The 143,530-nt window shown below is 34.1% G+C and overlaps 13 protein-coding genes and 6 pseudogenes across 15 annotated transcripts; 18 read left to right on the top strand and 1 right to left on the bottom strand.

Moving 5' to 3' along the window:
* Nucleotides 1-1,126: 1,126 nt before the first annotated feature.
* LOC142620384 (uncharacterized) lies at nucleotides 1,127-1,983 on the top strand. Its single transcript, XM_075793758.1, has 2 exons — nucleotides 1,127-1,558; nucleotides 1,663-1,983. The coding sequence occupies exons 1-2, from the start codon at nucleotides 1,127-1,129 to the stop codon at nucleotides 1,981-1,983; spliced, it is 753 nt and encodes a 250-aa protein (XP_075649873.1).
* Nucleotides 1,984-7,562: 5,579 nt separating this feature from the next.
* LOC142619298 (aspartic proteinase CDR1-like) lies at nucleotides 7,563-8,726 on the top strand (annotated as a pseudogene).
* A 6,107-nt stretch (nucleotides 8,727-14,833) lies between these two features.
* Nucleotides 14,834-22,536, top strand: LOC142618248 (uncharacterized). The gene is made up of 2 exons (XM_075791152.1): nucleotides 14,834-15,740; nucleotides 22,336-22,536. The coding sequence occupies exons 1-2, from the start codon at nucleotides 15,012-15,014 to the stop codon at nucleotides 22,348-22,350; spliced, it is 744 nt and encodes a 247-aa protein (XP_075647267.1). The 5' UTR covers nucleotides 14,834-15,011; the 3' UTR covers nucleotides 22,351-22,536.
* Nucleotides 22,537-25,029: 2,493 nt separating this feature from the next.
* On the top strand, nucleotides 25,030-26,280 carry LOC142619239 (aspartic proteinase CDR1-like). Its single transcript, XM_075792304.1, has one exon. It carries the CDS (start codon nucleotides 25,030-25,032, stop codon nucleotides 26,278-26,280), a length of 1,251 nt encoding a protein of 416 aa, XP_075648419.1.
* Nucleotides 26,281-33,281: 7,001 nt separating this feature from the next.
* LOC142619288 (aspartic proteinase CDR1-like) lies at nucleotides 33,282-34,533 on the top strand (annotated as a pseudogene).
* A 3,297-nt stretch (nucleotides 34,534-37,830) lies between these two features.
* On the top strand, nucleotides 37,831-41,910 carry LOC142619919 (uncharacterized). Of its 3 annotated transcripts, none has more exons than XM_075793298.1 (7): nucleotides 37,896-38,117; nucleotides 38,242-38,457; nucleotides 38,975-39,141; nucleotides 39,522-39,563; nucleotides 40,801-40,882; nucleotides 41,006-41,074; nucleotides 41,509-41,910. In XM_075793298.1, the coding sequence occupies exons 1-7, from the start codon at nucleotides 37,995-37,997 to the stop codon at nucleotides 41,677-41,679; spliced, it is 870 nt and encodes a 289-aa protein (XP_075649413.1). In that variant the 5' UTR covers nucleotides 37,896-37,994; the 3' UTR covers nucleotides 41,680-41,910. The 3 variants fall into 3 exon arrangements, with proteins under 3 accessions (XP_075649414.1, XP_075649413.1, XP_075649412.1); XM_075793297.1 differs by having other exon boundaries at nucleotides 39,501-39,563; XM_075793299.1 differs by lacking the exon at nucleotides 39,522-39,563 and having other exon boundaries at nucleotides 37,831-38,117.
* A 1,739-nt stretch (nucleotides 41,911-43,649) lies between these two features.
* LOC142620383 (B3 domain-containing transcription factor VRN1-like) lies at nucleotides 43,650-44,815 on the top strand (annotated as a pseudogene).
* Nucleotides 44,816-47,274: 2,459 nt separating this feature from the next.
* LOC142618823 (B3 domain-containing transcription factor VRN1-like) lies at nucleotides 47,275-50,831 on the top strand. The gene is made up of 3 exons (XM_075791857.1): nucleotides 47,275-47,424; nucleotides 49,933-50,484; nucleotides 50,571-50,831. The coding sequence occupies exons 1-3, from the start codon at nucleotides 47,275-47,277 to the stop codon at nucleotides 50,829-50,831; spliced, it is 963 nt and encodes a 320-aa protein (XP_075647972.1).
* Nucleotides 50,832-50,955: 124 nt separating this feature from the next.
* Nucleotides 50,956-53,709, bottom strand: LOC142620382 (cathecol O-methyltransferase 1-like; annotated as a pseudogene).
* A 490-nt stretch (nucleotides 53,710-54,199) lies between these two features.
* Nucleotides 54,200-59,028, top strand: LOC142620381 (B3 domain-containing transcription factor VRN1-like). Its single transcript, XM_075793756.1, has 4 exons — nucleotides 54,200-54,213; nucleotides 56,462-56,603; nucleotides 57,978-58,532; nucleotides 58,627-59,028. The coding sequence occupies exons 1-4, from the start codon at nucleotides 54,200-54,202 to the stop codon at nucleotides 58,909-58,911; spliced, it is 996 nt and encodes a 331-aa protein (XP_075649871.1). The 3' UTR covers nucleotides 58,912-59,028.
* Nucleotides 59,029-60,044: 1,016 nt separating this feature from the next.
* Nucleotides 60,045-62,278, top strand: LOC142621281 (B3 domain-containing transcription factor VRN1-like). The gene is made up of 3 exons (XM_075794603.1): nucleotides 60,045-60,308; nucleotides 61,271-61,822; nucleotides 61,907-62,278. The coding sequence occupies exons 1-3, from the start codon at nucleotides 60,168-60,170 to the stop codon at nucleotides 62,174-62,176; spliced, it is 963 nt and encodes a 320-aa protein (XP_075650718.1). The 5' UTR covers nucleotides 60,045-60,167; the 3' UTR covers nucleotides 62,177-62,278.
* Nucleotides 62,279-65,902: 3,624 nt separating this feature from the next.
* On the top strand, nucleotides 65,903-69,594 carry LOC142621280 (B3 domain-containing transcription factor VRN1-like). The gene is made up of 3 exons (XM_075794602.1): nucleotides 65,903-66,238; nucleotides 68,639-69,193; nucleotides 69,279-69,594. The coding sequence occupies exons 1-3, from the start codon at nucleotides 66,083-66,085 to the stop codon at nucleotides 69,546-69,548; spliced, it is 981 nt and encodes a 326-aa protein (XP_075650717.1). The 5' UTR covers nucleotides 65,903-66,082; the 3' UTR covers nucleotides 69,549-69,594.
* Nucleotides 69,595-73,631: 4,037 nt separating this feature from the next.
* On the top strand, nucleotides 73,632-76,801 carry LOC142621363 (B3 domain-containing protein At4g01580-like). The gene is made up of 3 exons (XM_075794683.1): nucleotides 73,632-73,902; nucleotides 75,767-76,219; nucleotides 76,322-76,801. The coding sequence occupies exons 1-3, from the start codon at nucleotides 73,774-73,776 to the stop codon at nucleotides 76,586-76,588; spliced, it is 849 nt and encodes a 282-aa protein (XP_075650798.1). The 5' UTR covers nucleotides 73,632-73,773; the 3' UTR covers nucleotides 76,589-76,801.
* Nucleotides 76,802-84,369: 7,568 nt separating this feature from the next.
* Nucleotides 84,370-85,542, top strand: LOC142619303 (aspartic proteinase CDR1-like; annotated as a pseudogene).
* Nucleotides 85,543-90,000: 4,458 nt separating this feature from the next.
* LOC142618648 (B3 domain-containing transcription factor VRN1-like) lies at nucleotides 90,001-91,920 on the top strand. The gene is made up of 3 exons (XM_075791616.1): nucleotides 90,001-90,129; nucleotides 91,001-91,480; nucleotides 91,572-91,920. Exons 1-3 carry the CDS (start codon nucleotides 90,001-90,003, stop codon nucleotides 91,827-91,829), a joined length of 867 nt encoding a protein of 288 aa, XP_075647731.1. The 3' UTR covers nucleotides 91,830-91,920.
* A 3,925-nt stretch (nucleotides 91,921-95,845) lies between these two features.
* On the top strand, nucleotides 95,846-99,164 carry LOC142620380 (B3 domain-containing transcription factor VRN1-like; annotated as a pseudogene).
* A 6,945-nt stretch (nucleotides 99,165-106,109) lies between these two features.
* LOC142621056 (protein VASCULATURE COMPLEXITY AND CONNECTIVITY) lies at nucleotides 106,110-115,833 on the top strand. Its single transcript, XM_075794373.1, has 3 exons — nucleotides 106,110-106,342; nucleotides 112,093-112,295; nucleotides 114,863-115,833. The coding sequence occupies exons 1-3, from the start codon at nucleotides 106,244-106,246 to the stop codon at nucleotides 115,206-115,208; spliced, it is 648 nt and encodes a 215-aa protein (XP_075650488.1). The 5' UTR covers nucleotides 106,110-106,243; the 3' UTR covers nucleotides 115,209-115,833.
* Nucleotides 115,834-119,135: 3,302 nt separating this feature from the next.
* On the top strand, nucleotides 119,136-123,452 carry LOC142618416 (protein DESIGUAL 2-like). The gene is made up of 3 exons (XM_075791345.1): nucleotides 119,136-119,399; nucleotides 121,635-121,840; nucleotides 122,984-123,452. Exons 1-3 carry the CDS (start codon nucleotides 119,304-119,306, stop codon nucleotides 123,327-123,329), a joined length of 648 nt encoding a protein of 215 aa, XP_075647460.1. The 5' UTR covers nucleotides 119,136-119,303; the 3' UTR covers nucleotides 123,330-123,452.
* An 11,084-nt stretch (nucleotides 123,453-134,536) lies between these two features.
* On the top strand, nucleotides 134,537-135,076 carry LOC142620379 (uncharacterized). Its single transcript, XM_075793755.1, has one exon. It carries the CDS (start codon nucleotides 134,537-134,539, stop codon nucleotides 135,074-135,076), a length of 540 nt encoding a protein of 179 aa, XP_075649870.1.
* Nucleotides 135,077-143,530: the final 8,454 nt, after the last annotated feature.

Raw genomic sequence — 143,530 nt, 5'->3', positions numbered from 1 at the left:
ATTAGTCATAGTCCGCAGGTTGAATGTGTCACCTTCATTCTCTCCCGTCCAATAGAAAAAGCGAGTGTTCGCCCTTGAACGAGATCGGGCCATAGCTGAAGAAGTATAGAAGTTACAGGAAGTATATTTCATACGTGAAGTATACTATCCGGATTGGTTGGTGAACGTGGTAATGGTAAAGAAAGCAAATGAAAAGTGGAGAATGTGTGTCGATTTCACAGATCTAACTAGGGTCTGTCCAAAGGACAGTTACCCGCTCCCGCATATTGATACTCTGGTAGACTCGACCGCAAGACATGAACTTTTAAGCTTCATGGATGCATTCTCCAGCTACAACCAAATCAAGTTGGATGAAGCGGACCAAGAGAAGACCTCATTTGTTACAAGTCAGGGGCTTTTCTGCTATAAAGTAATGTCCTTCGGACTCAAGAATGCAGAAGCCACGTATTAGAGGTTGATGAACAGGATGTTCACGCACCAGATTGGGAGAAATGTGCAAGTTTATGTGGACGACATGCTGGTAAAAATATTCAAGAATCCAACCACTTGAGCGACCTCCAGGAGATTTTCAACACTCTTCGGTCTTACAACATGAAACTGAATCCAAGCAAGTGCATGTTCTGAGTTATCACAGGAAAATTTTTGGGGTTTATGGTGTCCCAAAGGGGTATTGAGGTCAACCCGAAGAAGATGAAGGCAATCATGGAGTTGGCTCCCCCAAGGATGGTGAAGGAGGTACAAAGCTTGAATGACAAGATAGTAGCCCTGAACAGGTTCATATCAAGGGCGGTGGACAAATGTCTCCCTTTCTTTCAAACGCTGAGGAAATCATTTAAGTGGACGAACAAATTCCAAAAGGCATTTGAAGATTTGAAGGCGTATCTCTCCTCTCCATCATTACTCAGCCCATCCAAGCCGGGGGAAGAATTATTTCTATACCTAGTTGTCTCCCTAGCGGCCGAGCACTCAGAGGAGCAGAAGAGAGGTACCCATAGATGGAAAAGTTGGCCTTCGCATTGGTGACCGTCGTACGAAAACTCAAACCATACTTTCAAGCATACACTATAATGTTATGACAGATAAGCCCTTACGCAAATCAATGAGTAGCCCCAAGGCTACGGGATGAATGACATTATGGGCGCTAGAGCTAAGTGAATTTGATGTTCGATACCAACCACGAACCGCTGTGAAGGGGCAAGTAATAGTGAACTTCATCGGTGAGTTCACCTTCACGGAGGACCAGGGGGCAGAGGAAGCTCCTATGTGGAGCATCCACACGAACGGTTCCTCCAACAAACATACAGGTGGTGTCAGCGTAGTACTCCACACACCAGAAGGAGACAAGATCGAGTGCATGCTCCGTCTAGACTTTTCTACAACCAATAACAAAGCAGAACACGAAGCCTTAATAGTAGGATTAGACCTTGCAATAGCTACAGGAGCTAACAGTATGATCGTATACTCTGATTCTCAAATCGTGATCAGTCAGATTAATGGTAGTTATGAGTGCAAGAATGAAAGAATGAAGAAGTATCTCGAGGAAGTGAAGGCCGAACAAGTAACATCCAGATCAAGTTGATTCAAATCCCAAGAGAAGAGAACTAGGATGCCGACCGACTTGCAAAAGCAGCTTCCGCAGAACCTATGATCATCCCTGACCAGGTATTATCTTTCGTGCAACTTGCCTCACTGATAGATGGTACTAGTGTGCAGGAGGTAAGCGATGAACATTGCTGGATGACTCCAATAGCCGCATACCTAAGGGATGGCAAATTGCCAGACGACAAGGAGGCTGTAAGAAAGTTGAAGGCTAAAGCCTCTTGGTTCGTTCTGATCAAAAACATTCTATATAGGAGGGGCTTCTCTCGACCATACTTGAGATGCCTCGCCTCTGAAGAATCAAACTATGTTATGAGGGAGGTCCATGAAGGAATTTACGGCAACCACTCTGGATCTAGGTCTTTGGTGCACAAGTTACTCTAGGCAGGATATTACTAGCCAACGATGCAGAAGGATGCCAACGCATACATCAAAGCGTATGACAAGTGCCAACGTTTTGGCAACTTCATAAGGCTACCAACAGAAGAACTCACCACTATGACGGCCCCATGGCCATTTGCACAATGGGGGTTAGACATTATGGGCCTATGTCCAACTGCGGTAAGATAATTGAAGTTCTTAGTGGTCGGCATTGACTACTTCACTAAATGGGTGGAAGCAGAGTCTTTGGCCACCATCACGGAGAAGAATATCTGAAGCTTTGTTTGGAGAAATATCATTTGCAAGTATGGCATACCAAGGGTGCTCGTTTCAGATAATGGAAAGCAATTTGACAACGACACAGTCAGGGATTTCTGTTCACAGCTAGGGATCAAGAACTACTACTCGTCACCCGCCTACCCGCAGGCCAATGGACAGGTTGAAGTCACGAACCGATCCTTGCTCAAAATCATCAAGACTCGGCTCGAGGGGGCAAAGGGCATATCACCGGATGAGTTGCCAAGTGTTTTATGGGCATACAGGACAACGGCAAGGACTCCAACAGGAGAAACACCGTTCCGATTGGCGTACAATAGCGAGGCTGTCATACCAGCAGAAGTAAGGCTTACAAGTTACCGAGTTGAGAACTACGAAGAGACCAAGAATGATGAGAACATCCGTTTACATCTCGACCTGGTGGACGAAGTCAGAGTGACGACTGAGCAAAGATTAGCGCGGTATCAGAACCTCTTGGCAAAGCATTACAATTCTAAGGTCAAGCACAGGGACTTCCAAGTTAGAGATCTTGTCTTGAGGAGAGTAATCAGCGCCACAAGGGATGCCTCCCAGGGGAAGCTAGGACCTAACTGGGAAGGACCATACAGGATCACTTCATGGCATAGGAAGGGAACATACTACCTAGAAACACTGGACGGGAAAAAGTTGATTCACCCGTGGAACACGGAGCACCTAAAGAAGTACTACCAATAGACGATGAACAAAGACAACAATAACGTCACTCCTCATTCCAGTTTATCTTTTCCAGCAGATAGTTATAGTTTTTATTTTCTACAGTACTTTTAGAGCCTAAAGGGCAATTTGCTTATTTTCTATGAACAATATTCTACTTATCCATTATAATAAAAGGAATTTATTCAAAGCATATGGAATATATTTTGCTCAGGTTTTACCAAGTCCACATAGTGGACGAATCATCCCAAGAAGGATGAAAATCTACCAAGTCCATATAGTGGACGGATCATCCCAAGTAGGATGAAAATCTATCAAGTCCACAAAGTGGACAGATCACCCTATGAAGGATGAAATTTATTTAGTCCACAAAGTGGACGGATCACCTTATGAAGGATGAAAATCTATCAAGTCCACAAAGTGGATGGATCACCCTATGAAGGATGAAATTTATTTAGTCTACAAATTGGACGAACCACCTTATAAAGGATGAAATTTATTTAAAGTCCACAAAGTGGACTGGTCACCCTATGAAGGATGAAATTTATTTAGTCCACAAAGTGGATGGATCACCTTATAAAGGATGAAATTTATTTAAAGTTCACAAAGTGGACGGGTCACCCTGTGAAGGATGAAATTTATTTAGTCCAAAGTGGACAGATCACCCTATGAAGGATGAAATTTATTTAAAGTCCACAAAATGGACGAGTCACCCTATGAAGGATGAAGTTTATTTAAGTTCACAAAGTAGACGGGTCATCCTATGAAGGATGAAATTTATTTAAGTTCACAAAGTGGATAGGTCATCCTATGAAGGATGAAAAACTGCTACGTCCACACAACGGATGAGTCACAAAGTGGACGGATTAACCAACTGACTAAATCTCCGACCTCACCAATTAATGGGGCTTAAACCATGTGTGGACAAACCACATGACCTGGTTAGAATATCTATGTGACGAACCCTAAATTATGGATTGCATATCTGATAAAAGATGATATATAGGAAACAAACAACAAGTAGATGGTTAAAAACAAACAACTGAAATACTTGAGCCCTACAAAAGGGGATATGTCCACATACAAAAAGCACAATGGATAAAGTTGTCCTTCACATCTAAAAAAAAATTAAAAAAAAAAACTACTGCTTGGGAGTACTTTCGAGTTTCTCTTCATTTTCTGGCTGACGGACATCACCTTCTGCGGGCTTCACTTGACTTTCGACAGGAATCTGGTCTTCATTCGCAAAAGGGACATTGACGGCCAACAATTCTTCTATACTCTCTGAATGGACGGATTGGGCTAAAGTCTACCCCTGAACATCAATGGAGACATGGGACACATCCAGGTTTGGATATGAAGCTTTGACCTGACGGAGGGAATCATCGAAACCTTCAGCGAAGGAACTTCCAAGCTTTGCTATAAGGAGTTCGGAGTCACGATACTCCTGTATTGCCTCCTCTCTAGCCTGGCGGAGCTGATCCTTGGCGTCCGTGATCTCTTTTTCTTTGTCTTTCAAAATCTGTGTTAGCTGCTCCGTCTGCTTTTCTAGCTCCACCCCGACCTGCTCAGAGCAGGTAAGTTTTTTCTCCATGTTCATTTTCCAGGTCTTCAAATCGTGCAGCTCGGTCTCCATCGATTTAGATTTTTTCCTAAGATGGTCCAAGGCCGTCTCATGGTTCAGACAACGACCCATCAGCCCCTTCATCATCAACATCACCCGAACGGCAAGAACTCATAAATACGGTAAAAAAATGGTAATATGAAGGTCGCAAAGACAGATGGGGGATACCTGAGCAATAGTGAAAAGACCCGTCTCCCCCATTGCCTTGGTAGTATGGTTGCCGAGGTCCTCGTAGTCATCAACGATGATAATGGACGAAAGTTTCTCCAGTGCATACTCCGAATCCTCTCTAAGGAGGACAGGTGGTTTCTCGCTGACGGGGGCTGACCTTTCATTAAGCCCTTGCCCTTTCCTGGCCCAAGGGGAGTGGCCGTTCTCTTGTTTTCAGCTTCAAGCCCTACGACGGTCTCGAGTGTAGTCTTGATTTTTTTGGGATGACAGTCGGATTTTTCCGGCTGCTTCCTTTTTGACGGGACAGATGAACCCGTCCCCTTGGTGGTTTAGGTACATTTGTTTTAACCTAAAAAAGAAAATTCATGTTTTTTATTTTTTATTATAATTAGAGAGAGAGAGAGAGAGAGAGATTAATGTTTAGTTATCACAGAAGGCGAGACTAGTTCCTTGAATCTACACATTGTTATCAAAGAACACCTGGAATCTACGAAGAGTCCCTTGAATCTAAACATGCTAATGTGTTTTATTTTTGACAAATCAACCTTGGAACTTATAGTTTTTTGTGGTGAGTTTTTGTTTTTAGATTTTAGGATTTTGGCTGAAACTGTGCCACTTAGGGGAAGGTTTTTGTTTTAAGTTTAGCTTTGAAACTATGTAGTTTTGATGCATGCTATCTCTTTGCTTGGTCATCACTAAAATGACATAGTTTTGAGGCTAATTTGTCAAAAATAAAACACATTGGCATGATGTTGTGTCACTTAACAACAGAAATTAACCGTGAGGGTGAATTGCTAATAGAATCAAACTTCAGCATGTGAAATCAAGTTTTCAAAACTTTGGGATGTAAAATCTAGTCAACTCCAAACTTCAAAGGTGTAATTTGCAATTTACCACCAAAAAAAAAATGAAGAAGACACCTAGCAAATGGGTCTGTAACAGAAAAGATAGTATAGCCTCATCACTTAGCAAATAAACGAGTTTTTTTTTTTTTTTAAGAAAATATTTAAAAGAGAAATAAATAAATAAATAAACAAATTCACTTTTATAGAATTCATATATACATATATTACCCAAAAAAAACCCCACTCATTACTCAGATTCACCTAGTACATGGTCACACGAGTGATTACTAATTGCGTCATTTATTTAAATAAATAAATAAAAAGAAACCTAGTCTATGGGTCCAAACTCATAAGACGAGAAAATATTTCACTAAAAAAAAACAGAATGTTAATGATAGTCTCAATTAAAGAGAGAATAATAGAAAGAGAGGCTTTGCCTCTGCTTAAATGTGTGTCTATATATATATATATATATATATATATATATATATATATAGACACACACCATGTTGCTTTGCGTAGATTTGATGGTTGGTGCCTAAAGTGGTGTTGTATTGCCTGCCTCTGTTATGTCTCATACCTCAGTTCCTTAGTCGGTATGCCTTCCTCAAAAGTAGCAAGTGCCTTTGCTCAATTTCTTGTTTATGTTTTTTTTTTTTAAATTTATAATTATTTATTTTGATGGAATGTTTTTGGGAATTTGCTGTGCAGGATCAGACTGGTTTTGGTTAAAATTTTAAAAGGGCCAGTTCAATTGGTTGAATGACTGAGCTAAATTTTCTTTAGTTTTTCTCTTGGTTAATTTATGGTTGGGCTAATCTTTCTTGGACTTGTTATTTTTTTATTTTTTTGTTGAGATTTTCTTATTAGTAATTTTTTATAGGCATTTTGCATTTGTTTAAAATGGTCAATGATGTTGTTAGCAGGCAAGTGAAATTTGATTGGGTAAAATTGCCAAAATTATTTTGTCAATTTTTTTTGGAGAGTTTTGGGGGGTGGGAGGGGCTCCAGCCACAGGAGTTGAGAAGAGAGGGTACAATATTTCTTACTCTAATATAATGAGATTAAGAAATCAACTTTTTTAGATTTAAGAGAATTTTTTTTAAAATTATTTGTGAAACACACACACACACACACACACACACACATAAGGGAAGGGGATGAAATAAGGGAATACACTTACACGCCAACACCAAAACTACATGCGGCAGTTAGTGTCGTAGAACAAGTGATAAACTCTTTCTCAATATCATATCTTATCGATGTGAGACGACTCGACAATACTGAATATATTTTTTTATTTGAGAAACACACACACACACATATAGGGAAGGGGGATAAGATAATAAAATACACTCACATGCCAAATATGACTCATTAAACCTAATATATACTTTTTCTTTTCATTTATTCTTGTTTAGCATTAGAGAACTCTTAAGTATTTTTCCTCTTTTTGGTAGAGTAATTGAATGAACAGAAGCTTTAAAAGTTTCAATTCAAATCATGTTTTGGAAATGCCTTTTGGTTAAGTGGCATCCGACTATTAAGAAAATCTTGTCTTTGCCTTAAAAAGAAAAGCAGTTCCTTTTAAATTGCAAAGCCAAACAAAATTTTATGTCTATTTTCATAAAATAAAAAAAGGCGGATTTTTCATGTTGAACTGAGGGTCCTAGGTAAACAAATTTATTCTTAAATAAGGTTTTTTAATTTGGAAGAATTAAATAAATATTGATGACCTATTTTTCCAAGAAACAAGAGATATGTTATGATATTATTGCACTTATTTTTTGTTATTTGTTTTAAATTTTGTTAAGAAGAAGCAAATTTGGGTGGATATGAAATTTTCTAGTAAATGATAAAGCTAAAAAAAAAGGGTAATTGTTATAGATTTGGTTTAATCGTATGGGTAAATAAAAGCCTTTTGTGGCCATTATTGTGTCATTCTGTGACTCTCTCCCAAAGCTTGAACTTTAATGGCAAGCAGTGTCAGATTTCATCCATGCTTCCTTGTTGCCTCTATTCTCTCATATTATGTTATAGGCCTTTTGGCTACAGCTCATAATGTTCCCCAAGCACAATTAATACCAAACAAAAATCAAAATCTCATGAAGATCTCAATTGGCACTCCACCAGTTGACATTTATGGCTCCATCGATACAGGCAGTAACCTTGTGTGGACACAATGTCTACCTTGTGATGCCTACTTCAAACAGAGTCATCCCATGTTCGATTCTAAAAGGTCCTCCACATACCGCAAAATTTCTTGTCAATTAGAAGAATGTCGTATACTATTGGATGATACCACTTGTTCTCCTCAAAATATTTGCAATTACAAGTATGGATATGTTTCTGGTTTGACCAAAGGTGTTTTGGCCAAAGAAAAAGTTACCATTTATTCTACCTCAAGGCAAGCGGTTTCCTTTGACATTGCTTTTTGATGTGCACATGACACAGGTGGCCATGTGGTGGGAATCATTGGGTTAGGAGCAGGGCCTTCATCCTTCGTTTCACAAATTGGTAGCAAGAGGTTTTCTTATTGCATGTTGCCATATGGTACTGATCCTAGTATTACAAGCAAGACAAGTTTTGGCAATGGCAGTGAAGTTGTGGGTGATGGTGTGGTTTCAACACCATTTGGAGCTGGAGATCAATATTATGTGACACTAGAAGGAATTAGTGTTGGAGACACATATGTACCCTTTAACTCTTCAGGTAAGGTTTCTAAGGGCAACATTTGTATCGATTCAGGATCACCACCATTGACTTTGCCACCAGATTTTTATGATCGCTTAGTGGTGGAAGTGAAGAAGCAGATTTCAATTGATCCTATTAAAAATGACACACTTTTGGGTACACGGCTTTGCTATAGAACTGAAATTACTAATGAAAATGGACCAATATTAACTGTCCATTTTGAAGGTGCAGATGTGGAGTTAAAGCCTATACATACTTTCAATCGACCAGTTAAAGAATATGAATATTACTGCTTTGCAATTACGAATATTGCAAATACTGAGTTGGATTTTAAGGATGGCACAGGAGTATATGGCAGCAATGTTCAAGCAAATTTTTTGATTGGGTATGACTTGGAAACAAGGATGGTCTCCTTCAAGCCAACTGATTGCACCAAATTGTAGAGTTTGCCACTTTCATGGAACCTATACAATCAATGGAATTAAGATATATACCTACTTATACTTCATAAATATAGCTTAATTATCCTTTTTTTAAATTTTAAAAAAAGGCTTTATTTTCGTTGCGATCCAATCGCATTTCCAGCAATTTAAAGAAATGTTTTTACTAATCGCTCCTCTTTTGTTGTTAAAAAAATATAAAGTAAGCTTTACATGTTCTTTTCTTATTCATTAATTGTTTTGGATTGGACCTAGGGAACTCTAATATTTATTTTCCCTCTCTCTATGGAAGACTTATTTGATTATCATCAAAGAAAGCCGTCACCGAAGTTTTAGAAAAAGTTTAATTCAAATCATGTTTTGTCTCTTCTAAAAAAAAAAAATCATGTTTTGTGAATGACTTTAGGTTACGTGGCAATCCTGCTCTTTATGGTGGTTTAGGTACCTTTGTCTTCGCCTAAAAATGAAATTCATGTTTTTTTTTTTTTTAAATGAGAGAGAGAGAGAGAGATTCATGTCTAGTTATCAAAGAAGGCGAGGCTAGTTTGATTTCTTACGTGATTTGTATATCTTGAATTCTTTAATTTTGCACAAATACATCATTGACCTTGGACTAGGGAGTTTTGGATCACTATATGGTTTGTTCTCTTCTACAATGTACCTAACTTCAGCTCCTTAATTAGGTTATATATATAATTAGGTTTGTATACATATATTCTCTCTCATACTCATAGCATGTTTGTCCCTTTAATTATATACGGTTTATATAAATATATATATATATATATATATATATATATATATATATATATAAATTGTGAAAAGGTGATACATATATGTGAACGATAACATAATATTATTTTGATAAGTATAAACTATGAGAATGATAATTTACATTTATTATATGGACACTTCCTTTAATTTTTTTCTAACTTAACTGAAATTTGTGTGTGTGTGTATATATATATATACACGTTAGAATTTGGAAATCTAATAATTTTATCCCCTTAGGAATGAAGGAACTGGGCCACTCAGAGGAGTATAGATCGGGAATGATATATATATTTCTTTTCGTTTAACAAATTGTTACTGGTTAGCTTATGTAAATGGATTTGGACTTTGGGGGCTGCCTAGAGTAGCATAGCTGACAGCTTCCATGGGATAAGATGTCTTTAAGTTTAAGATCCTATTCCTACCCACAAAGTAAATAAAAAAGATGTTAACAGAAAAAAGAACAAAAGCAGCTCAAATATGAGGAATATCATGACCAAAATTTTTTTAGAACTGAGTCTTGGATTGGGCAACATTACAAGCCAAAGGGCACATGATGAATGTACGGCATACATTCTGATACACGAGTGGTACGTATCAGAAGGTAATTATGACTCAATCCACTACCTTCAAGCTATAAATATGTGATGAAAAGAGGGAAAAAGGGTTAGACATTTGAGAGGTAAGAAAGAGAGAGAGAGTAGCCGAGCATGCAAAAGAGAGTTTTCAAAGAGAGAGAGAGAGAGAGAGAGAGAAACTAGCTACTGCACTAGACACTTCAACAAGCCCGCCCCATAACCGCCCCTTGTAGGATACTCAAAACCCACTAAACAAGTAAATTGTGAGCCCAAATACAAGGTCTCACCTTGTATGAAAAACTGGGCACGCATAATGAACAAAAGGAAGGGAAATGATTTTGTTATGGAGCAACTAGATGGAGCATTAGGCAACATACAATGGGTCCATTCTCTCCCACATTGTGTACTTTAGAAGGCCTCTCTTATCAAAAAGCAAAAAAAGAAAAAAAGAAAAGAAAAAGGTCCACTCACCCAGAATGCAAAGAAGTGATCAATGAAGCCTGGAAAGTTAACAGGCTCATGGGTTGGATTGGGTTGGGTCCGATGAAATTGGGTATATTTGGGTAAAAAAATAATTAATTAGATTAAAGTTCTACTACACATACCCTAATTTTTTGTTTTAATTTGAATGGGTTAACATGTTTAGGTCCAAATTTACAAGATCTAATCATACGAATCTAACTATTTTCTTTTCTCATTTTGTATCACTTTCGTTGAATAGGGTGTCATATTTGGTGATCCTCCATTCTTGTTCTAATTTCTCATTTTACCAATGAAAATTATATACATTCAATAGCTTTGATGACTACCTTTTTAAGATATGATTTTTTTTTTTTTTTATACAAGATAGAATTTCTACTCTAGCCTAATCTAAGAGTATATGTGTGTGAAGCTCCCTGTTAGAAACTTAAACCCCGACACTTACCCCCTCACCCCTCAAGCATTTATTCTTGGTGCGGTGGTAAGATAGGATTTGACTTACCTCTAGTACTTTTTTAACTGGACATGTCATTTTGTTTTAAATATATGATAGCAAGTGGTAGTGGGTTTTAATTTTCACATTTTATTTAGTTAGTGGGTGATGTGGCAGTCTCTCATTAAAACAAACAGAGATTCATTTTAAAAAAGAACTGTAGGTAAGTCAAACCCAAGATAATAGTTGAGATTTATTTAATTCAATCTAAGTTTTTAAGAAAGTAATTATAAATCAATATTTCGTGTGTGTTCTAATAAGTATTACTATTTACTCAAAAAAAAATAAGGATGTTTATCCCACATTAGTTGTGTGTGTCTAGTGTTCACTTGTTTATAACCCCAGTCTACAAGTAAGTCACGCTATGTGTAAATGTGCTTTTCATTATTGAACTTGCTTTGTTATTTTTTTAATTTTCTCTTCTCTTTTTTAATCTTTGGATTGGGTATTGGAATTGTGTTCTCATTACATGAAAATAACGTAGATTTTTTTTTTTTGATAGATAGATATGATTTAAATCTGTTGTATTTTCTATTTCCCTTTTTTTTTTTGGTGTGTGTATGCAAAATTAAATCCTCAATTCATTGTTTTCATTGATTGAATTAATTGGAACCCACAAATAACAAGGATTTAAGATAAACTAAGATACCACATATCATATCCCATTGGAACAACCACAACAGTATGTTCCTATATGAATGTATAGAAAGATAACTTTGCTTGATTAAATCTATATATAGTTTAGATTTGGATTATGTAGAAGAGGAGAGGAGACCAACCTACCTAGCATATTTAACGCACTTTGATTTGTCTCAAATTGCTTAACACTAGTGTAACAACAAAAATTATCAGTGAGAACGAAAGATATTGCTCGTTCAATGGATGAATTAATCTTTACTATCACAATCTATCTTTTTCTTTGCGTGCATTTGCTTCATTTCAACACTTTTTGAATTTTGGTTTCCATGTCATTGTCATGCGAGGACTACACGTTTGAATATGTAAGTAGGCCAATCTGTTCACTAATGCAAATTAGCATGAGGTTTGTGGAGTTTTTCTGAAAATGGTGTATAATCCCATAGCAAGATAACGTTTTGTTAAGGTATAGTCTTTCTTCAGACATGAAGTCCTTTGAGTTGTCCTTAGTTACACACTTACACGGTGATTCCTATTACTATTAGCAATGAGCAGCATTCGATTTTGCTTCCTTACAAAGATTTGCAAAATCAGACAAAGTCATCATTCATTGGATCCCATGAACACTTCTTGCCAATAGCTGAAGGGTACAGGTACACTGAACGTAGATGGTATTATTATAGAAAATTGACAAAATCAGTCAAAGTTAGATGGTATTTTTCAAACAATTTGTTTCTCCATAGAGTGGATGGAAGGTGAGATTTTGAAATTTGAATCACAAGCTTTGTAAAACGTGTAAAACACAGTTTAGCAAATGCAGCTTATGACCAATTCTACTTTATTACACAATTAAGCCCAATTGTTAAAATAAGGACAAAACTTAGAAACGGTAGATAGGTACTATTTCTTAGATTGCTCTTCTAAATTTTTGACATAAATCTATTTTAAGTTTTAATAGCTCAGCAAAATGGGAAATAACGCTTCTTGCATTTTCAGGTGAAGGTTTCTTTAAAGGATCGTAATCAATTTTGATATTGTGGGTATTGTGTACAAGGTGGGTGGGGAGGAATCCTAAATCTTCTTCTTGCATTTTGTGTCGTTTTATTGAAATCTCTCTGTATTTCATTCATTCACTCCAGTTCAGTCTCACTTCTCTGTTATTTATGTTTGTGTTGTTTGGGTGTGTGGGTTCGATTTCAGTAGGATTCCATGGGTTCTTTCATCTTTGGGTGTTTTCCTTGCTGGGTTTTATGGCTGTGAATAGAAGAGGGTTTTTAGTGCATCTTTGGGTATGTGATTTTTCTGTTGTGAAAAATATATAACCATGCCATTCAATTGTTTTGTTTTGGTGGGTTAATTTTGAAACTATCTTAAAGGACTGAATTGAATATCTTGATAAAAATCTACCCCATTTATTAGTTACTAAGAACCTACCCTTCTATTCCAGGGTGTTTAGCCAAAGACAAATCCTTTATGAATGGGTTTATTAAATAATTAAAATTCATTGTGTATTCTGTTCTATGTATTACTTCGGTAAATGAGTCCAAGCACTTATAACATGTTCTTTTAAAAGTAATTATTAATTTTAATTACTTAACTTATCAGTATGAATAATTTCCCCTTTGTTTCCTTTTTAGTGTCATCTTTTGTTAGGATTGATTTCTTAGATCATTAAAGTAAAAATTATGCGCATAATTTAATTTTTCCAAAAAAAGAAGTCTAAATTTGTAATGTTATATGGATAGTAAAGTGAACTATGGTTAGGGCTCAGAAGAGGTTATTTTTACGAGTACGAATGTTCTCTCAAGAGCTCTCTCGCAAAGAAGAAGTAGAGCTACGTCGTAGCACCAAGAAAGTCAAGGAATATCACTCATTGGAACCAATACAAGAGACTGTTCTTCATAGGAATGATCTCTTTGCTCTGGTTGGCTCCAATGGAGCACTGTCATCCTTCAAAGATAAGCTCCTAGGGGAAATCCCTATGTTTAGGCTTTTGATTTCTTGGAGTATGTAGAAGATGAAATGGAGTCCGATTCAGAGGTTGAAACGCTCAAGGAAGGATTTGCTGCTGTAAAGCTTTCTAAAGCTCTCAAGCAACACATCCGAGCTCCTTGATCAAATGCCCTTATCATTAAGGTCTATGGTAGGATAGTAGGGTTCAGCTATCTTAACTCCAAGATTTTGGACTTCTGGAAACATAAAGGAAAAATCGACTATGTTGATTTGGGATTTGATTTCTTTTTGGTTAGGTTCTCACTGAAAGAAGACCACAATTTGGTGTTAAAAAAAGGCCCTTGGTTTATTGGAGAACACTTTCTCTCCATTAGGCCATGGGAGCCAAATTTTAGGCCAGATATTGCCAACATTGCCCCTGTAGCTATTTGGGTCAAATTACCACACTTTCCTATTGAGTATTATCATCCTAAAACTCTGACAGAAATTGGCCAAGCCATTGGAACTGTCCTCCGGATTAACACCCACACAACATCGGAAGCAGGAGGTTGCTTTGCTAGATTGTGTGTGCAGGTGGGCATCAACAAGCCATTGATATACACTATCTGATAGGGGGTTTTCAGCAACTAGTCACCTATAAAGGGATAAGTAAGCTTTGTTTTTCATGTGGCCGCCATCGGAAAGAGGCATGCCATTATACGATCAAACAGTCGGTGACAAATAAGCCACTCGAGGATAGTACAACACGAGAAAACGGTGAGAATGTGAAGGTGGAGGATGCTAACGACAATGCTTCTATTACTGATTAATACAAAAATACTACTACCCAACATAATGAGGACACATATGGTCCGTGGATTGTAGTGACACGTAAAAAGAATGGAACTAGGATTGACAGAAAAGGTAGTGGTAGTGGCACGTCCCCTAAAGCAAATACGGATGCAGTACGTCGGCATTCCACTGAGGTGGTTTTTAAAACCAGAGTAGGCAAATACAAGGAGGGGAAAAGGAAGTCTAGTGGGATGGAAGAGCCCATAATGGAAAAGCCTATAATAGGTGGGCTGTCTAAAAGCCCAATAAAATAACCCTATGACATGAAGCCTAACTATGGACTAAAGGGTAAAGAAGTAAAAGGGCAAATTAGGGATCCATCATGTTCTAAGCAACAGGCCTCCTCATCCAAAAATCCCTTTGGAACAGACACAAATTATTCCAGCTTTAGCTCTCCTCAACTGAGCTTCACTGATGGAAGTTTCAAATTCACCAGTGAACCTCATAAGGAAGTGGGGATTACTCAAGCTAGAAATGGTTTGGCTCAACCCCAACCCAGCAAAAGCCTAGAAATTCTTCTCCCCACTAACGGAGAGCAATGCAAGGATGGAAACACTAGCACTGACAGTCACAGCGTGGCAGCTAATGGAGCAACTATGGTGGATGTTCAAGTCAGGTATCCAAGAAAAGACGGAGACATATGTGGAAGTATGGAGAAGTGTGTCGCAGCTTTCGCCGATGCCAATCTTTTGCAAATTAAATCAAAGACCATCACTAACGGAAAGGTGGATGTTGGAATTCAGCCCAATCCCTATATCGGTGATGGGGGAAAGGATTGTTTTGAAGCTAATCCAGGTCTATCAACCAACAACTAAAGTCAACTTTCGTTATCATTCAAGGGAGATGATGATGGGGGTACTCCAGCAGTGTGCTACTCTTATGCTGAGGAGAGGCTTCTCTAAGGAGATGAGACGTTGGACTAGATGGACCTTGAGGGAGGAGGCGAAGATCAACCCTCATGTTGATGAGTTCCCATCACCACAACACCCTCTCATGATGAATGTTATAATATGGAACTGTAGGGGAGCTTTGAAGCCCTCCTTTAAATCCCATGTGCAAGATCTGATTGTTGATCATGACCCGGCAATTCTTGTCATTATGGAGACCGTAGGGGGAGATAGAGCTAAAGAAATTTCTGACACTTTTCCACTTCAAGGAGCAATACACATGGATACCGTGGGTTATGTTGGAGGTTTATGGTTCCTCTGGAATCTAGATAGAGTTGAAATTACAAACCTTGCTAGCACAGAACAGGAGATCCATGCACTTGTTAAGGTGAGATCTTCTAATCTTAGTTGGATTTTTACTGCTATTTATGCTAGTCCTAGGCATAGAGAAAGATGTATGCTTTGGGAAAATTTGTCTGTTGTTACAAATATTCATAATTTACCTTGGGTTATAGCTGGTGATTTTAATGAATTATTGTCAAATGATGAAAAATTTGGGAGTAGACCTGTTAACCTATCTAGAGCCCTTTCCTTTAAAGAGCATATGGATGCTTGTAATATGGCTGATCTCGGATTTCAAGGGCCAAGATTCACCTAGTCAAATGGTCATGGTGTTATTTCTTTCATCCAAGAAAGGCTAGACAAGTTCTTTGCAAATCCTGATTGGTGCATGTTGTATCTGGAAGCCCAAGTTTCACACCTAACTAAATGCTTAAGAGACCACTACCCAGTGTTGCTTGATCTTCATCCACAATCAAACTTCAGACTGGACAGACCTTTCAGATTTCAAAGCTTCTGGCTCTCGGATAATTCCGTTCCGGATTTAGTGAGGAATGCTTAGGCCAATCATGTTGGTTTATATGATTCCATAAATTAGTTCACAAGTGAGGTCAAGCTCTGGAATCATGAACTGTTTGGGAACATATTTGCAAAGAAGAAAAGAATCTTGGCTTATTTGAGTGGAATTCAAAGAACCATGGCAGTTAGGCCTACTTCTTTTCTTGTCAATCTAGAAAAAGAGCCACAGCTGGAGCTCAATTCTATTTTGAACTAAGAGGAGGAGTTTTGGGCCTTCAAATCCCAAATAATTTAAAGATTTAGGGGGATTATAATACTTCCTTCTACCATATGTCCACTTTGATTAGAAGGAAACATAAAAAAATTATAAATTTCAAAAACAGTCAAGGAGAGTGGATTAATGATACCGCGAAAGTCATGGACTTTGTGCGTGATCATTTTATCAAGCTTTTTTCCTAAAAGCTCACCTCCTCTTCAATGACCACTCCTTCAAGTGATCTAGTTTGGCCTCACCTTTCTAAATCCGAGGCAAATTAAATCAACATCCATGTTTCTGATGAGGAAATCAGACATGCTCTTTGGTCCTTGAAGCCTTTCAAATCCCTTGGTCCTGACAGACTCCATGCTATTTCTTTCGAAGATTCTAGCTTGTGGTTGGCCGCTCTGTCTCTGAAGAAATAAGAAGAATAGTCCAAGAAAAAAAGGTCCCACATCCCTAAACCAAACCCACATAGCTCTCATTCCAAAGATCAAAGGCCCGGAAATTGTGGGGAACTTTAAACCTATTAGTCTCTGCAACATTGTTTATAAAATCATAACTAAGATGATAGTGGCTAGAATCAGGCCACTCATGGAGATGATAGTGGTTTCCCTCTTCCAATCAGCCTTTGTGCTAGGGCGAAAAGGCGTGAATAATGCTATAATTGCCCAAGAAATCATACATACTATTAGCAGGAAAAAAGGGAAGATTGACAACATGGTTATCAAAGTTGAACTTGAAAAAGCCTATGACAGGCTTGAAGGGTCCTTTATAAGGGAAGTGCTTCAAGAGTTCAGATTTCCTTCTGATTTATTTAATTGATTATGAGTTGTGTGCCCACAACCTCTAGTTTCTTTTCAATGGTGGAGCCCTTGATCCTTTTTTCCCTTCAAGGGGGATCCGACAAGGTGATCCACTATCGCCATATTTATTCATTCTTTGTATGGAAGTTTTGGGCAAAATTATTGAGGAAAAAAGTGTCAATGGGGAATGGAGTCCGGTTAAAGCTTCAAAAAGTGGGCCAGCCTTTACCCATCTTTTCTTTGGCGACGACCTCCTCATTTTTGCTAAAGCGGATGCAGCTAATTGCATAGTGTGAGGGATGCCTTTGATGAATTTTACACAAGGTATGGTCAGAAGATAAATTATACTAAGTCCAAGGTGTACTTCTCTCCAAATGTTAATAGTGACCAACGAGAAGAGTTTTGTAATATTCTTGGGTTTCAACCCACCTTAAATCTGAGAACATATTTAGGTTTCCCTTTAAGACATGTTGGAGCCTCTAATCAAGACTTAAACTTTGTTGTAGACAGAGTTAAACAAAAACTAGCAGGATGGAAGGCAAATCTCCTTTCCTTTGCTGGTCATAAGGTTCTTATCCAAGCTGCTACTAGTGCCATTCCTTCATATGTAATGCAATCCATCTATCTCCCTTCAAGGTTACTAGACAATTTGGACAAGCTCAATAGGAACTCCCTTTGGGGATCCAGTGACTTGAAAAGAAAAATGTATTGGGTGGGATGGTCTAAAGTAACTCGGCCAAAGACTAAAGGGGGTCTTGATATTCAAATAGCTAAAGGCAGAAATTGAGCTTACCTTGCAAAGCTCAACTGGAGGTTCCACTTCGAAAAGGATGCTCTTTGGGTTTAGGTTTGGAGGAAAAAATATATGACCCATGGGAGGGTGGCTTCTCCTAATGAATCATCTCTACCTATTAGTTGTTACTAGCCCTATCACACGCGATTTTTTTTTTAGTGGTCCTATTTTGTAGGAAAAAATTGTATTTAATTATTTTATATATATATAATTTTTATTTTAAAAATCTAATTTATAAGTGAATAAATCAATTTAAAAATTAATAGGAGAGTAGTCTTATTTTTTAGGTAATGTTTTAGTGAAAGTTAGAGTTACATTTTTACCGGATTATCCTTTAATTTTGTATTTACTTAAACATAAGATTATAGGAGCATTTTTGAACTAAAAAATGTGAAATTCAAACTGGAGAAGTCCCTTAAATAATAGTATAGATTATATATATATATATATATAATTAATTTTGTCTCTTTTTATGTTAGATATATTTATAAAAATATCATATTTGATTTTAATACTCATTCATGTGAATTGAGAAAATCAATTTTATCCCTTAATGACAAATACAATCTTTGCTAAATTTGAAATTCAAATATAAATTAGAATTTGAATAGCTGTCATCAATGGTTTTAGTTAGGAAAAATTTTTAACATTAACGTGATATTTAATACCATCATTGCCAGCAATTTCATTTTTATTGCAATATATATACTTTCCATTATAAATATTTGGGTAAATTGCAAATTACACCTTTAAAGTTTAGGGGTGTTTAGATTTTATGCTCTCAAATTCTGAAACATTAGGTGTAAAATCCAAATGTTTAGATTTAATATTTACTTTAGGGGGTAAAATCCAAATTCTATGGTGTAAAATATGTTAGGTTCTAAAAGTTTAGGAACGAATGTATTAGAACTTCAATTTATATATATTGGGAAACCATGATTAAAACATTTAGTCTAGGTTTAGACTTGCTCAAAGTTTGGTTTAAATTAAGTTTGGCTTAAATTAAGTTTGGAATCAAGTAATTGCAAGAAATTATTATTCAATTTCTGCAATGCTCGATCAATCGAAAATTAGATTCGATCGATCGAAAGTCACATATCAACAAAAATCGACAAACGTAAAAATGCCATAACTTATCCGTTAGAAGCGCAAATCGCGATCCATTTTTTCCAGTATTTAAAGGACATCATAAGTTAACCCTAGGGAGGGTTTCAGAGTTTTTTTAGAAAGATTGGAGTGCATCTTGAGCCCCTTTTGTAGATCTAAGGTTTTGTACCTAAAAGCTCTCTAAAGTCTTCTACCGGTGTTATTCTTTAAAGAATCTCAAGATCCAATATTGTTGCATACAAGATCAACATCTAAGGAGATCCAAAACCTTTGAGTGGAGTCTCAAAGTCACAAGTGTGGGTGCTTGTGTTACAAAGGCCTAATAGAGAAGGAGCCCGTGAATTTAGAGTTTGCACGTGGTCGTATTAGTAAGTTCTATATGTGGTAGCAATAGGATGTTAGTAGTCTAAGTCTTATTATAAACTTCGATTCTCTATAGTGGATTTGTTTTTTTTTTTTTTTTTTTTTTGATAGGAATAGTGGATTTGTTTTTTACCTTAAAGATAGATAGGCTAAATCATCTCCAAGTTTTTTACCAGTTAGGTTTTTCTGGGTTATCATATCGTTACGTTTTTTATATTTTCGCATTATTTACATGATATGATTGTTTTGTTTTAATCTAAATCTGAATAATAAACCTAAATCTTCACTTCATTAATTAATTAGGTTAGACAATCTAATTTACAGTGATCTAAAACTTAATAAAATCCAAACATTCCAAATTTCAAGGGGTAAAATTCAAATTCTGAAACTTATCTAAATACCTCAAAACTTTAGGGAATAAAGTTCAAATTCTAGAACATTCGGGTGTAAAATCCAAACTTTCGAGTAAAATTCAATTCTGAAACTTAAATTTTACACTTAAATTTTAGAGGCATAATTTGAAATTTATCCTAAATATTTTACTTTCAAACGTTCTTATTTGAATATTTAATACGATAACGTTAATAGATGGAAAGTTGCCAACAACTTAAGTGTACAGCTATTTTCTGAACTACTTATATAAATTTCACAGACCTACATGTTTTAAAACCTACCAATTTGATCCTTAAAAGACATCTTTGTCCCTATCTTTTATTCTCTCTTCTTTCTCTCTCTTCTCTTCTATTTCGTTCCCCTTCCTCAAAACTGTCTCACTAACTGGCGAAACTCATGAGCCTGGTCACCGGCATCAGCATTCAGCAACACTCGGATTCATAGCCACCTGAGATCGTTTTCTTCGCTATTTTGCTCAGACTGGAAACGACGTCATCGGAGTAGCCATGGAAATCCTCTGATTCGGCGGTTTTGGATTCCTCAAGAAGAAACCGAAATTCCTCTTCCAGATACGACATCGCTCGCTGTTGAATCCCTCCGATGCAATAGATCAGAGAACCACTAGTCCCCGATTTATCTTCCTTCGGTTTCGATTCCTGAAGCGATTTCGTCAACTTGGAAACCCAATCCAAAGACTCAAGAAAAGCCGAGTCCTTATCAGGAAACTGGCACCACTTGGCTCTTCCTTCGCCAAAAAATTTCTACTCCACGAGATCCAAGTATTTCTCCACCAACTTAGGAATCTCCACCCAAACGCCGTTGTTGTTCGTCAGAGACGAGAGGAACTTGTCGATATCCTCAGAGGCAACACTCCTGAAGAGGCGGAAGACTCTCCCAAGGCAAGCAAGCAAGAAGAAGACAAAGAAAATGGATTTTGGAAAGGGAAATGGGTATTTTCTTATTTGGGTTTAAAGGAGAGAGAGTTGTGAGAAAGAAACTCAGATCAGAGAAGAGGAGAGGAACGAGTCAGATGAGAGAAAAAGAAGAGAAAATAAAGGTAGGGACAAAGTTGTGTTTTGAGGACCAAATTTGTGGGTTTTAAAAGGTTTAAGACCCAATTGGTATTATTACAATCTTACGATAAGTTTGTGAAATTTATCCAATATATACAACTATTTATTATTTAGTTTAATGGAAAGTCAAATTAGTTGGCAATATTTCAAATGTATATTCTGAAGCTTTCTAATCGGATTTGTATCCAAGATTAGCCACATTATGAGCTATTGATTGTCTATTGATTTCAATAGCTTTATGACCCATTTAAATGTTTTCATAAGTATTGATTATTTGGCTAAAGACAAGATGTGCTGACACTTGTCCAGTTATGCTATTATTTAGATAGAGAGAAATAAAGTTTTGGCCATCAACTTTTTTTGGTTCATCAAACTACACACTCTCAAAAACAATTTTGTTATTGTTCTAAACACTCATCGTCTACTTCTTCTTACTCTTAAAATATTTTATTTTCTACTCTATTTTATAGAAAAAGAAAGTGTTATAGAGAGCTTATATCCTACAAGCAATGTAGGCTTGCAAGGATAATCACCAAGTTGGCAGGGTTATTGTATCCTGCGGACAACATGTAGAAATTATTTATTTACTACATCAAGTATGTTCATAAATGGCATGATTTGTCTCAAAATAGTAACTTGATCTATGCCTCACTCCTGTCACCTCTTTTGGTAATATCATTTTTGTGTAAATTTCAAGGAAAAGTTAGGTAATATCTCTTCTTTGTTTCCAACATTTTACAAATATCAAATTTGATATTTATAATAGTTACTAATGAGCAATGGCAATTATTATGATTATTTTTTTGTATAAGGAACATTTTTTTAGGGGAATATATGGAACTAAATATTTTATCATTATGCATTTATTATAATTGTATTTATATATTAAACTATATATTTTATCATTAAAGAAAAATATGATATATCAAAATTCTAATGGATGGTTTATTTAAATATAAAATGAAATTTAAATTTAAATAAAATATATATTAAAATATTAACACATGAAATTATGAAACCTTAAAAACTTATGCGACAAAATTTGATGAGTTCAACCAAAAATCAAATATTTTTAGAGAATTCTATACAATATTCGCCATTATTTATTTTGGTAAGATGCCTCAAATAAATAAATAACTTGGTGTGTATATATAGTTTGCCATAGGTTACTTTTTTTTTTTTTTTTTTTTTTGAGCGATACCATTGGTTACTTTTTGTTTTGCTAGAATTATTTATGTAATCACATATTCACATTGGATAGTAATAACATCGTATATGCCATTAATAACATTTGCCACAAGCAAAAGGGTTACAGTTCTCCCTTGCAAATGCAGTACACAGGTGCATAGAATCACACTCAAGAATTATTTCCTGAACACCAATGTCACAGACAAACAACACTGCAGCCTCCATGGCTTTAGCAAAGGTCCCAGAGGAGAATAGATCTTTTTGCTTTACGCAGCCACCACTCTGTGGCGATCACCTCTAACCACAACTCCAATCCATGCTGCTCCTTGGTCACTAAAAATAGTTCCATCCACGTTAACTTTGTACCCAAGGGTTTGCAGGTGGTTTCCATACTAATGGGGCTGGGGTTACTTGGGCTTCTTGAAAACCATTCACCAACCTCGTAGCTCTTAAAACCAATCCAGTTTTCATCTTCTGAGATCCGCCATGCCTTGATTGTGTTTGTATATTGAAAGATCTATTTTGTCATTTAATGAAGGGTTGAATAAAGAATGAATTGAAGTCCAATAAAAAAAAATTATATTAGAATATTGATGAATAAAATTGTAAGGACACAAAAGCTTATATAGCAAAATATTATAAGTTCAATCAAAATTCAAACTTCTTTGATTGTATACATACTTGCGCCCGCAAAACCACAAATAAAAAAATATTGGAAATTTTATCTGCATCATTCAATTTATAACTTTGGAGATTTACTAACTAATATGAAACTATTACCAAGAGCACTCACACTCTCCATCAAATCAAACCAAACCCAAAGCAATTTTTTTGTTGAGGTTAAGGAAGGAAAGAGCAATTTAAGATGAAGGAATTCATAATGATCGAAATGGAAAGATGATCATTAGATAAGAAAAGAGGAGGGTCTGTGTCCTTTACTTCACAAATAGGTTCCAGCTTGGTAGCAAGAGGGTTTTCTTAATGCTTTTTTCCATTTGGTACAGATCCCAATATTGCAAGCAAGATAAGTTTTGGCAATGGCAGTGAAGTGGATTGAATTTGAATCAAAACAAAAGTTGACTTAACTGAAAACTGAAAATATTGTAGCAAAATAATTTTAAAATGTGTGAATAATACTGCAGGACTCATTTTTAATGAAAAAAGTTGTTGAAAAGTGAAATTTGTGGGTCCATAAACAGTGCACGAATGCACTATTCACAGAAGATTGGGTCAACACTTGCGGCTGCAGAAAAAAAAAAAAAAAAAAAAAAAAAAAAAAAAAATCTGAAAACGCAGACGCAGCTATAATCTTTATCCAAACGCCACCTGACTATTGAACTAGTTCTTAAATTCGGTCATAGTTGTTGACCAAAAACAAACCACATCATAACAGGAAGAGATTTGTCAACTCTGTTCTTTTTTCTTTTTTAACCAGAATTTGTATTGTCCTACTTGAATGGAGAAAAAAAAAATTCTATCTTTATATTATAAAAAATAGCGAATCTTGGTGGGTATGAATTTTAGTATTTTAAAAATTTTTTAATAGGTGATCTGATGTCATTCACGCTTCGAGAAATGATTGTTTTTTATTTTCAAAAAATGATGGTATCATCAAATTTATTAGGAATAATACACCGGAACCCAAAAAGACAAACCTTTCACATCACAATTTGTAACAGACACTTTTACACCAAGTTTGGAAGAAATTGTTTAGTCAATTGTTCCACATTGACACGTCAAGTTTCGAAGAAATTTTTGTCCTGGCAATACTACTAATACATGTTTTAGATTAATATTTTGAGTTGATTGACTGATTTTTTGTCACAGTTCTTGATTGCACGTTCTGTAATTTGGGTTTAAATCTTCAAATGAACTTGATTTAGTCTCATATAAATTTTGGAAATAGGTAATTGCTATTTAGAACTACACTTCATCTATAGATAATTGATTTTAACTTTAATCTATTTGGCCAATTTTCGAAGAATTTAGATAATTCTGTACTCTAATGAAGAAAAATAGCCATGAGCTTATAGTAGGCATACAAACGAGAGACATGAGCTATTGATTTTAGCTTATTTGTAGTTAGAGCTCGAACTATTAAGAATTTTGTCTTATGGGCTAGCCATGTTGTGAGTCATAGTCAACCACCTCTTGATGAGGTTTGGGTTCTTAGGAACTCACTGTATTTGTCAATTAAGAATTTAAAGACAATAATATAATATAATATATATTGAAATAATTATACGGAAATTGGAGGATAGAGAAAGTATATATAAAACTTTCCATCGTGTATGACTCTCTCCCAAATCCTCAAATTCAATGGCAAGCAGTTTAATGGCGATTTGATGCCACTCAGGCTTGGAGAAATGAATATCTTATATCTTCCAAACATTATGGTATTGTCAAATTTATTAGGTAAAATATACTGTATTTGTCAATTAAGAATTTAAAGATAATAATATAATATATATATATATATATATATATATATTGAAATAATTATACGGAAATTGGAGGATAGAGAAAGTGTATATAAAACTTTCCATTGTGTGTGACTCTCTCCCAAATCCTCAAATTCAATGGCAAGCAGTGGCATGTTTAATGGCGATTTGATACCACTCACGCTTTGAGAAATGAATGTCTTATATCTTCCAAATATTATGGTATCATCAAATTTATTAGGTAAAATATACTGTATTTGCCAATTAAGAATTTAAAGATAATAATATATTCTAATATTGATATAATTAAATGGATATTGGAGGACAGAGAAAGTGTATATAAAACTTGCCATAGTGTGACTCTCTCCCAAAATCTCAAATTCAAAGGCAAGCAGTGTTATGTTTCATCCATGCTTCCTTGTTGCCTCAATTCTCTCAAATTATTTTATAGGCCTTTTGGCTACAGCTGCTAGCAATGGTGGGTTTACCGTTGAGCTAATCCGCCCAGATTCTCCCAAATCTCCCTTCTACAATGCTAACAAAACTTTTACCGGCCGTCTAAAAAAATACTATCCAAATGCCCTTCAATCACAAGTAATAGCATACAAAGGTGAGCATCTCATGAAGCTCACAATTGGAACTCCACCGTTAGACATCTATGGCATTGCTGATACAGGTAGTGACCTTGTGTGGACACAATGTGTACCATGTGATGACTGCTACAATCAGATTAGTCCCATGTTCGATCCTCTAAAGTCCTCCACATATAATGACTTCAATTGTGAATCAGAACAATGTCGTCTTATAAACACTGGCCCTTGTTCTCAAAATACTTGCACTTACACTTATGCATATGCAGATTATTCCATAACCAGAGGTGTTTTTGCCCAAGAAAAAGTCACCATGACATCTAACTCAGGGCAAACAGTTTCCCTAGACATTGCTTTCGGGTGTGGACACAACAATAGCGGGTTTTTCAATGACCATGAAATGGGAATCATTGGGTTAGGAGGAGGGTCTGTGTCCTTTGTTTCACAAATAGGATCCACCTTTGGTAGCAAGAGGTTTTCCCATTGCTTGTTGCCATTTGGTGCTGATCCTAGTATTGCAAGCAAGATAAGTTTTGGCAATGGCAGTGAAGTTGTGGGTGATGGTGTGGTTTCAACCCCTTTAGTATCCAAAGAAGATAAGACCCCCTATTTTGTCACACTTGAAGGAATTAGTGTTGGAGACACATATGTGCCATTTAACTCTTTAGGTATGGTTTCTAAGGGCAACATGTTTTTGGATTCCGGAACACCACCAACGATTGTGCCACAAGACTTTTATGATCGATTGGCAGTGGAAGTGCAAAAGCAAATTGCAATGAATCCCATTAGGGATGACCCTGATTTGGGGACACAACTTTGCTATAGAACTAAATCTAATCTTGACGGACCAATATTGACTGTCCATTTTGAAGGTGCGAAAGTGCAGTTAAAACCTATGCATACCTTCATTTCACCTAAAGATGGAGTTTACTGCTTTGCAATGCAAGGTTCTATTGGTGATGGTATATATGGCAACTTTGCTCAAGCTAATTTCTTGATTGGGTTTGACATGGAAACAATGATGCTCTCCTTCATGCCGACTGATTGCACCAAACAGTAAAGTTTGCTATAGTTCAATGTAACACTACTCTCATGTTAAGAGAGAGGGTAATTGCTCATAGTTTAGCTTATTTTGCTTCAAATGTTTCAGATTATAGGGTGTCGATGGAGGATGTTCCACCAAAGTTTTAGTCTTTTGTTTTTGCAGATTTTGTTGGTTTTCATTGAATAAAAGGCATTACGTTGATTCTATAAAAAAAAAAGTATAATTGTTCAGATTTTTTTATTAAATATAATTTCTCTCTCTCCCTCCTAAATATATATAGTCAAGCCATTGGCATTGGGCTACAACCTTTTAAAGGAATAAACTTACACTCTTATTATCAGCTATAGCTTTTGGAACAGTAGTCTGCAGGAGATTAGATTGGGTCAAGTCTCAGTCAACTTGTTGTTACCAGACTATCACCGTTTAAGATAATAAAGTTGCAAGAATAAAAGAGTTATAAATGTAGAAATCATTCATTTCTAGACAAATCAAACAAAATCCTCCTACCACATGACTCAAGATTAGCACCTTATTTGGGTCCAAGAGAGAATCACTTTGCTCATAATTATGCATTACACATGAAAGTTACACGTGTGTGCGCGCACACACACACATATATAATTAATTAAAGAATTTTTACAATATCTTTTTTTTTTTAAAGAAAGTTTTAACTTATGGCGTCTGCTCCTAATGATAACTCGTCAGTTTGGGTCAAGTCTCAGTTAACTCATTATTACTAGACTATCACCATTTAAGATAATAAAGTTGCAAGAATGAAAGAGTTATAAATCTAAAAATCATTCATTTCTAGACAAATCAAACAAAATCCTCCAACCACGTTACTCAAGATTAGCACCTTATTTGGGTCCAAGAGAGAATCACTTTGCTCATAATTCTCAATAAGTCAAAATATAAGTGAGAATTTCCATTTCCTAAACTAACATTTTGTACATCACTAAAGTATGTTGGAATAAGTTGGGGTCCATTGAAAGATAAAGACAAGATTTAAAACCAAAAAGAAAAAAATCAAGTTAAAATTCAACTTCCTCTCCCTACTATCTAAAATACGAAGAAGAAAAAAAAGTATCGAATCAACTTAAAATCAAAGGCAAAAAAAAAAAAAAAAGAGTCTCAACCGATGCCCAATAAAATCACAATTCAAAAACTGAAAGGAAAAGAAAAATACACCAAATTCCAAAACTTTCTCTTTCAAATATAAAAAAACACAAAAAAAAAAAAAGTATTGGTATCCATGTTTTAAATAGATTCACTAGGTAAAAAAGTTTAATTGGATTGGAGCTATGTGTGGCCAAATCAATAATTCCTCCTGTAGTTCATAGGTAGTAATATTAGGATCTGGTTATATTCTTATATTGTATAGTTTCATTCTACTAAATTAAATTATTCAGTTTGATGGTGAGCTACCTGTAGGGTTTTTTTTTTTTTTTTTTTTTTCTGCTGTCAAGGTTTTCTTTTTGTATTCATATCACTATATCTGTTATAACTTTCTCTCTGCTGCACTTTATTTCTCCCAATACGGTTGTACTTATCCGGTAGTAAATTGATATACCTTTACTTAATTGGCATAATTAATAAAGTTAACTAGCCTCATCACACGCATAAAGAGCATGTGAAGAGACTCTTTTTTTTGGAGTTTAGTATCATAATTTTTAATTCATTTCAATTTAAAGTTTACATGTTTAATATTACACATTTGCGAACTGATACGTACACTCCTTATTATTCTAAAAAATAATGACTTGCCTACTTCCATTGCAAATTATTTTTAATTTTCCAAAATTCCACAACTTCTTTCTTTAGTTGGGTACTTGACTACTTGGGTCCCCATTGAACATAGAAGAGATAATCCTACAATTAGAATGTAAAAAAAAAAATTATGTTTTAGCTGATAGGATTCAAGTTTCATTATGTTACATTATTAATGAAATTTCCTACCAAGAATTTAAGAACATACCTATTGCTCAATGAATTGCATGTTTGGGTCTTAAATTCCTTTGTATTTATTTCAACTTCACCATCGTTATCGCTATACAGAAAACAAAGAATCAATTGTGTTAGAATATAGTTGCGAAATACAAAGTAAAATGAGGAAAAAAAAAAAAGAAAAAAGTACCAGCCATTCATATAAAAATCCTGTAGGCAATTACTACATACGTAAATTTGGAAAAAGAAAAATGATACTTGGGGAAGTTATATTTAAAGATAAAATTATAAGGTAGAAAACTGCTTCTAAATAATGGGCTAATGGGCTAACTTTTAGGTTGGCCTAAAATATGGGGTTTTAAAATTTTATTTTAAAAAAGAACAGTATAATGGGCTAACTTCAAGGGCCCCTAAAATGTGTGTTTTTAAAATTTATAAAAAAAAAATTTTTTTAAAAATGAAAAACGGTACTTGACACTTGTGTTTTTGTGAAATTATTTGTGGTTAGTAGGCTATTAGTAGAGGATTCTAAAATTCAAAAATTTAGGATATTTTTTGCTTGAAGTTGTAAAAAATAATACTAATAATAAAATTGTTGACCAAATAAGAAGTTTTTTTAATTTGAAAACCTAGGAGAGAGTGGTCCTATTTTATAAATAATATAGTACTTGAGAGTTAAATATATATTTTTATCAGATTGTCTTTCAATTTTGTCTCTGCTTAAATTTAAGATATAGAGATATTTTTGAATTGACAAAATGTCCATCCTAAACATGAAAAACTCTTTAAATAAGTATATATATATATATATATATATATATATATATATATACACGATAAATAATTTGGCATAAAATTAAATAACGTAATGATGTCTAGATTTCCCTACCTATATATAGTCAAAAAGTTTATTTTATTCAACTTGATGCTAAATCAATAGTATGTCTGCTCTGCTGTCCAGCAGAGATGTCTTATATATGTTGACTAGGCATCAATGGTTGCTAATGCTTTGGCCAGGAAAGCAGTTTGCCTTTAACATGATTTTGGTATCGTTGACTCTCCGCATGTGGGGCTATCTTAGCCTTTGATGCAAGACCTTTGTGGTCTATTTTGTAACAAATTATGTGCTGTAAATGCCCTGCGGCTTAAAGCCTTAAACTTAGTTGCTATTTACGTAAATCCCTTTTTTACACACCCCCTCCCCCCCCCCCCCCCCCCCCCCAAAAAAAAAAAAAGTGTTTATTTGAATTTGAAGCAAAACAAAAGTTGTCTGAGTTCTTGAATTCGGTCAGAGTTGTTGACCAAAAACAAGCAACAGAATAATCTGATTTGACCTTTTTTTTTTTGAGAATTGATTTGACCTACTTGATTTAGAGAAAAATCTCATTATCTAGGTATTATAAAAGTATCATATATTGATAGAGAAAAATTATTAGATACTCTCGGACTATCATAAATGTATATTTTTTTCTCTCACATGAATGGTAGGTTCCACTAATTAAATTCATAGTAAAACCTATCATTTATGTGGGAGGAGGGAGTACACATTTATGGTACTGTAGGAGTACACAATAATTTTCCTATTAACAGAGATGAATTTTCCGGTTTTTATGACGTAATTTGATGCCATTCACTTTATGCTTGGAGAAATGAATGTCTTATATTTTTCCCAAAATGATGGTATTATTAAATGTATTAGGTATTATAATACACTGTATCTTTATTTACACGTTAATATTTGTTTTTTAAGGTAATAAATGCCAATGAATAACATACTAATCACTCTTACATTATCCCAAAAACAATATAGTTTTAGTAATACTATGTTTAGTAATTTTGTGATATTTTATGTAAGACAATTTTGAAGAATGTTGTACATATATTATAATGAAAATGTAAACTCCATTAAAGTAAAAAAAAAAAAAAGCATATACATTTTAACATATTAAAAATTATTTTGGTTGCTTCACGAACTGCAAATTTGTAGCTTTACAAGGTAAGATTTTTTTTTTTTTTTTTTAAATCGTGACACCAAAAACAAATGCAAAAATATAATATGACCATGAAAAATCAACTAATATGTATGTTTAGCTCACATATTGCATACCATGAAATGAAAGTATGCTCAACTCTCTCACTGTCTTCCACTCATCAATAGTGCAACTTTAAGACATGATGTGGATAAGTATGTATATATGTGTCTTATAGATGATTTAAAACCATGATAAAAAAATTACTTGTAGGAGTTTTGGTAGCTTGATAGTGGTGGGCGGCCAGTATGACGGAGGTGGTGGTCCCTCAAATTCCACTTTCTCTCTCGTACAAATGCCTTGACAATCTCATGTCTTTTATTTTGGTAATAGTGAAACAATGCATTTCATTTAATAGTCCACAAAATTTTGTGCCTCTTTATCTCTCCCCAAGGCTTTATCTAATTAATTATTACTATTAGTCCTAAATTATTATGTTTCTTTTTTTTTTAATACTAAAATAGTGGGCGTGCTAATAGACATGAAGAAGAATGAAATGTACGATGTAAGTTCAGACAATTAATGAGAGATTAATAGTTGAAATAATAGTAAAAATAAGTTAATGTGAACTTTTGGGTAAAAGTAAAGAATACTTAATGAAAAGAGGTAAAAAAAACACTAAACACAAAATTAGAGCGTCACATGGTAGAACCTGATGTACTCTAGCATAAGGTATCCGCTTTTATGTATATACTAGTCACAACTCTGCGCAAGGCGCAGAAATATTTAATTTTTTTGTAACGAAATATAATACATAATTTATTTTCTAAAATATTCATAAAATTATATAATTATGACTAATCATTTATAACAAAGCGTTTTCCTCAAAAGGGAATTTTATTTTAGATGTATTAAACTATTAATTAAGAAAATTTTCTTTATATAACCATTTACGAGACCAATAAAAAGGGTTTGGTAAACAAAGGGCAAGGATCTTTTTTTCCCTAAAATAAACAATGTTATATTACTTTATTAATATTTTTTAAGTAACGATTTTTGTGTTCTCTATAAAGAAAAAATTATATAAATTTTTTGCTTATTTTTAATATTAAAATTTTCATCTACTCATATTATAAGCCAATTCGCTAGTGATAGAGTATAGTATGGATTAAGTTTTTGCAATCATGATAGTTAGAAAAGAATGAGAAAAATAGTTTTCCCAACGTTCAAAATTTCAACTTGTAGCCTTCTATTTTAGTGTTATCCTTAATCCCAAATTAGTCTATCTCTCTTGAAATATACAAACTATGAGCATGATCTCTCTTCTTGAATACAATGTTTATCTCAATACATCCATAAAAATATACCGAATCAAAACCATATGAAGATGCTTTGCAAACAAACAAAATGTCATATCAAATAAACAACTATTATCAAAATCTCATAATTAAGTTTCTATATGCATCATTATATAATAATAATAATAAATAATAAAAATTACAAAAGAAAAAAATTTTCACTCATCCAATTATTTTTGTTTGACTAACATTTGCTTTTATCTAAATAAGTGACTCTATAGAATACTTCTAATAAAACTATTAAGAATACTTTCTCTCCAAAAACTATAATTTTGCCTACCCAGAAGGACAAAAAAAAAAAAAACTTAATAAAGTCTCATAGTTTAACATCTAAATGAATTACTAAAAAAAAATCAAATTCAAACTTGCAAAACAACTAATGATTAACCTAAATCATTCAAATCAATAGGATAAAGAATAAAATGTGATCAGGAATTGGAATAACAAAATACCTAAATATGCATAAAAGTCGATACAAATTTGCCAAAAAGAGTAACGAATATGATGTGACAGTTTAATCAACAATAACAAAAATAACCATGCATTAACGGGAAAAAAAAGTAGTTGAAACAATAAAACAAGTCACCAAAAAAGAACACAAAATTGGAGAGAGAGAGAGAGAGAGAGAGTATTGACCTTTTTGCCGTGAGCAACTTGGAAGGAATACGTGAGAGAGATAGAAATAAAGCAAAAGGAAATTTATAAGAAAATTAAGATGAAAGAGTTACGATAAAAGTATATGAAAGGTCAAAAAAAGCGAAACGATATAATTTAAAAAGTTAAAAAGGAGAAATTTAAAAATATATAAAGGAAATCAAATAAAAAATTTGAACAAAGTAATAATTACAAAAACTACAAAATAAGTAAGGATGCTAATGACGTGTCAAAAAAAAGCTTTGTATATATATATTTGAGAATCAGCTTTGTTAAACTTATTAGCTTCCATTATTATATAAGTACATAGAGATATATGTGTATAGACAGTGTTTGTGGTTTTAGATTATTCATTGATTTTATTGTGTAGGTATAAATATCTAAATTAATATAGGAGAATATGTAAAAGCAAAGTTATATATAAAGTTAAAACCATCATAATTGAATTTGTAAAGTAAAGTGATATATATATATATATATATTTTGATGAACAAGAAGAGGGGGCATGGGTGACCATTGTAACTCACCCCCTTAGACGTGACCATAGGAGCACCCCCAGTTAGAGAAAATTAGATTGAGTTATAACTACTGTGATCGGAGGTAACTATAGACCTTACCCTAAATAGTTAGAAGATTGGGCTAATTGCAAATAGAATCCCACAGTTCACCCATTGGGACTTGAACATGGGACTTAGTGCTCTCGCATTTAAAAAAAATAAATAAGAAAAAGAATGATTTTGCAACCAATGACATCATGGATGAGGTGGTGCAATATAAGTATAACAACAAAAAATACTATGCTTTAACTTTTAGATATATATATATATATATATATATATATATAGATATAGATATTGAATAATTTTAGGTGACAGGTTGTTACTTGTTCTAATATGGATCTACTACAAATATTACTTTTTCACCTATCAAAATAGTGTTTTGCCATCTTAGATTTGTTGTGAAAATCTTATTATAGACGTAGTATTACTCTTTTAAATTCAATTTAAAGATAGTGGATTAGAGAAAGTGTATGTAAAACTTTCCACTGTAACTCTCTCCCAATGCCACAAATTCAATGGCCAGCAGTGTCATGTTTCATCCACGTTTCCTTCTTTCCTTTATTCTTTTAAATTATCTTATATGCCTTTTAGCTACAGCTGCTAGCACTGGTGGCTTTACTGTCGAGCTAATCCGCCGAGACTCTCCCAAATCTCCCTTCTACAATGCTGACAAAACTACTACCAGTCGTCTAGACAAGTACTATACAAATGCCGCTTAATCACAACTATTAGCAAACAAAGGCGAGCATCTCATGAAGCTCACAATTGGAACTCCACCGGTAGACATCTATGGCATTGCTGATATAGGTAGTGACCTTGTGTGGACACAATGTGTACCATGCGATGGCTGCTACAATCAGACTAAGCCCATGTTTGATCCTCTAAAGTCCGCCACATATACTGACATTTACTGTGAATCAGAACAATGTCGTCTTATTAACACTGCCAATTGTTCTCAAAGTACTTGCAGTTACACTTATGGATATTTAGATTCTTCCACAACCAAAGGTGCTTTTGCCCAAGAAAAAGTCACCATGACTTCTACCTCAGGGGAAACAGTTTCCGTAGGCATTACTTTCGGGTGTGGACACAACAATACTGGGGTTTTCAATGAACGTGAAATGGGAATCATCAGGTTAGGAGGAGGGCCTGTATCCCTTGTTTCACAAATAGGTTCCACCTTTGATAGCAAGAGGTTTTCTCATTGCTTGTTGCCATTTGGTACTGACGTAACTGATCCTAGTATTGCAAGCAAGATAAGTTTTGGCAATGGTAGTGAAGTAGTGGGTGACGGTGTGGTTTCAACACCTTTAGTAGCCAAAGATTTTAAGACCCCTTATTTTGTCACACTAGAAGCAATTAGTGTTGGAGACGTAAAAGTGCCATTTTCTTCAGGTATTTCCTAAGGGCAACATGTTTCTTGATTCAGGAACACCACCAACAGTTTTGCCACAAGATTTTTATGACCGATTGGCAGCGGAAGTGCAGAAGCAAATTGTAATGGATCCCATTAAGGATGACCCTGATTTGGGGACACGGCTTTGCTATAAAACTAAAACTAATCTTGATGGACCAATATTGACTGCCCACTTTGAGCATGCAAACGTGCAGTTAAAGCCTATACATACCTTCGTTCCCCCTAAAGATGGGGTTTACTGCTTTGCGATGCAAGGTTCTAAGGGTGGTGGTATATATGGCAACTTTGCTCAAGCTAATTTCCTGATTGGGTTCGACATGGAAACAATGATCCTCTCCTTCAAGCCCACTGATTGCACCAAATAGTAGAGTTTGCCACTTCCATGTAACATTACCACGTCAATAAGAGATATAACGTAGTTATTCTTCTTTTTCATATCTTGATCTTAACTGCTTTTTTCTTGAAAGATTCTTATAACGTAGTCAATCTCTTTCAAATCTTGTATTATTATACTTGGACAGTAGACGTATGTGCTCAACATTGCATTGCACACCCTACATGCCAAGTTATATTTTTCATCCGTTTGAATTTGGGAATTATGTGGTTAGGGCTTAAACTAATTTTGATTTGGAAAAAACCCAATTAAAAATGGATTTTGATGTGTAATTTTTTTTTATTCCCATCAATAAAAAATACCACACATCATTGTTTTGTTAGACACATTGACAAGAAAACTAAAGAAATTTGATGGAGTGAATAATTGTGTTCATTTTTTGAGACTATAATGTTCACTTTAACTTAAGGGAGGGACCAATAGAGTTTCTTTTTCTAAATTTCAAATAATGTTTTTTTAGATACAATATATTAAATGCCTCTACATCTTCAAATTTTATACATATATATTTACTTCTTTTTTTGCGTGGCTTGTGGAGGAGTGTTTTTTTTTTCTTTTTTTAAATCTAATTATTATAGCAAGAGGGATTTTAGCTTTGGACCTCTACGTTATAAATATCAAAAAGTGTTATTTGAGCTGCAAAGCTCTTAGTTATGGGGTAGTGTTATGACTTACAAGTTATGTCGGATGATGCATATCATCTCATCATCACCTATTTTGGTCTTAATTCTGATAAATATTGTTGTAATACCATATATACATGCACAAACGCACGCGCGCGTGAACACACACACGCGTGAACAACTCGGTGCAATGCAAAAGAAAGTTTAATAAAATATAATTTTATAAAAAAAAAAAAAGATTTTCTCTTTCTTTAATTTTGTATATAAATATGAAACTTGATAATTATAATTGTGGGGGTGATAGGTCCAGGAGTATATATTGGGCTAGAAGCCAAATCCGAGGGCATTAAGTAGTCCGAAAACGGAAAAATATCTTCCTAAGAATTCGTGTTGGTAAGTTAAGAAATAGTCTGATCATGATCATCCAAGAAAGTGGTCCGAGGAGAAATACTTCCTCGGCTGAGCAAAGCCAATCGGAAGGTGCAATCTGCCACCCAGAAGCGACGTTCTAGGAGATCCTGTAGGTAAGGATATATATTGTAGGAGCACAGAACAGGAAAATGCTATGAAATATCTAGAAGAAAGTTGTTACCACTACATTGAATGCTCTGCAGCTAACTCTCTCTAACCGCATTAATGAAGAGGTGATGTCTGTGCATCAGTGTGCAGCCTTAGAGCTACTCCCAAAAGCTTCAGGGAGGTGCTGATGGGACAAATATCCATACTAACAATATAATCCATACGTGGAGGATAAAAAGAGGAAGAAGAATGGTATAAAAGGCAGAGGAAACCCCCAAAATTGGGAATCGGAAAATGAAAGAGAGAAAAATATTGTAGACTGAGGAACAATATTTGTAATCTATTATTAAGTGTGAGAAAGACATATAAGGAGGAGTTAGCCTCCTCAGATTGAGTCCGAGGATGATTTACCTTATATAAACTTGTTTCTATTATGATCTTGGCCCATTATAATTGGTATACAACTCATTAGAACCTAGATTTCAAACTCACTCTTTACAAATTCATTGTATTGGGCTCTTTGGGCCTATTTCCTCAGCATTTTGGGTTTAGGTACAAATCGTGTCCCTACAATAATAGTTATTAATAGACAGTTATTTTGATTGATTATGCTTGTATATTAAATATAAAATTATGATAATTATGTTTTTTATTAATACGTAATTATTATTATCTTTTATATAGAACTATTAAATATATAATTATGAAAACTATTAATATATATTTATTATGATTGTGTGTGTATATTGTACTAACTATTTTATCATTACCACCGCACACTTTGGTACAATGATCACTTTACAAGTATAAGTATATGTGGGGTGTGGGGGTATAAGTGCTTGTGGGGTGTGGGGGGCAAGGGCAGAGGTTCAAGACTTCAAGTCTCTAAGAGGAAACTTCACACACATATACATCTAGATTATATTAGAGTAAAATTTCTACCTTATATAAAATATAAAATAAAATAAAAACTATTTTATCATTTAATTGAGGGTTAAATGTAGAATGAATTATAGTCCAATTAAAAAGTATATATTAATATATTGTCGTTTAAAATTATAAGGACATAAAAACTTATGTCACAAAATATTGTGAGGTTAACCAAAAATTTTAAAAAGAAAATATTTAGTTGTGTGTGTGTGTACGCACCCAAAACACATTAAAAAAAATGGAAATTTTATATGCAATCATGAAAGTTATAACTTTTTTTTATCAAAATAATAATTTAATTAACAAATGATTCTTAAATGCAAATGTATTTACTAACCCATTGAAATCATTACCGGGTCACACTCTCCATCATATTAAACCAAAAGACCCAAAGCAATTTATTTGTAGGGGTTAAAAAGAAAGAGAGCAATTTTGATGAAGGAAATGATCAAAATAGAAAGATGAGAAGATAAGAACGGGATAAAAGAACAGGTTGGGCAATAAGGGCTTGAAACATGTGGCCCAAGCATGGTCCAAAAATACCTGTCTAACCTGAAATATGTCAAAATTCGCCCAAATGACGATGGGCCTAATGGAGTGGCTTCAAGTGATTTAAGTGAGCGCAATGATTTCATAACAATTTTATAAGTCTAAATGTTAAATAACAAAGTAATATTAATGATAGGCTTAAATAAAAACTTAGAGCTGCAATATATTTCAAGAATTGGATTGTTCACTAATTCACTCTAAACATTGTCCCTTTCATTTTGTGTTGAATTAAAAACTTATTAGTATACGAGATTTTATGTAAAAACAAAAAAACCAATATGATATTATGGTCTTGGTATAAACAAAAAATTCCAATATTTTCCAATTTTGACCGGTAATAGATATTAGGTATTTGCAATACTTGATTGATCACATATATTTCATTTACTAAAATTCTCTTATACAAATAAAAATAAAAAGTTTTGTGCCATTTTCAGATAAATCATATAATGCAATTTTATCAACTAGTAAAATTAGTATTTAGTAAAGTAAGATTTTCTTTTTCTTTTTCTTTTTTTTGAAAGGGATTAGTAAAGTAAGATTAGTAAAAGAATTGTAATTACATGTGAAACGATCAAAAAGAATATATCTAATTATTTTATTTTATTTAAAAAAAAGAAAAAGAAAAGGAGTTAAGGTTGAGAATTGTGGATGTCTCATAATCCGTGGCTATCTAGTGAAGAGGACGAGTGGTTCTCTTGGTCCCAAGTATCTATTCTTGTACTTCATATTTCCAGTCCTCAACAACCACAACCATCTCTGCCTGTTAAACTCAAGCTCACTCACACATTAAACTTACTGCTATCCAAATATGTCATCAGCTGTGGTTGCAGGTTCTTCCTCCTCTTGCACTGCCACCTTCACTAGGAACTGCTCCATCAAAACTTCTACAACAACACCTGCAAAGCCATTCTTCATATCATCTAAATGCCAGGTATAACTTTTATATATATAAACATATAGTACCAACATATATAAACAATATTGCCACTTTCATCTATTCTCTATTCTCAAGAAACCCATTTCTAGAAAGCCTTTACTCACTTTCTTCTCTCCAGAAAACCGCCTTCCAAGGCCTCTCACTCCAAGAAGCCAAAAGGGGTGTCTCGGATTCCTTCATAGCTGAGAATAGAAGCAGTTTCGCAAATGTTATAAGAACAGGGCTTGAGGTCACTGCAAGAACTACTGGGGCATCAAAGACCATTGAGGCTGAGGTTGACAAGCCACTAGGCCTCACTTTGGGTCAAAAGCCTGGGGGTCGTGTTATCATTAGTGTGAGTTCTGCTATTTCTATGTTTTCTATCTTCAATTTGCGAAATGTGTTATCCTCCAAAAAATTGAAAAACAGTACAATGATCTTATTTTGTAAGAGTTAGAATAATAGTTAAATGATTAAATATATGCAGTATGCTTAAGCGTTTTGATACAAGTAGAAGTTTATCATGATATCCGATCAAGTAATCCTAAATTCAAACATGTTCAAAGTTCAAATCCCTCCTCCTTTGATATTATAACTATCAAATTATTAGTAAAAATAAAAATAAAAAAAGTTTAAACTGTCTTCTCTTTGCCTCTCATTTAAAATATTAAATGTCACATTTTGAGTCTCATTTATTAAGACGAGTCTCAAACTCTCTATCTACAAACATGAGAGAGGATTAGAATAATGAATAAATGATTAAAATCAATATTTCTTTACAACTTTAAATTTTTGGTACAAGTAGTACAACATCAGTAAGTATACTATATGGATTAAGCTGATGTTTTTCATGGCAACTCATTCTGATTCAGGCTGTAGATGGGGGTGGGAATGCAGCAAAAGCAGGACTAAAGGCAGGTGACCAAGTTCTATACACTAGCAGTTTCTTTGGAGATGAGCTATGGCCAGCTGATAAGCTGGGATTTACAAAAACTGCTATCCAAGCAAAGCCAGACTCTGTCTACTTCGTTGTTAGCAGGTTCACTTTTCTTAACTTTGTTTGTATCCTCTTGCTTCTTCACTTCATGTTAATTGTGCACTGTTGGTGAAACATTCCATGGAAGATAGACGAAGGCTAAAACTAATTAAAGCATTAATCATTATTGAGGCTTAGCAGTACAATTGACAATTTATCTGAAGGTGTATGAGGATCTTGTTAAAAAAGCTTTGGATTATTGAATTTTTTATGCCATCTGCTATTACCTGTAAACTCAGTAAAAGATTGATAAATATTTTTCTAGAATATCTAACGGATTATTAGTGTGACAGTAATTTCTACACGTTCAAAATGTTCAATTTTTAAAGTTTGATATATGCTTTTGTAGACGTGCATTACAGCCGTTTTATAGGCTATCTCAGGTGGGGACTCAGCCTTTTGTCCAGGATTTCAGCTGATCAAATGTAATGGATTCCTTCGTTTGCTAGTCAATTAATGGATTTTTTGACAATATTGTAAGAATTTCCTATCATAATTGTCTTGGACACTTCATTTATCTGGACCTTGAAGTTATAACCTTCAAAGATTGTGAGCATGCCAGTAATTAGAAGCCCACAGTGTAGTAACTTCATCAAGAAGCATTAGAGCTGAGTTTGAAATGGCTCTGTAGAAGTGGAAATTTTGCAACTAATTGCAAATTGCCTAGTGCTATTTAGTGGGTTCCACTGTCTTTATTTAGAAACCAATGAAAATATTGCAAGTGCTCTAAATAAAATTTCAAAGAATACCTAAAGGTCAATCACAAAGATGAAAATGCCACAGGAAACAAAACCTAACATATACAATTCATTATATAATACTATGTTTTGGATCATTATACATAAGCGTTGAAGCTGCAATATCAGTGGAATCCAATTGTAAGATCTCCATTAATACTTGAAATCTTGGTTTCCCATCCACTATTACGTTGTTTGTGGAAATTTGTTTAGTGTTTTTACTCTGTTTTGGATCTTCATCTTTCCTTGAAGTCCAAAGAAACTTTTAGTATGCTAAACATGATGGCCTTTCTCATTCCCTTTTTCGCAATTTGGAAGAATCAAATCTGAGAATATTTGATGATAAGGAAAGAGAGAGGCCAGGGGAATTGTTAACCACTAGTGATAATCTATTTTTAGGTCCAAATATCTGGTTTGTAATAGTATATTTTCTTTGTTCTTTTTAGACAGAACCTTGTGCCATTGTCTCTTTGAAGTTTGAAGTTATTAGGGATATGCGTATCTTGTAATGCTTTTACTTTATCTATATTAGATACTAACCAACATAATTTAAGAGGAAAAAAAAAAAAAGAGAGAAAAGAAGAAGAAGAAGAAGAAGAAGAAGAAGAAGGAAGTTCTTCAAAATAAATTGATTAGACTTGTCTAATTTTTTTATTATTAATTTTTATACAGAAGTAGTAGAATTGGTATCAGTTACTTACACTATAATGTTGTCACCTTTGTCATTTTAGGTTCCTTCAGTCAATTACTTACTGTACACATAATTTATTCCGTGTAAAAATCTGTACTTGCTCAAAGGAACAAAGTAAAGTAAACTATAATTACAAGTACAAATCTGCAAGTGAGCTGATGATTTTGAAATTTTCCTAGTATTCTGTTTTATTTTTTCTACGCCTAATGGTCCATTTATCTATCTGCAATACAGAGGTGCTGAAGTTGATGTTAAGAAACTACAAAAGCGTCCAGCTCCTCCCCGATTTGGAAGAAAATTAACTGATGCTCAGAAGGTAATTATAATTTTGGCATAATAAGCTTCAATTTACTACGAATTGTTTACTTATCTTCTGGGTTCAAGATAATATCTTAATGTAATTTTAACACCTAATTATAAATGGGAACCCATCTTGCAGGCTAGAGCTACTCACATATGCCTTGATTGTGGATATGTATACACTGTACAGAAACCTTTTGATGAGCAGGTAAGCTTAACTTCTGAAATTTGTCGTACTCCATAATTCCCCTTAAGATCAGAGAAGGAACAGATTCCAGCTGAAGCACTTCTCAACATCAAAGTAAATCTAGTGAACCCTCCCCCTTTTAAGAAAGAAGATTCAATAAAACAGCAGCAAAAGTAGGACAGCATTGCTTCTTCATCTTTTCTTTTCTTTTCTTTTTTTTCTCCATTTCTTTTTTCTGTCAATAGCAGAGAGTTAAAGTCAAGACTCCTCTACCCCTTGATTCCTTCAATGCTGTGCCATCACAGCATTGGCACATTGTTGCCATGCTAATTAAGTCACAATTCACCATGAGTTCACTATCCATATACATTGCCTTGTGATCATTTTAGTCAATTATTGATATCTTCTTAGTAGGTGATAATTTACCAAGATATTCGGATTTTATTTTTCTGCAGCCGGATGCATATGTATGCCCGCAATGTAGAGCACCAAAGAAGAGGTTTGCACGGTATGATGTAAACACTGGAAAACCAATTGGAGGAGGGTTGCCTCCAATTGGGGTCATCATTGGGCTGGTGGCTGGTATTGGTGGAGTTGGAGCATTGCTTGTTTATGGTCTTCAATGATTCTTTTTTACTATTGCCTTCACGATTACAAACCCTTTGTTCTCCTCTCCAAATCAATCAGACAGGTTGATATAATGTTAAATTCTGAAGCGTCTTTGGTATTCAGCATGCCAAGATTTCACTCTTTGGAGCCTTTGTATGTGTCTTAAAATGAACTGTAAATCTAAAGGATGTGCTTCAAATTAGAAAAAACTCCAGGAGCAACATTTGTGACCGTTGCATTGATTGCAATCTCTGAAGTGCATAATCCCCCCCCCCCCCCCCCCAAAAAAAAAAAAAAAAAAGAAAGTGTGCGAGTTCAGGATCTATATGTTGATATTTTAGTCATGTCTAGCATCAGCTTTCCACACATCATAAGTTTTTAACGCACAATTAACAGTTCATGTACTGTCTGGCTGTGCTTGAAAATTTGTTACACATTTTTAGCGAAAATGCAGCTGCATATCTATTTGATCAAGCAACCAGGGAGCTCTTCAGGCTTGGACCCCTGATTTGCTTCTTTGTGAATTTGGATAAGTTTTTGCTGGGTCATATTCAAGTCAAATTAGATCCAATATTGTCTAGCTTAAAACCAACCTATAAAATTATTCTTAGTTTAAAATATAAGACTAACTTCGTTGTTTTAATTGTAAAATGTTTTAGGCATATATTTTCAACAATTTTTAGTGTTTGTATTTTTTGTAATCCTAGTCAACCCTGAAAACATTTTCTGTCGATTGACAAAATGTGTGTAAAAGTTGTATCATTTTTTACCCAAGTTTTTGCTAAAACGGTAAAACGTTTTCCAATCTTGGCTCTTCACACGGACGCCCCACCCCCACCCCCAGCCACTTCTAACTTGGCTCACACATAGCCCCCACCCTCCTCTCTCTTGATCGCACACAGGTGGTTTTGCACTCAAGGATTGGTGGCATGGTGTCACGGGAGGCAATTTGCAATGCTTTTCAATGATGGAAGGTGTTGATGGTGGCTAGGTTTCATCGATTTGTGTCAATTAGGTGCCAATGGTGGCTAAATTGTATAGTTCAGGCTGTTTTGTGGGTGGATCCCATCAAATTTGAGTTGATAAGGTTATTTTATGGATAGATCTAGTCAAATTTGCACCAATTCGTTGAGTTGTGCATGGTGGTGGGTTGAATTGTGAGATAACAAAATGTTTTTAAAAGCATTTATAAAAATGCAATCATACACTAGAAAATTAAACATTTTTAATTGAACATATTTTACATCAAAAAATATTTTACAGCGAAAGAAAAGTAGCCTAAAAGTACACTTTTGGCTCTTAAAGTTTGGGATTAGTTTCATATTGATCCTCTAAGTTTTAAAATTTTCATTTTAGTCTTTCATGTTTGATACAAAATTGATATTCTTGCATTACACGATATTTTATAACTAGTATTCATGAAATAGTTAAATATGAATAGAACTTTGTATTGCTAAAAATGGATAGCGAAGCTAATATGAAAATGAAATCAAACATAAATGGCTAAAATGAAAATTTTAAAATTTTAAAAACCAAAATGAAAAGAATATCAAACTTTAAGTGTCAAAAGCATATTTTAGTGAAAATATAAGTTATATATACAAATTATAAATTTAAAAAAAGAAAAAGAAAAAGGGGATGATTGAATTAATAAACTTGTTTTTATAAATGCCTTCAAAGTTCAAACCTATCATCTGGAAACTTTGTAATATTTATTATGCTTCATTTTTCACAAAACTTTAAATCTTTACAATGTTTATTATTATTGGTCATTTTCAAGGAAGCTAGTCAAAAGGTTATTCCCATAATCAAAGGCTTCAATCTCAGCTATCAAAATAATCACTCCATTATCCAAGGTCATTGCTGTATAGTACACCTTAAAAGCATTATTTTACTCTCAAATTAAGCAGCCCCACAGTCACAGTCTGAAACACTACTCAAATTCCTCTTGTAATAGTAGCCTATTACTGTATACGTATTTAGAACTATGGTATCAACGGTACTTTTGATTATGGTAGCTATATCAAAGACTCACCAGACTAAAGTAAACCCCAACTAGAATTTCGATCATCACCGAGCTTCAAGTTCTATGGCTGGCAAGGCATGGAGACTCTCAATTCTTTAAGATTATACTCCCCTCTGCCATGCAACACATGAAACTGGTAATGTACCCTCCACTAGTTATATAGTATCATACCATTTTACATTACAAGTACAACAATGTAACTTTATTTAGTGGCTACAGAGGATCTCTGAAAAATTTGTGATGGAATTTGGAGATGAGCTATCCACCATAGCTACACTCACTGCTCCCTATGGTGGTATTTGGCAAGTGTGATTGAAGAAAGCAGACAACAACATTTGGTTTTGTAATAGTTAGCAAGATTTCGTTAAATTTCATTCTATTTGTTATGGTTACTTTTTAGTCTTCAAATATGAAGGAAATTCAAGCTTCCATGTTCTTATATTTGATAAGACTGCCACTGAGATTCAATATCCACCCAGCAAGAAATGTAAATTGGAAGATCATCAGGTGGAAATAATAGACTTAGATGAAGATGATACAACCATATCAAGGCATGACAACTTGAATGAAAACGAAATGTCTCCCTCAGATGGTTTGCCCAAAAAACATAAAGTCAGCAAAAAGTTTGTAGGAAAACTTTTTCTAGCATGTCTTCAAAAGGGAAACTCAAGATGTCCAGAGGACAAGAGAGAGCAATCCAAGCAACCAAAAAGTTCAAGCCTAAAAATCCTTCTTTCATGGGTATCTCGCGACCATGTAATATGGTGAGCCTTTATACATAATGTGATCATGAAGTTCTCTTAAATATGGCCTTGAAACATATGTGCTTTAATGCTTAGTTGTTTCTCTTCCTCGTGCAGTATGTATCTGCTAAATTTTTTACCAAGTATATTATTGGGAAGCAATTTGTCACACTTCAAACTACTGATGGAAAACAATTGCAAGTCTTGTGCTATTACAATCATTATACATATTCAGCAATGAGATTGGGGAAGGGATGGGTTGCATTTTTGAAAGACAATAATTTGGAAGAAGGAGATGTTTGTGTCTTCGAGGTGATCGAGAGGAAGCCTATTGTGCTTAGTGTCTCAATATTTCACGTGGTTGACCATCAAAGTTCAAACTAGAATAACATGTTTAAACTTTAAACTAGTGATGTTTATGCTTATATTTAATTAGGGACTTTGATCACTGGTGTGGTTTATATCTAATGGATGTGGTTTTAAGACTTTTCTCTGACCAGTTTGGTATGTCTTGTTGAAGTAGTCTGTACTCTATAGTCCGAATCTGATCTGGTCTTTTAATATATTTACTGTTTTTTTTTTCTTGTTTCGAAGCGTAATTCTAATGAATTTTGTAGATCACCTTTGTATGGGACTAAATTTGTACAGCTTAGTCTAATTCATATTACTGATGTAGTAATAATTTGAAGCCAAATAAATACAAAAACACATTATTTTCACAATATTTTGTATAACTATTAAAGTGACAAGTTATGATTGGTGTACAATAAAAGTAATGTCAATAGTAATTCGAGTGAAAAATAATGTGGCATGAATCACAATCCGCCACCTCAATAAGTTACAAAATTTGTTGTGTTTGTGATACCATATGTGGAGGTGGTGTGGGTGCATATGACATGATGAAAGGATGAAGTGGATTCTACATTCTAGGGTAGGGAACCAAGTTGGTTTAGAATTCAAGTTACATCCACATTCAGGGCATTATCAAACCTCAAAGAGGCAGTTCAAAATCACCCAAGAGGCAAGGCAGTTGAGGTTGGAGAGGCATTGAGCCTCAAATGGCGCTATTGGTGTCCTCCTTTGTTGGACCTCGATGCCTAGAATGATTATTAATTAATACCTTGTCTTCGAGCTTCCAATCGAGGTCCAGACCTCGCTGAAATCTGACCGAGGCATGGTCAGCTGTGAGTCCAAGGCATGGCTAGTCGAAAAGCAATTGATATGAAAGGCACCAAGCAAGCAAGAGGGTGAAATGTGAACTTGCCAACTCTAAGCAAAAGTAATGTGAAGAGCTCGAGTAGACGAAGAACTTAGAACTTCTTAATAAATCAATACGTAGAAGTTGCAGGCGACCCAATCCAATTGTGGAATCTAAGTCTTAGAGCTGAAATAGAAGAGAGCAAAGAAGCACAGTGCAGAAAGTGGAAAAGGGAAAGAAATAGACAATTGATTTTTTTGAAAAATGTTTATATTTTCACTAAAAGTGGAATTAAAAGAATTATATAATTTTTCATTAACAAATACCTTAAGAACACCCATTAACTAGACTTATTCAAAAAAGTATGCATAAATACAATAAATTTGTGCGTGTAAGAAAATAAATCATTAACATGTGTATTTTATTTTTTTAAGCGTGTATTACAGCTCATAATTGATCATTTTTCAATTTTTAAAATAATAAATACATATGTTAATGATTCATTGGCTTGCTTATGCAAATTCATGGTGATTACATGTGCTTTTTTGGATATATGTTTACAATTTGACTTTATTTTGAAACAATCTAGTTAACGAGTATCTTAGGGTATTAGTAAATAATCATTTTAGAAAAGTTTGAATACTAATTTTATGAAAATTATAAAAAACTATAAAAAAAGAAGTTAGTTGTTTTTTTTTCCCAATAAATAAAAATATTTTTTATATTAATGCACGCAGTGCATCCGTTAACCTTTTTTTCCTTTTTAAAAAGTGTAAAAGAATATTATTTAATAACAAATTAAAAAATAATTTTTAAATTAATGGCAGTAGTGCATCCATTCACATTTCTCTTTTTGAAAACTGTATAAAAATATTATTTAATAAAAAAATAAATGTATTTAAACAACCGATGAAGGCCTTCATTAACAATGAGTGGTTTTAGGACCACAAATTATTTCATAAATTTTTACTACAACTCTAATGTAGTAAATTATTGTGAGTGGTTATCTATCACTTACATATGTATCTACATTTTTTTTTTATTCACAACTCACACTATCATATCACACTTGTGGCAAAAAAATTTTGCAATAGAGAAATGCTAGGGACATGTACTTTTACACAATTTTGTGCCACAACTCGCTACTTGGTGAGTTGTGATTGGTTTGAGTGTATTAGTGGGCCATATGAGGACACTTTCTAACCAATAACAACTCGTTATATGGCGAGTTATAACCAAAGTTGTGCAAAAATGTGTGTTCTTAGCATTTCTCTTTGTAATAAGGTATGTTTGTGTGTTACTGGATTTTTTTTTTTTTTTCTTAACAAAATCCATTACTATTATAAAAGCCTTATTTTGGTAAATCTTTTGGAAGCCTCGATGTGAGCTGTCAAACATGCATGCACTATATCCATTACCCAATGTCATGACCTTTTTTTTTCTTTTCTTTTTTTGAAAAACAATGTCATTACCTTAAAAGCATCAATTTGATGTTGGAATTGTCTCCACTATTGCCTGTAGCTCTAGTCCATCAGCTCCAAAAGTCTCAAACTCCACTGATAATTGTAGCCATATCTAAAGGAAGCAGAGAGTTTCGCCAAGATATTTACAAAGGGTTGGATCGATCAACCATCGTGATCATATTATGGCAGCTAAACCAAAGACTCGTCGGACTAGAGTGGTACCCGACTGGAAATATGATCATCATCAACATTGGCCTTCAAGTTCTATGTCTATGGCACCCTCTCACTTCTTCAAGATAATCCTTCCCTCCACCATGCAAGAAATGAAACTGGTAATTACTTAATGTACCCTCCACTCTATATACCTTAATTTACACCGAGTAATTAAGACCCTGGTTTCTTTGAAAGTTTTAACCTCTTCTGTTTGGTTTATCAGTACCAGTACTATATTTGCAATGGCTTGCATGTTTGGTTTTGAATATTCTCGGGCTCTTGTTTTACTGTTTATTTCGTAATTTGTAAAAAAGAGGAAACCGTATTTAGCCAGTTCTTGGTTTAGTGTTTATTTCGATTGACTACTCGAACTGGGATGGAGATAGATAATTTAGTATATGTAGTTATAAGGGAGGGATATATTGAATTGAGTGCAATTTTTTTTTTTTTAAATTGAAATATAGTCGAGTTTGAAATTTGAATATGGTATGAGTTTTTTTTTTTTTTTTTTTTTTTTGAAGGAAGAATATTGTATGAGTTTGAATATAGTATTAACACAAATACTGCGGCAAAACTATTATAGTGTTTTAATGAAGTTTAGCTGATTTATTTTTTTAAAAATATACGCATGAGCCATGGACAAAAGTTGAGCTTAGTGGAAATGCTGATGGATGACTTATGACAATAGTTAATAATTAATTTAAAGAAATTTTTTATAGGAAAAAAAAAACAATTAATGTTTTGACAACTTTTTTTTCATTTTTGTAATGTCAAAACTTTCTTAAAATTGATAGTTAATCAATGCCCTAAAAGCACCCATTAGTGCACCCGTTAGTACGACGCTTTAATTATAAGGCTACCAATAATTGAAAAATAATAAACAAAATGGAGAAAAGGGTATAAATGAAAAATCCTTCCCTATAAATAGTGAAATTAAAATATAAAAAAAATCTTAACAACTTTTGGAAAAGTATGAATTCCCTTTCCATGCGTTTCGGCCACACTTTTCTCTCATGTCTTCTCTCTTCCTTTTCTCTTCACTCTATCACGAATTTCAAAACAGTTCTAATTAACAGTTTTCTATTTGTTTATGTCTAGAGTTAATAGTTTAACAAAATTCACAAGCATAACCACTATAAAAATCACCACAATCCAAAGCAATAAAAAGAACACACTCATTTTGGTGACAAACTGAAAAACTTTTGAAGAATGTGCCAAACAAAACACACCCCACTTTGGGGGTAATAAAATCTTGGGAAAATTCATCTTTATTCATAAACTAAAAGTTGTTACGCCAAAGTATTCTCTAAAAGATTTCTACCAATTTCACTAGTAGAAATTTTAGAATCTTTGTGGTTTGAAAGGGCAATTGACTGTATGAAAACTCTAAAGGTGAAATTCAACTATTCAAGTATAAGCTCATGAAGAGAAAATAGAACATAAACTCCCAAGGAGAGAGTTTCTGAATGTTTCGTCTCAAGAAATTAAGGCTCTTCCTATGTTATCGAAACAACAGCCTCTCCCTTTGAAAAACGTTCAAAGTGAGGTAAATAAGTAAGTACGGAAAAACTATAATAATTTCACTTAAGGGTCAAGGAAATTCTCAGAGACAGAAAAGTTATGCAAACTTTAAATTGTCATATTTACTCATTTCAAATCCAATTGGATCAAATTTGTGTTTGTCTTGAACACTGGATGCTACTTAATTTCCAATGAAATAGGTTTTAGTCAAAGATTTGTTATGTTGTAAAATAAAGGGTCAAAACTCAAAAGATAATCAAATCATCACTTCGAAGCTAATTTTGTTGTCTTTGAAAAACTTTTGAACCAAAGTCAACCCTAACATTGTTCCCTTTATATAACCTAAATTTAATATGTTTTGTGACTCAACCCTAACATATTTTTCTTTATATAGCCTAAAGTTCATATGTTTTGACATTAGGATTTACCAACACATTTATGGACTAGGAAGCTTACTGTCTCTCACCATTCAAGCGTGTTTAAAATTAATAAGATGTACGTAGCTAATACTTATTGGAGAAATTTTTTTATCCATTTTGGTTTTTTTTTTTTTTTTAACTAGAGAAAAAGATAGGAAGTCTTCTGTCTGCGAAATCATCAATAATATAACTAACTAAATTGCAAAAATTTTCATCAATAATATAGCTAACTAAATTGCAAAACTTTCCACCCGAGCCAAAGTTGCAGAGGTTAAATGTAATGAATCTTTAGCCCATGAAAATTCCTATGCATCACATGGTTTACATAGCATTGCTTCATTATTGTTTGGAGAAAATATCAATCTGAGCTCTTGAATTATTTTCCCTTATTTCATTTCACTAGAATTACCTGCCTATAGATATATATGTTCATATAAATTTAAATAGTTTAAAAGATTGCTGGTGATTCTAAAAAATTCTACAAAGTGGGAAAAAAAACGATCAAATTTTAAAAAGATCGATCGAATTGATTAGTTAGTTTGTGTCACCAAGGCCACTAATGACTCATTTTAATTGTAATTGTAATTATTGGAATCAATATTTCTACATGTTGGGGTCACATGTTTCATTGATTACATTTCACATTGTAATTCAACACAATATGACTTAATTCAGTGGTGGCTGCAGAGTATCCCTGAAAAATTTGTGAGTGAATTTGGGGATGAACTATCCTCTGTTGCAAAACTCACTGTACCCTATGGTCGTATTTGGCTTGTGGGATTGGAGAAATCTGACAAGAACATTTGGTTTGGTGATGGTTGGCAAGATTTTGTAGAATACCATTCTATTTGTTATGGTTACTTTCTAGTCTTTAGATATGAAGGAAATTCAAATTTCCATGTTCTTGTATTTGATAAGACTGCCACAGAGATTCAGTATCCATCAAGCAAGAATTGTAAATTGGAAGATCAAGTGGACGTTTTGAAATTAGGTGATGCAAATATATCAATGCATGACAAGTTGGATGAAAATGAAATATCTGACTCGGACGAGTGGCCTACAAAACATGAAGTGAGAGAAAAGTTTTTAAAGAAAAGATATTCCGGCACATCTTCAAAAAAGAAAGTTAAGATGTCCAGAGGAAGAGAGAGAGCAATCCAAGCAGCCAGAATGTTGAAGCCTAAAAATCCTTCTTTCATAGGTGTCTTGCGGCCAAATTATATACAAAGATATATTATGGTGAGCCTTTTATACATGATGTGATTATGAAGTTTTCAAATATTGGCATTAAATATGCTTATTTGCAATCTTTCCTTCTTGTGTAGTATGTGCCTGTCCAATTTGCTGTCAAGTATCTTAGTCAGCCTAAAATTGTCAAACTTCAGACTTCTAACGGAAAGCAATGGCCTGCCAAATGCATTCTCAGAGATCGTGCAAGCTCAGCAATGAATATAGGGCGGGGTTGGACAGTATTTTCAAGGGACAATAATTTGGAAGAAGGAGATGTTTGTGTCTTTGAGCTGATCAAGAAGCAGCCAGTTGTGCTTAAGGTATCAATATTTCGCGTAGTTGACTATGCAGTGTAACTGGCTTCAGACTAGTGTCAAAACTAACAATGGTCAGAGATTTTCGAGGTGCTGAAGCTTCCGCGGTATGGTTATTTCGGATGGGTTGATGCTACAACTTTTTGTTTAAGCTTGTACGTACAGCTTAGTGGATCTTGTTGAAGGATTTTGTAACAAATACTGTCAATTTGTTTCCTAATATGTATCTGGATTTGGTCTTTTTCTTCCCCCAAAGACCATTGTATTGCACTTCAATTTTTGTGACTTGTGACTTGTGAGTGACTCCATTTAGAGACTTGCTGGTTGCTGCTGTGAAAGGCACAGAAACTGACAGTACTATTCCATTGAGGAAATGCGATTTTGAATTAACCTGCTCTAAACGTGATATGACTTAGGCTAGGCGAATAAAAAATAATCGATGTTACAGGCTCTTATCTTGGTCCATTGACCTCATTTTTTTTATTTCTCAATAACAATTTATTACCTAAGATTTGTTATAAAAATGTTGTAAAAGCATGTGCATGGAACTCAGGGCATTCAAATGATCTCCCTAAACTGGCCCAAAAAAAAATATATGTAATATTTTTTATTTTTTATCTTTTGGTTTGTTTTGACTCCCTACAATAAAAATTTGAACACCTTTAACTCTATATTATTTTTTTTAAGCAATGAGTTTGAATATGATTTTCTTAAAAATATTTTGGCATTTTTAAATACAAAACAAAAAGCCTAATAGAAAACCAATAAAAAACCAATTTGATCTAAAATTTGGAAAATAATAATAATAATAAAAAGTCCAACAACAAAAGTAGAAATTTATTAATCTTAAATCTTAGAAAAACTCCGTTTAGATTTTAACAAATTTGAAATAAATCAATCAAATGGAAAATTAATGGATGAGTGATTACATGGCTATAAACATTGAAAGAGATGTAGCTTATAAAATTGATAATGAAGAAATTATGTAATGATTTAAAAAAAATTTAAAAATCGTAGAAAGCAATTGTAAAATTTTATATATTTTGATTTTTTTTTTTTTATGATATCTATATATTCAATTTTTCTTTCTATATTTTTTATAATTTATATTTCTTATTTACCCCTTAAAAAATAATTCTAGAGCAGCCAGAGTGAAAATGTTGCAAATTAACACTACTCAAAATAAACAGAGACTTTTAAAGCATAGACTTTTAAAGCACTAGAACGTTTTCGATTATGGGGTTGTTAAATTGGTTGGGTATGGGCTTGTTAAATGGGCTGGGTATTATTTAGTCCGATTATGTAGGTTATTCCGTTATTCTTTGTTTGAAATAATTGGTCCATGATTTCATAGTTAGGCCCAAATAGTTTATTAAGTATTGAATGTCACTTATTCAATGGTGTTGGAGGTGTTTTAGAAAAGAGGCAAAATAAATGAAGAGAGATTTAGCTAGCATGGTAATTAAACTGGGAAAAAGACTAGTTACAAAAAATTGTTGAAACAACTCTTTTACTAACCTAACAAGAGAAAGCAGCACTACTAGAATATATAGTAGTATACTACTATTTCAATTGGCACATGCACTGAAATTCATCATATTATTGACTGACTATGGTTATCTTTTATGTTGATTAGATAAACTTATATATATGATTTGTCTGTTTCATATTTGCATTATTCTTGTAAAAATCATGAGATCAAGATTTCGCAGAATTGTTGAAACAACTTTATTAACCTAACACCATTTCCTATGATACACAAATCAATTAATAATTTATTTGGGTTTAAGTCAAGGGTACAAGTAAATCAAAACAAATAATAATAACAATTAAGTTTTAATCCCAAAATTTTGGATTAATTATAAATTCACTATTTATAGTTAAGATTGGTCATATCTCATATGTATAAATCTATCAATACAAAATATGCCTTCAAATTATGAAACTCACCTTCATAAAAATAGCATGCTCTTTTGGAACGCTTTCAAACATATCTCCTCCAATATGTTCCACACCTGTAACACAAATCTATACCTCTCTTTATTTGCACAAATTGTGTATAAATACATTGTAGGGCTATCTTGGTTTATGAACTTGTGATCCAGAATTTTCATTACACAAACCATAAAAATATTAATCAAATTTTAATTTGGTGAAACATGACAAACCTTAAAAAATGGAGATTCTGAATTAAAATAATACCTGGATAAGCTGGGGCATGTTGTATAACATGTGGTAAGTCGAAATTAATGCCTTTGATATCGGTGTATTAGGAAATGATTAAGTTAAGAGTTACCCCTCTCCACCAATATCAACTAGTTGTGTGAGTTGCTCAAAGCCTTTTTAAGACTCAAGAATCTTCTTCATAACAATAGTAGTGTGGTTAAACATTACTGTGTTAAAAACTTTATTGAACCTAGGGTCCAAGTCTGGATACTCGAAGGCATGCATGCCATTACCATATACCCTGTTGAATGGAATTCCTCCCTCAAGACCTCGTCTTGAGACTAGGCCAATAAGCTAGGGACCCAATGACACACCATCTTCATTACGCACAAAGTGTTTAGACACAGGAGAAAGACCGTAGAGCCTTTGTAAAGACCCAAAATCATCAGCAACCACAGAGCAACCGAGCACAGAGTGGCTTGCCAGCATCCTAAGGATGCGGTCCAGCATTGTGGCTGCTTCGGGGTTCTTGGTGGCCGGAGAGATGAGCTACAATCTGTGAGGTAGAGAGCTTGGCTTCTGGACCAGCTTTGGCTAAGACATCAAAAACACCAAGCTCATTAGCCGATTGCAAGACCATAGGCAGCACAATGGAGGTCGTGAGCTGCATGGCATAGGAGAAACTCTTTTCTTCTTCTTCTTCTTTTGTATCACCATCAACAATTCTTGAGTGGGATTCTATTGGAGAGCCCATTATAGTGTTGGCCTTGAAATAGATGGAAACAATGACTTTGATGAGAGTTTCTTTGAGATTTTGAGGTCTTTTCTGAACAATGGAGACAGAATGGGGTGCAATTTTTCATCTTCATTTATTCAATTCTTGCACTACTACACCATAGTTTTTCAATACATAAATGAGAGCTCTTACACTTGTCTTTTATGCATATACTTAATAACATTCAAGCAATGCAAACACTTATTAGTTACATGCAAGTAAATAACCATTAAGGACATAAGTTTAAAATAAATAGAAAACTACAAACATTAAGGATAAACGGAGAAAAGTTAACAGGTCGTTAATTTAGGAAATTTGTTTAGAAATTTTTTATGAAAAATGAAATAAGTAACTAATTTTTTTCATTTTTTTTTTATTTTTTATTTTTTATAAAAGTTGTATTAAATTTTTTTAAAATAATCAATTAACCAATGGATACATGTTAACTGTACCTGTAGTCAAATGTGTAATGCGTGGGAACAAGTAAGAACACTACGTCACTAGACTCACTACCCAAGATTAATAAAGGAATTAAAGTGAACTTGACCTATCTGTTTTGTTAAAGCGGTGTGCCGGTGTGTACACGTGTAATGCTTGGTAACAACACTAAATCACTACCCAAGCACTAATATAGGACTTAAAGTGAACTTACCTGTCTATTTTGTTCACAAGTTGATTATAAGTTACAGACAGCAACAACAAAAAAAATTTTGATTATAAGTTACCACCTAAGGGTGTAGTCTAGTGGTCTTGCATTATGTACAAGAATCGTTAAGTGTGATGTTTAAGGTTCAAAATGGAATATAGACTTACTTGGGTTATTTTTATTAGTAGTTCTAGGTTCACTAATGTCTCTTGTGGGGTTAGAAAATTATAGCTTACCATGGTCCTCTTGCACCTTACGAGGGCCACTAACTCAGTGGGTATGATTCTACTATGGTCACACTCAGATAGAATTGCCACATTGGTCGTCCCCTACCCATTTTTGTTCATAAAAAAAACTAATTATAAGTTCAATTAATTGTTGGTGGATAACTAGCTATATAGGATTTGAAGGATTGAACCAATGCCCAAAGGCTAGTGACATTTTGGGTTCGTCATAATGTTACATTACACTGTAATATTACATTATTGTAATCTTACATTAACATAATCTCAATACAAAAATTCAACATTACATTATTTTGGAAAGTAATTAGATTAAGGTGATGTGATATATTTTATAATTTTAGATTATGATAATGTTAGAAAAAATAAAATAAATCAAAACTAATCTTAATGTCACATCATTGTAATATACATCACATTAAGGACGCATCACAATGAACCAAATGCCCTTTGTGGAGACTAAAAGGACTTAGGTAAGTATTTGGGCCTTGGACTTTGTTGATGGACGCTAGTTTGTGTTAGACTAAAAGCCTCTTGGAACTGTAACTCGGCCCATGAGTCGAGAGTCCGAGGATTCGTCCGAGAAAGAATATCTCCTCGGACAGACCCACGATGGCCCTGGGATTCGCCAAAAAGATCAAGGCAGGGTTACGTAAAAGCCGTTGGTTAAAAGGGAGACTTAAGCGCCCTCCAGACGCAACGGTGTGAAGGAAATATCTTATGAAAAGGCTGCTACCTCCACATTAAAAACCCTACACCTACCTCCCTGGCCGCATTAATGGGAAAATGACCCCTGAACAGTAGAATAAAACTTTCTAGCTATTATATAAGGACTTGAAGAAGGTGGTGGGGAGAGAGATCGGTCAGTTAGCAGAAGAAGAACTAAGAACTAAGAACTGTAATTTTGGCATAAAAGAGAAACAATACATAAATCGTCCTCGGCTTACGTCCAAGGAGGTTCCTTTATCATATTTGTTTATCATTTGCAAAGATTGTGGCACTCTAGCCTGTTTGTCAAGTTTCCAATACCCCTAAACTAGATTTCAAATCCACACTCTACAAATCTTATTGTTTAAGGCTCATTGGGCCTGAGCCCACGTCTATCTTTGGATCCAGGTGCAATTGTGCGCTTACACCCTTAATGCATGATACATGCTGCTTACTTCAAGTTCTAGTTTTTTTTTTTTTAGGGAATAACTTCACATTCTAGTTAATTCGGATTTTTTTTTTTTTTTGGGATAGGATTGGAATATAATGTAAAATAGAGAAAAAAAAATATACATTAAAGAAAAATAATCGCACAAGATAATATATATGTGATTTGATAATTTGCTTACGTCTACAAAATTATAATGATTTCACTATTTTAAACTATCTTGAACCTGAATGGTATTTGTCTAAACCTCAAGAAAGGTTAATGGAACTTACCCTAATAAATAAAACCACATAAATTACAATCCTAGTAAAAGACTTAATTTATATATGGTAATAAATAAATTTCTAGAAAACATAAATTTAAATGAAAATAAATACATAATAAATTAAATAATCACATTTTTTAAATACATATAAATCAAATAAGCATGTTTATAAATCTTCTATCAAAGTTGAGCTGCCAAACATGCACTATAGTCATATCCTTGAATTTTCCCACTGTCAGTAGTACTGTAGTACACCTTAAAAGCATCAACTTTGAATGATGTCCACTATTACCCTGAAGAAAATCATCCCTTTTTAAACCCCACTGGTAATGGTAATCAAATCCCTAAAGGAAGGCAGAGTTTCGTCAATAAATTTTCCAACTTTGGATCAACCATTGTGACTATACTTTTTAATCAAAAAGACCTCCCCGGACTAAAGTGGTGCTCAACTGTGATCATCATCATCAACGGCCTTCAAGTTCTATGGCGGGCAGGTGCAAGGGCAGGACACCCTCTCACTTCTTCAAGATAATCCTTCCCTCCACCATTCAACACATGAAACTGGTAAGTAATGTACCCTGCTACAATATATTTCAATGACTTAAATGTTTGATTTTGAATATTCACTTCTTTTTTTTTTTTTGAATATTCACTTGCTCTTGCATGCATGTGAGTTCTTGTTTCAATGTTTATTTCTAATCCATTTTTGCCTAATTTAGTTTTTCTAATTATAATGTTTATCAAGAAAAACTTAATCTAATCATTACAATGGAGGGATACGTTGAGTCCAATTTTTCTTTTTTTCGGTGAGACGATCAAAAACACATACTTGAAATATATGAATTTGAATGTGGGAAAACTAGTATTAAATAATGGTAAAAGACATTGATGAAATGTGAAGATAATATTTATTATTTGATGATAAATTTTGGCTACCAAAAATTAAAAGTAATTATAAACATAAACAAAATTGAGAAAAGAAAATTAAAATAAAAATCGTTTGCCTCACTAGGAGTAGGAAGTTTATTGTCTGATTGTCTCACATCATTCAAACATTTTAAAATATTAGTAAATTGTTTTTTTTTTTTTTTTTTTTTGTGTGGCCAAAAACATTAACAAATTTTAGCTAAGGCTTTCTTGGTGAAATTTGGATCCCTTTTCAAAATTAGTCGTCCTTGTTGTCTTCCACAACGCATTGATACTGATTGTCCTGTGTTGAGCACCTTTTAAACACTATGAAGAAGGAACAGCTCTATTGGTGTTTTTTTTTTTTTTTTTTAATCTTTTTAATGTTAAGTTTCTTGTTCAAAAAATTGTGAGAAGCCCTTCTTTCTGCAAAATCTTCAATAATGTAGCTAACCAAATTGCAAAACATTCCACCCGAGCCAAAGTGGTAGAGGTGAAATGTGATGAACCATGAACCAGTAAAATGCCTGTTCATCACATGGTTGACATATCATTGCCTCATTGATGTTTAGAGAATATGTTGATTTTAGTTTCCTCATTTTATTTTATTAGGAATACCCTGCCAATAGATATGTTCAGATAATTTTGAAAACTTGGAACGACCGGTGATTCTACGAAAATTAAGAAAATGGGAGAAACTAAAAACCAGATCAAATTTAAAAAGTTCAATAAAAGTGATTGGTCTGTGTCGCCAATCCTAGCTAATCTAAGGTTGCGTTTGGATAGTTTATATTTGACGGCTTATTTTACTATTCAGCTTATCTTTTCTAGTATTAATGAACTAACTTTTAGTTTTATTTACAGTATTTTCAACAAAAAGTTTTCAATTTCAGCTAAATAAGCCGTTTTCAAATGAACCCTAAGAATTGTAATTATGAGAAGCAATTTCTACATCTTGGAAACATATGTTTAGTTGATTTCATTTTACATTGTAAATAAAGACAGTATATATAAGTTGATTTGTGGCTGTAGAGCATTCCTGAAAAGTTTGTGAGGGAATTTGGGGATGAACTATCCGCTGTTGCCAAACTCACTGTACCCTATGGTCGTAGTTGGCAAGTGGGATTGGAGAAAGCTGACAAGAACATTTGGTTTTGTGATGGTTGGAAGGATTTTGTCAAATACTATTCTATTTGTTATGGTTACTTTCTAGTCTTTGAATATCAAGGAAATTCAAATTTCCATGTTCTTGTATTTGATAAGACTGCAACTGAGATTCAGTATCCATTGAGCAACAACTGTAAATTGGAAGATCAGGTGGACAGTATGGAATTAGATGATGCAAACATATCAATGCACGACAAGAATGAAAACGAAATGTCTTACTCAGATGATGAGTTGCCCACAAAACATGAAGAACTAAGAGAAAAGTCTGTAAAGAAAGAAATTTCTGGCATGTCTTCAAGAGGGAAACTCATGATGTCCAGAGGAAGAGAGAGAGCAATCCAAGCAGCCAGAAGGTTTAAGCCTAAAAATCCTTCTTTCATGGGAATCATAGGGAGTGCTAATATGCATAAACATACAATGGTGAGCCTTTTCAGAAGATATGATTATGAATTGTTTTTCAAATATCTCCATGAAAATATGTTTGATTAGTTTGCAATCTTTCTTTCTTGTGCAGTATATTCCTGCCAGATTTGCTATAACGCATCTTTGTGGGCCTCAAATTGCGAAGCTGGAGACATCTGATGGAAGACAATGGTCTGTCAATTGCCATAAAAGAGGTCGCTTAACTTCAGCAATGAATTTAGGAAGGGGATGGACTGTATTTTCTAGGGAGAATTGTTTAGAAGAAGGAGATGTTTGTGTCTTTGAGCTGATCAAGAGGAAGCCTGTTGTGCTTAGTGTGTCAATATTTCGTGTAGTCGACAAATGCATTGCCAGTGAAATAAGCTTCAAAGACTAAACGATATCTGGTGCAAACTTTAGCTGCAGAGATGTTTGACGTGCGTGTCAAAGCTTATTAGGTTTTTGTTTTTGGCTAGAGTTAACGAGGTGCATACCTTTATCTTATCTATGGACTAGGTCCAAGTTTGTCTGATCGCTGGGTCTTGAACCCTTGATTCTAAACTTTTGTCTTATAAGCCTGTGATACAGCTAGTGAATCTTATTGAAGAAGGTTGTACCTTGTGTTATATGTTTATTGGTTTGTTAAGTTACTTTGTTTTCACTTATAAAATGAGTTCCATCTTTAAAAAAAAAATTATATAATGAGTAATGTTACGGTCACAAATTATTTTACATTATTTTTACAAATTATTGATATAATAAACTTTTGTTAATTTTCATTTAATCTCATTAGTGACATAACTTTTTTACTTATTAATTTTGTCTGCCCGGCCTTAATAAAGGTTATAGTTATAAATTTTTCATACTCTTAATCCTCTACTATTTAAACAATTAAACAAATTAATACTAACTTATTTAAATATATGAATATTAAGATTTTTATTTTTGTTGTAATATTGTCTTGATAAACACTTGGATAATATTATTCAACTCTTATTAAAAATTAGTTTGTCTTAATGAGATAATTTTAGTTGTAATTTAGTATATTTGTTTTAATAAAATAGGTTTTATTAAAAAATTTATAATTATTTGTGTAATAATTTAAGTGATTTACTTAGCTGTGCCCTTAAGTAATTAGCTATTTTAACAATTTTTTTTTAATTTCTTATAAAAATTTATCCAAAATAAATTATTAATGTGTGCCTCCAAGTCCAACCCTTAATATGAAGTAACGGGACACGATATGAAGTAGAATTTTACGGACAAACAAAAACCCAAGGGTGGGAAGAGGACAAGATAAGATCAGACATCTCATCTTTTCCCTCTTCTTCGATTCTCAATGTCATTCCTACTTTTTTATAAAAGAAAATTGTTAGACTTATAAAAAAATTGTTACAAAATCTTTTATACATTTGCTTTGGTGAGCTGTGAAATAAGCACTAGTCATATCCATTATGTAATGTAGTACTATAGAACACTGTACACCTTAAAAGCATCAATTTGGTGACGGATTGATGTCCACTCTCACCCCCAAAGTCTGTAACACTCAAGACTCCAATGGTACAAATCCCAAAAAGCAAGGCAGATGATCAGTTTCGTCAAGAAATTTTCCACTCAACCATCGTCTTCATACGTTTTTTTTATATTTAATTTATGATGGTAGCTAAATCAAAGACTGGAAGGAGTTGGTTACAGGTGCCTTCAAGATCAAGTTCTATGGCAGCCGGAAGGGGCAGCAAACCCTATCACTTTTTCAAGATAATCCTTCCCTCCACCATGCATGACATGAAACTGGTAATAAATGTATCTTCCACTCTATATATACCTTAATTTGCATCAAGTGATACCCTAGCTAGTTTCTTACTTTCTTTGATTTTTTAACCTTCTATTTGGTTTACCAGTGGCTGCCTTGCATGTTTGGTTTGACTATTCTCGTGCTCTTGTACGCACCATTTTATCGATAGGTGTTTTTTAGGATAAGTTGACTGCAGAAGTTTTTTTTTTTTTTTTTTTTGGGGGTAAATTTCTAAAAAATTCTTTCAAATTTAGGCTCATGGAGAAGACAAAAATATTATTTTGCTGTCACTAGGAGTTGGAAGTTATTGTCTGATCACAACATTCAAACATGTTAAAAAATTTAATAAATTGTAGCTAACGCTCTCTGGTTAAAAATTTTGATCCCTTTTCAAATTTAGCTGTTCTTGTTGTTTCCCACAATGAATGCATTAATTGATACAGATTCTCCAGTGTTTTCAAAAAATCTTAGGAAGCCTTCAAAACGTAAAAAATAAAAAATGAAAAATGTCTCAAACCGAAATTACAAAACATTCCACCCAAGCCAAAGTGGTTGAGATGAGATGTAATTAACCATGGGCCGGTAAAATGCCTGTTCATCGCATGGTTTGCACATGATTCCTGACTTGATGTTCAAAGAATATACGTTGATTTCTGTTTCCTCATTTCATTTTATTAGAATTGGAGAATTGCCTTGCCAATAGATATGTTGAGAAATTTTTGAATACTTGCAATGTGGATTGGTGATTCTAATTTTTATTTTATTTTTTTAAAATGGAGAAACAAGAAATTAACCAAATCAAGTTTTAAAAAGTTTAATTCTTTTTAATGTTTGTGTCGTCAACGCTAGCTAATTTTACAATTTTAACTATTAGAAGCAATATTTCTACATCTTGGGAACCAATTAATGTTTCATTTTACATTATAATTAAAGCCGATATGACTTAATTTGGTGGCTGCAGAGGATCCCTGAAAAGTTTGTAAGAGAATTTGGGGATGAACTATCCACTTCTGTCAAACTCATCGTTACCTATGGTTGTGTTTGGCAAGTGGGATTGGAGAAAGCAAATAAGAACATTTGGTTTTGTGATGGCTGGAAGGATTTTGTTGAATATTATTCTATTTGTTATGGTTACTTTCTAGTCTTTAAATATCAAGGAAATTCAAATTTCCACGTTCTTGTTTTTGACAAGACTGCCACTGAGATTCAGTATCCATTGAGCATGAATTGTAAATTGGAAGACCAGGCAGACATTATGGAATTAGAAGATGCAAACATATCAATGCATCACAAGAATGACAATGAAATGTCTAACTCAGATGAGTTGGCCACGAAACATGTTGAAGCGAAAGAAAAATTTGTAAAGAAAATCTTTTCTGGCAGGTCTTCAAAAGGGGAATTCAAGATGTCTAGAGGAAGAGAGAGAGCAATCCAAGCAGCCAGAATGTTTAAGCCTAAAAATCCTTCTTTCATAGGAATCATGAGACATTATAATATGAGTAGCCGCTATATGGTGAGCCTTTGTACATGATGTGATTATGAATTTTCAAATATCGCCCTAAATATGAATAGTCTGAAATCTTTCTCTCTTGTGCAGTATGTACCTGCGGGATTTGCTTTCAAGTATCTTCATCAGCATGACCAAATTGCCAAACTGGAGAATTCTGAAGGAAGACAATGGCCTGTCAATTGCTATTACAAACCTTCAAGCTCGGCAATGAATATGGGGCAGGGATGGATTGAGTTTGCCAGGCATAATGATTTAGCAGAAGGAGATGTTTGTGTCTTTGAACTGATCAAGAGAAAGCCTGTTGTGCTTAATGTGTCGATGTTTTGTGTAGTTGATTATGATATACCAGCGAAATAAGTTTCAGACTTAGATCTTGGTTTCAGAGATATTTGACGTGCCTATGCTTAATTATGAGATGTTTTTTTTTGGGCTAAAGTTTACAAGGTGCCTCTATTATAACTATGGACTTAATTAGTTCTTGTTATTCTGATTGGTCTTGGGCGCTTGATTGTAAAACTTTTGCTAAGCTTGTAATACAGCTAGTAAATCTTAGTAGTAATTGTTGGTTTGTAATGTTTACTTTGTTATGTTACTTTGTTTTCAATTATTTAATAAGGAATGTTATAGCTATATATTATTTTATAGTATTTTTACAAATTATTAATATAAGAAAAATTTTACTGATTTTCATATGAGTCCATCACGTACATAACTTTATTACTTACCAATAATCATTTAATGCATTGGCGGTTTATAAAATAGTTTGTGGTTTTATCATTTTCATTATATCATTGAGTCAGATTAGTCAAGTTGACTAATCTGAAGTGTTTGAAGTTGAAGTTGAACAACCCTACACCTCCACTTCAGAAGAAATTACCAAACCTTAGGGCATTCACATTTAAGATGTAAAAAATGCTAAAAAGTCATTTTTAGCTCTCATGACTTGAAAACTCGTTCACATCAACAATGCATTTCTTAAAAATTTTAACAACTTTGTTATGGGAAGGTCTCGTCTTTGGCAACTTACTGTAGCAAAATTCTCAAAAAAATAATAATTTTTCATTAGGTTTCTCTCTCTCTCTCTCTCTCTCTCTCTCGTCCTTCTCCCTTTTTTCTTTTTTCTTCTTCTCCAGCTCTCTTCTTCTCTCTTTATTTTTTTTTTCTTCTCTTCTTCTCCAGCGCCTCTCTTTTGGGTCGGCATTCTTGGCTTTTTTGGGTTGAGATAGGAAACGCTGTCTGGGTGGTGGTCATTTTTGTGGCTGGGTGGGTTTTGGCCAGGGTTAAGATCAAGGCGGGTGAGTTTTGGCCGGGGTTGAGATCAGTTGGGTGGGTTTTGGCTGGGGTTGAGATTGGGGTGGGTGGGTGGTTCTGGCAAATGATTTTTTTTTTTCCTTCTTTTTTTGGTTTCATTGATGTTTGTGGGTTTGTTTGGTTGCTAAGAAAATCAAGGAAAAGGAATGAAAATTCTAGGTTTCATTGATTGTTGTTGCTTGAAGTTAATCTAAAATAAATGGTTGTCAATTTTTTTGGTGGTTTGTGGGAGGAGTTTGACGGATTGTGGGTGGTGGTTGGTTGTGGATTTGTGGAGATGGTGGATTGTGGGTTGTGAGTGTGGCTGCATTAGATAGGACAAAGAGAGAGAGAGAGAGAGAGAGAGAGAGAGAGAGAGAAGAGAGAGAGAGAGAGAGAGAGAGAGAGAGAGAGTGACAGAAGGGGAGAGAGAGAAATCAATTAAAAAAAATGATTAGTTTTTAGTTAAGATCTGAAAATGTAACATACATAAGAGCACTTGTAGCAGTGGAGCTAAATAGCTATTATCTATAGATGTGCACTGTTCATGAGAGCTAAAAAAAAATTAATTTTTTATTTTGTGTTCACATTATCTTTTTATTGTGGTGTTTTTATTGTAGTGAGATGTATTATTTTATTGTGGTAGATATATTATTTTATTGCGATGTTTATATTATTTTATTGTGTTGAAAGCTAAAATAGATCCACTGCTGCAGCATGTGTGTAGGTAAAATAGATAAAGTAACTTTTGGTGGAGCTAAATTGCTAAATTTTACCTACACACATGCTGCAGCAGTGGATCTATTTTAGCTTTCAACACAATAAAATAATATAAATATCGCAATAAAATAATATATCTACCACAATAAAATAATACATCTCACTACAATAAAAACAACACAATAAAAAAGTAATGTGAACGCAATATAAATTTTTTTTTTTTTTTAGCTCTCATGAACAGTGCACATCTATTTATAGATGTGCACTGTAGCAATGAGCTAAAAAAAAATAGATTTAGCTCCACTGCTGCATGCTTCTTTTTGGTATTTTAGTGGAGCTAAAATAGCTATATAGCTATTTAGCTCCACTGCTGCAAGTGCTCTAATATGTTAGATAGATGGTAAAGTAAGATTTTAAAATAAACAAAGTATTATGTTTACGTATCGAATGCCAAAATTTTTAATATTTTGGATGTGAATGCCCTTATAAAAATATTCAAGTTAGTAGAGTCATAAATTTAGTAATATGGCTCCAAGATACTTCCACTTCTGTTGAAATTACCAAACCACAATTAGTCCTGCCTATATACAAAGCTTTAATTTCTATTTTAGTATTTGGATGATAAATAATGTAAATTAATTATTGAACAAAAATTCAATCCTTCTTTCCCTTCTAAACGGCCATATTATTGTATTTAAATTCTGACTTTTTGACAATCTAACCCCGTTTGGTTTAGTTCTAGAGAAGGCAAAGGAAGGGAAAATAATTTTTTTTTTAATAAAGTAATTTTAATATTTTATTTTGTTATATATTTTAAATTAAATACTCGTAGTTGCCTAGTGGCAATCTTAGGTAGCAAAACAAATAATATTTTAATATTATGGTGAGTCATGTTAGCTTTTTTAATCCTCCACTTAATGATACAGACAATTTTAATACAATACCAAAAAGTTAAGGACCAAAATTGACACTTTTAAAATATTAGGGTACATTTTGACTCCTTAGGGTAGGGCAAACATTGGGACCAAAAAGGCAATTTACCTTAGTTTTTTTTTTTTTCTTTTAAAAATTTAGCTTATTTATTATGCAAAGAAAAAAAATCTTAAGTTTAATTATAATCTCCTTCTCAAAAAAAAAAAATATATATATATATATATATATAATCTTGCAAGACTAAGTTTGAGATTCGCTTATTTTGCTAAAACTGAAAAAATTTTGCTTTTTTTGCTGAATGTACTATAGATAAACGTAAAAATCAACTGAAATAGTATATCGTAACCAATGAATAGTACCAAAAGTGTAGTGGTGCCCATGAATAATAGCAAAAATAAGATGAATTGTAAAATATGTTGGCAAAAATAATCTTTACTTTATTTGATGTTTTATATATATAATATGTATATACTTTTTTTTTTCTTTTTCTTTTTATGGAGTATACTCACAATAGTAACTTGTTTTAGCCCAATAAATTTCTAACGTGAACCTGTATCTATACTGACCCAAACCATATGTCATGTCTAAATATAAGGACCAAAATTTTTACTGCTCTCAAAGTTCAAGGGTGATATTTATAAAAATCTCAATATTTTATATGAACTTTTTTAGAATCCGGATACTATAATTTGTTTGTTTCATATTTGGAGAAGACTACTCAAATTTATTGACCCATGTTAATACTAACATTTAATTATTTACTGACTGGAACTCCAATTTCACAAGGATAGAGACTTTTTTGGAAGAGAATTTCTTCAAGTCACTATGGCGATTCAAAGTGACCATTGAAGCCTACTTTTAAATTTTAATCATATTCCCTCCACCCTGGTATAAGGCTTTATTTATAGCAAAATTGAATATACTTCCATGAAACATAAAATTAAAAAAAAAAATACATAAATAAATAATTATTAATAAGCTATTTTTTTTTAAAAAAAAACTTATCGACAATTGAAAAAAAATTTTCAATTTCCCCAATTCTCAATAAAATTTTTCTAAAAACAAAGGTACCTTTATAAATTTTCTCTTTGAAGCCTCAAGGTGAGCTGTCATACATCCACTATATCCATAATCTAATGTGGTAGACCTTAAAAGCATCAATTTGGTGATGGAATGATGTCCACTGTCACTCTGATAAATCAGTCCCAAAGTCTCGAACACTCAAAACTCCATTGGTAATCACATCACAAAGGAAGACACAGTTTCTTCAAGAAATTTTCCACAGTTAAATCAACCACATCTTGATCATACATACTTTTCATGATGGTAGCTAAATCAAAGGCTCACCGGACTAGAATAGTGCCCAACTGGAATTATGATCATCACCAACAGCCTTCAAGTTCTATGACGGCCAGGACATTACCCTCTCACTTCTTCAAGATCATCCTCCCATCCACCATGCAACAAATGAAACTGGTAATTATCACTCACTTACTATATGGTATATATACCTTAATTTTTAAGCCTAGTGAATAGTAATACCCTGGTTTCATAGAAAGACACAGGATTACAAATGAGGAAGCTATCTTTACCAGTGCTGCAATATTGCAATGGCTTGCAAGTTTGGTTTTGAATATTATCGAGCACTTGCATGCACCATTTTAATGATATAAGTTGCTTGGTTCTTGTTTCACTGTTTTTTTTTTTTTTTTGGTACTTAGAAACAGATCGAACGGGTACTTGATTACTTGCTAGTTCTTGGTTTTGATTTCTATCCATTTTTGCCTCAATTAGTTTATCTAGTTATATATTGGAGGGATACGTTAAATGCAAAGTTTTTTTTTTTAGAAGATTAAAAACACTTTGAATATATGAATTTGAAATACATTGATTTTGTTAAAAGACATGGACGAAAAGAGAATATAGTGTTCAAGTATAAATTTTGGCTACCAATAAAAATAATAATTAAAAATGGAGTTAATAAAAGGAGTAGGAAGTTTATTTTCTCACACCATTAAAAAAATTTTAAAAATTGATAAATTTTAGCTAACATTTTGTTGGTGAAAATTGTGTTTCCTATTCAAAATCAGTTGCCCTTGTTTTCTTCCACGATGTATTGATACTGATTCTGCTGTGTTGAGCAGCTTTCTACACCTTTGGAACTGTTATTTTTATTTTTGTTAACATATTTTGTGTCAAAATTTTCTTATAATTAACTTCCCAATACATTGTATTTTGTTATTAGTGGGTCTATTAGTATTTTTTTGTTGATCGGAATTCCTCATGACAACTTTTGAAAATCAGTTAAGGTAGAAATTTCTGTTGACACTCTAGGGATTTTGGGTTAACTAAAATTGCACGAACTTGAGAAAATTCAGTTACGAAATCACTTGCAGTTCTAGCCCTTTACCCATCCTACATATTCATTATTTCCCACGAAATTCAATCCTAATTCCCATTTGAGAGTTGAGAGAAACCTAGCAAAAATTAAGGGCCAACACCTATCCATTCTCTCTAATCTCTCCTTCTCACCATAGCCAAATCCTTGAGAGGAGATTAGATCCTTCACACCTATCACCATATTAGTGTTGTGAGTATTGTTTGGAGCCTTGGTAAATGGTAAATTATTGCTTATTGGAGCTACCACAAATCAGCCATGGAAGCTTGAAGATGCAATCAGTGGTTGGTTGCAAATCTTGTAACTTGAATAGAGAAAAAACTTGAGGAGTCAGTTGCGATCAAAAGCTTGGAAGGAAAGGGTACAAGATTACAACACTAGGCTTGGAGGGTTGTGTTGTCTAATTTGTATTACAAGTATCTATTCTAATGCTGTAGGGAGGTTTTTTTCACCTGCTTCTTGGGTTTTCATTCTATAATAACATATCTAGTGTTATCTTGTAGTATTGTGTCTTTAAATTTCAAGTGGTTTTAGACTCTATATGCTCTAATGTGTTTATCCATGCATATGTTGCTATCCATGCTTAAATCAATTGGTAAACCATGTAAACTTGGTGTTAATTGATAGATTTGTCCTAATTGATTAAGCCATAAATTAAAATTTGGGACCTAAATGAATACCAAGGTTAGATTAGGTATTTCTCAGAAATACTAGGAATTAGGAACAACAATTTTGGTGTTTTTTTAAATAAAAATAAAAATTATTTTTAATGTTTTGTTTCTTGTTCAAAAATGCTTGGAAGCCCTTCTTTCTGTAAAATCTTCAATAATGTAGCTAACCAAATTGCAAAATATTCCACCAGGCAAGACTTAAGTACAATACTTAAGTGTTGTTCCTTCGGTTCCCCTTTTAAGATTTTGCCATTTGGATTTTTCCTCATGGGATAGAAGTGTATTATTAAGTTAAGTAGTCACATGGCTGAATTTTAAAAAGGAAACCTAAGGAATAACACCTAATGTGCTATACTTTAGTTTTGTCCTATTCCACCGGAGCCAAAGTGGTAGGGTGACATTATGTGATGAACCATGAGCCAATAAAATGCATGTTCATCACATGGTTTACAAATCATTGCCTCATTGATGTTCAGAGAATATATCAATCTGAATATATCGATTCTTGTTTCCTCATTTCATCTTATTAGAATCACCATGCTAGTTGGTATTTTGAGATAATTTTTGAATACTTGGAACAAGGATTGGTGATTCTAAAAAAATTAAGCCAATGGGAGAAACAAGAAATCAAATCAAACTTTTTTTTTAAAGTTCAATTGAATTGATTGGTTTGGGTAGCCAAGGTTCATTAATTTTACAATTGTAATTATTAGAGACCATATTTCTACATCTTTGGATCACATGTTTCATTGATATCGTTTTACATTTTAATTTAAAGACAAAATAACTTAATTTGGTGAGCTGCAGATGATCCCTGAAAAGTTTGTGAGGGAATTTGGGAATGAACTATCCACTGTTGCCAAACTCACTGTACCTCATGGTCATGTTTGGCAAGTTGGATTGGAGAAAGCTGACAAGAGCATTTGGTTCCATGATGGTTGGAAGGATTTTGCAAAATACCATTGTATTTGTTATGGTTACTTTCTAGTCTTTCGATATGAAGGAAATTCAAATTTCCATGTTCTTGTATTTGATAAGACTGCCACTGAAATTCAGTATCCACTGAGCAAGAATTGTAATTTGGAAGATCAGGTGGAAATTGTGGAATTAGATGATGCATACATATCAATGCATGACAAGTTGAATGAAAATGAAATTTCTAACTCAGAACAGTTTCCCTCAAAACATGATGAAGTGAAAGAAAAGTTTGCAAAGAAAAAATTTTCTAGCACATCATCAAAAGGGGAACTCATGATGTCCAGAGGAGGAGAGAGAGCAATCCAAGCTGCCAGAACGTTTAAGCCTAAAAATCCTTCTTTCATGGGAATCATACAGCTGTATAATATACGTAACTGTTACATGGTGAGTTGTTATACATAATTTGATTATGAAGTTTACAAATATCGCCTTGAAATATATTTATTCTCAATCTTTCTTTCTTGTGCAGTATGTACCTGCTGGATTTGCTTTCAAGTATCTTCGTCAGAGTCAAATTGCCAAACTGGAGACTTCTGATGGAAGACAATGGCCTGTCAATTGCTATTACAGAGAAACTTCAAGCTCAGCAATGAATATAGGGCGGGGATGGATCGTATTTGCCAGGGAGAATAATTTAGAAGAAGGTGATGTTTGTGTCTTTGAGCTGATCAAGAGGAAGCCTGTTGTGCTTAATGTGTCAATATTTCGTGTAGTTGACTATGCACTACTAGTGAAATAGGCTTCAGAGATGTTTGAACTTTGAAGCGCCTAATTAAGCTTATGAGGTACATTTTTTTTTTTGGGGAGGGGGTTGTTGTGGAGTTTACAAGGTACCTTTATTTCAATGGACTATATTAGTTCTGGTTAGTTTGACGAGTCTTGTTGATACAGCTAGTGAATCAATTTGAAGAAGTTTGTTATTTTACTTTGTTTCCAATTGTATAATTATTGGACCTGGTCTTTTTCTTTTTTTCTGCGAAAGGTTAATTTTATAGATTCTTGGATCACTGTATTGGACTGGCCTGGGCCAGATTGGTCCAGTGGGCCGGGTGTTTGTACAACTCTAGTTGTAAGATCACAAGCTCCACTACCGATCTATATCTATTTTTATATATATTTTATTACTAAAAGCGTGACATTTAATGTTGCTACACTCATATTGAGTCATGTCAATAACTATGTCATTCTCCTTTTTTTTTTTTTTCTAAATTTTTAATTTAATTTTAAAATAGATTTTACCAACTAATAAAACTAAAATCAGCTCTATCTCTACTTTAAAGTCCAATTCTTATATATTTAATTCCACTATAAAGCCCAAGCCCAAGCCCACATCCCCCTTTGTCAAACCTGTTGTTTTTTCACGGTTACAACTTATCCTATTCCCTTTCCTTCTGTTACACGATTCAAATTCCCGTCTCTCACGTTTTGATTCATCGGTTCAGGTTTAGTCCCTTCCTCTTCCCCTTCCCCTTCCGCGCCTTTTGATTCTCATGGTTTCAGCTTCTTGATTATTGACATGTTTTGTCACCAGTTGATTTTTTTTAAGCACATCAGTTTCTTAAAATGTATTTATGTTTTAAAAAAACTGCAAGCAATTCAATCGGCTAACAAAAAAAAAAAGTTCTTCACGACATCAATCTAACTAAACTGCACTAAAATTCTTTATTCTTTCGAAAGGAGGAAGGAAAACTCATTCATCAATGCTTTAAGGCTGGAAACAAACAAACACTATTTTGGGTTGGAGCTCACAAATATTTTGTACAAGATCAAACTAAAGAGGGAAAAAATCCTTTTTCAAGCCAACATAGAAGGAGACAAAAATGCAAAATATGGATTGACAATTGCGCTTTTATGCGAATTAAATGATAAGGGAATACAACTATTATTATTAATTCTAAATCAACCAAATGGAAAACCATTGCCGCAAAACTATCAACAAATCCGACACATTTCGCATCCCAAATAACCAAGCATGCAAGAAAAATAGTGTAGGTCATTAGGATCGTGAATGCTCTTATCCTTATAGAAACAAAGAATTACATGTAACATGTAAAATGTGCTCAATTAACTTAGAAATATACAAATTAGACAACCTAGTATGGTAGAAATTATGTTTCAAAGCTAAAATCTACAATAAAATTTCTTCATTCTATTTTGAATACTAATCTTTAATAATACAAAATTAATTCAAAGGCCAAAACCTTCAATCACCATGAATCCTGCAATATATATATATATATATATATCATTATCATAAAAAAATTATTACGTGCAACGTGCGAGTCCACAACTAGTTTGTTAAAACTTGTGCATAAGAGTGCATTAACAAAAACAATAAATTAAACCATGCACATAAAATGATAAAATTTTGTGTGAATTAGTCAACTATATAGATATAAATTGAGTAGTAAATTTTTTTTTTTTTTTTGGTATTAAAAATGAATCAGTCTATTTCGTAGTAGCTGGCCAGTGGTCCCAACAGGTCACGAAGACTCAACTGGTGGTCAAATATAGTCTATAGATTTAACATAGAAAGGAACAAAAATAGAGACGAAATGTAACATTCTTGGAAAACTGTTCAGATGAATATTAAAACGACAATTGATTACACAAATTACGTGATCCATCTGACATATTATTGTCCTTTTCCTTTGAGTTCTGCTACTGACACGTCACACAAAAAAACTAAGGGAAATGATAACCATCACTGTGTTCTGTTTTACTTAAAAATAAGAAAAAATATTGTTAAAAAAATTACAGAGATTTAAAAAAACACAAAAATTGTCAAAAATTAAAAAAGTTATACAAAAAATTACCCAAAATGTGTTGCTAATGGGCACCTTACAGTGTTTATTAACACAACCCAAAAACTAACATATCTTTGTTTTTTAGTTCATCTGGTGCCACCCACTTGCACCAACTTTTGCACAATTTTATGCACAACTGGCTCATATGGTGAGTTGTAATTGGTAAAGGGGTGATGATGGGTCACTCCTCCACCAACTACAACTAACCACATGAGCGAATTGTGTACAAAGTTATACACTAATTAGTGTCACCAGAATTTTTTCTTTGTTTTTTTACATCACCCAATACTCATTACTCCTCTGGAGCTAGAGATAGAACATTAGAACTCATCTCTCGGTCATTTCGTCTTTTCTACTCTCTCTTCATTCCTTATTTGAGAGAGAGAGAGAGAGATAGAGAGAGAGAGAGAGAGAGAGAGACTATGACTATTGGTGATGTAAAAAAATTAGATAAATAGTCATTGTTCTTTGTTTTTTCTTCACCAACCCCATCCAACCATTTATTATGTTAATTTTATTTTATAGTATTTGAGATATTTTAATTATCAAATATATATATATGATATAATATTTATTAATTTCATAATGATATTACATAAACTTTTTATCTAAGATTAAGATCATATAGTATACTCCATTTTAAAATGGTGTCCACAATTATTGTAGCAATGTGGAACATAAATAATAAATCTATATGGGTCTATAATTTTACCATTCATAAATGGACAAATTATAGCAAAATTGTAAAAATAGTTGCAGACTTACTCTAAAGTCAATCAATCTATTAACGGTCGACTTGCACGGTATAGTAGTCTCAGCACTTTACAGCTATACTCTTATGCCACATGCCAGAAGGCCAGACAGAGTTTAACTAGTAGTGAATGCCACATGCCAAAAGGCCAGACAGAGTTTAACTAGTAGTGATATATAGCATGTAGATATTGCAGAAACAGAGACAGAGATAGGGACGAAATAGAACAAACTGGGGATCTGTACAGTACAGGGGAGTATTAACTCCGATTCCTATTCCTATGTAACATGATGCAGCGCTGACAGCCTTCTCCTTTTTCTTACAAGTTTATCTGCTACTGGCATGTGACACCCAAAAATTCACATATTCTCATTTTTACACCATCAACGACCCAGCACTCATCTAGAGCTATAGAACCGTGAAGTCACACACACTCGTTTTTCTGAGCAATAGATATATACAATAACTAACTGCTCCACTCACTCATTTAATGATCGAGATAATATATATAGAACTCCACTAGCTTATTTACTCAAATCTGATTACATAATAATGAAAGTAATAATAAAAACAAATTTAAGGACACAAAATCTTGGTTTCCGCTTACCCATGGTGCTCCAGTAATGCAAGCTAGTATCAATTATTTTCCACAAACACTTCCAATTAACATATCGTCAATTCAAACTTACTCAGGTATATCTTATAAAAAAAAAAAAAACATAGTTGGCTATTGATGTGCTCAAGTGCTAAGTGTTTAAATAATGGCGTTACACTCTATATCATTAGTAAGGAGAGATATGAACCTGAGTGTTTTTATAAGAAATATCATGAGATATTAATTGAGTTACAGTTCTCTTGAAAATAATTTGAAAGTTAGAATAAGATAGAAGAAGGAGATTTAAATCTAAAATGTATATATTAAAATATGATGATATGATTTTGTAAATATTTTAAAAATTTTACAATTATCTTATATAGTAGATTGTATCTAACTATTTATCACTTGTATAAACGTTACATAGGAGATTTATTTTTTCTTTATAAACACGTCAAAAAGTTGCAAGAAAGGTTGCATGAAATGCTCTAGACCTACAATTATTGAGAACCTGTATCTTTCCCAACAATACTACAATTAATGTGGTTTTGTGTCACCACTCACAGTCACCGGTAAAAAGCAAAAGAGACTTGACAATGACAAGTAATCAAGACACTGTATAGATATCATATATAACATTGCTTCTCAAAAACAAAGATATCATATAACACAATAGAGACATAAAAAGCTGAAGATTTGAGAAAAGATGCACATGTGAATGGAGTCCTTTCTAGTCTACTAGTGCACAACTTATAGATACAATACATCTATCCTCATCCACACCACACATTCATTCACTGAAAAACAAGATATGGCTCCTAAATCAAAGACTCGCCGGAGTAGAGTGGGTCTCAACCGGGACAATCACCGGCCATCTAAGTCTAGACCCTCACACTTCTTCAAAATAATTCTTCCTTCCACCATGCGTGACTTGAAACTGGTAAGTTGATCAAAAATCACTTGCTTTCATTTTGTTTCCCTGTTGTTCTTTGTTGCTATATGTGTCTTCTCTTGTGCTTGTGAAAATGAGTGCCCTGGTTCTTGTTGCTCAATGTTCTCTGGACCTCTGCTTTGTAATGTAAGAAACACATTTGGAAATGAGGTGTCTCCGGTTAGATATATGCTGATAATATGTTTGTTGCTTCAAAATTTATTTGATTATTTATTTTTTCCACTTGCCATGGATTGATACAATTGCTCCTTTGTTGTTAAAAAAAATGAATGGGAAGCATGGTTCTGATTTTAAGTTTTAATTAGTAGAACAACTGATTATGTTATGCTAAATTTTATATAATATAGCTAACCAAAGTTGCCAAACTCTCAAAGCAAGCCGGAGTGGTGGTCAATGATTTTAATATGTTGGAAAAATGATGAAATATGGGCTGGTTAAGAGTTTCTCTAAATCACATGTTTTCCATACAACTGCATCATTGTTGAAATATGTGTTTCTCTCATTTTGATTGATTAGATTACTCTGTAAGTGATTTCATCAGGCAACTTGAGTATTTGATTGGACAAAAAATAAGGACATTTGAACTTAGAAATAGGGCATGAGCCTAAAGATTGATTATTCAAGTTATTGTTATGTTTTATCAACAAAAAAAAAAGCTATTGTTTTGTTAGCATTGCTCCAATGCTCATTAATGTTGAAATTGTGATGATTAGAAGTCATTGATGCAAACCTAGTACAGTTTTCTTGATTTAATTTTCTTGATGTAAACCATGCATATAAGATGATAATGTTTTGTGGATTAGTCAATTATATATATAAATTGAGGAGTATTTTTTATTTTGGTTTTAAAAATGAATCAGTATATTTCGTAGTAGCTGGCCAGTGGTCCAACAGGCCACGAAGACTTAACTGGTAGTCAAATATAGTCTATAGATTTAACATAGACAGGGACAAAAATAGAGACCAAATTGAACATACTTGGAAAACTGTACTATTACAACAACCATTGATTACACAATTACGTGATCCATCTGACATATTTATTGTCCTTTTCTTATGAGTTCTGCTGCTGACACGTGACACCAAAAAAACTCACATATATTCTGCCCAAAAAAAAGAACTGTACAGAGGAGTATTATAACTCCTGTCCCTATTCCTATTCCTACGTAACTATGCACTATTAACATGATACAGCTGACAATCCTGACCTTTTTCTTACAAGTTCTGCTACTACCATGTGACACCAAAAAATTCACATATTTTCTCCTTTATACTACACCACTCATCACTTCTAAAGCTATAGAACCGTTATTAGAACTCACCCACACTCACTTTTACTGAGCAATAATCATGGTACCTAAAGCAAAGAATAACTCACCACCCTCACACTTCTTCAAGATTATCCTCCCCTCCACCATTGAAAACATGAAGCTGGTAGTGTACCTACCCTCCACTAGCTATATCAAAGGGTGTACGTTGAGCTCTTAAAATGGGTTTGCGTGTGTCTGCCCTTTTTTTTTTAAAAAAAAAAAAAAAAGGGTTCTTCGAATTTATTGGATTTTTTTCATCAGATCAACCTTTGTTGTGTTACTGTTCTAATAATCTTTCATCAGATTCACCTTTGTTCTTGTTGTGTTACTGTTTCATCAAATCTCTAATTATAACTTTTCAAGATTTATTTTACTACGTACACTACAAGATTTTTTGAACTTCATAACAACTCCATACTGCATGAACTTTATTCATCTTACAACTTTATTGATTTGCATCCCTTTATCTACCTCATGGAAGCACATGTTTCCTTGATTTCACTTAATGTAATAAGAAATATTTCTTAATTTGATGGTTGCAGAGTATCCCTCCAAAGTTTGTGAAAGATTTTGGGGATGAGATTTCCACTTTAGCTACACTTTCTGTTTCCTGCGGTGGTACTTGGACAGTGGGATTGTTGAAAGCTGAAAAAGACATTTGGTTTTGTGATGGATTGGAGGACTTTTTTGAGTACCATTCTATTTCTGCTGGGCATCTTTTGGTCTTCAGATATGAAGGGCATTCAAATTTTCATGTCATTATATTTGATAAGACAGCCACTGAGACTCAATATCCATCCAGCAAGAATGTTATATTGGAAGAACCTGAGGACGTAGTGGAATTAGATGGGTCAGAGATGTCAAGGCAAGACATACAGCCTCCTAACACTTCTTCAAAAGGAAGAGAGAGAGCATTCCAAGCAGCCAAAATGTCCATGCCTAAAAGTGCTTTCATGACTGTCTTACAACCGTATAATATACGGTTTAAATATGTTGTAAGTCTTGTACATATACACATGATTTCATTATGAAGTTCTTTAAATATGGCCTCGAAAATATATGTGCTTAATTTATTGCAATTGTTCTTTCTTGTGCAGTACGTGCCTAAGGGATTTGCTAACAAGCATGTTGCTTGGAATCAATTTGTCAATCTTCAGACTAGTGGAAAAAAACAATGGCGTGTCCGGTGCTATAGCCATACTAGTACATCTTCAGCCATGAGATTGGGGATGGGATGGGCTGCATTTTCTAGGGACAATTATTTAGAAGAAGGAGATGTTTGTGTCTTCGAGGTGATCAAGACAAGTCCTACTATTCTCATGAGGGTCTCAATATATCGTGTGCAAGACTATGCAGTCAATTAAGCTTCAATTAAGTTCTTACTAGGATAGCTTCAATTTAAAAGTCAGGATTAGTTGGTGATGTTTATGCAGTACCTTTTGTTATATTTAGGGCCTTGGGTTTGTTCACTGAGTTTATTTCTGATGGGCATTGATTTAAGACTTCTTTCTGAGCAATTTAGTGGGTCTTGTTGATGAATTTGTTCATAATATAAAGCGGATCTGGTTTTTTAATTTATAGTAATTCTAAAGGGTTTTTAGATTACCATTATTTTGGACTGGAGTAGCACAATTTTTCTAGTTCATTTTAGAACAGTTTATCTTCATCATTGCGTTGATTCGATTTTTTTTTTTTTAATATAATTCAGTTGCCACAACTAAGTAGGGAATGAATGATTCAAATCTTGGTCTTTTCCATAAATTAAAGAGATAAAACAATGCCAATGTTTCTGATTATTCGTAAACTTTTTTAAGTGCCTTTATTTAAAGACTTGGTTATTGCCACTCTAGACATAAATGAAGCTTTCTGACTATGAAATTTAGAAACATTTCCATCAGGCTGTAAGAGGAATGCAATTAGCATCCTTATTGAAGAAGACTTACTTTCTCAGTATTACAAAGAATTTTTAACAATCTCATGAGTATGTGTTGAAATTATTAATTACTTTCTTGGAAAGTTGGAACCACCTGTACATTTTCTTAATAAATGCGTGATTAAATAACCAATGAGGAATCGACACGTGAATATATACATAATTAGTCGGTTGGGCCAGCTGAAATTTTATCAAACCCCTAACTGGATCGATTTCAATCGACCCAACTAGACGAAATCATCTGTCACCCTTGGGGTAAGTTCATAAGAGCATCTACACCAGATCAGCTATAGTCTTCTAAATTAGAAAAAATTACAAATTTTACACATTTTGAGCAAAAAAACACCCACATCAGTGAGTGTAAAAATGTGCAAAGATGTTCAAATTTATCCATGTGCTACAGTAACTGTGTATTTATACACGGTTACTGTTCATGTGTAAAAAAAAATTTATTCTTTTTTTCTCTCTGCTCTATCAAACTTCTTCTCTTCCCACCATTTTTAACAACCCAGCGCGCCAGAATAAAAAGGAAGAAGAACATAACCACCCAACCACCAAACACCGCAACCTAGCACAGAGAATTGACCCAAAATCAATAGAAATTCACCAAGACCACAACCCATCCAGACCCATGATATTCCAATCACAAACTCAACCAAAAACAAAGAAAAATCAAACCAAAAATCAATCTAAACCCAAAATCAAACCTCCAATGGAAAACTCAACAACTTAGAACCAAAAATCAAACTTTCAAAAAAAAACCCATCAACCCAAACCCAAACTCAAATCAAGGCCGCTATCATCACTTCCATGGAGAGCTTGCTGCTTTCTTGGCTCGTGGAGAGCTTGCTGCGGCCATTAGAGAAGGGAGAAACAAGTGCTGAGCTACGACAAAGGAAAATATCAACAAAAAAAAAAAAAAAAAAGAGAAGAGACCGAGGGAGAGGAAGTGGCAGAGAAAGGATGTGGCTTAGAAAGGATGTGGGTGTGACTTTGTGAGAAAAAAAAGGATAAATAAAAGAGAGGGTCAGATGTTTAGTGGTTGGGGTTAAAAGTGAGGAGAAAAGGAAGATTCAAGGAAGTTTCCTTAATTGTAAATATATATAAATATAATTTAATTATAAAAGAATTGTGATAGTGATTTTTTTTTTCAAACAAAGCATAATTTTATTTGAAATTTTATTGATGGCAAAATGATGGTCGAAAACACTGATCTATCGGCTGTTGCTAAAGCCACTATTTTGGTGGTCTGGCCACCAGTGCTGGCGGCATGGTGGGTGAAGACACCGATCTAGTGGCGGTCGCCAGAAACACTATTTTAGAGGTTTGACTATCAAACCTTCACCACAAGCAGCTCCATTGGTCGAGCCACCAATATTGGTAGTTTACTTAAAATTTAAGTTTAAATTAAAAAAGTATAACCATTAGGAAAAATAATAAAAAAATTGATGAAGAATGAATATTTTATTGAAATATCTTGTAAAATAGATAAATTGATGTGAGTGTTTTGTAAAAGTGATAGTGTAAAATAGAAAAAGTAGGTTTTTTGTGTAAAATAGACGGAATCTTTTAAAAAAACTGATGTGGTTGCTCTAAAACTGAGTTTTTGAAGTTTGAAGTTGAACACCCCAAATCATAAGATTAAAAGTTCCACTATTAATTTATTGCAATTTCGACTTAACAAACTGCATTTACAAAAACAATATATTACATATTGATAGGATATAATCATATTTAGTGTGTTTTACTCAACACCATACTTAGAAAAATTATTAATACAAATTAGCCACAAGCCCACGCAATATGTGGGACAGTTATATTTTTAGTGCTGATATATATATTTTAGTAAAAGGTTGGCGTTTCTTCCAACCACACAACAAAGTCAGCAACACAAAGAGTTTCCTTCAAGTGGAATTGTTTTCATATTAACTATTTTGAGTGTTTGTATGAAAAAATATATGATTGTTTTTGTTAGAGAATAGAATTGACAAAAATTTATTTATAAAAGAATTTATGCCATGGTATGTTGAATAATTTATACATTGCAAGATGAGCTTCACATGTCAATAGAAAAAAGTAAAGCTTATGAGATGTTCGAGATATATTAGTCTAATAAGATAGGCCCAACTCAATCCTACTTTGTGTGCAAGACAAGTCTCCTACTAGAACTAGAAATCTATTAACCAAAAAACCAAAATTGTTTAATTCACTCAGCAACTAAACTACTAATATTAGCTAAGGGAGGGAAAAGATAATATAAAGAAAGATAATACAACAAATCATTAAATTAAATTATTAAAAATGATAATAACACTTTTTTCATCTATCTTTTTTAATAAATTCAAATTTAGAATAGGTATTCTCAGCCAAAACTTGTTTTATTTCTCATAAGTGCACCGAAATGAACCAAATTGGACTGAATTGATTATAGTGAACTGAAATAGACCAAAATAGACTGAAGTGGACCAAAATGGACAAAAATAGACCAAAGTAGACTAAAATGGACTGAATCATCAGCCACATCACCATTTTCCGTATTAATTTGTTCCTCTAATCTTTTTTTATAAAATTATGTTTCCATTGAACCAAAGAGACCAACTTTATAAATCCTAAAACACAACCAAAATTAGATTTGGATAGATATTGTGCCAATGACAAAAGCAAATAACTTTACAACCAGCAAAATCTACACACCAATTCCTAATTTTATTCAATGTGTTATATATGCAAAGGCCCACATGCAAGAAATCCTCTTGAAATTTCCCTAGATAGCATATGCATATGCATATGTTTTAGGAGTGCAGGCTGCATATATAATCTCACTAAATTAGATGTTTGTAGGCAGAAGAAGAATCACAGCCTAAATTTTCACCTTAAAACAACAATCAGAGCAAGCTTGCATTTTGAAGCAAAAGTAATTGCTAATTTCTTCCTTATCTATTACAAAAGATTAAAAAAAAAAATTAAAAGTTCTTTAACTTAAAATTTAACTTTCATTTCATTTCTTAACCAGCAGAAAACAGAACCATTAGGTTTAGCCCTTTTCACCAGGCACTTCCAAAAAACCACAACACAAGCTCTCCTAGAACAATGCATATCATAGAACAATACATTTAAAATTTGATAGAAATTTGAAATTCATTCCCTTTTTTTTGACAAAATACAAGATAGAAATTTGATTTGCTTGATATACATGATTCAATGATTTAACCATACATCAACAATTCAACCCACCAACACAAAAAAGCGTTAAAAAAAAAAAATCAAACCCACAAAACAAAAAAAGAATTTAACAAAATGGATTACCTAAAGTTTCATGAGCTTCTAAAGATTGTGGGTGAAGTATAGGTAGCGGGGTTTAGTGAGGTAGAGTGGCCGGAGTGTTTGGGTGAGTGTGTGGATTTAGGGGGAAGAATTGAGGAAGACGAATTTCCTTGTGGAGGACAACGAATGAGAGTGTAGAGGAATTGAGAGACTGGCATTGAGAGTGTCTCTGTGGTGAATGTGAACGTTTGAGAGTGGAAAGTGAATGTGAATGTTTGAGAATGGAGAGTGAATGATAGCGTGAGAGTGTGAGTGAAGAATTTTGTTTTTTATGAAATCGAGCCTCTAAAGGTCGAGTTCCACATAGATAAATTAGCCACGTCATACATCAGAACACGGAACTCAAGCCTCAGAGAGCCGAGTTCTAGGTGGACTCCACGTGGAAAAAAGCCAAATCAGAACATGGAAATCGAGCCTTTGAAGCTCAAGTTCTTAGGGGTAAATTGAGTTTCTGAAACTCGAGATGCTAGTTTAGTATATAGTTTCAAAACTTTGCTAACTAACTATATAGTCAAGGGATTGGTGTTGGATGGAAAGTTTGGCCATAGGATTTAATGAGTTATGATTCTATGTACTAAGGTGTATTGATTTTTCTGTAAAATGATGACGTGGCTTTCATTCATTGGGTGGCGTAAAACACTTCTTTTACGCTCGCTCTGGACAGAAGTTAAACTCAATCTAAATCTGGTTCTAGAAGAGTTATGCTGGTGCTACAACTTGTGCCATAACTTGCCCACGTGACGAGTTGTGAGTGATGATAAAAGATGTCCCCACATGGACCCTACATCATCCTTCCACCACTTATAACTCGCCATGTGGGTGAGTTGTGGCACAAGTGCCCACAAGTTGTGGCACCGGCATAACTCATTATAGAACGACATCACAGTATGTAGCTAATTTCCACACACACTATCTAGACCATAATGAATTGACCAAGTTTCTGATGTGTTATTATTGGTGTTTACTAGGTGTAAAGAGTAACCTCTTAACCAAGTCTCTTCCCAATACCTGGTGAGACCAAGCCCCTGATTACCAACTACACTTTCCATCTATTTTGAGTTTAATGCATGGGGATTGGGGAGCTGTCCAAAATATATAGCAGTTCACATACACTGGTGCTCATCCTATTTTTAGAAATTAAAAAATGGAATTCATTAGCTAGGTTTATCATTTTATGTATGCACCTCGAAGGAAATGAGATTTTTTGATAGAATATTAATTAATGCATTCCTAGATAATCATGACTGGCAAATAGTATAGGCTACCAAGGCACCCCTTAGGTTGTATGTATTGTGTTTTTTGGTTGGACTTTGGATTTGAGATTATCTTAAAATCATTCTGACAAGGATAATTGAAAGAACTATATATGTCGATAAGTAGAACGACATTTAAGTGACTTATATGCTTAGCTCATCGCAAAGATAGTTTAATGAAAGTTTCATGCTGGTCACATTTTTTATCTAGAAGAATGGGTAAAGATGAGGTTCCTAGTCAAGAAGCGGTCATGTGTGCATTTCAATACATATATTTTAAATTATTTGGAGCAACAAATGTCAAATCCAATTCTAACATTTGGTAGAGGTTTTTGAAGGATGAAATTAGTATAAAACAAATGTACTTGTTGCCTTGACAAAACAAATTCCATCCACAAATGGTCAGATTTGGATTTGCTGGCGTTTCCAACAATCACTTAATATGATAACAAAGTTTTTTAATTGAGTGTCTTGTTCCACTAATGGACCAATAAATCGATGTCTTAGAGGACCACTAAGCAACCAATTATTCAGTAATTTGCTATTTAGTAATATTGCTTTAATCTGTACTGATTGCTTCAAGATCCTAGGTTTATAGTTGCATGGAAGGCTGTGTTAGCCACGTTAGCGCTACAGCTCAAAATGATTAATAACATCCTTTCTAGTTAAGGTTCTTTGAAATCTCTTATAAACTCAAAATCCACCTAATAAACACCTCATGCAGGATCAGCAGGACACTGTACACAACAACATATCTATCTCAGCATACCCATCTTGTGGGATAATAACATGCATGCGATTTAGGTGCATATCTAGCATGCGGAACAACACTGTTATGGATATCTCTTAAAAAAATGGATATCTTAAAAAAGTGCAATATTGGAGGGTTTATAATTCAATTTGCTTTTGATAATTTGTAGAGAGTCGAGGATGCTCACTTTGGTCTTCTTAGATCTTATTAATAAGCAAGTAGGCAACATTCTTGCTAAACTCAACATATATATTTTGGTGCTTAAGGTGAAAATTAGGCACATAAGAACCGCAAAATCAAAAAGTTTCAGCTTAATTGAGTTAGAGGTACTTCTATCCAAAATGTTAAGAACATCAGGTGTAGGACTATAGTAAACTTGAACATTGAGCGTCTCTAAATTGGCGTGCATATTCATCTTTGTATCTATAAATATGTTAACATATGTATTTATTCTAAAGTTTGTTCATTGGTACTAAGGTGCTAGTATGTCGACACCATGAATGTGATAGAACCTTCTTCTTAAGAAAGAACATTTTCTATTGAAATAAAACTTAATGTGTAAATTTATAGTCTCAAGGCACCCAGTTGAACCACAATTGTGTACCCACTTTTTAGCAAATAAAAAAAGGCAACAACATTTAGTAGCAATTTATTAAACTCGAGTACATATTTCATTTTTCCTTTGGCCAATATAATTTTTTTGTGTGTGTGCACTCGTTGAATATATAAATTTCAATTTGGAGCATAAATCCATAACAGGATGTATGATTCTCTCTCTCTCTCTCTCTCTCTCTCTCTCTCTCTTGCACACGCACAAAGGATGCATGATTTTGTTAATATACCTGCCACATACTGTTGAAGTAATTTTGGTTACAACCAATTCTAATCTCAAAATCACAATGGGTATATATACAAAGAAATGGTTTTATGTGATGATTTCTTTGGTATTAATTTCGTAATATTCAGATTTTCATTATATATTTTAAGAATCACAAAAGTTATACAGTTGTTATAAATTACCTCAAAATTCCAAATCTTTTTTTCATTTTTTTGGGGGTGGGGAGGGACAGGGAAAGCCCCCTAGAGCCAAAGAATGGCTGTGTCCCTAACTCTAAGATTCGGACACCAGATCTTATTAGAGAGGCATGATAGTTCTCCCTCTAATATAATGAGATTAAGAAATCAACTTTTTAGATTTAAGTGAAGTTGAGCAACAAGTATGACTCATTAAGCCTTATATGTATTTTTCCTATTCATTTAATCTTGTTTAGCACAAGAGAACTCTTATTTATTTTTCATCTCTATGGTAGAGTAATTGGATGAGCATTAAAGAAAGCGGTCACAGAATTTTTAGTACAAGTTTAATTTCATATCATGTTTTGGGAATGCCTTTAGGCTAAGTTGCATCCTACTATTTAGAAAATCTTGTCTTTGCCTTAAAAAAGAAAAGAAATGCATTTCCTTATAAATAGTAAAGCCAAACAAAAAAATAAATCCTATTTTCATAAATAAATAATAAAAAAAGAGGCGCATTTGCCATGAAAAAACGAGGGGCCTAGCTAACCAAATTTATTCTTAAATAAGGTTTTTTGTTTGGACAAATTAAATTAGGATTGATGACTTATTCTTCAACAAAACAAGAGATATGTTATGATATATTGGTATTATTGCATTCATTACAATATTTGTTTTAAATTTTGTTAACAGAAGCAAGTTATGGTGGTTATTAAAATTTCCAGTTTATAGTAGTACATTTGATGCCATTCAATTAATGGTGCAATCAAGTCATCATTAGGCTGGACATGGAAAGTTCGGTTTAATTGTGTATATAAAAACCTTTCGTATAGCCAGTATTGTTTTATCGTGTGACTCTCCCCAAATTCAATGGCAAGCAGTGTCATATTTCATCCATGCTTCCTTCTCTCATCTTATCTTATAGGTCTTTTGGTTACAGCTCATAATGTCCCCCAAGCACAATTAACACCACACAACGTTCAGCATCTCATGAAGGTCTCAATTGGCACTCCACCAGTAGAAATCTATGGCATTGCCGATACAGGTAGTGACCTTGTGTGGACACCATGTGTACCTTGTAATGACAACTGCTTCAAACAGATTCATCCCTTGTTCGATCCTAAAAAGTCCTCCACATATAGTGAAATTTCTTATCATTCAGAAAAATGTCAAGTATTGGATGGAGGTCATTGTTCTCCTCAAAATATTTGCATTTACAGCTATGGATATTCAAGTGGTTTAGCCCAAGGTGTTCTGGCCAACGAAAAAGCCACCATCACTTCTACCTCTAGGCAAGCGGTTTCCTTTGACATTGCTTTTGGATGTGGACACAACAATACCCTCCATTCTGATGTCCAAGCAACTATTGGGTTAGGATCAGGGCCTTTGTCCTTTGTTTCACAAATCAGTGGCAAGAGGTTTTCTTATTGTTTGTTGCCATATGGTATTGAATATACTGATCCTAGTGTTACAAGCAAGATAAGTTTTGGTAATGGCAGTGAAGTTGTGGGTGATGGTGTGGTTTCAACACCATTTGTAGCTGGAGATCAATAATTTGTGACACTAGAAGGAATTAGTGTTGGAGACACATATGTGTCCTTTAACTCTTCAGGTAAGGCTTCTAAGGGCAACGTGTGTATCGATTCAAGATCACCAATGTTTGCTTTGCCACCATATTTTTATAATCGCTTAGAAGTGGAAGTGAAGAAGCAGATTTCAATTGATCCCATTAAGGATGACCCTAATTTGGGGACACGGCTTTGCTATAGAACTAAAATTACTAATGAAAATGGACCAATATTGACTATCCATTTTGAAGGTGCAGATGTGGAGTTAAAGCCTATACAAACTTTCAATCAACCGCTTAAAAAATATGAATATTACTACTTTGGAATTATAAATACTGCAAATACAGAATTGGCATATATGGGCAACCATTACCAAGGAATATATGGCAACTATGTTCAAGCAAATTTTTTGATTGGGTTTGACTTTGAAACAAGGATGGTCTCCTTCAAGCCGGCTGATTGCACCAAACTGTAGAGTTTGGCAATTTCATGTAACCAATACGATCAATGAAAGATATATACCTATTCATACTTTATATATAAACAATAATTAATGAACTTAAGTGCGTGCTTGCAATTCCAGTATTTGTGAATCACATGCCTTCACTTGTCTAGAATGTGATCTCAATCTTCATCTTCTCTGTGGTCCCATGCTATATACCATTAAACACAAAGATCATATTATAAATCTCCTCTTTCTTACAAATTTACCTGTTGAGGAGAAAGTGGAAGACGAGACAGATGAATTCTATTATCATGCTTGTGAGGAAGAAAGAGATCCACTATTCCCCATTTATTACTGTGCTGAACGTCATTTTGTTGTTGAATTTAAATGCGTTCTCCCTCAAGTAGGTAAATATAAACCGATAAAATTTAAATTGTTTAGATTTGGAAGTTAGGGCCTTTTAATCCGGAACTTGAGCTGATCCTTAATTTATAATTTTTTTTAACCTTTTAGTAAGTGTTTGGATCCCACGTTTCACACGGTATCCAAGTTTGAATTTTTTTTTTTGGAAAAGCGCGTTTCAGTGGCTTTATGTCACCGGTGGGTCCCGTGCACTGTTCACAAGACCCACAAACCTCTTTTTTTCAACAACTTTTTCATTAAAATTGGGTCTCATGACACTATTCACACATTTAAAAATTATTTTGCTACAATGTTTTCAGCTTTCAGCAAAATAAGCGATATCCAAACACACCCTTAAAATAAAAAATAGGCACTAGAGGAGATGCGGTTCTAACATAAAGATATACTACAAATTCAAATATAACTTAAATCAAAACCATGGTAATGTTTAAGAGAAGGTGGAACATAAAGAGGGAGCTAAAAATCAAAACCATGGTAATTATTTTCTCCTACAGACAGATAATAGTTATTAAGGATTATTTAAGTATTGTTGTTAAGTTTTCAATGTTGTGAAAATACGTGTTTGAATGTTATAATAATATGTGTCAGAAGTGTTATTGTTGTTTAAATACTAAAAACTATTTTTTAAACAAAATAACGAAACAGCCCCTAAGTTATTACCATAACCGAATGTGTGATTCTCTTCATCGATGTAACTACGCATATGTGATGAAATATCTCTCTTTTTTGAAACAATTTTGGTTACACAAATATGTTAGAAAATTGCTTGATGCGCAAAAAGTTTAGCAGAAGCTCCACATGATTTTTTTGTTGTTGGTGCGGAAGAGTGGGCTCAGCCCAATAAGTGAGGGGCTTGGGCTTTACACAAATCCAAAATGCATACTCCTAGATTGCTGTTGGCATACTATAGCAGACACCTCCATTTCAAATGAAAGTGTCAAACCTTAGTAGTCATGCCTATGTATGAAACTCTACTTTCTATTTTAGTCATTGGTTTGACAGAGGATATAAAATTATTTCTTTGATATATAATAAAATGTTTCCCCATGGTAAAAGAAGTAAATAAATAAGAGGTCATTTTTTACCAGATTAAAATTTAAATATGAGGAAGTTTTACATATGACCTTTTAGTTAAAATTTATTAACTAAGACTCAAATTTTAAGGGAACATATTTTTTTAGAAGAGAATTCTTTTACCTAAGATTTTAACATATATTTTTCACTTTACGATGATTGTTTTTTATTATTAGAATAATATATCAATCCGTTTTTTTGTATAGGCAGAATTCGAATCTTAGATTTTTAATTCAAAAAAAAAAAAGTAAATTTTACCAATTAAGTGAAGTGAAATCTACAAATACATGTATGTGTGCGTCCATTTAACTGTGATTATTCTTTTTTTTTTCTTTTTTTTTGACATATAGGCAGCCTTTTGTTTTTTGCCGCGGGTCCTTAATGAATTTGGGCTTTCTTCAAGCCCACATCCCATAGCAAAACCCAGAATGGCCAGCACAACTCCTGAATGTAACACGTGCTCCGGCATTAATATTGGAATTATCTGTCGCTAAAAGGACATGGTCACACGGCCTCGTTTTTCTTATTTGCATCTGTGTAGTCCGTGTATATATTCAACTATTCAAGGATTATTAGTTTTTTTTTTTTTTTTTTCTAAATAGGATTATAAGTTAGTTATCTAAATAATCGTGTTCATCATTTATAATAATTAAACAATCATGTAATTAAAAATACATATAATTGATTAGTGAATAATCAGTCACATATTACTTTTAAAAAAATAAATAAATTTTGCTGAGAACTTTAAAAAAAAAAATAGTCACAATTAGGACGGGATATGACATTAATTCCTTTGAAATAATGAGAAAAACTTTATCCATTTTATACAATAACTTGAAAGCTTGTTTAAAATTTGTATTTGTTAAGTTGTTTTTGTTAGCTTAATTATGTGCCAAATTTACTTGTGATTGAATAGATGTACATACTTGAGCCTAGTGATTGGTGCTGTGAAGAGCGTTAATTTTGCTCCCGCAAAATGCATGTTGTACTTGTGAAGTCTATGTGGCAAAAAAAACGAAGCAGCCTTTCCGAATCGTGATGATGAAATCGTGGGCAATTCATGAGAAGTTTTGCTACCAAGAGTTTGTTGAAGACAGAACAACTATTTTATTCTTATTCTTTGGGCCGCTCAATTTCAATCCATATCTCATATACCACTTCCCATTGAGAGATCTACACAAGCACTTGTCATTTTCTCCCTTCTTCTTCCCTCTCACTATTGACATATCAATGAGAGGAGATTGTATCCATCATTATCAAAACCATTCTTAAGTGTTTAGGAGTTTATTGGAGCTTGGAATTATTTGGACCAATACCAAAAATCCAAGGATACTTGGTGGTTTGTGGTTGGCTGCTCAACATGCATTTTTTAGAGAATAGTTGAAGAAAGAACTCGACAAAGTTAGTTGATAGAAGCAACCTAGAGAGCTTGAGTACTAGGGTAGCTTTAGGCTTCAAGAGCTTATTGTGTATCTTGTACTACAACTATTTACTAGTGGAAGTTTCGATGTCGCTACCATGTAGAGGTTTTTTGGCCCGATTTTCAGGTTTTTATCTTTGATAACACATCATAGGGTTTGCATTCTTTTCTACTATTTATATTACTTTATTTTGCTCTAGTGGTTTAATGAATATCCAAGCAATATGGAATTGGTTAATCATTTGCATTTGACATTGAAGGTAGTTTAACTTTAAAAGTGATTAAACAATAAAATTTGAAATTTGAGTTCTAAATACATACCTAGGGTCTTAGGCATATATTTCAGTATTACACTGCATTTGGACCTAAATAAATATTAATAAACTAATAATAATAATAAAAGACATGTGTGAACTGTGAATGGGATATTTGTGGAAATTAAAATTTATTTTTTGTAGCTATTTTAATATCAACTGTTTATATATTTTCTTGAGAGACATGAAAACTGAAATAAAATTATAATGTAATATTAGGTCAAAATAGCTAAATACCACTGTTTTTTTTAAATATTTTGTAGTCTACCACTATTTCTGAAATATGTCAGAATCTACCATTAATTTGGAACTTAAGTTTTCCATGGTACTCGAGTTCTATGGACAAATTTTGAAATTTTTTTATGTAATTCAAGTTTCAAGAACTCGAATTCTATAAAAAATAGCACAGCAAATTTGAAGGCTATTTTTTCAAAGAACTCGAGTTTCTAGAACTCAAGTTACACGGCAAACAAACTTGAGTTTCAAAAAAGTGAAAAATTATTAAATATTTCACAAACAATGGTAGATCTAAACATAATTTCCCAAACAGTGGTACATAGCCATTTTGACCCGTAAATATTAGGCATAATTTTATTTTTTTAACAGTTGTTGTAAAAGCTATGATTAAAAGCACTAATTGCAATAATTCATTTTAATAATTATGTAAAAGGTTGAAAAAGAAAAAAACTGAATTGATATTAGGCGTTTGTGTTTAATTTTATTTATTTTTTAAATGAGTGAGGTTGAGATACTATAAATTCTACTACATTAATTTTACCTATTTATAAATAAAAAAATCATTCAAATATTTATATATTGTATTATTAAAAATAATTTGATAATTATAGCAGAAGAAGATGTGAGATTTCAATCCAGAACCTCTTCGTTGTGAAAATAGAAGATGATATGAATTTGTAAACATTTTTTAGTCAACATTTCGTGGTTTTCTTTGTAAAGTCTTATATCTATTTCGTACCTACTGATATATCAACTGGTCTGGTTCAACAGGGATTGAGATCCTGCATGCATCTTCCCAACACTACTGCACTTGCGTATTCTTCTGTCACCACCAAAAAAGCACTGGAGACTTGACAAATGACAAGTAGCTAGTCAAGTAGGCATCATATACAGAGACAGAACACAAAAAACTGAAGTCTACTACTAGTGTACTACTTATAGATACAATACATAATCCAAACCACACTCTGAGACTCATCCAAACCACACTGACCAACCATTCTTTCACAGAAAATTCATATGGCTCCTAAAGCAAGGGCTCGCCGGAGTAGAGTGGGGCCCAACTGGGACAATCACCGGCCGTCGAGGTCTAGACCCTCGCACTTCTTCAAGATAATACTTCCTTCCACCATGCGTGACATGAAATTGGTAATGTACTACATTAATTACTATGTTGGTTTGTTTTCTTTTCTTTTGGCTAAGTTGATCACAAATCATTTGCTTTGTTTTGTTTCCCTGTTGTTCTTTGTTGCTGTATGATTCTTATCTTGTGCTTGTGAAAATGAGTACCCTGGTTCTTGTTGGTCACTATCCTCTGCTATGTAAAGTAAGAAACATGTTTGGAAATGAACTGTCTCTGGTTCTTCTCACAAAAAAAAAAAGTCTCCGGGTTAGATATGCTGATAATATGTTTGTTGCTTCAAAATATATTTAATAATTTATTTTTTCCTCTTGCAATGGATTGATACAATTGCTCCTTTGTTGTTAAGAACAAATGAATGGGAAGCATAGTTCTGATTTTAATTTTTAATTAGTATAACAATTGATTGTGCTATGCTAAATTTTCTATAATATAGCTAAACAATGTTGCCGAACTCTCAAAGCAAGCCAGAGTGGTGGTCAATGATTTTAAGATGTTGGGAAAATGCTGAAACATGGGCTGGCTAAGAATTTCTCTCAATCACTGTTTTCCATACAACTGCATCTTGTTGAAATGTGCTTCAGTCATTTTGATTGATTAGATTACCCTGTAAGTGATTTCATCAGGAAATTTGAGCATTTGATTGGACAAAAAACGAGGACATTTGGTAAATTTAGAAATAGGGTAAAAGCCTAAAGCCTGACGTTCAAGTTATTGTTTTGTGTAGCATTGCTCCAAAGCTCACTAATTTTGCAATGCAATGCAATTCAAGCAATTGTGATGATCAGAAGCCATTGATGTAAACCTTGGAAGCACAGTTTTCTTGATTTAATTCTACATTGGAATTACGAAAAATGTAACTAAATTCTGTTCCTGCAGAAGCTCCCTGAAAAGTTTGTAAGGGAATATGGGGATAAACTTTCCAGTGTTGCTACACTCACTGTTCCTAATGGTAGCATTTGGCAAGTGAGGTTGGAGAAGGCTAACAACAATATTTGGTTTCATGGCGGTTGGCGGGATTTTGTAGATTATCATTCTATCAATTATGGGTACTTCTTAGTCTTCAAATACAAAGGGAACTCAAAATTCCATGTTCTAGTGTTTGATATGACTGCTACTGAGATTGAGTATCCATCTAATGGGGATAAGAAAAGGCAGGGCAATTTGAATGAAATTGAAATGTCTACTTCATATCAAATAGAATTGATTAATATAGAAAACTCTCCCATGTCTTCAACAAGAGGATCTGTGTTACCTGGAGGAAGAGAAAGGGCATTGCAAGCAGCCAGAATGTTCAAGCCAAAAAATCCTTCTTACATCCGCATCATTCAGGCATATAATATAAAATTATCTTATGTGGTGAGCCTTTATTGTATATATGATTAGCTCTTGAAGTATTTTAAAAGTCACCTTCCAATATTCTTATTTACAATTCTACTTTCTTGTGCAGTATGTCACCACCGAATTCGCAAAAAAGTATGTTCAACGGAAAAATTTTGTCAAGCTTCAGGCTTCTAGTGGAAAACGGTGGCCCTGCCAGTTCCGTTACAGAGATGGTTCATCTACACCTATGACAATCGGCAAGGGATGGAAATCATTTGTTACAGACAATGGTATAAAGGCAGGGGATGTATGTGTCTTTGAGTTGATCAACAGGATGAATGTTGTGCTGAAGGTTTCAATATTTCGCATGGCTGAATATGCATGACAAGTAAATCAACCCTCAAACTTGGACAACTTGCCTAAACTTGTGGTAGGTGATTTTGACGTGAAACTTAACATGGTACCTATTTTCTTTTTGGGATTTTGATAACTAGTAGGGCTATCTACCTTAATGCCAAGACCTTTTGGTAAGTTTGTCCATTGACTAGATCTTGTTGAAAAAGTTTGTAATACCAAACTAATGTTACTTATGCTTAAGCTGTTTTGTAATTCCTCCACTTAAGACTAACAGGCTGGGAATTATGCATACAATCTTTGAGGAATCAGCCAATCAGAAGGCAAACAGAACCTTATTCGGTTATTACATCAAAACATACCAATTTTAAAAAAAGTGCAATGGAGCCGCAACTCAGTGCTGCAAAAAACTAGATGGTGCAAGTATTGTCGTGGATTTACTGTAATGTGGATGATTGTACTCTAATGTACGAGCTCGGATATGGTGTAACCGTCGTATATGCCGGGTACAAAATATAATTTTCGCTAATGTACAATCAAATATAATGTGGATTTACGGTAAAGAAAGTGCAATGATTGTACTGTAATGTACAATCAAATATAATGTGGATGATGCAGAAATTTACTGCAAAGCAAATATATCTTGTTCTAACAAGCTCTGAGAAGGTATGCGGAGCTAATAATATATATGAGAGTGCAAAATAGACGAGGAACATTAAATTAGTAGAGAAATTATGGTGCTTAAAAAAAAAAGATTTCTGAACTCTGAGGTTGCACGTGTAAAAGGGTCATTGTCACTCTTTTAGATAAACAGATTAGTAGGCTTACTCTGGATTTGATAAAACTTTTGACAACAAATTTTACCGATGATCAATTGGCCATTTATTATTAATTTTCATATGGACCTACTACTTTATTATTTATCATTAACAACTTGTCATCTTAAATGTGTGATTAATTTTAGGGTGCCTCTAGACTTATTGAAATATGAGGTTGGAGAAATTAGGAGCAAAATCAAAAGGAAAGAGACGATGTGCCTTGAATTAATATAGAATACATGTAAATTAGGGAACAAATTCTTTCATTTCTTGTTCCTTTAGGGCCTTTCTACCAAAGACCAAGAATATTTCTATTCATCATTTTTTATATAATTATTTTGAGACGTAGTATAATGTATAATTTATTCTTTAAATTTTATTGTAGATAATTTGCTATCCCTAAAAATTAAAATAATTTCTAAAAGTAATTTATATCTCTCTATTTTTACAAATATATAATGTAGGTGGATAGAAATCAATCACCAATCCAAAATGGATAGAGAGTTAATATGAGATTGCCCAATACAACTAATTTGTAGATGAGTTTCGGAGGTCAACTTTTGTATGCCTTAGTAGTTTAGTTTCAAGTTAAAGGAAAAACAACAAGTTATCTATAAGAAGAAGAAGATTTCAATCTTAACTCTTTCTCAAGTTAGTCCAAGGATCTCCAATTCATATAATATTATAGTCTCGGTTACAAAGTATAGATGCACAAGTTATATTTTCTCTCAATTTCTCGTCCCCATTATGGAAGGGTTCCCTTTCTTTATACAGCTATCTGAAGTGTATCTAAGCCCTCCACTTGTACAGCCATTGAACTTCCTTTGGATGCTTGTCTTATCAAGATTTTGCTGGACGTGGTAGAATGTGCTACAAGCTATGAGAGTATTGTTCAAGGGTCATTTGGCCATTAATGCGGCCAACTGAGTTGGTGCAACATATTGAATGTGGAGGTGATAGGTACTTACCTGGATATTTCCCATCTTCTTTGCTTGCACGTCTCTATCTCCTTCCTTGGTATTTTGTTTTTTGGTTCAAGTGGCTTGCTTAAAGCCCTCCGAGGAATGTTCGCTCTATGGGCTCCTCAGACCGTTGGCTTCTTCGGTTTCAATACTTGGGTTGTTATCAACATATTGGGACAGAACTGATGAGGGGATGGGCAATTTGATCTCTTCAGGACGGACCCATGTAGCATAATATTTTGTATTCAAATCTTACCCCTCTCACATATAATTTTATTATTTTTGGCGTTATAAATTGATATATATATATATATATATATATATATATATATATATATTTGAAGGGGTTCATATTCTTATATTTTCCTAATTTCTTTTGGTATAACTAAAATTTTTATGTTTCAAATTTCTCATTCTTCGAACTAGACCGAACTAGACTGCAATGGACTGAAAAGACTGAATTGGACCCAAGTAGACCGAATGGATTGAACTAGAATGAATGACCAAAGTGGACAGAATTTGACCAAATAGATTGAATTGGACCAAAATGGAACAAAGTGAACTAAAATTGACCAAAATGCTACAATAATGCGGCTCAATAGGAACATAACAACAATAAATAATACGTTTTAACTTTTAGATATTATATAGATTTATATATATATATGTATATATATATATATATATATATATATATATATAGAAGTTAAAGAAATGTATAATTCTCTCATTGAAGAGAGATGTAGTTGTTTATGCAAAGAGTAATGTTAGGGACGCCATGAGGCTTGTATCTCAATTGACACATTCTTATGTTCCAATTGAAAGGTTTCAAGGTTCAAATCACTTTTCCCCCACTAAGAAATTGTAAAAAAAAAATAAAAACAAATTTAGGGACACAAAATTTTGGATTCAACTTACCCATGGTGCTCCAGTAATGCAAGCTAATAGCGATTATTTTCCACAAAAACTTCCGATTAACAGATCGTCAATTCAAACTTGTATGCTCAACTGCTCAAGTGTTTATATAATGGCGTACGTTACACTCTATATCATTGGTAAGGATATGAATCTGGGGCATTTTTGTTTGAAATATCAAGACTCTTGAAAATAATTTGAAATTTTAAATCCAAAATGGCTCTATTAGAATTTGATGATATTATTTTGTAAAATGTTTCAATTTTTTTAATACCTTGACCGTAAAATGAACTAGCAAAATTTCGTGGTTTTCTTTGAAATTCTTTTTTTGAAATAAGAATGATGCCATTAAACCAAAAGAGAGGAACAAACAAAGGTGCCAGCAAGTCGCTGGTATAATTAATTACAATGTTTCACTTTGGATTAACAACGACACAACTGGGGGTACCCTTTCCGAAGACAGGATGACTCATTTCTACGTGCAAACTGAGCTACTTCGTACTCATTTAGATTGGGCTTATTGCGCGTCTGCGTTATTCGTTTCAAGTTTCGACAAATTTCACTATTAAGATTACTGTAGCTTAAATATTTGATTTTTCAGCACACCAGTGGGTCTCATATATTGTTCACAGAACCCACGAACCTCACTTTTTAGTAACTTTTTCATTAAAAATAGATCTTACGGTACTATTTATACATTTAAAAATTATTTTACTACAATATTTTCAATTTAAACTGTATCCAAACAGACCCAATGTGTTACTACATTGAGGTTTCTGCTCAAGTGTTTAAATGTACAGAGTTCAAAGAACTCACGAGCAAGCTGGATTCCCTTGAAGATGTGGCCCAGGTCACTTCCTGTGGAGATGTCATTGATATCTATTAACAACTTTACAAGTTATTGTAGGATCACAGCCTTTACTTACCTATGTTTTTTTACAACTATTTTAAATGGCATATTGTGATGGTCTATTTGTCACATTCACCAATTCACAGTGAACCGCCTCAAGAAGTTGTGATAAAGGTTGCATGAAATGCTCTGGTCCTACAATTACTGATCTATTTCGTACCAACTAATTCACTGGTTCAACAGGGAGTGAGATCCTGTATCTTCCCAACAGTGCTACAATGTTATGTGGTCTTCTACGTCACCACTCACCTGTAAAAAGCAAAGGAGATCTGACAATGACAAGTAGTCAAGACACTGTATAGATATCATATATATTAATAGAGTAGGGACATAAAAGATGCATGGAGTCCTGTTTAGTATGCTATGTACAACTTATCTATACAATACATAAAAGCTCATCCACTCTACACAGACCAACCACTCATTCCCTAAAAAACCATATATGGCTCCTAAATCAAACCCTCGCCCGAGAGGAGTGGGGCCCAACTGGAACAATCACTGCTTGTCGAGGTTTAGACCCCCACACTTCTTCAAGATAATACTCCCATCCACCATGCGTGACATGAAACTGGTAATGTACTACATTAATTACTATGTTGGTTTGTTTTCTTTTCGTTTGGCTAAGTTGATCTAAATTCACTTGCTTCTTTTTGTTTCCCTGTTGTTCTTTGTTACCATATGATTCTTTTCTTGTGCTTTTGTATGCAACCACTGAAATTGAGTACCCCCGGTTCTTGTTGGTGAATGTCCTCTGCTTTGTAATGTTAAAAACACATTTGGAAATGAAATACCTATGGTTAGATATGCTGATAATATGTTGTTGCTTCAAAATTTATTTAATTATTTATTTTTTTCCCTCCTGCAATGGATTGATACAATTGCTCCTTTGTTGTTAAAAAAGAAGAATGGGAAGCATCGTTCTGATTTTAATTTTTATTTAGTAGAACAACTGATTATGTTATGCTAAATTTTCTGCTATAGCTAACCAAAGTTGCCAAACTCTCAAAGCAAGCAATGACAGATTCAGGAAATTTTTTCAGGGTGTTTTTCAACAAGCATAAATTACACAATTTAATAAAAAGAAAAATCTGTATATTGACAACAACAATAATTAAAAAACACGCAAATACATAAAGTTTACAATTGTCTTTTACGTGGTTTTCTTATCAAATATTTGTCCATAATTCTAGCAAAAAAAATAAACTATAAACTATAAGTTCATTTGAAATATTAATGAAATTATTAATTATTGTTGTTTAGTTGTTTCGTTAATTTATTTTTCTTTTATAAATTATAATTTGTTATATTGTTATTTCATTAATTATAAAATTATTAATTGTTGTTTAGCCTAACATAATTTAATTTGTTTATCTTTTATAATGTATTGGTTAATTAGATTATTATTTATTATTTATTAGTTACTTCTCCCAATTAATTATAAATTAATTAAATTATTGTTTATTAATTTCACTTGCACACACCCCATGTGCAAAAATCTTTCTTTGAGAAACAATAATGCAGATAATCTAATTTGACTCAAGCTATAGCTCTCTCTCTCTCTCTCTCTCTCTCTCTCTCTCTCTCTCTCTCTCTCTCTCTTTATATATATATATATATCCACAATATTTTCACAACATTTTCACAATAAATCTTAAGTAGGGCAAAAAAGTAATCTTAGTGGTAGGTTCAAATTTGAACCAATAACAACTAATCACTTATGATTTGTTGTGAAAATATTGTAAATATGTTGTGGACGTATATCAATGAATACTAGAAAAGAAAGTGACATGATGGGAAATTACTTGATAAGAGGAAATTGTAAATTCCTAAATTGCCTAAGCCCAGTCCGGTTTTACCTTGATTTTTTTCCTTTCCACCATTTTTTAATTCTCTCATCTTTATCTTCTCTTTTTTTTTTTTTTTTTTTTCACTCTTGTCTAGAATGGTTCTCATCCACACATTTAGGACGTGTTTAGCAAGCAAATTTAAACACATTTTAAATAATATTACATACATTTCCACACACTTTTTCACTCACACGAACATCAAAAACACTCAAATAACATAACTCAAACTATTCTCCCAAACACCCCTTAAACTTCTCTTACTTTCTGAATGCCTTGACTTATACCTTCCCAGTTCCTAACAAATCCCAACAAAAATGCAAGATTTTTTCAATTTTTTGTCATAAAAATCTTGCAGAAACATTGGGTCGTCATCGGATGTTGGGCTTGCCGTGGGCTTGATGTTGGGCTTGCCATCCATTGTTTTTTTTTTAGAAGCCGTGGGCTTGCCACTTGCTCTATTACAACTTTTTTTTTCTTGAAAGTAGAATAAATATATATATTTTTTAATTTGAGGGTGTTTCTAATTTTGATTGAGGATGTTCTTAATTTTTTTAAGGGTAAACTAATAATAAAAATTTAATTATTATATATATATATATATATTTTTCAGGTTATGGTGTTCCCAGGAACACCCTGACCTGAATATAGCGCTGCCACTTAAGCAAGCTAGACTGGTGGTCAATGATTTCAAGATGTTGGAAAAATAATGAAACATGGGCTGGTTAAGAATTTATCTAAATCACATGTTTTCCATACAACTGCATCATTGTTGAAATATGTGTTTCTCTCATTTTGATTAATTAGATAACTCTTTAAGTGATTTCATCAGGCTATTTAAGTATTTGATTGGACAAAAAATAAGGACATTTGGTAAACTTAGAAACAGGATAAAAAGCCTAAAGCCTGATCATTCAAGTTATTGTTTTGTGTAACATTGCTCCAAAGCTCACTAATGTTGCAATTGTGATAATTAGAAGCCATTGATGTAAACCTTGGAAGCACAATTTTCTTGATTTAATTTTACATTGGAATTACAAAAATGTAACTAAATTATGTTCCTGCAGAGGTTCCCTGAAAAGTTTGTAAGGAAATATGAAGATAAACTTTCCAGTGTTGCTACACTCACTGTTCCTAATGGTAGCATTTGGCAAGTGAGGTTGGAGAAGGCTAACAACAATATTTGGGTTTGTGGCGGTTGGCGGAATTTTGTAGAACATCATTCTATCAATTATGGGCACTTCTTAGTCTTCAAACACAAAGGGAACTCAAAATTCCATGTTCTTGTGTTTGATATGACTGCTACTGAGATTAGGTATCCATCTAATGGTCATAAGAAAAGGCAGGGCAATTTGAATGAAATTGAAATGTCTACTCCACAAGAGTTGTGTGTAAAACATGAAGTAGATACAGAATTGATCGTGATAGAAAACTTTCTCATGTATTCAATAAGAGGATCCATGTTAGCTGGAGGAGGAGAAAGGGCATAGCAAGCAGCCAGAATGTTCAAGCCAAAAAATCCTTCTTTCATCCGCGTCATTCAGGCATATAATTTAAATAAATCTTTCGTGGTGAGTCTTTATTGTACAAGATTAGCTCTAGAAGTATTTGAATTCACATTGAAATATGCTTATTTGCAATTCTTCTTTCTTGTGTAGTATGTCAATACCGAATTTGCTGACAAGTATCTTCGCGGGGAAAAAACCTGTCAAGCTTCAGGCTTCTAGTGGAAAATGGTGGCCCTGCCAGTTTTGTGACAAAAATGGTTCAACTTCACCTAAGAGAGTCAGCAAGGGATGGAAATCGTTTGTTAGAGACAATGGTATAAAGGTTGGGGATGCATGTGTCTTTGAGTTGATCAACAGGATGGATGTTGTGCTGAAAGTTTCAATATTTCGCATGGCTGAATATGCATGACAAGTAAACCAATCTTCAGGCTCGGACATTTTGCCTAAACTTGTGGTAGGTGATTTTGACGTGAAACTTAACAAGGTACCTATTATCTTTTTGGGATTTTGATTACAAGTTGGGCCGTTCCAAATTTCCAATGTATCTTAATGCCAAGAAAGCTTGTCCATTTACTAGATCTTGTTGAAAAAGTTTGTAATATAGCTATGTTAATTATGCCTCCAAAGCATCTTTAAGTTATCAGCCAATCAAAAGAAGGAAACGATAATCCTTATTCCATCAAAACATAACCAATTTAAAGAAAGTGCTGTGGAGCCACAGCTCAGTGATGCAAAAACTAGATTGTGAAATTATTTACAGTCAAAGTGAAATTATTGTTGCTTTCAGCAATCTAATTTACAACCGAATAATGTGGATGATGCAGAAATCTACTGCAAACCAAATATATCTTGTTCTAACGAGAGTTGAGAAGGTATGTGAAGCATGTAATATATGTAAAGACTAAAGAGTGGAAAATAGACGAGGAACATTAAATTAGTAGTGGAATAATAATGCATTGGAAACCAAGAGTTACCTATCAAATAATAATGCACCCATCCTATGTTTCATTTTGTGTTTTGAAGGTTGTAATAACTAGTGAGGTTGGAAAGTTGAAAGATAGGAGAAAGTAGAAGCAAAATGAAAACGAAGGGAATGAACGATAGAAGGGCTCCACTTTGGTGATAATCATCAGTACTAGGTACTAAGAAAGGGTTGGGTTGTTCAAATGGTGCGATAATGGCTGATTAAACAAATTGAATTTGAATCTAATTTAGATGCTTGAAGTGCCTACAAGAATTGAATTAATATAGAATTCATATAAATTGATTATGGACCAAATTGCGCCAAATTTGGCTGACTCGGCCCTTATTTCTTGTTGCTTAAGTCTTTTTTACCAAATACCAAAAAGTATTTCTATTTATCTTTTTTCTATTCACAAATTATATATCAAATTTGTAAAAGGCAAATAGAAGTTCAAGAAAAATATAATTCTTATATAGGAGTGATATAGTAACCGGAGAAAAGTAGATCTTACTCTATGCTGGTGAAATCAAAGTCTTAATTTTTTTTTTTCTCTTAATTGAATAATGTCAATAAAATTTTATTATAAATTTCTTATTTGAAAACTGATTATAAAAATATGCTAATATTTGTTTTTTAGTAATTGGACCCTTCGTACAAGGTTTTTTTTTTTACTCTGAATATAAAAGAAAAAAAAAATCAGACAAGTGTGTTAGAAGTCAAAGCCTTTAGACTCTAAAAAAAGAGTCAAAGATTTTTTTTTTTTTTTTTTGAGAATAAGGTGGAGTTTGGATAGCGCGTCCAAGTTTCCTGCGTCCGCGTTTTGCTTTTTTTTTTTTTTTTTTTTTTTTAACCCAGCCGCAAGTTTGGACTTTTCAACCATGAACAGTGCACTTTTTTTTAAATCAGACAAATGTGCACTGTTCATGGTTGAAAAGTCCAAACTTGCGGCTGGGTTAAAAAAAAAAAAGCAAAACGCAGACGCAGGAAACTTGGACGCGCTATCCAAACTCCACCTTAAGTCTTTGATCGGTCATGTTGAGTTCTTATATTGTGTCAGTAAGATATAAAAATTAAAAAAAATTGTGTCAGTAAAATATTAACAATAAAAAGTCAATAAAAACAAATATTATTATTATTTCCAAATAATAAAAACAAAGATTTAGTAGGACTATTTTGTTCCCTTTTTCAACTCTTTAACTCATGATAATTGCACAACAATTTCCCTACTGAGCTGACATATAACATATATCCATTAGCATGACCCTTTCATTATATATATATATATATATATTTATATATTTATGTTTGTTTATTTGTTGTGTAATGTTTATTGATTACAATAAATTTGGTAACACAACAAATTTCATAAGTATTGAAGTGGTAAGTTATTATCACTAGGTGAAATATTAATTTGAAACTAAAAGATAAGGATTGGTAAAAATTTGTCAACTCAATTATTGTAAAAAAATCTTGTTTAAAAAATTATTGTGAAAATTTATGTATATATAGCATTACAAATTTACAATTGCCTGCCTTTTTAATTTTTTTCGGAACTAACATAATAATATTGTTTGGGTATATAGATAGAAATATAATATATATATATATACACACACACTAGCTTCTACGCACATGCAACAGAGATGGTCTATAGTAAAATATAATAGAAGAAACAATGGAGTTGCTTGAAGAATTTGGAAAAGAGAGATAAACGTTATGAGAAAAAAATAGATAATAGGAGATTAAATCAAACATGAGATTAGTTCAAGAAAAGGAAAATACAATGAAAACACAAAGTAATAATTAAAACAATATCGAAGAAAATGTACCTTTTTCAATGAAGAGATGGTGATTAATTGAAATAGAGAAATCAAAGTCTTTGTGCAAAGAAGGTAAAAACTGAAATGTGAAATAGATACAAATAGAGCAAGCATTTTAAAGCTTGCAGGGGGGCCCCTGTAATAATAATAAAAGTTGTAAAGGAGTGACCTAGAACTTAATGAAACATTGAGCTTAGTGGGGAGGTTGCCATTTTTCTTGCTGACAAGTAGAGGTGCCAAGCCCATTAAAAGGGAGACGAACCTCGGACTGGGTGACCTCAGAGCGTCTGATGAAGGACATAAAACAACACGAAAATGTTTGAGGACCCATAATAAAGCTTCCTAATAAAGTGGCAATCATCTCCGCATTAATTGAATTCAACTGCCAAGTACAGTCGCATTTATTACTAAATGATTGGTCTGAACAATGTTTGAAGCCCCAAAAGTCTGTCTTTATCGTGAAAAGAAGGGTGTAGCTAGGTGTCTAATAGAACAAACACCTTACCAATTGTATGGTGACAAAACAATTCAAGTAAGATTGAAATGACGGAGTATAAAAGGAAGCCTCATGTAAAATGAAGGGGACACACATAAATAGAGAGAGAGAGAGAAAGAGACGAGAGAGTGTTCTTGTTCTTAAGCATTCTATTTTTAAAAGAGATTTTGGTTCTGTCTGAGGGTTGTTTTGGACTAAGTTGTCCTGTTCAAATCTCATTGTGGAATACTTGTAATCCTTTGTATATAGATTAATTGTGATGTCATTATTCAATCGGTTTTGACCCCACAAAAGTGATATAGAGAAAAGATTGGGATAAGGATAAGAACTTCTTTTTTTGAAAGAGTAGTGATTGTGTGGCTAAGAGGTGTTTTATTATTATTTATTTTTATAGTAGATGTGTTTTATTCAAATGAAAAAGGGGGGAAAATGCTACATTTTAGGGAAGAAAAAGAAGATAACGAGTGTTATATTTTTTTTGTTGGTAATTGGAGGTGTTTTATTTGGATGAAAAATGAATAAAAAAGGTTAAATTTTAGGAAAAATAAGATGAACCTAAGGAAAGAGTCAAAAGTTTAGGAGTTCTCTTCATTTTTTTTTTTTTTTTTTATAATAGTGGGAGGTATTTTATTTAGACTAAAAAGGAATTAAAAAAAGGCTAAGTTTTAGGGGGGAAAAGATGAATGTAAAGAAAAAAAAAACCCTAACTTTTAGAGTTTTTTTTTTTATATATATATATATTTTTTTAAGGATCCAAAACGATAGTAGTTGTAGGTGTTGTAGAAAACGTGTTTTTTAAATTTGGTGAATGGATTTTTGGGGGTAAATTTAAAAATTAGGAGATTAAGAACATTTTTTTTTTTGGGGTAAAAGAAGTTAGGAAGCTGTTAAAAAATTTAACGTGTGTTTCTCTTTGAGTTAAAAAAAAAAAACCTTTTATTTATTTAGATAAGGGATTAAGAAATTTGAATTCAATTAAAACGTGCTCAACATGTGTGTGTTGGATTGTAGGAATTTATTTTGAGTGAAGGTTAATAATTTTTCATCTATTATAATTTAAAAAATATATTTTATTTTTCAAACAAATAAAAAATTATAAATGTAAGGACAAGCAATGAACCTCAACCCACCAAGAACAGTAGAGGATAGCCCAACAAGCCCAAAACAATATATTTGTTAGAAAATGGATTTTACAATTAAACATTTCAGTGGATTAAGGGCCATGGCAAATAGGATTCATGCCAATAAGATTATAAAAAAAAAACACAAATTGAGAGAAATAATGCTCCTCGATCAAGTCCGAGGTTGAGATGTTCTTAATTTACTCAGGCTAATTTCAATACAATCTATTCCTCTTCTTTTTTCCCTTTTAAGATTGTCTGTCTCATTTTTTATGGGGGCCTTTCCCTTATATAGTCCTTCAATCCTCCATCCTAGCCTTCCACCTGTTGATCTTATAGGTAATCTCTTAGATGCTTGTCACATTAAAACCTCTTGGAAGCTTTGTGAATAACTGTAACCTGAGATAGCACTGTTCAAGTGTCATTTCCCCATAAATGCAGTCAATTGATTTGATGTAGAGTATTTAATGTGGTGGTAACAGCAGCCTTCTCCCCAGATATTTCTTCCCTTGCCATTGGCTTAGTTCTATTACCTTCCCTGATGCTTATCCTTAGAAGAACGATTACCTTTCGTAAAGCATACCCGAGATGGCTGGATTCCAACCTTCCACAGTGCTTGCTTAAGGAGGCTGGACTCCTTGGGAACTATCACCAATCTGTTATTATCTTTCCTTGTCCTCAGCCCATTGACTCCAAAACTTAGTAAACCTTTTGATCATCCTTGGGCTTTTATATATCCTCGAGCATAGCCCATGGCCCAACACACATACTTAGCTTGTTTATTCTCACAATAAACTTTAGAGATAAACAGTAACTGTAATTTCTTTTTTGAACGTGAAATGAAAAAAATCCTATATTTTAGGAGTTTTTTTTTAATTCAAAATAAAAATTGTTATTTGACATTTATAACTCTATTTCTAAATGAAGTTATCCTTCATTAATGATAGTATTTTTAAACCACATAAAAGTCTAGCTGAAATAGGAGAATCCTTTTATATATATAGCACTAGCCTTTGAGTACGTGCTCATAATTTTTTTTTTTTTTTTTGTAAAAATTAATAATTTGCATCTATTATAATTTTGAAATATTTATTTTTATTTTTCAAACGAACAAAAAGGATAAATTTTAGAGATAAATATTGACTGTTATTTCTTTGTTGAATGTGAAGTAGTAAAGAAAAATTTTGAATTCAAAATGAAATTTGCTACTTGACATTTATGACCTTACTTCTAAATGAAGTTACCCTTCATTAATGAGGGTATTTTTGAACCACATAAAAGTAGAGAATTTTCTTATATATAGTAGTATAGAATTAGTATAGACTATAGATAGATATATTGAGAAAAAATTTAGATAAGGTTAAAGATAAAAACTTTTTTTTTTTTTTTCCTAAAGAAGCCTTAGGCTAAGGCCTAGTCTTTGAATTTAAAATAGAACACAGACATTGCATTGGAATGGGTTGTGAGGCAAACAATTTTTTCAAACGTGTTTATTATTATTATTATTTTCTTATTATGGATTTGAATGTGTATTTGAAAATTGAAAGTAGTGTAGTGGGGTTAGTGGGTTTTATTTTACATATGTAAGAGTATTTTTAAACTACAAAAAAAAAAATCTAGTCTAAAAAAGGGAATCTTGTTATAAATAGTATATAGGGATATTTTTAAACTACATAAAAGTCTAGTCTGAAAAAAGAAATCTTGCTATACATAGTATAGATAGATAAAAGATAGAATAGATACTATAAATGAATATTTTTAAGGAATGGAATTTTCAGGGGCAGAGCCAAGAATTTTTGTTTGGGAGGCCAAGTTGCGGCATTAATATATTTATCAAGACAACCCTCATATACATATATATACACACTTTTTATTATTATATGTACACACATATATACACACTTTTTTATTTGATAATATATATATATATATACACACTCACAAAAAAAAAAAACTAAGTATTTTCAATCAAAGTCACGTTTGATGACGATCTTTATAAAATAAAATTCATTTTTTCCATTTTCATAGTGAAATTCTTAAAAAGTTTCATTTTAAATAAAAATTATCAAATTTTATATTGAAGTAAAAAATCTTTCAATTGAACTAATGAAAATTTCAAAAACATGCAACTAAAGACATTAAAATAAGTTAGGCTCCAAACACATTTAAACTATTTTGCTCTAACCTATTATGTGTCAATTAAAGACGCATTTTATGTGTAGTTTTAATGACAAGATTTTTTTAATGAGTCGATGACTTGTTAATCGCCACATAATGATTTAAAAAAGATAAATTCAAACATGTTTGATGCAAAATTTTATCAAATATTTAATAAATGTAAGAGCATATTTTACAATAAAAAATAGAATTGTAAAAAATAAAGTTATATTTATATAACTATTAGACCAATTATTTTGTTTAAGAGCATCATTGGACTAATTTAAATATTTGGGGGTAACTTTTATTTTTATATAATAAACTTTGAAAATACTAAAATAATTATATATATAATTTAAAAATTTTCAAAGGGGGGGTATGCCCCCAACCTTCAACACAGGTAGTATAAAATAAATAGATATAACTAGGTAGATAAATAGATAGAAATATATAGTATATTTTTTAGAAACTAGTAAAGATGTTGATAAATAAATATAGAAGAAGGTTTTGAGAAACAGAAATATAATAATATTCAATGTACTTGACTACCTTTGTTTTTTTTTTTTTTTTTTGAGAAGCCACCCTCACAGAAGCGGGGATGTACTTGACTACTTTCAATTGTTTATTAAAAACGGAAATCATCTCTCATAGACCATGACCATGACCATGACCATGACCATGAGTCGTAGTTGCCCTCACCATTTCAAGAACGTTTGCCACTCTAATAGTATTAACTTTTTATTTTTTTTAATAAAAAAAAGAACTTATTTAAGTTTGATTATTTTGTGTCTTCAATATATTGGACATCATAATTTCACAACTCACCTCAATAACAGTGCTTCACTAAACTTTACGCTAATTCAGTTCTCAGTTATCACCTTTCTCAGACGCAGACAAAAACACAGCCAAGAGAAAGAGATAGAGAGATAGATGATGGAGAGAAAGGTTTTGTTGATATGCTTTGTGGCTGGATTCTTGGGTCTATTATCAGCTGCTACTGGTTTTGGTGCTGAGGGTACAAGGATTAAGGTAAACAAACTAAAAATACTCTCTCTATATGGATCTTTTTGCCTTTTTCTTTGATGGGTTTTAAAAAAAAATGCTTTTTTTTTGTTGTTTTGTTCTTTATCGTCTTCTTCCACTAGTCCTCTGATTGGCTGCTGAGAAACCCGGGAAAAGTTAAAGAGAATAACAATCTTCTTTGTTGTTTTGTTTTCAAACTAAAATTTCAGTGAAAGGAGTACTTTGATGGTAGTGAATCTGAGATTTGCTGTTCTAATTTGTTAAATCTGTATCGGGATCTCTCTGTTACCATACAGAAAGTAATAACCTTTATTGCTTTTGCTTTCAGTTTAGGTTCTTGGTGAATGTTAAAGTTTTAAACTTGTATGTTGTGTCTGTGTTTTAAGTTTTTCTTTGTGGAGAGAAGCTGGGAAAGCCCAAAGATTGTATGGTATAATTCTCCTTGCTTGTGAACTTACAAGGGAAAAAGAAAACCTTATTACTTGTTTGAGTTATACTTATGGTAATGTTTGGGTTTGGTTTAGGTGGCGTCTTCTTATGCATTTTTCTTCTAATTAATCTTTTTATAATTCCAAAATTGCAACCTCAATTGAAAGCACTTGCATTATACACAAATATTGGCTTACTTCGTGTGTACCATTTGTTCTGGTCTAGTATTAGAGAGTTCTTGGTCATTTGATTAGTTGCTTTGTCAGGGTGAACACCATTGTAAAGGCCAGCCCATGATAGGAGAGTTTAGAGATTTTCTTATCGGTGTTGAAATCCCATGTCGGATAGAAGAATCATAAGGAGGTTCACTAATCCTAAGGGTGGCAGTCGCACATTGAAAAGAAAATTAGTAGGGAGGTGTGCTAGTCCCTATACATAGAGTGGTGGTGTAGCTTTGTTGTGTATGTGTGAGAGTTACAACACCAAGCTTTGTCTTGCGAGAGAGTTAAAAGACTAAGCTTTGGCTAATGTTTTAGTGTGAGGGCACCTCTAGTTGTATTTGGGTTTTGGATTAGTTGTCGTGAGAGTTAGCGAGACTTTGTGAGTGTGATTGTAATCTTTATTATTGATAGTATATTGTGGTTGGCATTGCCCAGGGATGTAGGCCTAGAAATTGGTATCCGGGCTATTGGTTCAAGTTCTAATTTTAGTCTTTGTAGGATGATCTCTTCCATTGTACGATCTATCCATTTGATTGTCTCACTCTTGGTTAAGCAGCTTCATGTGACTCAAGAAGAGGAACATAAATTCCGTTAATAAATATGTCTTCTAATTAGTTTTTGTGGTTTCAATTGCCTTCTCTTAGTCTCTTAACCTTCATCATTCACTTTGGCTTATGCTAATAGCACAATAGCTTCCCTAGTTGCTACTGACATATATCCATTATATGTACATCCTCTCAAATGGGACTGACATCAAAAGGGGGATATTTTTTGGTTTCAGCAGCACTTTTGTCTGCACTGTGAGATGAAATAACCCATTTTGTCTAGGTTTCTGATAGTTTTGAATGGAAGCATTTCATTTCATCTATTTTTACAATATAGTCTGCTGCTAACAAGATTATAGCTTAAAAGAAAGGTCTAAATGCAAAAGCACTCCCTGTGGTTTGGGTCAGGTGCAAAAACATCCCCTGGGATTTCAATTCTTCTTTTTAACTCCCTGTGGTTTCCATATCTGCCAAATTTATTACCCTTGGGACTAACTTCCTTTAGCTCTTATGGTTGGAAAAATTATGCGACCATCATGTGACTGGTGGTGCAAATCAGTTGGTGAGTCTTCTTAATGCGGTCACGCGATGGTCATGTGATTTCTTTGTCCATAGGAGCTAGTGGAGGTTAGTCTCAGAGGCTGGAGAGCACGGTCAAGGCAGTTGGGCTGCCGTGCCCGTGTCCGACATGGCAGGGACACGGCTGCACGCATGTCCCGGCTGTGTTTTTTAATTATATAAAAATGACAGACATGGCCTGTCACCTGTGCCAAAAAAAAAAAAGAAAAAGAAAAAGGAAGAAGATGAAGATGATGACAGAGATTCACAAGAGGAGAGAAATGTTATTTTGCAGCAAAAGAGGACCCTCTGTCATGGTGGCTTGTGGTTATGGTGACCATGCTAGCTGTAGGCGGCAGATCTCCATAAATTTACAAGAGAGAGAAATAGAAACTGATCTCTCTCTCTATCTTTTTTTTTTTTTGGTCTTGAGATAGAGAGAAACTGATTCATTCTCTAAAGAAGAAAGAAAGAAGTGTGGCTATAAATGGGGGTATGTGGGAAAATTAATTAAGAGTGTTTTTTTTTTTTTTGAATGAGCGTGTTGATAGGTTGCCATGTTGTGGCTGTGCAGCAAATATCTTTCCTTTTGTTTTGCCATATTGCTTAGGCTAGCTGTTTAACTTCATTTTAAATTTGTCTTTTATAAGTTAACTTATTATTATTATTATTTAAGTAGACAATAGATACATATATTTTTAGTGATAAGACTTTAATATGTTTATAAACAAATTTTTAACAATTATTTAAAAATAAATAATTTTTTTGTTATAAAACAAATTTTGTAAGCTTTGAAATTATATGTTTATATGTGTGTGTGTATAATTAATTGCTATTCGTATCCCTACCGTACTTGTGTCCTACTTTTTTAAAAAATTGTTGTGTTGCCATACCATATCTGCACCTGCACCTGTATACATGCTGGTGCTTCCTATCCCAGAGGTCAATTTGGCAGATGAAAACGTCGGGAAGCTAGAAATGAAACCCTGGAGGGTGTTTTTGCATCTAACCTAAACCCCAGAGGGTGTTTCTGCATTTTGGCCTGAAAGAAATAGTTAAAGCTTTCCTTGAGACATGCAAAAGATGTTGCCTTTTTTTTTAGTTGGTCCTCTTAAGCTTACATGTATTCATTCATAAAATGAAAGGAGTTTCTGTTTGTAAATCGTCCGAGACAAATTTCCAATTCTAATCAACTAGACATGGTAATCGATCATGTATGCGTCAATTATAAGATGTTAACTAAGAGATACTTGTCCACTTTGGCAATTGTTGGTTTTTAAACATCTTATTTAGCTGGAACCAAGATTCTGTCATCAAATCTTAACTTGTGCTGTCGTTTGCAATGCTGATCATGGGGCAATCTTGTGGATTCCTTTGGTTCAAAGACATACTTAGTGTCACTTCTTTTATGGACTACATGCCAAACCTTTCCCTCCGCCCCCCCCCCCCCCCCCCCCCCCCCCAAAAAAACACACACACACGAGAAGAAAGTTGGGAATCTTAATGATTGCTGTTCTGCAGCACTGTTTGTTTATATCTGTAAAGATTTCTTTATTGGAGAATGAACATACAGCCTACTTTAGCTTGTTTTATCTTAGAAGCATAAAATTTACCGGATTTGCAACTTTTGTTATTCCTTTGGTACAATTCTTACATTGTGGTTTGCCTTTTGGGGTCTCATTGTAACACAATATTAGGAGCTCTTCTGTTCCTATGCACTAAATCCGTATAACTTGGCGTTTCTACTTTTAGAGATCCTGTTAACTGTGGTCTGATATAAATTTCAATTATTTATGGTATCTTTTTGTGTAATTCAACTTGCTGAAATAATTTCGAAGTTGTCTTTTAATGTTGTTTAACTAATCAAGTCAATTATCAAACTTGGTCAATCCTAGCAATTTATGTATGTATAAATTAATGAGCTTGCAGCCCATACCTTGTACATGGATTTTTTCAGTTATGTCAAATTATATACTTGATACTTCTATACATCTCATTTTAAGTATATATCTTAGTAAATAGTAATATAACATCAACTCAACCAAAATTCACAACCTGACCTCTGATCCAGGTCGTGTGTCAAATTGGAATTAGAGTCCACTAAAGTTTTTGTCCTGCATCAGTGGGTGACCAAGATAATTGGGCCTTGACCCTGTAAGAAACTATGACCTTAAAACTCATTCCATTTGGCAGTGGACTGAAAATGTATTTGAGTTTACAAATATACTGATACTAGCTGAGGGCACAAACAGTTAAAGAGGGTTTGGCATCTTTTGATGGGGAGATATGTAGAAGCCTTACTTTTGAAAGAGAAAAAAGAAGGCATGTGTCAGAGGCAAGGACACTGAATAGAAAATCCTCAGTTTTACTAATATTTTATGTGATAAGCTGAAACTCTATTGCCCAAGTTGAATTCTCTTGGAAATCCACAGCAGTCTCATTTTAAGCATGTTGCCTGCATGATTTATACAAACTAATCTTGTTTCTGCTTTATCTGTGGATCCCAGTTGCAAACATAATTTTATTGTGAAACTAGGGGTGGCAATTCGTGTTCGCGTGTCGGGTTCGTGTCGTGTCAAGTCATGAGTATTCGACTACATAGGTCAACACTAACCCGACCTGTTTATTAAACGGGTCAAAATTTCTCAACCCGAACACGACCCATTTATTAAACGAGTCAGTCGTGTCGACCTGTTTATTAGATTTTATCAAAATGAAAAATAAAAATTAATGAAAAAACAAACAAATAAATATTTTTAATATAAAATTTAGAACTAACGAGTAACTGCATCACAAATAATCATTCAAAGTTAAAGCATATCCCAATATCACAAATAATCAATCACAATATGTCAAAGAAAATAAATCACAACAACTAATAAGTTTATATACCTAGAGTTTGAAGGGTATATTGGTAAAATATCATTTAATTAAACGGGTCAGACGGGTCAAACAGGTTCTATGTGTTCAACCCTAACCCAACCCATTTATTAAACGGGTTAGTCGTGTCAACCCGAATATGACACGAACCCGTTAAGCCTCAACCCATAACCTGCTAATTTCGTGTCGTGTCGTGTCGGGTTCGCGGGTCGTGTCAAATTTTGCCACCCCTATGTGAAACTGTATTAATACTTATGGGTATTACTATAATGAAATGAGTCCATCCCTATCTTCCTTTTTGTACTGCTCTATGTAAGGTTCTGGAATTTTCTCCATTTATGACCTGCTAGCATCTTTAGCTTAAAATCAGAAAATGTTAAACTAATTTTTCGTTCTAAATTCTAGTTAACATCTTTCTGTCTTTGAGAATGTCGCTTAATCCTCACTCATCTGAGATGGATTTTTGCTGGATACGATGCCAATGGCTAAGGAGAGGTGGCTCTTGGGAAGTAAAGAATTGTCATCCACTCCTTAGAGTGTTTTTAGTGGCATGATAAGTGGATATTTTGCACGAATACACAGGCATACTAACTGGCCCTGCCAGCATTTTGAGCAGCTTACTGAAATAGGAACTGCAGACTGGCCCTTGTTCTCGATGATGAAAAGATAATAAATTTGTATGAGATAGATATTAGGGAGAGAAAACTGGAGTTTCCTATCCATAGTCTATCAATCTCTCTGTTTCTGTTCACCTCTTCCCCCTTCTGAACTCTTTTCAGATACCAAATGACATTATTACCTCAAATTTCTTTCGGTTTCTGTTTGCTCTTTTTTTTTTTTTTTTTTCCCTCTAGTTTTGTGATGCCAAATGGTAGTAATGCCCTCATTTGGGGGAAAAGTATTATTAGAGATGAAACGGGAGTACAGGAGCACTGCTAATGTACTCAAAAGGCAGGTACATTAGCAGGACCTTTTATCAAATCATACCTGCATAAATGGGCATCAGGCAATTGATGCTGAGTGCCTCCCATTTTGTCTTCAGATTTTTTGTGCATAATCACTATTATTTCTTGTCTACAGTGATCATAATGAAAGCATTGCTGAAATTTTCTTTTATTTCCAGAGTTCTCAGGTTCAGGTCACTGCTGTTTCTGAATGTGTATACCCTCGAAGTCCAGCTATGGCTCTTGGTTTAACTTCAGCATTATCTCTTATGATTGCTCAAATAATTATAAATGTTTCAACTGGGTGTATTTGTTGCAAAAGAAATCCTCATCCTTCTAACTCTAATTGGACTGTAGCACTGATCTGCTTTGTTGTTTCCTGGTATGTTTCATTCACTACTTGCTGATAAAACTTTCATTCCTGTTTGATTGGTTTTTGTCTTATCCTTTGAAAACTTATTGTTAATGAGGACTATTAGTGTCTGAATTAAGATGGTTATGATCTATAAAGCATCAATACTGACATGAGACACAGATGCAATATGTATATGGATATGGTATAATATGATAATTCTTGAAATACTAAATACTTTATAAGCTAGGACACATTAATTAATTGGTCGATAAATATACACTTGTGTGTCTAGAAGATTAATAACAAGTCTCAAATAAGTTTAAAAAATGGTTAGTCATGGTTAAGTGATTAAATTTATGCTTTCCTGTTAGCTTAAGCTTTTGAATAAGTGGTAGTTCATCACATATATAATCTAATATTCAAGCAACAATAGAGAGAAATCAAGCACATATTTAGTTTGAGTTTGACATCTTCAATTTTCCGATGGTTTATCTGCTGAAATGTCGTGGCTTTAAGCAAATAAGTTAGTTTATTTTTGAAAAATCTAGTTTATTTGCTAAAATGTGAGACAAAAGAGGATTTAAGAAAATAAAATTGCTTAGAAAAGAGGATACCAACCGCACTCTAAGAATATAAAGTAACTATAATCCATGTTTTAGTCTTCTAAAGTATGGTAAAAAATACACAATTCATAAATACGTCCAACATAAAGTCAAATCAATTTTTATTGAGTCATACTTCTTGCTTATAACGTTTCTTTTTCATATTGTGGCCTTCTAAAATATGAATGGTTGCTTAGAATTCTCACTTGTTGAATCAACATGTGTGCTACATTTTTTTCCTGCTAAATGTAAGACTATTCTTATAGTCATGTGTGTTCTGTTTTTCCTCAACTGGGTTTAGTAACCCCTCAACTCCCATGTGCCCCTTTTGTGACCAACCTGTTAAGAGTGCAAAGAAATGTAGCTTGTTTATTATTTTTCGGGTGCCAAAACCTGGACTTCAAGGAGTGCATTGAAGTAGATTGAAAAATTGACGTTTTAACTTGCTACATTTATTTTTTATTGGGAAAATTACATAGATCCCTTACTTTCCGTAGGGTGGTTTCAATTAGAATCACTGAATCAGAGTTCATAAGGCCCTGTTTGGTTTTTTTTTTCCATCACTCTTCACTCAATTTTCGTCTCTCATCACTTAAAATACCCCAATTTTCTACACCCACCTGTTTGGCACATATAACTCAGTTATGGTTTCAACCAAAAAATCTAAAAAAATGGGACCCAGACACTGACCCATGTCATAAGACATTCCTCTTTCCTTTTTTTTTCTTTTTCCTTTACTCTCATCTTTCTCTGCCTCTCCCCTTTGTTTTCCTGTGATTTTCTCTTCGTTTGTCCCCTGTTTTTCTCTCAAACCCCTTCATGAACCAAGTGACGGAAATCACAGTCTGGACCTGCGGCACCGATGGTTGTGCTCTGTTTTTTTCTCTGCTTCTCCCCTTCGTTTTTTTCTGTTGGTTGTGCTCTGTTTTTTCTGTTGTTGGTCATGCCCCTTTGTTTGTCTCTGTTGCTTGTGCATTATTGCTTTTTTTTTTTTTTCTTTTTTTTCTTTTTCTGCTGATTTTCTGGGGTTTTTGGTGAACAACGGCACTGGAGCTTTGATAATGAGGCTGAAAGCTTGTAACAAAGAGAAGCAGAGAATATTCTGAGATCTACAAACCAGAGGAATGTCACAAAGAGAGGATTTTCCAGTTCTTTTTTTAACTTGAATCTTAATTTGGGTCTCACTGGAAACAAAAATCAGTGAACGGAGCTGTGAATGCTTGTCTCGGGCTGAGGGTGCTGATTGGCGGAATTGGAGCTCTGCATTAGTTGTTGTGGGTTTGGGAGAAGGAAAAGGGAAAGTGAGATGAAGAAAGTGAGCTTGGGTAGTTGGGAAAGTTAAGCCAAAATGTCTGTTGGAGCTGCTGTGTGTCTACAGTGATGTAACTACACACTGCTGTGGGACCCATTTGGAAAGAAAAATTACAGAAATTGCCACTGAGTTAATAATCTCATAACTTGAAAACAAGCTTTTCTTGTTTCTGGATTTGGTAACTCACATCTCCAAAAACTCAGTTTTGTTAACTGAGTGAACTGATCCAATTCTCAGCCAAACAATGTTTATATATGTGGGGCCCACGGTTTTTGGGTTATGAGTTAACAAAACTCAGTTTTGTTAACTGAGTTTTGCAAAATCCAAACAAGGCCTAATTCCTCTCAAATTATATTTTCAATATTGTTGTAGACCCTCAATGGTGTCTATTGACAGCATGTAATGGAAATTTAGTAAACTGCATTTGAGACCTATCTGGATACTGAAAGACCTTTCATGTGGAACACAAGCAGTATTTTTACTGCTTTTACCACAATCCCCATTTTCTCCCTTCTTTTTACAGCATGCATAATTAATTCACCATGTACTGTTGCCTTTCGTTTTTGTTGATTCCTCTTTTTTTTTTTTTTTTTGGGTTTATGTGCATGGTTTTGTTTTGTTTTTTGCAGTTCATTTGGTATTGGTTTCCAATTGATTTAGTCTATTTGACACTTGAGTAGGTTTACATTTGTCATAGCGTTTCTTTTGTTGCTTACTGGTGCTGCACTCAATGATCAACATGGCGACGAAAGTGCGTACTTTAACTACTATTGCTATGTTGTGAAACCTGGAGTCTTTGCTGGAGGTGCTATGTTGTCCCTTGCAAGTGTGGCTCTTGGTATTATCTATTATCTCACCTTAACTTCGGCAAAGAACGGTGACAGTCTATGGGGCAATCCTTCTATTCCTAATCAAGGAGGCATAGCTATGGGACAGCCTCAGATCCCACCAGGGCTGCCACAGAGTAGTACTCAAGATCCTGTTTTTGTACATGAAGACACATATATCAGACGACAATTTACGTGATTGGTAATTTTGTGATCGAACCCCAGTTGATGATATGCTTCAATCAGTCTTAAAAAGAGGATGATCTTCTTGGCTAACTGGGAAATGAGGGTATTTTCATTCACATTCTGCTGTTTGCTAGCACCAGTAAATTCTTTGAACTTGTCTTTTCCTAGGATGTATATGTAATCTGAAACATTCTATATTGTTATGAGTTGGATGGGTTATTATTAAAGATGTGAAATATCAAATATGCCTTTTGGACGGGACTAATTTAGACACAATTCAATGGTAATGAAACAACCTTTAGGGGTTTCAACTCCTTGTCAGGTTCGGCTTTGAGAGGAAAAGCTGATTGATTTGATGAGTGAGAGAGAAGTGTACGAGAGAATTGGGGCTTTCCAGCTCAGGTTATGAAGAAAGGCTTCAACTCCTTTCTCCTCCTTACCAACCACCGCCACGTCGAGCTCTTCTTGCACAGTGGCGACATTCTCAATCAATTTCTCACTCTCTCTCTTTGATCCAAAATATGATAGCTTTTGCAGTTTGGGAGGAGATTTAAATTGTACTGTGATGGTTTTTATTTAGTGATTGTGTTTGTGGATGATAATGCCAAGATTTGGAAGGAAAATTAGTTAATTATAAATTCCATTTCTTCTATCTTTTTTTTTTTTTTTTTTTTTTTTTTTTTCAGGAAAGTTTGGTGGATTTATTGATGTTCTTCCGTTTATTTCCATTAATTTGATAGAGACTTTCAAAATAAATTTTTTTTAAAGGAAATTAATCTTTATTAATTTTTTGTTTTTATTTTTTAAGGGAAAGTCAAAACTAACGGCAATTCTTTAGTGGAAGTGACAAAAAACCTTAATGGAATAAACTTGAAGATGATAAAACTCAATTCAACATAAGTGAAGCTAGAAAACTAAAATTTTGGTGAGATTTAGAGAGTATGTTCTGCATTTTTAGTTTAATTATTTTAATATATTAATTAATATGAAAATAAATAAATTCTTCATTGAATTTGTCAAATTTAGAGAATATGTTTTGCATTTTAACATAATTATTTTAATAAACTAATTAATATAAAAATAAATAAATTATAATGTAAAAATTAGCAATCTTCTAACACTAGGTAGATTTTCTCCTATTATTTTAGATGTTTTAACAAATTTATACTCCTAGCAATATTTGAAAAAGTTTGTTATATTAACACTAGCCTCTAAATACGCGTGTTGTATGTGTTCAGAGGTTCTTTTATATTTTTTGGTAAAAGTTAATAATTTGTATTTATAAAACAAATAAAAATAATAAATTTTAAAGACAAATAGTAACTATAATTTCTTTAAAAATAAGATAAACGTGAGGGAAAAGAATGATAAATTTTAAAAATAAGATAAAAATGGCTTTTTTTATTTTATTTTATTTGGAATAGGGGAAGGGAAACTTGAATTGAATACTTAGCAGAATGGAATAAGAACTTAAACTCACATGCTAACTCCAAAACTGCATGCGGCAGTTAGAGTCGCCAAACAAGTTATAAGTCCCTATCTTAACATAGACCTAAGCAATGTGGGACTAGACTCGACTTTAAACCGATTCTTTTTTTGATTTGGAATAGGGGAAGGGGAAGGGGAAACCTAGACTGAATACTTAGTGGAATGAACAAAAGGGCTAAATTTTTATACCTAAAGGGAAAAAAATGTCCTAAATTTTTAGGAATTCTTCTTTTAAATTCAAAATGAAATTTATTAATTGACATTTATAACCTTGTTTTTAAGAGAAGTTACCCTTCATTAATAAGAGTATTTTTGAACCACATAAAAGTTTAGTTCAAAAAGGGAAATTCTCTTATATATAATATAGATATTTAAAATTATATTATAAATGTAGGTAGTAACACTTTTTTTTCCCCATAGATTAACGTATAACAGCAGGAGCAATTTAAGCCAGGTAAATTATAAAACTTTTAAACAAAAATAAAAGAATTAATTTTTAAAAAAATATTTCAAACAAAAATACTAATATTAATTTTAAAAAAAACCGATTACCCAAAAGTCAAACCCCTAAAATTTTATAGGAGAAATAAGTTTATCCTGTGAGTGTAATTGGTCTCTTAAGTTTCAAATGAGCACTATTAGTCCTTCAAGTTTAAAAAATAAGCATTGTTACTTTTTTTATTAATTGCCATTAGTATTATTGCCTAGATAACTAATGAAAAAATGATATGACATCTTTTAATTGATGTGGCATTTCCATACTGATGTGGCAACTTAAGTGTCAAATGCCAAGTCAACTATTTAATTACAAGGTGTCATATAAATTGTAATTGATTATTGGTTATTATAATGAAAAAAAAAAAGAAAAGAAAAAGATTTGCTTTTGCTTGTGCATTTTTTCCCTATTTTCCCCTTCTCCTTAGCTGCTTTCAATTCACCGATCAAGTCATCGGAGCACCTCAAAGCCAACAAAAATCGCTTGCAAATTGATTAATGGGTTGGAGAGATCCACCTTTAAGAAGACAATGTCTTATAAAACTAACTCTCTCTCATAAATCCTTTCTTGTTAATGGGAATAGTCTAAGGTTTGAGTGTAGGAAACCCAACACAGATCAGTGCAATAAAAGACAGATATGCACCCAAACTTATATCTTTGCAATAAAAGGTAAATCCCGTGAATATTGGTTGGAAGAGAAGGGGTAAATAACGGATGGAGATCCATGGAAATTGGCGAGGGACAAAGAGGTTCTTGTGCTGGTTGATGTGGTGGTGATATCAGTTGTTTGGATTAGAGGGAAGTGTGGCTAACGGTGGCAACAACCATAATGTCAGAGATAGTGGCACCCATTGAGAGAAGAGGAAGTAAGATGTTTTGGGTGGGTCACAACTCACAAGAAATAAACGAAGAGCCTAGTAAGGATTTTAACAAAATAAAAAAATAACGACTCAAATGCTAAGTTGCTAACTTGCCAAATTCTCCAAATGTGGCTATTACCATATAGTCACATCACTTTGTAAAACACTAGTAGTATAAAAAAATTTCAGGTCATTTTGCCATTAGCTATATAGACAAAAACACAAATGGTAATTAACTTAAAGATTTATGGTTTTTTTAAACCTGAGGGACTAATAATATAGTTTCGCCAATTTTATACTGCCAACACTTTCAATTTTTCATTGACTCAATCACTCTCCCTCTCTCTTTCTCTACTCCTTTCCCTCCCCAGTTTGTTTATCCAAAATAGATAACAACTTTATCTCTCCGACCAAACTTCCCAACAAGATTTACTCTAACTATTTTTTAGAGAATTTTTTTAGGGAAAAAAATTTGAAGTTCAACCGTCGAATAGTTTCACAAATTGGACTATTTGTAATATTGTATAATTAATACGCAACTAATACATTAATATCATACGGCTCATGAACATTTTTTTTTTTTTTTGAGAAACTATGAACACTTTCAATATAAGATTTTATAATACAATCCAATACATATGGTAGGGCACGACAATTGTGATCTTATCCATATATATTTTTAAAAAGGGTTAGTTATATATATATATATATATTTTTGGGGATCCCATGCCAATTACATTCTCAACCGAAACGTTTTGACGGGTTTTACCAGAGATAATTTTTTTATTTATTTAAACCGGAGATAATTTCTTCAACCCACATGTTTTGACGAATTGGTTCTTTATTACTTTATCAACCAAAGGAGATATTATCAAATTGGTTGGACGTTGGTGGACCACAGCACTGAATAATTTATGCGAACGAAGTTTCTACTTGGATCCCACAATGATTTCTAATTTAACTTTGTTTTTTGGATAATTCCCACAAGACTCGGGAATTATCCATCTGTACACGTCTTCTTCCTCTTTCTTCAATTTTTTTTCTTGAAATATGTGTAATAATATAATGAGACGTGTAAGTGTAACAGTATTGTTTTTAGGTATATCCTATAATAATAACAATAATAATTAGTGACCCGCTCACTCACCCACAAGCCACAATTCAGCAAAAAGAAAAAGCTCACCAACATACATTGGTTAACCAATTCTCTGAGAGTAATAGACAAAACTATTTAGAACTTCTAGAGAGGAGAGAGAGAGCGAAGATGGAGCGAAGGGTGGTGGTGATATGTGCTGTTATCGGAGTCTTGGGCCTCTCATCAGTTATTCTTGGTTTTGTTGCTGAGGCTACAAGGATTAAGGTAAGCAAATAAATATAATACTGGGTTTTGCTTTTTTCCTTCAATGGGTTTATTTAATTTTGTTGTTGTTGTTTTTTCTAGCTTATCAACGATGAACCATTGAGCGTGTGTAATATTTTCAATTTTAAACTTGTGTACGCATTTTCTTGTGTTGCTTGCTTCGCTGTGTGAAATACATTCAGTTTACTTAGGTAATTGTTGGTTTTAAACTTGCCTGCTTAGATAGATAGATGGAATTAAAGACTACTCTGTCTATCAACTATTAACTTGCTTCAACCGAACCATCTACCCTTAACTAAAGAGTGATACATGAATCATGATTCATGATTCATGGTCATGGATGACATGATCTTGATCTTCCCTATGTTAGGTTCTTTCCTCTGGAGTCTGGACTTCCTCATCCTTCTGAACCCGCCCCGACCCGACCGAACTGAATGAAGGCTTTGACCGGGCAAGTGGTATCTCGGGTCGGGTTCGGGTCTTGCCTTTTTATATATTTCGAGTTGGATTCGGGTTTAACCCGACCCGTAAAATCTTTATTTTATTTGGCTAATATAGTGCTCCCCCCCCCCCCAAAAATCGACTTTTGAAATTGTATATTTTTATTTTCATAAAACATCAATTCCTATTATAAATTTCCCTCTCTCTCCCTCTCTCTCTCTCTCTCTCTCTCTCTCTCTCTTTTTGTATTTAAAACTTGACCTAATCTGCTCTATCATCTTTTATACTTTATATATTTTATTTTCAATTCAAATTTTAAATAAACCTTAAAAGGAAATCTCTTGATATTAATGACCCAACATATTTAGGAAAATATTTAATTACTTATTAAAAACTTTTCCAATAAAAATATCAACTTAAATTTAAATTTAAAATCTTAAACTTGACTAACCCGATTATATTTGGAAATAAGATATAAAATTGAATTGAAAATAACTAATTAATTTCTCAACAAAAATCATAGCAAATCCCAAATAAAATGTACAAAAAAAAAATACTAATTAATTAAGAAAATAACAAAGAAATAGAGAATGAAAACTTATATGACTATATGAGCTTAATTTCATAGTTTCAATTAAGAGATTCCACCTCACGTGGATTTGCAAATCTAAAAAGGCAAAGGCTAAATGAAATGTGCCAGATTAAAAATTTTCAAAATGATCTAATTAGCATGCTTTCTATTGAGAGTCCAAATCTTCTATCTCACTTTTCTTGCTCCATTCTATACTCCACCAATAAAAACTTACCACGTGTTCACCTAATTAATTAAATACTATTATTATTGACTTATTAATGCTACCTTTATTAATTAATAGTAGTTGCGGATACTTGAGGTTCTTTGAATGAGATTATTGCTTTGAACTTGAAATTCAAATTTAATAGTATTGAACTTGAAATTCAAATTCAAATTCAAATTTGAATTCAAATTTAAGTCAATAATAATAGTATTTAATAATCAAATTTCAAGTTCAAGGCAGGGGATCTTGAATGAGATTATTGCTTTGAACTTGAAATTTTATTGCTCATTTCAAGGAAATTAAATTAAGTAGTTAATAAAATTTCCTAATGCAAATTCAATATCATTTTTCAAACAACTCATTAAAATCCTATATTTTCCATATTGGTTTTTAAGATTCAAATTCCTAAAATGGATGTCTAAAGAAAGAAACATGCCCGAGACTCGACCCGAACTGAATGTTCAGGTTTCGGGTCAACTATGTCAGGTTTGTTTTCTGTTGGGGTCTGAATTGCCCATTTCTTCTTGGGCTTCAGAGCAATAATCTCATTCAAGATCCCCTGCCTTGCACCCATTTTTGGACCCTTTGCACTTTATTCAAGGCCCTCTTCTTTTTCCCATTCCTGGGCTACAATTCCCAGTTGCGGATACCAGATTATCCATGGGTCCTCTGTGCTTACTTGGTTTGGGTTGGGGTTTACTTTTCAAATTTTGGGTGTCAATAAAAATTCAACGATGTTACGTTATTCAATTTCACATCCCGTTGAGTTGTCAACTTATAATGAAAGTTACATCAGTTTCAAATGGGGTCTATTACTAACAACATTTTTATCATGCACTGATCGCAATTGGACACATTAGTTGGGTGTAAAATTGGGTTTGTTCCTATACTTATTAATAAAATTTACCTAGAATGATTAGAAATAGGTTCTTAAACTTTTGTTACGTCAATCTTTGACATTCATCAAGGGCTTCTAAACAAGAATTTTTATTTACAGGTTTCTCAGGTGATGTTTGACGGCTTCAATTGTGTACGCCCACACAGTCCAGCTACAGCTCTTGGTCTAGTTGCACTACTGGCTATTATTTTAGCTCAAATAATTATTAGTGTTGCAACTGGGTGTATTTGTTGTTGTTGCAAAAGAGGTTCTCATCCCAATAGCTCTAACTGGATAAAAGCACAGGTCTGCTTTGTCTTTTCCTGGTAACTTTCTTTCACTACTTGCTGATAAAACTTTATTAAAGTTTTGATTGTTTTTGTCTTATCCAGGATAAGATCTTATTGTTAAGTCTAAAAATACGATTTTGGTCCTATATTTTGGTACCAGTTAACTTGGTCTTGTTATTTTCAATTTGTAGTCAATTTCTATTAGTGTGTTGACAGTTGGAACCAAATTGGTTGCGAATGAAAAATAATAGATACCAAATTGACTGCTATCAAAATGTAGGGATCAAATTGACAATGACCCCAAAATATAGGGACCAAAACATTATTTTCACCTATTTTTAATGAGGCATATTTGAACTAGAGCATTTTTCAATAGAAGACTTTTGGTTTTGATAAACCTTAGTATAAACTGGAACACAAAAAGTGGGACATATAATTTCTCTTTAAACACAACAAGTATCACAATTATTTTGTAATTTATTGATGTGGTACATTATTATCAGTGTAATATCACTTTCATGTATAGAACTACAACTGATATCATCATGAGCAGACGTCATAGGTTTAAACTTTCTTATAAAAAAAAAAAAAAAAACACCAATCAACAAAGTGGGTCAATATTGGGTGTCATTCTGAAATATAATATGGACATTATGTTAATTCATTATTTTCCATTAAACTCAAATGTTCCAGATTTTTTTTTTGGCAGCATTCAGATTCCCCATACCTTAATGCAATTTTTCAGCTTTAAGGAGCTTTTTTAAAATTATCATCAACATGCTAAAGATCTGTAAACCCCCTAAGGGAGCCTTAACACAAATCCAGAAGACCTTTAAGGTAGTTTCAAACTATATCTTTGAGTTTTTAAATTCTTCAATATCTATCTTATAATTTCAAAAATTTTACAATTAGTTTTTTTTTTTTTGTTTTTTGAAGAAATGTTACAATTCAATTCTTAGAGATACACTTCCGACTTGATCTCTTGTGAAATGGGCTAGGTGAATTTTGTGAACAAGTTTTGCAAATGAAGTGCATTGTTGAATGTTTCTTTTATCTCCAAACTTTTTGTTATTTTCAAGTCATCCTTCACTCACTTTGGTTAGCTTATATGAGTTACATTATCCATTGCATATTGGTTTTCACTTTTCAATTGATTTAGTCTATTTCACAATCGAGCAGGATCACGGTTGTAATAGCGGCTGCTGTGTTATTGCTTGCATCTGCATACAATAGTTATAACTCAACCGTCCGGTGCTATGTTACGAAACCTGGAGTCTTTGCTGCGGGTGCCATTTTGTGCCTTGCAAGTGTGGTATTGGGTCTTGCTTCTTATATTTTAAGTTTGCAAAAGAACAGTAACAATCTTTTTCAAGGAGACATAGCTATGGCACAACCTCAGTTTACAGGGGGGACTAGTATTTATCAAGAAGCTACGCCTATAGGACAACCTCAATACCAATGGGGCAATCCTGCTGTTCCTAATCAAGGAGACATGCCTATGGGACATACTAAGTTCCCACAATAGGGTACTGAAGAACATGTTGTATATCATGAATGGAGAGTATGATGCTTATGTAATAAACGTACGCATTTGATATATGTGGAATTTGAACAATGGATCAGTTGTTTATTGGTTTGGTTCATTGAAGTTTGGATTTGTGTAGTGTTTTCTAAGTGTATGGCTGTGTGAGTCTGATAAACATGCATGAGTTGTGGATTATAGTATATATTGGTCCAGCAGCTTCATCTGATTCAAGGAAGCGGAATAAATTCTATAACTGAATGTCTTCTAATTAGTTTTATGGTTACCTTTGCCTTCCCTAGCTTAGTCACTCAACCTTCATCATCCACTTTTGGTTTTCCCTTACGCAGTTATGCTAATAGCACAAAAGCTTCCCTAGCTACTGACATATAAAATGTATCCAAAAAAAGTTGTTTTTTTATTTTTTTTTTATTTTTTTTTTAGGGTTTCAGCAGCACTTTTATTTTATCTGCACTTTGAGATTATTTAAGAAAGAACCAAATTTGTCTGGGTTCAGAGAGTTTTGAATAGAAACCATTTCATTTTCATCTATTTTTACAGTATAGCCTGCTGCTATAAAGTTTATAGCTAAAAAGGAATTATACATTTTCTTTATCTGGTCCCTAACATGTATTCATTTATATAGTTACAGAATTTTCTGCGTGCAAGTCATCTAAGACAACTTTTACAAGTCAAATCAACTAGACATGGTGATCCATCATGTATGCTTCGATTATAAGATTAACTACACATCTCTGTGTTGCTTCACTGTATCACTGGGAGATGGAATTAAGATTCTATTATTAATTTGATAGTTATAACCATAAAGAAGAGGTTTGAACACTGAATGTTTCCTTGAAAAACATCGGGAGAAGCCAACTCTTTAAGCATTGTAATTTTTGTTCCCACTTATGTTTCTTTAGTTGTTCAGTTTATTAATGTGACTTCTAGGTACATGTATTTTTTTTAATGTATTTTTTGTTATAATATTTAGCCTATAAATCAAAGAAATAGACTTAGGGGTTATAATTGAAATAAAATGAATGACCCAAAATAATGAGAGAACAAATATTTAATTTTTTTAGAAGAAAATATTTTGTTTTTACCCTAAAAATAAGTTCAAATTTCTAGCCAACACAACCAAATAGCCTTAACTACCCAAAAACAACCACCCCACAAAAAAGAAAAAAGAAAAAGAGAGAGAAAGTTGAGCCAATATAACAACCCAACTGGTATCTGGCTATTCACCCAAGAGGCATTTTTGGGCAATCTCACTCTATGTCACGGTTGACAGCAGCCAACGGGTCTATTAATTTGAAGCTTGACCATGTTGGGATGGATCAGGGCCAGCTCAAGACCTAGGCTTAAGGCCCTCTATGACCCCCCAACAATTTACAAAGGGGTCCCAAGGCCCCCATTGAAAAAAAAAAAAAGGAAAAACCCCAAAATTATACAAAAAATCTCAAAAATTGTAGGATGATAATTTATTTTTTTTAAAAGAAAAAAAATATAAGTGAATTTTGAATTCTTTCTCCCACTTCCAATAGAGCCCCCAAAATATTCAGCAAATAAAAATCTAATTCAGTTGAAACCCTTAAATTATTTCATCAAAAGAAAAATATTATAAGTGTGTTAATCAAGTGAATTATCTATTATCAATTGTAAGAGAGATGTTATTAAGATCTAAATACAAAAACCAAATTAGTAAACTCAAGTAATGGCTTTTGAAGAAAAAATCATAATATAGAAAGTTAAATATATATTATTTAATTAATAACTTTTTTGAAAGAAAAACTCACTTCTAATTGTCTTAGTTCTCAAAAATTGTATTGAGTTGACCTTAGAACAGGTTTGTCAGAAATGACACATGTTAGATCCATTGCTCCAATGTAATGGAGTTGACATGATACAGACGTATCTTCAATTTTTGTCACTTGTACACATCTAGTGCACTGAAGCTAACTCTTAATTACCCGCAAAACCCCAAACTGTTAAGTGTCCTTTTAAGGGAATGTTCATAATACTTGGTGCCAATTGAAAAGGACAAAGAAATTGTATCTCTCACTCGCTATTAATCTTTACTCCATATAACCGTCTTCATAGTTTCAGGAATATCACCGTAGTACCATGAAATTCTATCCATATCTTGGTCCTTGGACATCACAATTTCACAAGAATTCAAAACTCACCCACAATTCAGCCAAAAACAAAAATAACTCATTTAACTAAGATTTATAAGAAAAAACACATAATAGCCTGTCTTAGTTCTCAAAAATTGTATCGAATTGACTGTTGGACATGTTTATTAAAAAGGACACGGGTTAGCTCCAATGTTCCAATACATAAGAGTTGACATGATGTAGAAGGAATGTTCATAATGTTAAGAGAGAAGAACATTCACAGGGCAATCACAGAGCATTAAAGTGCAACGGCTAGGAATGATTTTTAATAGACTAAAGGAAACGGTGTCATTCTATTTAAGTGCTGATGAGTTTTTGTAATTAAGACCAAACACTGTTGTTTTTCCATTGTATTGTTAAATGCTTGCCTCGCTTTGATTAGGCGTTAAGTCTGTTATTTATCCCTGTTTTAGCTCCACACTTTACGGATCAACTCCGGATTTTACGGCTTGTTAGTTAGGCAGTTACCATAAGCTCGGGCTGTATATATAAAGATCTTAATGTGTAATGAAATAGTTATGTGAGTATTTTTCCAGAAAGTTCCAATTCTCTCTGTCTTTCTCAAGCTTTTTCTCTCTAATTTCCTTTCTTTCTCTTTGAGTGTTTACTGCAAAACCTCCATTGTTGAAGCATTTGCAAGCTTAGTTCAAAGCTTTTCATGGTATCAGGGCTATTTCGATCCAAAGTTATATAGATCCAACAATGTCAGATTCTACTTCAGCACCAACCTCTACAACTATGTCTTCAACCTCCACAACTATGCCTTCAACTTCTACATCCACTTCAATCAATCTCACAAATTAGCCTCTTCTGCTACTGTCAAACATGATGACAGTCAAACTTGATTCTTCCAATTACATTGTTTGGAAGCATCAGGTTTCAATGGTGTTGGAAACCTACTCTATGTTTGAGCTTCTTGATGAAATTTCACTCGTTCCTGAGAAATTTCGGAAGGATCTCTCTGGTACTGTTACTTCAGTGCTTAATCCAGATTATCTCATTTGGAAATCAAAGGAAAAGGCCTTACTTACCTTCATCAGTTCTATCTTCACTCCTTTAGTTTTAGCTATAAATGTTGGTTGCTCATCGGCTCAAGAGGTCTAGAAGATTCTTGAAAACGGATTCTCTTCAATTTCAAGGTCACATGTGATGAACCTCAAGGGAGAACTACATAATGTGAAGAAAGGATCTGATTTTGTGGATGTATATTTGCAGAAAATTAAAGTGATAAGAGACAAACTCATGACAGTTGGTGTTCTCTTGGATGATGAAGAGCTACTTCATGTAGTAATTAAAGGTTTTCCCAAAGAATTCAGTGCATTCAGGTCTGCAATCAGAACCAGAAGCACAAAGTTATGTTTTGATAAGTTGGCTACTTTGTTGAATGCAAAAGAGGAGTCATTGAATGAAGGTATGGAGATCAAAGACTCTACCTTTGCAATGTCAGTATATACCACACCAAGATTCAACAATGCTAGTGGTTATAATACCTTCAATCAGTCTAATAATAGAGGAAGAGGAAGAGGCAACAATGCAAGAGGTAGAAGCAGAGGTCCAGGTTCATCATCTAACCAATTCAATCAATTTTCACAATCACATTCTCAAGGTTCTAATGGTAGATTAGAAAGGCCAATTTGCCAAATTGTGGTAAAGTAGGTCATCTAGCTATTGACTACTACCACAGAATGGATTATGCCTACCAAGGCAAACATCCACCCACAAAGTTGTCTGCTATGGCTACCTTTTCCAACTCTTTGATGACTCAAGAGCAACCTTGGCTGGCAGACAGTGCAACCACTAACCACCACACCTCTAGCCTCAATCACTTAAGCTTTCCCAAACCCTATACTGGCCAAGAGCATTTCACAGTGGGCAATGGACAGAACTTAACTATCACTCATATAGGCAACTCTCTAATCCATTATTCTAATTCTACTTTTCACCTTAGAAATGTGTTAAGAGCCCTTCCATTGCCTCTAATCTTGCTTCAGTACACAAAATCTGTCATGATAATAACTGTTGGTGTTATTTTAATGAAAACACCTTGTCAATTCAGGCCTTGGCCACTGGGAAAGTTCTCTACAAGGGCAGGAGTGAAAGTGATGTTTACCCCATCTATCCTCACAAGGCCACTGCTCTTCTTTCTAATAAATTGTTCAATTTCATCAAGCTTTCTTCTTCTAGCTGGTCCTTGTGGCACAACAGACTTGACCATCCTAATGCTCAAACTCTTAGACTTTTGTTACAAAATAATGGTCTGTCTTGTAATAATAGTGCTAATGTTGTCAATTCTTGTATTCACTGTCTTCATGGCAAAATGCACAGACTTCCATTTCCTAGTTCAAGATTTATAGCAACTTCTCCTTTTGAACTTGTACATATAGATTTGTGGGGTCTTGCACCTCTTGATTCAATAAATGGCTACAAGTATTATGTCATTTTTGTTGACCATTACACTCATTTTACATGACTCTACTTGCTCACTAACAAATCAGAAGTTTATTCTAAGTCTTTCTTGTTCCATGCTATGGTTCAAACACAATTCTCTATAAACATTATTGGCCTGTTTGGATGTTTAAAAAAGGAGGGGGAGTAGAGTAGAGGGAAGGGGAGTAATTTAATTACCTTGTTTGGGAGTTTTTTAAGGAAGGAGGGGGAGGGGTTTGAAGGAGTTTCAACTACCTCCAACCCCCTCATTTTTAATTCCCCCAAATTGGAGAGATTTGGAGGGAGAGTAGAGCACATAAAATTATTGATAAAGTAAATTACCTAATTTACCCTTATTATATTTATAAAATTACAATGTTAAAAACAAGCGGAAGGGCTAATTACTCCCTTCCCCCTTACTAATTATAAAAACATTCAAACAAGGTGGGTAATCATTCTCCTCTACTCTCCTCTCCACTACTCCCCTCCCCTCTACTCTCCTCTACTCTCCTCCCTCTCTAAACTCCCAAACAGGCCATAAAACACTTAGATCAAATGATGGTGGTGAGTATACCTCTAAATCTTTTGAGTTTTTTCTATCTGCGCATGGAATTCCCCGTCAAATCTCTTGTCCTTATGCCCCTCAACAGAATGGGTTGGTAGAAAGAAAGCATGGACACTTAATTGAGACTACTATTACTCTTCTTTCACAAGCTTCTTTACCTTCCACCTACTGGTCTTTTGCTATTCAGTCTGCCTTGACCTTGATTAATCTTCTTCCAACTTCAACTTTAGGTTTTTGTCTCCTTGGTTCAAACTTTATGGCCAGCATCCTGAAATCACTTCCCTCAAGATTTTTGGCTGTGCTTGTTACCCTTTCCTCAGGTCATACACTAAACATAAGCTAGAGCACAGGACCACAGAATGTCTCTTTTTGGGCTATTCCACTGATTGATGATATGCTTCAATCAGTCTTAAAAAAAAGGACGATCTTGTTGGCTCACTGCGAAATGAGGGTATTTTCAATCACATTCTGCTGTTTGCTAGCGCTAGTAAATTCTTTGAACTTGTCTTTTCCTAGGATGTATATGTAATCTGAAACATTCTATATTGTTATGAGTTGGATGGGTTATTATTAAAGATGTGAAATATCAAATATGCCTTTTGGACCATAATAGTGATAATTTCCCAAATATAAAGCGTGCCACATTAATGGACGGGACTAATTTAGACACAATTCAATGGTAATGAAACAACCTTTAGGGGTTTCAATTCCTTGTGAGGTTCGGCTTTGAGAGGAAAAACTGGTTGATTTGGTGAGTGAGAGAGAAGAGAAGTGTACGAGAGAATCGGGGCTTTCCAGCTCAGGTTATGAAGAGAGGCTTCAACTCCTTTCTCCTCCTTACCAACCACCTCCACGTCGAGCTCTTGTTCCACAGTGGCGACATTCTCAATCGATCTCTCGCTCTCTCTCTTCTCTCTTTGATCCGAAATACGATAGCTTTTGCAGTTTGGGAGGAGATTTAAATTGTACTGTGATGGTTTTTATTTAGTGATTGTGTTTGTGAATGATAATGCTAAGATTTGGAAGGAAATTAAATTAGTTAATTATAAGCTCTTTTTCTTCTCTATTTTTTTTCCCTGTTTGTTTTCCAGGAAAGTTTGGTGGATTTTTTGATGTTCTTCCGTTTATTTCCATTAATTTGATAGAAACTTCCAAAATAATTTTTTTTTTCAAGGAAATTAACCTCTATAAATTTTTTGTTTTTATTTTTTAAGGAAAGTCAAAACTAATGGTAAATTCTTTAGTGGAAGTGACAAAAAATCTTAATTGAATAAACTTAAAAAATGAGAAAACTCAATTCAATAGAAGTGAAGTTAGAAAACTAAAATGAATTTTGGTGAGATTTAGGGTTTGTTTGGATACCGCTTATTGTTGAAAACTGAAAATTGAAAACACGGTAGAAAATAATTTTTAAATGTGTAAATAGTGCCGTGAGACCCACTTTTAATGAAAGTTTTGCTGAAGAAAGAAGTTTGTGGGTTTCGTGAACAGTGCACGGGACCCACGCGCAAAACGTTAGACACGCAAATGCTGGACGCTTGCCATTATCCAAACGTTCACATAGAGAGTATGTTTTGCATTTTTAGTTTAATTATTTTAATATATTAATTAATATGAAAATAAATAAATTCTTCAATGAATTCAGTGAATTGGTCAAATTTAGAGGATATGTTTTGCATTTTAACATAAATGTTTTGATAAACTAATTAATATAAAAATAAATAAATTATAATGTAAAAATTAGCAATCTTTAAACGTTAGGTAGATATTCTCCTATTATTTTAGATGTTTTAACAAATTTATACTCCTAACAATATTTGAAAAAGTTCATTATATTAATATTAGCCTCTAAGTACAAGTGTTGCATGTGTTCAGAGATTCTTCTATAATTTTTGGTAAAAGTTAATAATTTGTATTTATTAAAAAAATAAAAATCATAAACTTTAAATATAGCAGTAACTATAATTTCTTTAAAAATAAGATAAACGTAAGGGGAAAAAATGCTAAATTTTAGGAGTGCTCTTAGTTTTTTATTTATTTATTTAAATTGGGGGTGTTTTACTTTTATTTAGATGAAAAATGAATAAAAAGGGCTAAATTTTTATACGTGAAGGGAAAAAAAGGTCCTAAATTTTAAGAATTCTTGTTTTAAATTCAAAATGAAATTTGTTAATTGACATTTATGACCTTATTTCTAGGAGAACTTACCCTTCATTAATGAGGGTATTTTTGAACCACATAAAAGTTCAGTTCAAAAAGGGAAATTCTCTTATATATAGTATAGATATTTAAAATATTCTCAAAAAAAAAAAAGTATAGATATTTAAAAATTATATTGTAAACATAGGTAGGAACACTTTTTTTTTTCATAGATAAACGTACAACGGCAGGAGCAATTTAAGCCAAGTACATTTAAAAACGTTCAAACAAAAATAAAAGAAGTAATTTTTAAAAAAATATTTCAAACAAAAATACTGATATTAATTTAAAAAAAAAGACCGGATTACCAAAAAGTCAAACCCCTAAAATTTTATAGGGGAAACTACACTATTGATCCCTAAAGTTTATCCTGTAAGCACAATTGGTCCCTTAAAGTTTCAAGTGAGCACTATTAGTCCCCCTCAAGTTTAAAAAAGAGCATTGTTACTCCTTTTATTAACTACCGTTAGTATTATTGCTTAGGTAGCTAACGGAAAAATGATATGACATCTTTTAATTGACGTGGCATTTACATATTAATGTGGCAACTTAAGTGTCAAATGCCACGTCGGCTATTTAATTACAAAGTTGTCATTTAAATTTTAATTGATTATTAGTTATTATAATGGAAAAAAAAAAGATTTGCTTACAAATTAATTGATGGGTTGGAGAGATCCACCTTTAAGAAGATAAAGTCTTATAAAATTGACTCTCTCTCATTTGAATTCAATGACCATAAATCCTTTCTTGTTAATGGGAGTAGCCTAAGGTTTGAGTGTAGGAAACCCAACATAGATCAATGCAATAAAAGGCAGTTATGCACCCAAACTTATATCTATGCAATAAAAGGCAGATCCCATGAATATTGGTTGGAAGAGGAGGGGTAAATAAATAATAATTAAATATTTGAAATGGATGTAAACCTTTTCATGTTAATTATAGACCCACTGGAAACAAAGAAACATTGAGATTTTTGGGGATTAGCAGCTGGTGGAAATCCATGGAGATTGGCAAGGGACAGAGAGGTTCTTGTGCTGGTTGATGCGGTGGTGACAACAGTTGTTTGGATTAGAGGGAAGTGTGGCTAACGGTGGTGACAACCACAATGTCAGAGGCTGTGACACCCATTGGGAGAAGAGGAAGTAAGAAGATGTTTTTGGGTGGGTCACAACTCACAAGAAATAAACGAAGAGCTTAGTAAGGATTTTAACAAAAAAAAATAACGACTCAAATGCTAAGTTGCTAACCTGGTAAATTCTCCAAACGTGGCTATTACCCTATAGTCGCATCACTTTGTAAAACAATTGTAGTAAAAAAATTTTCAAGTCATTTTTCCATTATCTATATAGATAATAACACTAACGGTAGTTAACTTAAAGATTTACAGTGCTCATTTTTAAACCTGAGGGACCAATAGTGTTCATTTGAAACTTGAGAAACCAATTATGCTCACAAGGTAAACTTTATGGACCAACAATATAGTTTCGCCAATTTTATTCTACAACACTTCCTGTTTCTCATTAACTCAGTCACTCTCCCTCTCTCTTTCTCTAATCGCTTTCCCTCCCCAGTTTTTTTCTCCAAAATAGATAACAACTCTATCTCTCCGACCAAACTGCCCAACAAGACTTATGGCTGACTATTTTTTAGAGAATTTCTTAAGGGAAAAAGAATTTGAAGTTCAACCGTTGAACCCTTGTCTAGTTTCACAAATCAGACTGTTTGTAATATGGTATTGATAAGGATATTTTCAAAGGGAGATAAACTCGTTGCATGCAAAGAAGCTGACGAGTTTATCGAGCCCGTCAGCTTCATGTATGAGAGAAGTAGCACGACTAGTCCATAAGCCGACGAGTCCATAAGTTGAAGACATCGCCTCTATACCTGATGGCATCTATGTAAGAGGACGGAAGTAGAGAAGCCGATGGGATGAAGAGCATGACGAGTCCAGTGTGGCATTGCTTGATCTCCACGAATATATATATACAAGGAAATATCTTGTGTCCCATGATTAACCCTAATAAAGGGAATTTCTATAAGGTAAGGATCTCACAATATGCATGTATTAATGAGGATCTTTCCTACAAGGAAAGACCCTCCCTGCCATGAAACAAATGTCACTCTACACTACTATAAAAACCCCCAAACCCTCACAAACCAAGGTACGCATAATTCACCATAACTTTGACACCCTAGAGTTGTGAAAGTTCTCTAACTTGAATTTTGGAGGGTATTTGGCCGGTACCACACCGATACTCTCTATAGGGTCTTCATCTTTTTGTGTTGTGTAGGTTTTTGTCTAGAGCACATGAGCACTGTATAATTTATTGACGATTTTCGGCATCATCAGTTGGCGTCATCTGTGGGAAATGACTTAGAAGCCATACTACTGCTTCCTGGACAAAGAGTTGCATGGTACTTACTCGTTCAATGGCAACCACCAACAATAATCAAGGAGACGAACCACTCACCATCACCCTCAAGAGACAGGTTCAGACTTTTGCCATGGCCGTAGAACGCCTCACCAAGCAAAACCATGATTTAGAGGAGCAGTTGTGCCAAAAGAATGTGGGGCTTGACACTCAAGAGGAGGACCAAAAAGGCACTAGCGTTGAGAGAAGGGAACAAGAAGGGCCGGAGGGTAGCAATGCCCCAACCAAACAAGAGCGACAGGATACAAGCCGTCCATCCGTCGCAGACACGGCTCCACCATACATGGTTGCGGAGATGCTAATGATGAAGGAATGGATGGACTTCATGATGAATGCCCTCAGAGGACAGGTGTCTAGCAACCTCGACTAGTTGGTCCATTGAATCGATTCGCCATTCATTGCATCCATCACTTCATTTCCCCTTCCACTGAAGTTCTGCATGCCGCAGGTAGAAGCCTACGATGGATCCAAGGACCTCTTGGATCACCTGGAATCTTTCAAAACCCTGATGCACTTGTAAGGCATGGCGGACGAGATCATGTGTTGATGTCAAACTCTATTAGTACCTTCAAGGAGTTGAGCGCCCAGTTTGCCTCGCATTTTATTAGGGGGCATAGGTATAAGAAGTCCACTGCATGCCTAATGAACATCAAGTAATGGGAGGATGAAACGATTAGGTCTTACATTACTCGCTTTAACAAAGAGGCCCTTTCAATTGAAGAAACAGATGACAAGATACTCGTGGCTGCATTCACAAATGGCTTACGGAAGGGAAAGTTTTTGTTTTCTTTATAAAAAAATGACCCAAAGAATATGTCGGACGTGCTTTACAAGGCTACTAAGTACATGAATGCGGATGATGCGTTGCTTGCCCGAGAAGAGAAGCCTAAAATGAGGGAAAGACAAGAAGATGCGTGGTAGGACAGGGGACAAAAGACAACTAGAACTGGAGACCGATGGGAGGATAGGCGCTCCAAACCCCCCGCTGGGAGGTTTGCAAGCTTCATCTTGCTCAATGCCCCAATCAATCAAGTTTTAATGCAGATCAAAGACGAAGGAGCCTTGAAGTTTCCTGGCAAGTTGAAGGGAGACCCTAGTAAGAGATCCAGAGGAAAGTACTGCCGTTTTCACCGTGATTACGGTCATGATACATCCGACTGCTATGACTTGAAGCAAAAAATAGAAGCGCTTATTAGACAAGTAAAGTTGCAAAGGTTCGTCAGCAAAGAAAGGATGGATATGCTGCAAGAACAGGCTGCCCGAAGGGAGAACGAGTGTCCTAGGCTGCCCTTAGGAGACATAAGAATGATTGTGGGAGGAGCTACAGCTTCTGGCTCATCTAAAAAGGCCCGAAAAACTTACCTAAGGATGATTCAGAACGTTTAGCTAATGGGCTTCGTCCTAAAGATGGCATGGATCGACAACCCCATCATTAGATTCTTAGAGGAAGATGCTCGATGTCTTCACCACCCACATGATGATGCACTCGTCGCTAGCATACGGGTAAGGGACTACAACACACATTGGGTCCTGGTTGACAACGGAAGCTCTGTTGACATCCTTCACTACCCGGTGTTCCAGCAGATGAGGATTGAAAGAGAATGGCTGGTTCTGACCAACTCCCCACTCGTTGGGTTCGGAGGAACAAGAATATATCCTCTTAGTGCAGACACATTGCCCATAACGGTTGGTGATTACTCACAGCAAATCACTAAGGATGTAACATTCCTTGTGGTCGACTGCTCGTCTGCCTATATTGCCATCCTTGGACAACTTACCCTTAACTCATGGAAGGCTGTAACTTCAACTTATCACCTAATGATTAAGTTCTCCACCGAGTATGGAGTTGAAGAAGTATGTGGGGATCAAGTGGCGGCACACGAGTGTTACATAGCAATGTTAGAGATGGACGACCATCTACAGACCATGAGCATAGAAGAGCAGTAGACAGTTGTAGAACCTGTTGAAGGATTGGAAGAGATGTCCCTCGACAACTCTAGGCTTAAGTAGACGACCAGGATTGGCACCTTCGCTAGTCCGCCAATCCGATAGACACTCACAACGTTCCTAAAAGATAATCAAGATGTCTTTGCTTGGAGCCAAGAAGACATGCCTGAGATCGATCCTTCAGTAAAGGTGCATAGGTTGAATGTGTCACCATCTTTCCCCCCTATTCAACAAAAGAAGCTAGTGTTCACCCAAAAACGAGACCAAGCTATAGCGGAAGAAGTCCGCAAGTTTCAGGATGCAGACTTCATTAGAGAAGTATACTACCTCGACTAGCTGGCTAACATGGTGATGGTTAAGAAAGCCAACGGGAAGTGGAGGATGTGTGTAAACTTCACGGACCTAAATAAGGCGTTCCCCAAGGATAGCTACCCCCTCTCGCGGGTTGACGTCCTAGTAAACTCTACAACTTGACACCAGTTATTGAGCTTTATGGATGTTTTTTTTTCTTTGCTACAACCAGATCAAACTGGATGAAGTTGATCAGGAGAAGACTTCGTCCGTCACCAGCCAAGACCTCTTCTACTACAAAGTAATGCTGTATTGCCTTAAGAATGCTAGCGCAACATATCAGAGGCTAATGAACAAGATGTTTCCACATCAGATTGGAAGAAATGTCCAAGTCTACGTTGACGACATGTTGGTAAAAAGCCGAATGGAGGATGACCATTTGGACGATCTCAGGGAGACCTTCGACACACTCCACTTTTACAACATGAAGCTCAATTTGAGCAAGTGTGCATTCGGAGTGACGGCTAGAAAGTTCTTGGGGTTCATGGTGTCTTAGAGAGGTATTGACGTCTACCCTAATAAGATCCGGGCCATAATGGAGATGGCACCACCAAGGAATGTGGAAGAAGTACAAAGCCTCAACTGCAAGGTAGCCGCGTTGAATAGGTTCGTATCAAGGGCGATGGACAAGTGCCTACCTATCTTTCGCACACTGAAGAAGTCTTTTGAGTGGATGGTTGAGTGTCAACAAGCATTTGAGTAGCTGAAGGCCTACCTATCTTCACCACCATTGTTAAGTCCCTCAAAACGAGGGGAAGAACTATTCCTCTACTTGGCTGTATCCTTAGCTGCTCTCAACACGACCTTAATCAGGGAGGAAGACAGGGTGCAGAAGCCCGTATACTACACTAGCAGAGCATTACGCAATGCGAAGGAAAGATACCCACCGATAAAGAAGCTCACCTTTGATTTAGTCACTGCAGCCCGTAAGCTCAAATCATACTTCTAGGCCCACACTATGGTCATCCTGACTAATAAGCCTTTACGATGAGTAATGAATAATCCTGAAGCCGCTGGACAGATGGCGCTATGGGCAATAGAATTGAGTGAATTTGACATACAATATCACCTGTGAATTGCCATAAAGGGACAAGTAGTCGCCGACTTTATTGCATAGTTCACCAAAATGGAGGGCCAGGGGGCAGAAGAACATCCTCAGTGGAGCGTCCACATAGATGGATCATTTAACAGGCAAGTTGGCAGAGTCGGTGTAGTGCTCCATTCCCTAGAAGGAGACGAGATCGAATGCATGGTTCATCTCGACTTCCCAACGACCAACAATGAAGCAGAATGCGAAGCCTTAGTGGCGGGGCTATACCTTACGAAAGTCACTGGGGCAACAAGTGTGGTCGTATATTGTGACTCTTAGGTCATCACCAGTTAGGTGAACGGTGACTTTGAATGCAAAGGGGAAAAGATGAAGAAGTATTTAGAGCAGGTACGAAAACAAGTAGGTGAGCTGCAGGCCAAGTTTGTCTAAGTCCCTAGAAAAGAAAACAAGAAAGCTAACCGCCTTGCCAAAGCCGCCTCAGCGGAACACATGCTTGCCCATAGTAAGGAACTTTTTTTTGTTCAGCTTTCACCTTTGATAGATGACGTCAGTGTGTAGGAAATAGACTCGGGAAGTAACTAGACTACATCGATAGTTTCCTATTTGAAAAACGGCACACTACCTGATGGTAAGGAGGCCTCGAGAAAGCTGAAGGTCTAAGCAGCACGATTCGTTCTGATAAAGGACGTCTTATACAAGAGAGGCTTCTTCTGCCCGTACTTAAGATGTTTAATCCCTAAAGAAGCGGACTATGTCATGAGAGAAGTCCATGAAGGGATTTGCGGGAACCATTCGGGGTCACGGTCATTAGTGCATAAATTGATTCGAGCTGGATATTACTAGCTCACTATGTAGAAGGATACCCAGGCTTATATCAAAACTTGCGACAAATGTTAAAGGTTCAGCAATGTCATCAGACAGCCAACAGGAGAGCTCACTCAAATGACGGCTCCGTGGCCTTTCGCTCAACAGGGATTGGACATCATGGGCCCATTTCCAAGAGCAATGAGACAACTGAAGTTCCTAGTGGTCGGCATAGATTACTTCACTAAATGGGTAGAAGTTGAAGCTTTGGCCACCATCACAGAAAAGAACATACGAAGCTTCGTTTGTAGGGTTGTAAACGAGCCGAGCTTTATCGAGTAGTGAATGTTCAAGCTCAGCTCGATAGCAAAAGCAGAATGTTCAAACTTGGCATGAGCTTGATATAAGCTTACAAATAGTGTTCAAGCTTGAGCTTGTTATAAAGTATAAAAACTTGAGCTTGGATTAGCTTGGCTTGGTTCATTAGTCAAGCCCAGCTCGAGCTCTATATCAAGCCCAAACTCAAGCTCAATATCATTTTTTTGAGCTTGAGATCCAACACAAGTATATTATCAAGCCTATATCAAGTTTATTATCTAACCTATTTGGTTGGGATGAGTGGTCTCAACTTATAATTAATTAAAGTCTTAAAAGGATATGAGTTTATTTGTCAAAGCTCATATCAATTTTATTACCAAACTCATAAATAAGCCTAGACTCAACTTATTTTGTTACTTTTGTATCGAGCTTTGGTGTTCACAAGCTTGTTCATGAACAATATTTTTTACTTGGGCTCGGCTCATTTATTAAACAAGCCTAACACGAAAGCTTAAACTTGGCTTGTTTATAAACAAACAAACATGAACGAACTTTTTATCGAACCAAGCCTGAGCTATTTATGAACGACTTGGTTCATTTACAGTCCTATTCGTCTGGAAAAACATCATTTGTAGGTACGGGATCCCTAGAGTTTTGATCTTCGAAAATGGAAAACAATTCGACAACGACTCCTTCAGGGACTTTTGTTCACAATTAAGGATCAAGAACCACTACTTCTCCCTCGCCCACCCACAGGCCAACGGGCAAGTTGAGGTCACGAATCGATCCTTGCTCAAATTATCAAGACTCGGCTTGAGAGGGCAAAGGGTATATGGCCAGAAAAGTTGCCAAGCGTACTATGGGCATACAGGACAATAGCCAGAACGCTTCCAAGAGAGACGCCATTTCGGTTGGCATACGACAGTAAGGAAGTTATCCTTGCTAAGGTCGGATTCACAAGTTATAGAGTGGACAACCATGATGAGAGTAGAACCGACGAGGCCATGCGTCTATAGTTTAACCTAGTGGACGAAGTCAGGGCAACAGCTGAACAAAGGCTAGTACGGTGCCAAGATTTCATGGCCAAGCACTACAACTCCAAAGTTAGACACAGAGACTTCCAAGTTGGAGACCTCGTCTTGAGGAAGGTGATGGGAGCTAAAAGAGATCCCTTTTAGGGAAAGCTCGGTCCTAACTAGGAGGGACCCTACAAAATCACTTCATGGCAGAGAAAAGGTACCTATCACCTGGAGACGCTAGACGGGCAGAAGTTGCACCACCCATGGAACTCGGAGCACATAAAAGATACTACTAGTAGACGACGGCACGAAGAACAACACTCCTTATTTCCAGTTTACTTTTAGTCTTTTTTATTATTTACAGTACTTTTTAAGCCCAAAGGGAAGCTTTTATTTTTTCAAGAACAATTTTCTACTTATGCACGCATTTATCACAATAAGAGGAGTTATTCAGATATGACCTGTGTATATATATGTCTCTACGAAGCTACATCTGTGATTAAGTCCATAAGTGGATAGGTCCATCCCAAGGGGTGCCACCAAATCAACAAGTCCACAAGTGGACGAGTTCATTATTAGGTCCACAAGTGGACGAGTTCATCCCATGAGGATGTCTTGAAATTACTAAGTCCACAAGTGGACGAGTTCATTATTAGATCCACAAGTGGACGAGTTCATCCCAAGATGATGCCTTGAAATTACCAAGTCCATAAGTGGACGAGTTCATTATTAGGTCTAGAAGTTGACAAGTTCATTATTAGGTTCATAAGTGGACGAGTTCATTCCATAAGGATGACTTGAAATTACTAAGTCCACAAGTGGACAAATTCATTAGGTCCACAAGTGGACGAGTTCATCCCAAGAGGATGCCTTAAAATTACCAAGTCCACAAGTGGACGAGTTCATCCTATGAGGATGACTTGAAATTACAAAGTCCACAAGTGGAAAAATTCATTAGGTCCATAAGTGGACGAGTTCATCCTATGAGCATGCCTTGAAATTACCAAGTCCACAAGTGGACAAGTTTATTATTAAGTACATAAGTGGACGAGTTCATCCCATGAGGATGACTTGAAATTACCAAGTCCACAAGTGGAAAAATTCATTAGGTCTATAAGTGGACGAGTTCACCCATAGGGATGCCTTGAAGTTATCAAGTCCATAAGTGGACGAGTCCATAAGTGGATGAGTCCATAAGTGGACGAGTTAATCATTAAGTCTAAAGGGGACAAACAGATGCATATCACAAGATAGAAAATCAACACATAACAAGAGCATACTAGAAAGTGACGGGTGTAATATATTAAACAGACACCATAAATAATAAAAATGTGTTCACAACAAAAGCCCAAAAATAGAAGGGCACTTAATATCGTCTGAAAATAAGAAACAAGAAAATTGAATTTTTAAAAGAAAACTAGGTTGAAGGGACGTCCTGACCAGAAGGGTTCTTGTCATCTTTAGCAGGAGAGTTCTGGGTGTCCTGGGCAGAAGGGTTCTCGGTGTCTTTAAGAGGATTTTCAATAGAAGAGATCACGAGAGTAACTGGTCTCTCCAGAGCAGGTTGAGCAAGCACCACACTATCATCCTTCAAACCCTACTTAGCAAAAGTAGAGTCCTCAGTCTCCTCATTGACGATATTGCAATCAATAGGGGTCGTCGGAAGTGAATCATCCATGGTGATGTTGGATAGATCAAGATTTGGGTAGACAGTCCCGACCTACTTTAGGCAGTCATCAAACCCGTCACCATAGTACTCTACACACGCATCAATAAAGGGCTGAGAACCCCTGAACTCTACTATGGCATCGACCCTGGCTGTCTCCACCTACTCAATAAGAGCCGTTAGCTCCTTCTCCACGCTCGCCTTTGCCTCTTCTGCCTTTCTTCGGAGACTGGCTTCCTTCGTTAACTTCTCCTTCAAAGCCGTCACCTCCTTGTTAAGAGTACGAAGGGCCGCCTTATATTGTGCTTGTTCATTGGTCAACATTTCATTTCGCTTCCTAAGACAACCCCAAAGGATTTCAGCCCCTATGAAAATCCTCCAAACGTTGGGTGCAATTTGGCTGACAGATAACCCTAGAAAATTAGCCAACTGACGATGTAGTGCCGTCAGTGGCAATCTCAATCTTGCCGTGAACATGGCGTCATACATGCCAATGTTCGCAGTTTTCCCCAAGTAACACTTTTCAAACTTCCCGGGCAGATGGATAGGGATATTGTCAGGGATTTAATAACGATCCCAAAGCTCCTTAAATATTCTAGCCGTCATCTTTGGGTAAAAATCATTGACTGTCCACAGTGCAGGAAGAATGAAGGGACGGGTTCTGTCGTCCTCTTGACTTCCTGAACCCTCAGAGGATGTTCCCTCGCCATCCTCACTCTCGTCCTCGTCATCCTCCTCTACGCCCTCCTCTTGCACTCTGCTCCCCTCTCTCTTATCGCACCCATTCTCCATATCTCCCTCTACTTCCTCTCCGTCAGAATTTTCCCCTTCTTCATCAGGAGAATGGGCAGACATTTCCCTCTCCGACGACTAGGATAAGCCCTCCTTAGGCCCATGACCTGATGGGTAGACTTCATCATAGCCCACTCTCTCACAGACTGATGATGACTACTCACTCATCGCTTCTCTATCACCTGACATCTATTCACCAACAAGCGGCGGAGGTATTTTAAGAACCTATTCGATAGGTCTCTCTATAGAAGTGACGACTGACTAGAAAACGAAAGTAAAAAGAAAAAGAGAAACGTAAGAAAGGAGCTTACAGGATTAGCTGACGACTTTGTAGAAGCGATGGGATTTGCAAGTTGACGGCAGCAAAGGTGACGGAACAACAGCTCTCTCTCTTAAAGACTTGCAAAGATGAAATAAATGAAAATTAGAGGAGGAAGAGAACTATTTATAGAACAAAAGAGCACAGGAAACGAAGCGATGCTGTTGTTTAAAAACGAGGCCAGCCAGCCTAAGCCACATATCCCAGCATTTAATAAAAGTTGCTCAAAGAAGTCATTAATAAGCACTCTTATTTTTCCAACAAATAAATAATAAATGAAAGGAAAGCTACACTCCACAACCCTTTAGCTAAAGCCGATGGAGTCATGGAGTAGGGGGCAACTGATAAGGATATTTTCAAAGGGAGATAAACTTGTTGCATGCAAAGAAGCTGACGAGTTTATCGAGCCCATTAGCTTCATGTACGTGAGAAGTAGCACGACGAGTCCATAAGCCGATGACATTGCCTCAATACCCGATGACATCTATGTAAGACGAAGGAAGTAGAGCAGCTGACGGATGAAGAGCATGACGAGTCCAACGTGGCCTTGCTTGACCTTCACAAATATATATACAAAGACCTATCTTGTGTCCCACGATTAACCATAATCAAGGGAATCCCTATAAGGTAAGCATCCCGCAATATATGCGTATTAAAGAAGATCTTCCCTAGAAGGAAAGACCGTCCCCACCAAGAAACAAATGTCACTCTACACTACAATAAAACCCCCCGAATCCTCACAAACCAAGATACGTATAATTCATTCTAACTCTGGCACCCTAGAGTTGTGAAAGTTCTCTAACTTGACATTCAGAGGGTATTTGGCCCGTACCACACCGGTACTCTCTATAGGGTCTTTATATTTTTGTGTTGTGCAGGTTTTTGTCTAGAGCATGTGAGCACTGTGCGACGTACTAACGATTTTTGGCATCATCAGGTATAATTAATACGAAACTAATACATTAATATCATACGACTCATAAACACTTTTTTTTAGAGAGAGAGTTTCAGCTTATGGTGTCCACTTCTAATGATAGCTCTTTATCATTAGACCAAGACACCAATCAGTTTTTTGGTGTAGGCAGAAATTGAACCCTCGATCTCTTATTCAACCATCAGAGACTTTACCAGTTGAGCTAACTAGAACCTACCACTCATGAACACTTTCAATTTAAGGTTTTATAATACAATCCAATACTTATTGTAGGGAGCGACAATTGTGATCCTGTCCATATCTATATATAAAAAGCGCAAATGCGCAAATACACAGTAACTACAGTGCCTCTTGGTTTGTTCAATTGGCAATGTAGCTACAATATCTACCATTTTTTTCTTTTAAATATTTATATGAGCTGGCAATGGCATATATATTGTTATACTAACGTAAAAAATTTTGCAATATTTTCGCAATTATTGAGGTGTCAATTTCTTATAGGTCGGTTTGTGTTATTTTTTTTAAAAAAAAATATTTATATGAGCTGGCATATATATATTGTTATTTTGACACAACAAAAATTTTTTTTTTAGTCATCGGTTTGTGCTTTTTTGTTTTCTTTTAAATTTTTATATGAGCTGGCATATATACTGTTATATTGACACAACAAATTTCACAATAATTACACAATTATTGAGGTGTCAATTTCTTATAGGTCGAAATAAAATAATAATACATGAGACTATGACCAACTACAATTGAAAATAAATTTTTTTGTGAAAATGTTGTAACACTTGTGGTGTGAATGTGTAAAAGTTATAGGAAATTTTGGTTTGTTTAATATGTACTGTTCATCACCTCATTGGTTTTTTTAAAAAAAAAAAATTATATGAGCTAGCATATATATTGTTATACTAACACAACAATTTTTTTTTTGTCATCAATTTGTGCCTTTTTTTTTTCCTTTTAAATATTTATATAAGCTGACATATATATTGTTATACTAACACAACAAATTTCACAATTATTGAGATGTCAATTTCTCATAGGTCGAAATAAAATAATAAAATATGAGATTGTGACCAATCACAACTGAAAGTAAACGTGTTGTGAAAATGTTGTAATATTTGTTGTGTGAATGTGTAAAAACTACAGTACTTTTTGGTTTGTTCAATATGTATTGTTCATCACATCATCAGC

The sequence above is a fragment of the Castanea sativa genome, chromosome 12 (assembly GCF_040712315.1).
Source record: "Castanea sativa cultivar Marrone di Chiusa Pesio chromosome 12, ASM4071231v1".
In the NCBI taxonomy this organism is placed as follows: Eukaryota; Viridiplantae; Streptophyta; class Magnoliopsida; order Fagales; family Fagaceae; genus Castanea; species Castanea sativa.
This window is presented reverse-complemented; position numbering and strand designations above follow the sequence as displayed.

Bases quoted from the DNA above. Each gene is read 5' to 3' on its own strand.
- LOC142619919 (XM_075793297.1), top strand. From the start codon at position 37,995: ATGTCATCAGCTGTGGTTGCAGGTTCTTCCTCCTCTTGCACTGCCACC. The intron at 40,883-41,005 runs GTAATTATAATT...CCCATCTTGCAG, and splicing joins AATTAACTGATGCTCAGAAG to GCTAGAGCTACTCACATATG. The intron at 41,075-41,508 runs GTAAGCTTAACT...ATTTTTCTGCAG, and splicing joins AGAAACCTTTTGATGAGCAG to CCGGATGCATATGTATGCCC.
- LOC142621363 (XM_075794683.1), top strand. From the start codon at position 73,774: ATGGCTCCTAAATCAAAGACTCGCCGGAGTAGAGTGGGTCTCAACCGG. The intron at 73,903-75,766 runs GTAAGTTGATCA...TGATGGTTGCAG, and splicing joins CCATGCGTGACTTGAAACTG to AGTATCCCTCCAAAGTTTGT. The intron at 76,220-76,321 runs GTAAGTCTTGTA...TTTCTTGTGCAG, and splicing joins ATATACGGTTTAAATATGTT to TACGTGCCTAAGGGATTTGC.
- LOC142618823 (XM_075791857.1), top strand. From the start codon at position 47,275: ATGGCAGCTAAACCAAAGACTCGTCGGACTAGAGTGGTACCCGACTGG. The intron at 47,425-49,932 runs GTAATTACTTAA...TGGTGGCTGCAG, and splicing joins CCATGCAAGAAATGAAACTG to AGTATCCCTGAAAAATTTGT. The intron at 50,485-50,570 runs GTGAGCCTTTTA...CTTCTTGTGTAG, and splicing joins ATATACAAAGATATATTATG to TATGTGCCTGTCCAATTTGC.
- LOC142618648 (XM_075791616.1), top strand. From the start codon at position 90,001: ATGGCTCCTAAAGCAAGGGCTCGCCGGAGTAGAGTGGGGCCCAACTGG. The intron at 90,130-91,000 runs GTAATGTACTAC...CTGTTCCTGCAG, and splicing joins CCATGCGTGACATGAAATTG to AAGCTCCCTGAAAAGTTTGT. The intron at 91,481-91,571 runs GTGAGCCTTTAT...TTTCTTGTGCAG, and splicing joins ATATAAAATTATCTTATGTG to TATGTCACCACCGAATTCGC.
- LOC142620379 (XM_075793755.1), top strand. From the start codon at position 134,537: ATGGCATGGATCGACAACCCCATCATTAGATTCTTAGAGGAAGATGCT.
- LOC142619239 (XM_075792304.1), top strand. From the start codon at position 25,030: ATGTTTCATCCATGCTTCCTTGTTGCCTCAATTCTCTCAAATTATTTT.
- LOC142621281 (XM_075794603.1), top strand. From the start codon at position 60,168: ATGATGGTAGCTAAATCAAAGACTGGAAGGAGTTGGTTACAGGTGCCT. The intron at 60,309-61,270 runs GTAATAAATGTA...TGGTGGCTGCAG, and splicing joins CCATGCATGACATGAAACTG to AGGATCCCTGAAAAGTTTGT. The intron at 61,823-61,906 runs GTGAGCCTTTGT...TCTCTTGTGCAG, and splicing joins ATATGAGTAGCCGCTATATG to TATGTACCTGCGGGATTTGC.
- LOC142618416 (XM_075791345.1), top strand. From the start codon at position 119,304: ATGGAGCGAAGGGTGGTGGTGATATGTGCTGTTATCGGAGTCTTGGGC. The intron at 119,400-121,634 runs GTAAGCAAATAA...TTTTATTTACAG, and splicing joins CTGAGGCTACAAGGATTAAG to GTTTCTCAGGTGATGTTTGA. The intron at 121,841-122,983 runs GTAACTTTCTTT...ACAATCGAGCAG, and splicing joins GTCTGCTTTGTCTTTTCCTG to GATCACGGTTGTAATAGCGG.
- LOC142621280 (XM_075794602.1), top strand. From the start codon at position 66,083: ATGATGGTAGCTAAATCAAAGGCTCACCGGACTAGAATAGTGCCCAAC. The intron at 66,239-68,638 runs GTAATTATCACT...GGTGAGCTGCAG, and splicing joins CCATGCAACAAATGAAACTG to ATGATCCCTGAAAAGTTTGT. The intron at 69,194-69,278 runs GTGAGTTGTTAT...TTTCTTGTGCAG, and splicing joins ATATACGTAACTGTTACATG to TATGTACCTGCTGGATTTGC.
- LOC142618248 (XM_075791152.1), top strand. From the start codon at position 15,012: ATGGAAACACTAGCACTGACAGTCACAGCGTGGCAGCTAATGGAGCAA.
- LOC142620384 (XM_075793758.1), top strand. From the start codon at position 1,127: ATGACATTATGGGCGCTAGAGCTAAGTGAATTTGATGTTCGATACCAA. The intron at 1,559-1,662 runs GTAACATCCAGA...ATCCCTGACCAG, and splicing joins AGGAAGTGAAGGCCGAACAA to GTATTATCTTTCGTGCAACT.
- LOC142621056 (XM_075794373.1), top strand. From the start codon at position 106,244: ATGATGGAGAGAAAGGTTTTGTTGATATGCTTTGTGGCTGGATTCTTG. The intron at 106,343-112,092 runs GTAAACAAACTA...TTTTATTTCCAG, and splicing joins CTGAGGGTACAAGGATTAAG to AGTTCTCAGGTTCAGGTCAC. The intron at 112,296-114,862 runs GTATGTTTCATT...ACACTTGAGTAG, and splicing joins ATCTGCTTTGTTGTTTCCTG to GTTTACATTTGTCATAGCGT.
- LOC142620381 (XM_075793756.1), top strand. The intron at 56,604-57,977 runs GTAAGTAATGTA...TTGTGGCTGTAG, and splicing joins CCATTCAACACATGAAACTG to AGCATTCCTGAAAAGTTTGT. The intron at 58,533-58,626 runs GTGAGCCTTTTC...TTTCTTGTGCAG, and splicing joins ATATGCATAAACATACAATG to TATATTCCTGCCAGATTTGC.